The sequence below is a fragment of the Corvus hawaiiensis genome, chromosome 3, assembly GCF_020740725.1.
Source record: "Corvus hawaiiensis isolate bCorHaw1 chromosome 3, bCorHaw1.pri.cur, whole genome shotgun sequence".
In the NCBI taxonomy this organism is placed as follows: domain Eukaryota; kingdom Metazoa; phylum Chordata; class Aves; order Passeriformes; family Corvidae; genus Corvus; species Corvus hawaiiensis.
In genome coordinates this window covers 15092047-15236225 of record NC_063215.1, presented here as the reverse complement: position 1 = coordinate 15236225, position 144179 = coordinate 15092047, and the positions used below count along the sequence as shown (strand labels likewise).

General features: G+C 41.6%; 4 protein-coding genes across 6 annotated transcripts; 1 reads left to right on the top strand and 3 right to left on the bottom strand.

Annotated features, from left to right (window-relative positions):
* Positions 1–37763: 37763 nt before the first annotated feature.
* On the bottom strand, positions 37764–91623 carry NOL10 (nucleolar protein 10). Its single transcript, XM_048298906.1, has 21 exons — positions 91515–91623; positions 91030–91075; positions 90180–90278; positions 89302–89379; positions 87471–87508; positions 83976–84112; positions 83186–83251; positions 80975–81035; positions 80384–80469; positions 79945–80023; positions 78587–78736; positions 76190–76256; positions 72121–72173; positions 55415–55541; positions 54356–54435; positions 54059–54157; positions 53374–53463; positions 51459–51632; positions 50822–51069; positions 45533–45635; positions 37764–42032 (listed from the first exon to the last, which is right to left on the bottom strand). Exons 1-21 carry the CDS (start codon positions 91578–91580, stop codon positions 41913–41915), a joined length of 2067 nt encoding a protein of 688 aa, XP_048154863.1. The 5' UTR covers positions 91581–91623; the 3' UTR covers positions 37764–41912.
* Positions 91624–91942: 319 nt separating this feature from the next.
* Positions 91943–96396, bottom strand: LOC125323720. The gene is made up of 4 exons (XM_048298912.1): positions 96201–96396; positions 95824–96046; positions 93422–93494; positions 91943–92167 (listed from the first exon to the last, which is right to left on the bottom strand). The coding sequence occupies exons 1-4, from the start codon at positions 96394–96396 to the stop codon at positions 91976–91978; spliced, it is 684 nt and encodes a 227-aa protein (XP_048154869.1). The 3' UTR covers positions 91943–91975.
* ATP6V1C2 (ATPase H+ transporting V1 subunit C2) lies at positions 96381–116155 on the top strand. Of its 3 annotated transcripts, XM_048298908.1 has the most exons (12): positions 96552–96702; positions 97822–97889; positions 104469–104554; positions 108657–108751; positions 109451–109542; positions 111181–111279; positions 112336–112404; positions 113323–113415; positions 113830–113923; positions 114235–114332; positions 114738–114867; positions 115662–116155. In XM_048298908.1, the coding sequence occupies exons 1-12, from the start codon at positions 96574–96576 to the stop codon at positions 115755–115757; spliced, it is 1149 nt and encodes a 382-aa protein (XP_048154865.1). In that variant the 5' UTR covers positions 96552–96573; the 3' UTR covers positions 115758–116155. The 3 variants fall into 3 exon arrangements, with proteins under 3 accessions (XP_048154867.1, XP_048154866.1, XP_048154865.1); XM_048298910.1 differs by lacking the exon at positions 115662–116155 and having other exon boundaries at positions 96381–96702; positions 114640–114830; XM_048298909.1 differs by lacking the exon at positions 111181–111279 and having other exon boundaries at positions 96382–96702.
* Positions 115959–131584, bottom strand: PDIA6 (protein disulfide isomerase family A member 6). Its single transcript, XM_048298907.1, has 13 exons — positions 131497–131584; positions 128390–128531; positions 127504–127561; positions 126717–126843; positions 126125–126231; positions 124609–124742; positions 124084–124198; positions 123028–123168; positions 121747–121831; positions 121581–121653; positions 120398–120556; positions 118315–118411; positions 115959–117569 (listed from the first exon to the last, which is right to left on the bottom strand). The coding sequence occupies exons 1-13, from the start codon at positions 131528–131530 to the stop codon at positions 117501–117503; spliced, it is 1341 nt and encodes a 446-aa protein (XP_048154864.1). The 5' UTR covers positions 131531–131584; the 3' UTR covers positions 115959–117500.
* Positions 131585–144179: the final 12595 nt, after the last annotated feature.

Below are 144179 nucleotides of genomic sequence, written 5' to 3'. Positions count from 1 at the left end.
AGCTAACTTCACGCTTCTAAAAATCATGCATTCAGTCTGAACTGGTTGTACACATTCCCTCTGTAGGTGAGGCAGAGAGGCAAACACCTCCAGAGGGTAAGTCATCCTGTCCTAAGACAGGTGCTTAAGGCAGTTGCTGAACTGCCCAGCAATGGTGCATTTTTTTCCTTCCTGGCTCATAGAGCCAGAAGAATTCATAGAGCCAAGACACCTAATTTCCAGGTGGTTAAGACAGTGAGATGCTTCACCCCACAGCTAACTTACCTAATCATCCTGACTCCCGTTATGTTTCCAGACAGGAAGAACAGCCAAATACTTCAGTCTTGGATAAGTTTATATGAAGAAACAAAACAAGAAAGAACAAAAGTAAGGTCTTCCTCCAGGACACGGACACAGTTTTTCTCTCTCCTGGAAGGATTTCAGTGGAGAGAGTGAAATGGCTGCCTCCCCATGTTCAGGACAGCCTTGGTTTTCTGCATAAGGTTAAAACACAGCCTTTTGTATAGACTCCCCCTTGCCCATGGATGATTTTGCTATCTCAATGACAGTCCCATAGATTTCTTTAGAAAAAGAAATCTAAAGATCTGCTTCCTCCACTAATTGCAGACTACCATAATTTTGGGCCAAATTCAATTGATGCCACAGAGAAGAGAATCCAGAAGTAGTACAGACTCTCCTCTTAACCCCTTCAGGAAGCATAGGCTGTTCTGAGGATGGCTTTTTCACTGTCAAACTTTAAGATCAAAACCATGGTTGAGGAATTTTTTTTTTAAGTGCCCTTAATGCTAATGGGCTTCTCTAAAAAGATGATGTGATTTGCATCCCTCCCCATGCAGCCAGACTGGTGGGGTTTGAGTAGCAGGCACATCAGGCCTGGCCATTACCATATAAACTGTAACTATGGTGCAAGTGATTCCCAACCATCAAAAATCAATAATCCTACTCTTTAGCTGTAGGAGGGTCATTATGACTGTATGCTATCCCTGAGCCTGACAGTCAGACCTCTGCTCCTCCAAATTGCTCCACCATGCTGAACTTCTCAGCTCTGCTATAGAGATCTATTCTCCTTGGGAAGGAAACCAAACTCTGCTGAATGGGGTGCTAGACCCCACAGAAGAGAAGGTCAGCAGCAGAGTTTGTGCCTGCTAATGACACCCCTTTACAGTGAGCACAGATGGACACAGAAGCATATTCAGACAAAGGCTGGATTCAGTTTATTCACAATGAGATGGTGTTTGCTTCTTTCTTGAGAGAAGCTTTAACATGCAAGTCAAGCAAGGCCAGAACATTTCAGAAATCCAGTTCCCATTGCAAGAATGATGTCAGGAAAGTATTTATTTATTTATTTGTTTACATGATTATATATTCAAATGCATGCATACATACTGGGCTAGAATGTGATAAACTTGTAAGACATGAGAGGCCAGAAAAAGTGTACCTATATCTGTGCACATACTTATGAATGTACAAATATGCTAACCTGGATAAATAAATAGAGAGAGAATAAAAGATAGAAAAGAACATGAGGAAAATCAAGAAAGAGGCAAAACAAAGAATGTAAGAAACAGGCAAGAAATCCATGGAGTAATTGAAGTTGTAAATGTGACTTACATCATACATCCCATTTGGCCAGGATGCCTTTTCCATCACAGAAGGAAACAGAGGGAACAGTGTTGAGCACTACAAGGCCCTGATTCAGATACAGATCTGCAAGGTCGTATAGCAATGCTCAAATGCAGTGACTGAGAATGGGTACTGGACTGCTCTCTTTGGCACAACCCTAGATCTGGAACAGCCTTGCTGGAGCCAGTGAAGTTACTTCAGAACTGTACCAGTGCAAACAGAGATAAAATCTTCTGAGGATTTAAGTAATCCTAGAGAAGGATTTGGTCAAAGGAAGCAAAGCAAAAACAAAGGAAGAATGCGAGCATTTTTCTTCACACTCTTTGAAGAGTTGTGTCTTTTACAAGGGAGTAACCTAGTCCACATTTATACCCATGTTTTTCTTCCACAATTTACTCCAGAGATTTTCTTAAAACAATAAATAGGAAGTACTCTCACATACAGCTGTGCAGGATATCTAGTTCACAAGCCATTTTTCCAGGGTGGGAGCTCGTCCGTTAGGCATCACAGTCATGGAAAAGAAAACACCAAATGTGATGCAGGAAGCAACATTGCTGGCTTTCTCATTTAGCATCCATTCAACACCAGAGTTGGACAAGATATCCCTAGGTGACTACCTATATGACAATGAGATGCGTTCCAGATATTTTGACCCAGGGAAAGTGCCATCAGCCTTCTGGCAGTGGTCCCGTTAACTTTTGTAATGAGCTACTCGAGATAAAATTCAGACCACCTGAAGTTACTCTGCAGCAGCACTTAATCTGGGATCATTCCTTAAGAACTTTGAAGTTCCTAAGATGATTCCCAAAAAAGTCCTGATCTGGACAAAGAGTGTGGGATAGGGACAAGTTTATGCACTAAAAGTCCAAAACTTTTAATGGGTCTGATTTGGCAGGTGTGCTCAGGGGAAGCCTACCCATAACAAGAGCATTAAAATCAGTCCAGAGCACATCTTAGCTTGCTTTATCCACTTCTGGGAAATACCTCTATGCCTAGAACAGTGCCTGCTTCCAGTGAGACCTGGCTTCCAGTATCACTGGGCTGCGTGAGTATGAGCTCTTCTCTTGCACACAGAGAAGAATATCCTGGCCATGGGGCTACATTGTGTCCCTGGCATTCAGGGGGCAGGAAAGAGGTATATGTATTTATTTATATTTATATATTAAAGCTGGGCCACATGCAGCCTGGGCTGCAAGTCTAATAAGGTTAGAAGATGAATGAGTGAGAAGCAGCCTCATCATCAGAGGACTGAAACAGACTGGGCTATACCCAGAGACTGATTACACTGAACTGGAAAACACTAGATAGTAAGCTGGATCTCTTTCTGAGCTGTGCTCAGCTGGTCTCCATGAAAGAAGAGAGGTGAATTTGAGTCAGCTGAGTACCTCCCTGAAAGGAATATAGCCCACATGGATGGGCTTTATGTAAGTAAGATTTTTTTAAGTGTGATGCTGTTCTGAAAAGCAAGGAGAGGAAAATGGGATGGTAGGTCTCCAAGTTGATTCTCTTGATGACAGATCAGATACATCCTCCTTGCAGAGGAAAATGAGGGGAAGGTTCTCCACTTACCTTCATCTGTAGTCAGATTGGTTGTTTTATTTTGTAGTCATTAATTCCATCTGATTTTGCCCAGGGAAAAAAAACCAACCATTTATTAAAGAATTATTCTGATAATGCAGTAAAGGACTAAAATTCAGCTTTCTATCTTACAGAGCAGGGGCAATACACCAGGGTGAGCATTAACAAAAAGTGAGTAAGTATATACTGATATGGTACAGTGATCAGCAGTTAGCATTCTCTACATACACGGGATTTGATGAAAAAAAGGTTATTTTTCTCAGCCATGTTCCCAGGCACACTGGAATTAAACAGTAACTTCAGAAAATCTTCAGATTAAGCTGTGAGTTTTCTTTTCCAGGAGGTCTTTGTTTGTCTCCTTGTAGTATTTCACACTTTGCATGTGTCTGTGTCCCCATGCACAAAACACATGGAAGGCTGAGTCCAGATCTGAAGTCCCAAGCCCTGGAACATGGTTAGGTGGCAAAGAAGCTATGTTTGAGCCACAGCAGCTATACACAGCCATGTTCTTTTTTGCAGTGTTCCTAAGCACATTCACATTAATGTCATTAGCTGTCCTTGTTTGGCAGGAGCACTTTTGATATATCCCATTAAATTTGTGCAGCTCATTCACCAAACAGATGGTGGTGGCTCATGCACCAAAACATCCTATACTTTCTCTTGCAGGAGGCAACCAATGCTAAGCACCTGAAGTCTCACAATGTCACCACGATGCCACTACACCAGTGACAGGGTTGGCACCAGACCAGCTGGCTGGGCCTGAGCCTGGTTTCACTCTGCATCTACAAAAGAAGAGCTAAACCAGGCAAGAAGAAAATTCTGGCACTCAGTGCTGGCAAGCACCATGGCATTATTTATTATTTCATGCATTTTCTATCTTCTGCTCATACAGTCAGTTCAGATCACTTTTGTCTTCCAGAGATAAATTAAAGCCCACAATGGGCTTCAGACCAAATTTGATGAAAAGCTGCTTAAACAGAGCAAGAATTTGCCCCTCTACCTTTGCTCTGATTTAAGGAAGCATGCATGCCCAGATCATTTCACCTGAGGTAGCCAAGCATTAATTAATTACATAAAAGCATTTGTGAACCTGTTAAATCTGTTAGATGAGCAGTGCTGCTATCTCCACCATCTCTCTAAACGTTTTAATTAATTTGGGGGAATTTACACATGTACATTGTCTGCCAAATTCAACAAAACTTGCTTTATAAACTAATAATAGCATTTGCTTTCACTGTGGAGTTATGCAAGCTCTGTATGTGCATGCAAGTGGAGTGGGTGCTGGCCACAGCACAGAGCTGGGTTCTGCTAGTGATTTACCAACAAACCAATGTTCTCATCAATATTAGTTTCATATTTCTGTCAGTAGAGGTGCACCATGCGTGAAAATGTGTGTGCAGCATCTGACAGGATCAACACATCAAAAATAGTCTTTTTTTTTTCCTACAGGCTGAGAAAAAGAGCAATTTGTTTTCTCAGATTGATGCAGAGCTGTTGGTGAGGCCTCAATGACTTGTGCTGTTCCGTTTTTCTGCTGCAGGTTCCACACTGCATTCAGGTAACACAACTGTAATGGCATATCAGGGCTCTGCTGCTGCCAATGAACGGCTGGTGCATGATTTTTAAAGGAAAAATTACTGTCCTTTTTGGCAGACATTGAGAGGATAACTCATTAATTAGGCAGCCTGAAAAGCAAAATAAAATCCTAATCACCTTCAGTAGATTAGCACACAGGATGAGAAACAAAGCCTGCATAAATGTGAGGAAAATTCACTGAACAGGGCAATGTAAGTTCAGACTGCATCGCAGCAAAGTCCTGATCCTCTACTGCTCTGACGGCATTTTCCTCTAGCACCTGGACTAGACAGCATAAAAGCACTCATCATGGAAATTCCCCATGCACCATCACAGGTGTCTATCCCAAGTTTCATCACCTGCCCCATAGTCCTCATGCCTGGATAGGAGGACAGGGAGGTGTCCTGGAGCATCCCGGGGGCCCTGGCCCCCAGCACCTGAAGCCACAGCCCCTTGGTGTCTCACAGTCTTTCATGAATTTCTCCTCGCCCCACCTTTGCAGGTATAGCCCCACTTCACAAGGCTGAGGGGAAGGGATTTCCAGCAGCATTCAGACACTCAGGCATCTGGTCGGTCCCCAATCTTCAAAGGTGCTGAGGCTGTGCTGCACTGCAGCTGGAGCTGAAGTGCCCCTACACTTGGGGTTTTCTGCAGTTTAACTACATCACTCCAAATCCACCTAAATAAACTGATACAACTTTTCTTGTATAGACAAGACCCTAATCTCTCCATTTAATCTGTTCCTGCTATTGTTCCTCCTGGCCTGGGCCTCTCGACAGCCCAGAGCACTGAGGTGCTCAGCTTCCTGGGGATGAGCTGGGATCTACCCTGTGAATTCATTTCCACTTGTGGCTGGCGTTGGACTTGCACTCCAGCTCCCTCAGGCAGTATTTGTTCCGACGTTTCCAGCCCATTAAACATTCAAAATGCATCTCCTTAATTTATCTCCTTCCCTTGATACTATCTTCCCCATGTTCCTTGGTGATTTCTTTGTCATGACAACCACTTTTGACAAAGTCCTCCCTTATCCAGCTGTAGCAGGCACGATGAAGTTTGGTACACCACATCACACTGTGGGTCTGTCAGATTGCATCTCCTGCCTTTGACAGGCCCTGCAATCCCATTTTTAGAGAAATGTGGGGAATCCCATCCCATCACCAGTCTGTTAGAGAGTCATTGGTGCTGTATTGCCTGCCCAACACTGCCTGCTTGCTGCTGAGAGCATCTGCATGGTTCCCACATAGATCTGCTGCACTGGGCAGCTCTGTCCTTCATGATGAACCCACAACTGCTTGTGCACATAATATTGTGCCATGCCAAGCAAGGACCGGCTTAGTTTTCCCTTTTTCCTTACAATTGCTCACTCCAGCCAGACCCTTGCTGTCCCCTGCAAACCAGTGAGCTCCCACTCCAACCCAACCTTCACCTCTGCAGCTCCTCACAGCACCCTAGCCCCTTGAAATAGAACACAGTGCAGAGAAAAAAAGAGAAACGAATAGACCCTGCAAGAAAGAGGAGCCCAGAAACAGTGTTTTGGGAGCACTGACCTTCTGGTGTCCCTTGACTGGGGGAAATTGCTGCAAGAAGAAGCTGGTATTGAGGTCCTATGCTCCCAAGCCTGTTGATTGGCCACATTTGCTTGAGCAGATGACTCTGTATTAAAATGAGGTCAGGGTCCTGTTGGAGGTATCATTCCAGGTGACCACTTAGCTGTGCCCTGCTCTGACCTCAGCATGGATAAACCATAGGAGACAGCAAGTGGGAGTCAGCATCTGGCTGGAGTCAGACTTGTCTAGTGGGAGGTAGCAGTTGTGTTTTATAGAATCTGCTATCATGGAGGCTCATGACCAGGTCTTCTGAGCCCAGCTTATTACAAAAAAGTAATAATCAGAACCATAATCTTAAATCAGTCTGTATTTATGCAAACCCCTTGCTTTTCCTGCCTCAGTTTCTTTGCAATATTTCCCAACAGTACCCAAAACTACATGTGCAGACAGTATCTTCTGAGAGACAAGAAGAAATATTTTCCATTTAAACAAGATTTGGAAATCAATTTGCAAAGTTTCTGCAAGATGGTCCCCAAATCTCACAAGGCACAAATGTACATCTCTGTGTTAAAAAGGTGTCTCTTAACATCCCACGGGGAACACATCGCAGCACTCAAGACTGTGCAGATGATGTTTCTCACCTGCAGTCCTCAGCACTGATCCACTTGGGTTGCCAAGAAAAGTGACAGCACGTGACAGTGCTCACCCACCACTGGCTGTGGGTGCGTGTGTGTGCTGGGTCACATCCCTGACAGTCGGTATTTCACTTACCATTAAGGGTACCAGCTCCTCATTCATGTGAATGTGCATCTGTGTTTGACATACCGTGTAAGAGGAAAATACCAGAAGGGAAACTTGAGCAGACACATCTGCAGGATGTGCAAATCAAGCACAGAAACAAGGAATTTGGCAAGTCTCTCAGGAAATGATGATAGTGATTTTTTTTTCATCTCATGCCTTTTACTTGTTCATCCGGGACACTGTTTCCTATTTCAAGACATTTCCACATTGCATTTCTGCTGGAATGTAAACACAATCCAGGATTCAGCTACTGCTTTTTCAGGAGAGAAACATCTGTTTTCCAATGTCACCACTGGCCACAGCCCACAGGGGGAAGCACTTAGGGGAGGAGTAATGCAGCTCGACATCAGCCAGACAGACCACAGCTCCATGTTGAATTCATGCTGTGTGAGCAGGGCAAGCAAGCTCTCCCTCTCCTTATCTCACTTTCCATCCCGTGCAGTTGGGGAACGAGGCTTGGAATACTCCTCTGGATGACCTCTGATGTAGTCATGTTTGGTAGCTTCCTCTTGCAAGCAAGGCAGTGCTGTGGCCCAGCTCTGTGTTTGGAAAAGGGTTCACATCTCCCGGCTGTGGAAAACACAAGGCTAAAAGAGGGGAGGTGTGGGGGGTCTGGAAGGGAGAATTCGGGATGCAGTGGCTCTGGGACCAGTCAAGACTTGCAAATGGTGAAGCGGGGAGTGCACGTCAAAAGCATGGGGGAAAAATAAGTGTCATGTCCTGCTCACCACTCACGGTGCTGGAAAACATTGTGGTTAGAGATGCAATGGACAAGGATGTAATTTTTCCCATCGGAATTAATATACTGAGGGTGGAAAGAATGCATGCAGGAACTTAAAAGAAGTGCACAGGGACAGTATCTATGGTGTGGAGCATGGAGACAATGGGGACAGAACCATCAAGTAAAGGTTTTCAGAGGCTGATTTTTAGGAACAGAAAGGTCTTACCTGCTTTTCCCGTGAAGCTGACAACTCAATGTGCACCCTCTTGCAGGAGATACTATCCTACCTCTCCTGAATGATTACTTTTTTTTGTCATCACCTTCCTAAGGTGAATAAATCTCAATAAAGCCAATCAGGTACAAGGGATGGGAAAATGGATCGGTGATGAAAGTTAGCAGAGACTCATGAGTGGTGAGACTCCAAAACTGCAGGCAGAGAGGGGCCAGGCAGCAGAGCATTGCTGTGCTTCCCAGCCTGCCTTCCCCTCTGCAATGGACCTGCTTTCCATATAAAAACCCCCAGGTTTCCTCGGCCCTCATCATCCCACACTGGTTACTCCTTCAAGGTGGCAGCAAGTGAATGAAGGAGGGCAGAAAAACTCTTCTGCCTTCACAGGATAGTGATGAAGAGTAAAGATCCTTGCTCTTGATGTTCCTCACAGCTGTCGTACAAGGGGCACTTTGTACCCAGTACCACAGTGAAAATCCGTATCATACATTGGGCAGAGCACAGGTTGTGCAGGTACTTCGTTTTTTGCTTAGGTTTACAGCTTTCTCCATTAATATAATCTCATTTGGTCCTCCCTGCACTTGCCTCACTTTGGCATGATGCTATCAAAGCAGTTTGCTGTCCTCTTTAAAGTCTGTCTCACACTGTAGACATTTGACCCCTTCCCTGATATTACATCTCTGCTGCATTTTCTGCTTCTGCAGACTCATTCTCTCTCCCAGTGCAAAGCTGTGCAGTGATGTGGCAACTTTACACCCCTTGAAGTTTTGACCCTAAAAATCCACCCAAAAAGGCTGCTGAATTTGAAAAAAAAAATCCAAGATTTCCATTCCAGCTGTCCTCCTTTCCCTCTGCCTGGTCAGTGTACGGGTACCTCCTTTGCTTTATGCTGCCCCCTCTGAGGTGAATGGAGAAGATCACCTTTTCTCAGGGGGCTAATTCTGGCTCATTGGATTCTGACATTGAGCTGGGTTAAGGAAAACATAGAATAAACAGGGCAGGTGCTCCTGTAGATAAACTCATAATGGGCTGATACAAGAAATTTCTGCCATTTACTATTACCTAGCAGATGTCACCTTGCTACCCTAGCCAAATCACAGTGACTCTTCAGGGGACAGTTTGCAGTCAGGTACCCTAAATATAAACAAGCATCAGTGCCTGTTGGATGGTGACCTCTGGCCAGTGCCCAGCTGAGTACCCCACAGATCATGCCTGTACTTTCTCAGCCACCACACTACTACACTGCTACAGGCCCTCAATGAAGTGGTCTTAAATAAGTTCTGAAGTTAAAAACTGAACACAGCATTTCAGACAGAGAACCCTAATACAGCCTGTTAATTACCCACACAAGAATAAAATTGTGATAATTAGAAGATCAGATAATGGTGTCTGGGAAACACCAGAGCAACTGCAGCAGAATTGTTGGTTTAGTAATGAATGCATGTTAAGTACCCTTAAATACCTTATTAACAGCTGGGGTGTGATTCCCAGCGCCAGACTCAGTGTGCTAACAGCAACAAAACACATGGAGCTCTAAGACGAAATGCGTGTTTCACACCTTTTTTATTTTTTAGAAAATTAGTGCAATGAAATCTCACAGAAAACAGTTTTTCACATCTTTTTTCATCATGAAAGAATTTGCATTCTTCAATATGGTGAAAATCACTGAGTTACACTCCTCACAGTTATTTAACTTTACCCACCCACCCACCCAAGACATGTGGGGAGAGCCCAAAGGGCCCTGAAAACCAGAGCAAGGAAGAGGAGAAGATGTGGCATCATTGCAGGAAATTGCCTTTTAAAAGTCACCAAATGGAAAATGCTCTCAATTCAGCAATCTTCTGGAGAAATAGGATCAGGGAAATACATGAAGTGGGTAGGAATGAAACAAATACTGTACCTGTAGCAGGGGAGTAGGGCACAGCCTCTAACAGAGACAAGCTGTTGGAGCAGTTGCTTATTCTGAAACAATTGGATTCACATCTGCTGGAAAAGTGAGCTAAACGCAGGCGACTACAAATCTGTTTTGAAACTTTGGCTGGAGTACTGTAGGGTATTCAGGAAAATAAAGCCTTTCCCATCAAGCGGTCTGTATCGGTAAGAGCAACGTTAGAGTAAGTAATCTGTGGCTAAACCAAAACCAAATAATGAGAATAGCTGCATCACTGGTTTTAAGCCTCTTTAAATCAAACCAAAGGAAAGAAAGTGGTAGGAACAGCAACCACTGAAGCAAATGGAGGGGTTATCCATCTCTGGAAAAGTTACAAAAATGTTCATCACAAAAGCCAAAGCCACTCCTGCAGACAGATTTCCGTCTCCAGTTTGCCCCAGCTCCCAGTGTGTCTGGCCACAGATGGGTGAGCTCCTGCTAGGAAGGACTACCTACCCCGTCTGGTTCCATTTTGCTGAATGTGATACCATTAAAACTTGCCTGTCAGAAGAGGAATTACTCCTTAAGTCATTTGCTGGCTGCTGGACAGCCCTCTGGCCAGACCTGGCACTGTGGCAGTATTGGGTAAGTGTCTGAAAAACACAGCCCAGATTTTAACCCAAATACTCTATAGATTCTGAAGGGGTTAAATAACCACCCAAACAAGCTGAAGAAACTTCACACAGTTCAGGACAAAACTGTAAGCCTATCATTGAGGGGGATGGACCATGGCAAAGGATATTCCAATTGTGTTCACCAGACAAACTCACTCTAAGGGAGGGATGCAGCCAGGAGTGTGCCTTTTCAGCCCGGCACACATGACTAAGGTCTTTTTATTGCAGGGAATCCTGCTGTCACTCCCTGGAGAAACATTTTATCTTCCTGTCCGAAGCCTGCTATTGAATTACCAAGCTCTTTGCAGTTGGGAAAAAGAGTTCACTGTGACTGTTCCTCAAAGCTTGTGAAACCTAGGAAATGCTGAACACCCTTTTTTCAGCAACTGTAGGTACTGCATATAGATTAAAATAGGAACATAATCTAGGGAGTCATTCAGGGTTTTTCTTAAATTACTGAAGGCTGTGAAGTTGCCAAGTGCTTGCTCTGCTCCGGACATACTTTGATAGCCAACTGGCAAAACATTAGATTTGGGGGATAGGGATAAAGCTATTTAATCATTAACACCCTGTGTCTCCAGCCCATGATTCTAAAGGTAACGTCAGTCAGTACTTAATTAACAGTGATACAATTTCAAACTTGTAAGCCAGTGTTTTGGGTTGGGTAAGACTGAAGAAAGGGTACTTTCCAACTAAGGATTTCTTCTGCTCAGCAGATTTCTGTCCAGAATATTTTGTCTACTGCAACATTTTTATGAGAGGCTACTGAACTAAAAATGGGCTTTGGACAAAGCAGCAGCATTTATATATCTGTGAGAGTTACCTGTAAATGGATCCAGCATTCCAAGTTGTCACCTGGTGCACTCCCTGTGATTGCCCCAGGGATTTCTCCTTGCAGAGCTCATGAACTCAGGCTGGTCAGATGCCTCTGTGGCACTGCCAAGGCTCTGTCACCCATATCTCCTAGACCAAAGATGATCTTTGCAAGTTAAAGCCAACTTTTCAGCTTTGGACTGAAACATACCAACATAGTATATCAAGTGTTTTATTTTCTTGATGTTGCTACAGAAGGATGAGGACTGGCCAGTAATTCCAACAAAGAATAAAACAGCAGAATTAGTTCTGCTTCTTCAATACTGTAGTTCCCAAGCAGCTCTGGGAGATCTGAGGAGACACCAGCCCTGGTAAAAGGGGAAGGGACAACATAATAGCAGCAGTCCAGCCACATCACTGCAGTCTCTTCAAGATGAAAGATTTCATGAGTCAGGGGACACTGCCCTTAGCTCAGTGAATACCCAGGGGGAAACTGAACACAGAACCACACACAGGCATACAAATATATAACTATATATACATATATATACACACCCACATATATGCGTGTGTCTGTGTCTTGTCTGCATCCATGTCCTGTGTGCTTTTTTCATATCTCAGTATACACTAAATGTCTGCCTACCGTCTTTACAATGCTTGTTATGTCTCTTTCACACATCCCTGAACATATGAAATCCAAACCCAGGGCTGTATCTTTCACTAGCCTGAGGCAGCTGGGCCCTTTCCTTGGAAAGAGTTGTAGTGAGTAGGAAATCTAATGTTTAGTCCCAGTGCTAAAGTGGGTGAAGAAAAAGATTTTCTTGCAGCTTCCTTAGAACAAGGAAAACAGAAAGGTCCAGCACAGAGAATCCAAATACAAGGGCCCCAAACCCATCAACCTAAAAGAGATTTTCTAGGCCTCTACCCCAGCAACACTGGGAGATGAAGTGCTAGTACCCAGTCCTAGGCAGCAGACCCTGGGTATGCGCCCATCCTCTGGAGAGGCAGCAACTCAGAGAGCCCCATGTCCAGCATTTCATTTTGGCTGGCTTTGGAAGCCTCCAGCACAGCCTAGGGGCTTTCTGCATCTCTGTCCAGCAGTACTGACCACTGCTGTGGACTGTATGGGGCTGGATATATGCACCAAGCTGCCTTTCCCGGGCTGTGGTGAGATTGTAGCAGCAAAGGGATGTGAGCCAGACATCTGCCTGATCCATCCCACCCCTCTTTTGGATTTGCTCAGTTTTTCTGGTGCCAGGAGGAAATAATCCAACCAGAAAATGCTCATCAGTGAGCAGTTTACCTCAGCAAAATGTTCAGAGCCAACACAGGCTCCTGGCCACGGCAACATCAACCTCTGTACAGCAGCCCTAGGAGTCACAAAGCACAGCACAGGAAGTGATCTCTCCTGAGCTTGCATAGTGCAGAACAGATTAGTCATTCCCATTAGCGGCACAGGATCAATTCAGTGGAATCATTTATCAGGTAAGTTTACCATCCACTTGTTCTTCATTGATTTACCTGGTCTCAGGGAGCTCCATTGTTTCCAGATGGATATGTGGTCACGGCACCACTTCCCACCCTAAAGTCATGTGCCTTGCCTGTTACCCCAACACTAAACCTAAGGCACGGATTGTTCTAATTCATTGTGTTTCTGACAGGTGCCTGAGGTAATGCCAGCAGCAGTGTGGGACTGGGCTTTGCTAGTAGTATTCTTCCAATGTTACCCTCCTCAAATTAAGGTTACCTCTTGCTGTGTCAGGTAAAACTGGAGTACAGGGAAAGAAATAACACTGTACTGACCAATCCTTTGTCAGAAGTTACTGCACTTTTGTTTTGCAAAACCTAAGGTGGCTTTCAAGAAGCTGCCATCTGCTTCTGCTACAACAGATCTCGCTGCTACTGGAGCCTGATGTAGGATACTGGGTTACCATACAAGCTGGCAAAGAAATATAAAGCAGTAAAAAGCTTAGTAGTCATAAGGCACTATGCAGCAGAAGTAAAACGGACTAATTAAAAGTATTTTTAAAGCTGTCCCATCACAGTTGTTTTATTTGAAAGCCATTTACTGAAAATGAGTATTTCCTCTCTAATTTGTGCTCCTTCTCAGGGGATTATCATCTCATTGCCGCATTTTGCACTGCCTGCCTGCATATGTGATGTGGCAGAGCACACCTTTCAGGGCTACACCGTCTGCACCAAAGAGGCAACTTGGAAGTTCAGAGTCAAGCTTACTGATAGTTTACATGTTTAGTCCTGCCTGGAGCCACAGCAGCCCTGAATTCCCCCATCTGGGTCACACCAGGGCCTCCACAGCTAACAGCACCATGTAAAAGACTGCAGCCTGCTGAAGAGGTGAAAGGTCTGGGAATAATGTGGCACAAGAGCTAAAAGCCTGCTCTTAGTAAGTGTCCCAGCTCTTGTCAATGGTCTCATTGCTCCCATTTGGCAAAGGTTACATAGTCTGGCCCAGTATTTCTGGGCTCTCCTGTTATGGGTGCTGCTGACTTGGTGTTATATGAGAATATATGGGGAGTATTCCTTTGCAGCCTTTCACACCAGACATATGTGACTTCTGTGCCTGCTTTCAGTGGAGCCAAAGCAAACCAGGTGCAGCCAGGGGCTATGCAGCGGCAGAAAGCTCAGGAACACTGCGACTGCAGTGACTTGGCTTCTCATTAGGCATTGGTTTGGCTGGTGGCAGGAGAGCTTTTCCATGTCACATCAATCTGCAAAAAACTGATATTCCCTTGGACTCAGATCCTCAGAGAGCCAGGATCATGTGCCTAGTGGAGGGTTTTCTGATCTGCCAAGCACTTTGGTTTGTGGTTGTTCAGACCTCTGAGACAAAGGCATCTCTTTATGAGTTTGCAAATTCAGAGACCGCTTTCTAAAATGCTTGCAAGGGTATTTTCTGCTGAGTGCTCTTTTGGGGTAAGCAGGGACAAGTCCCAGTCTAAGGGCCCTGCAGGAAAAATGCTCAGCTACACTTCCACATGCAGCAGGGTTCTCCAGTGGTTGTAACCATGACAGTACAGCACACAGTAAGCAAATAATCTTATAAGCAAGACACATAATTTTGAGGTCTAAATCAAATTCAACCCAGAAGCCTATAAGCATCAACTGTCTAGATGACAGCATTACATAAAAGAAGCCTCAACATACTCTTTTAATTATTTTGCAGTTCAGTAGCAACTGGAAACCTCAGTGGAGTCATGCTCCAGCATGCCAAGCACTATATTAATGAATGTCATGGGCTGGTCCTTACCCCAGAGAACCCAATGTACACAGACAAGGCATATTCTAAGAAGGAAGCAGAGATGCAGAGACAGATGACATGACTACCCCAAGGCCAAACAGTACGTGGTTGGTGGGGCAGAGATTTCCCAGCACCACACTGCTTTCAAGCCTCAAAAGTCCTGGCCTTGTGCACCATCAATGGCAGTGGTCAACCACAAAGCCCTGCCTAGTACCTAAAAGTCAAATTATGCTTTTGCCTCACATTCCAGTACCTTTTTGGAGGAGATAGGACATTTTTTCTTTGTTTTTGTTTTCTTTTTCTCATAGTCTCTTTTTTTTTTTTTCTCCTTAGAAGGTTTCTGTAACTGCTTACAGAGACAAAAGAAAAAAAAAAAAAAAAAAAAAAAAAGACAGGTATCTAGCTCTGTCCTCTTCATACAGTTGGGTGCAGATCCACCATGTGGTGAAAATACAGGTGTTCACCAAGAAGCAACGTTTGTGTGTCCACTTCCAGAATGGGACACCAGAACCTCTGTCCTGTGGCTCAGTGCATAAATACACTCCAGGCTGGCTGTGTACCACTCATTGGGCAGAAGCACCTGGATTTTTTTAACCTTACTGTAAGCACGTAAGACCTTTCAGAACAGAGCAGACAGGAAGCAGACTCAAAGCTGTTGGGGTGACCCAGCCCACTGCGAGGCTGGGGCAGCGAGATGCCAGTCAATCCCAGCCCATCCCCTGGATGGAGTTTCCCGAAGAGGCAGACTCAGAGGGTGGGTCGAGGGGCGGCTCAGAAGCCTAAGCCGCACCCCCCCAGACAGTGCCCGGGTCCAAGCCACCTCCCCCGGTTCTGGAAAATTCCCGGTTACTCGGTTGTTCACTGGTTCTCTGTTATAGCTCCTGCCTCTCGGTTTCCTCCAGTGGTTCTTGTTAAATTGTATCCTCCCCCTGGCTTGTACCTCATTGGTTGTTTTCCCCTTTCACCGCGGTTTTCAAATTCCCTATAAAACTGAGGACAAGCCTCGGGGAAAGATCCCATCACATTCCATCCCTTCCGAGCTCGTTCGGGTTGCAAAACTTCTCACAATAAACCTGTTAGGAGCCAGACCAGAACAGCCTCTCTCTTCCTTTGTGTCCGAGCTCACGTGAGCCGGTACCATCGGCTCCTGCCGTGTTCCCTCTGCCGAGGAGCCAGCGAGCCCAGCCAGCAGCTCCCTTCCTGATGCCGAAGTCGCTCCAGCGACGCACAGGAGTAACGCAGCTGGACTCGCTCTGACCAGGGGCTCGCCAGAGCTCGTGCCTCGAGCACAAGAACTGCGTTATAAAGCCAGTAAAAAGAATTGCAAACAGCTCCATGCCCAGCTTCAAAAACCTGATGGAAAACATGAGCAAGGTACAGGTGACTTGGAGACTGCCTACCTTTTCCATCACAGTGTGTCCTGAGCTTCCTGCATGCTGGTAACATTGCACCAGCCACAGACAGAACAGGAGGCAGAAGGAAGCAGGGAGCTTCCTCAAGAAATGCAGGAATGCAGCAGCATCCATCCTGCAATCATCTCAGCTTATCAAATCATTTATCTTCTGGTAATTGATGTTCAAGGAAGACTGTTCTTGAAAAACAGCTGTGGTCCAGAGCCCTTTAAGTATTCTCAGTGTCTGGGTTCAGGGTCATGAGACAGTGCCTCACATTACACCAGGCTCACTGCCAAGGCATCAACAGGGGATGAGTTAAGTGTAATTGCAAAGCGCTGGCCCAGCAATTTGTAGATTTCTATAGCTTATGCCAGGGCTTGGACAGCAAGAATCACCCCTCCATGTGCAGCAAAAAATAGTGTTTTATAAGAGTGTGAGGATATATATTAGTCCCTCTCCACAGCTCAAACACACCAAAAAATTACTGTCTCTCTTTGGACAGAAACACTAACCCAGCTGAAGCTTACTCCCTCAGTAGGTGCTAATGATATACTTGGCTTTCTGACCATGCTCTGGAATAAAAAGGAGTGTTATTAATTACCTACAATCTATGTATTCATTACACTACATGGGACCTGGATGATTCTGTTGTTCATTTTCAATTAAATAAAAAATGTGATTATTGCAGAATTTAGCAAGTCAAATGGGTTTCTGATGTACATTAAATGCTCTTACAAGATTCCTCTGTTCTTGAAATATCCATATGGACAGCAAACATGAGGAATTGCTTACACAAGGATGTAGATGAAAGACTGGTCTTTAACAATGTAGCTAACAGCCCACCACCTAAAATAACCCATGATCCTCATTAGACTGGACAGATTAATAGAGGTGAAGATGCCAAAGTAGCTTGTGGAGTACCTTGCTAATACCAGGCATGACACTGGAGAAACACCTCACGTGTTGCCTGTTTCAGCAACCAGAAACAGAAACCTGTTTTCCAGTTTGTGGAATGATGGAGATCAATTAGAGGGTGACTTGAGTTGCCAGGGTAACAATCCCAAAGGGGACAAAGGAAATAAAGTTAAACAAAGATGGTGAAAATAATTTTTCCTCTTGCTAACTATATTACTTTAACACAGAATTGCTGGATATGATTGCTACTAGATAAGGAATGACAATTCTTTAGTCTGTTGGTCCAGATTCACTTCTAATACAGGCAGAAGCACTGAAAACAGCACTGGTGACAACTAAGAGAAAAAAAAAGAGCCAAAAGAACTGCTGTATGTGTGTAGCTTACATAATAAAGAAAAGCATTACAGGTTTGTTCGTTACAGACATTTTTGCAACAGAATGGAACATGACATATAAGGCAGCAGCTGTACTGAATGCTGGACAGTTGTAGGGTAAAATTCATATTGCCTTGTCTCCTGACTGCCTTACACAGGTAGACTGACTGGGAGATGGGGACTGGGATCTCAGGTAGAACATTTCCTGGAAAAACTTGGGTTGCTCTACCCTGAATTTTTCACCCCATTCACCAGACAGCCCAGGCTCAAACACTGAGGAAAACAACTGCTGTCTTTTTAACCCAGAGTTCAGAACATTCCTGGTTCAAATTTGCTGTCTCAGCACAAGACTTTAAGGTGAGGATCTGCCATCATAAAATGAATACTAAGGTACCCTGGTGTGGGTAACCCACAGTTCTCTCCTATTTACAGAAACAGGAACCAGTTCAAGGGCTAGAAGATAGATTTTTATCCTGTGCATTAATCATTACTTTATAAAAAGCAAAGTATCCAACATGAGGGACAGAGTGCTTGCAACATCTTTCTTCAGCTCCCTCAAGAGTATTCTACTTCATTCCTGGTGGGCAATGTCCTTGGGGAGATGTGCAGTTTCCCTCAGACAAAGGAGTCAGTCAAGCCCCAGGACTCCCACACCCCAGCCCCAACCACCTACCTACTCATTACAGCCAGCAGCCATGTGCTGGGCTGTAATACCTGAGCCTAATCTCACAAAGAACCTTTAGCTCCCCAAACAAAGCAGCTCTTTGTGGATGTCAAAGCATCAGCTCTTCCTGAAAGGTTAAACAGGGCCTTGACTCCTTAAGTTACTTGGCTTGGAGACAAGGAGCTTTTGCAGGCTAAGCAAAGCTCTGCATGTGAAAACAGCTGAGCTGACATGTATTTAGTATGTTGCCGACTTCTCCTCCCAGAGGCTTTGATCAATGTTCAGAGAGCAGGTAAAATGCACAGTCCATGCCCAGAGCTAAGATGCCAGTGGCAGTTCCAACAAGACACCCTGGCAAGAAAACCTCCTGATCGGATAAAAATGGGAGGTCTGTGATGCAAGTAACGAATGCCACACAAATGCTCCCATCTCATGATCCAATGAACTCTGCTGATGGATCCTCAATGAGTTTTCTTGTTTGGCTCTACACCACGGGAGTAACATATTTTCTCCATTTTAATGTCAAGACACTAAAGCTTACAGAAACTTGGTGAAAGCCACAGAGCAAATCTGCCATGCCAGAAAAGAACTTCGAACTTTCAGCTCCTATTCGTTGTTTTCCATGTTTTCCTCCTTTGGTCTTACCACTTCTTGGTGCACTGAGAGCAAGGACTCCTGTGAAGCTACTAGGAAATATGACTTGGACACCACATTGCTCCAGTCCTGCCTGTCTAATCAAGTCCATCTCTTGTGTCCCTTGAGAGCACTGGAATGCACAGGGTGACCTTGGGGGTGCAGAAAATCCTAGGAGTTGTCTCCCTGGGTATTGAATGATCAGTCCTATCTCAGGTTATGCCTTTGTATTACAGTGCCATCTTTAGGATTTAGAGAACTGGATGCAGACTCTGGACATAGAGTGAGGCACAAAGGGGACAGTAATACCAGAAAATAAAAGGGGCCCAGACCCATTCTCTGATCCTGAAGACAATGACCTGCCAGAACAGATCTGTGTAGTTTAGCTTTTTGCAGCAGGGTGGCAACACCCAAACCACTTAGTGAGACTGAGTCCAAGCTGATTCCCCAGCTGTGGGATGAACACTGCCTGAAAGTCCAAGCTGTCTTAGGTCCAAACCTATTTAGGTCCAAACCATGCTAGGCACAGCAGCAGGTCAAGAAGACTCCACAGACACCACACAAGCTGCAGCAGCAAACCTTCTTCATCAGTGGAGAGGGTGTCTAGTCCACCTCTGAGTGCACACAGGCTGAGATCAGACTTTTAGGGTTGTCTCTGCCTGCAAAAGGCATTTTCATTGCCACGGTGTCGCACAACAGCACCCTCTTACAGTGGCCACACCTGTGATCCCCCAGCAGAAGGGACCCTCTACACCAGGGCTCCCCAGCCTGCTATTCCCAAAGTCACCCAGATTATAACATAGCAGTGCTGACTCTTCAAATCCTTATGGCTCACTGAAGATGATCAGAGGTTTTTTGTATGGTCTTGTCCGGCATCAGAGCTTTGGAAATGGTCAGCTCCAGAAAGCTGCCAGTCACCTGCACCCTGAGGAGTCAGTGACATGTTCAAATAGTGTAGCTGACAGCAAAGGGAGGGTTTGCTTGTGCCCTCAGTGCTGGGGCACTGATTTGTCTTTCCTGGTTAATTAAAAGCACCGAGTTAACTTTTTGTAAAAAGAACTGTTGCAGCAACAACAACACAGGAAACAACATTACAAGGAGAAAATCCAGGCAGGGCAGATATATCCAAAGGCTCGGAGCATCTTGGTAGAGATCAGGTTGAGAGCAGGTTAAACTCAGTTGGGTGGCAAATGGGATTGGATTGATATGAACATGAATAAATAATATCAAACCAACTAGGAAGCTACTGAAGAGCAGCCTATTTCTATTTCCTAGAGGCCTGTGAATCCAATTCATAGCCAAATTAGCAACCCAGACAGTAAACTACCCATCCAGACCAGAAGCTATCTTTAAATATAGCAGGAGCTCTGTCTTCTTCAGACCATCTCTGGGGGTGAGCGTGAGGAGGCAAGAACAGGAAGTAAGGAAATGTACTGTGAAAAATATAAAGCATGTTTAGTCTTGTGGACTGGCAGTGGAAAAGAGATTGTAAAAGAGCATAATCAAAGTGCAATAACAAAAAGGAAATACTTGACCTTGAAAAGATAAATAGATTTAATGATGTTGTGAAAGTATCTTTAATTTCTGACGTCTTTCTGCTGCTTTATAGCATACGAACCAAGGTGTATACTTTTTTGGTTTGGCTTCTTGTCTTTCTTAAAGCTCATATTCCCCAGTTTTATTTGGCACATTCTTAAATAGAAAGGACGAGATCTGAGATTTTACCAAATTCTCTTTCAAAGTGTCCAGTAAGTATTTTATCCTCTGATATGAACCACAACCATTGTACAAGTAAAAGTTGGTCAAACACAGTGCAAAGAAAGGAAAAAAACCATGTCAATTCTCAAATTTCTTCACCAATGTAGTGCCATGCTTTGAAGACTGGTTTAGAAAATGACTCAAGCAAAACCATGTTCAAATTGATTTCAACAACCCAATCAATTCGACAATATTTTCAAGCTTAACTGTGGTAGTTAAATCAGCGTGAAGCTGCCTGTGGAAGATGCTTCAGAGCTCCTATAAAAAACATCTCTGGTTCATCAGCAAACTTCTGACGTGCACATAGAAGAGCCCTTGAAAATGTGGGTTTAAGCAAGCCAAAGCAGAACTGTCACCAGCCAAGTTTAGAGTCACTCCCTAATTTTAACTACTAACTGCAAAACCAGTTCCCTTTAGAAAGAGGAGAAGCATTTTCAGAAGAGATGGCCTTTCCCAGCTGGCTGTCTCTCTCCTAGAGAGTAACTGTGTTGGCACATTTGTCCCACTTGTGTTCCTCAAAGAGTAGCAGAGGCTGCTGCACATGGGCTGGCTAGCTGGGACATTAAACTGCCTGCTGGAGCAGCTAAGGGGAGTAACCCGTAATGCTGGATGGGGCTGATGACTGGGCAGCTAAAGCACCCTGAAAATCTCAGTCAAGAGTCAGTGAAATACACCCACCACTTCATTCAAATGGGCAGGCCAAGTCCAGCTCCTCCATTAAGACGCTCACATTTATGGAGCCCTCTTAGCTTATTTAATCAGTTCCTAGGAAGTTTCAGAAGAAACTCAAGTTTATAAGCTGATGGCTTACACTCTGCAGAATAGCTGTCTTGAAAAGAGCACCAACAGCTTTGACTGGCTGAGAATATGGCCTTTGTAGAAGTCCAGTGCTGGTCTCAAGGATCCTGTGATCACTCAGCCAAAGTTGCTTATGCACCTTCCCTTCTGGCTTTTTGTTCCAAGATCCAGCCATGTCTCTTTCCCCACCCCAATTTGGTCAGCACTCTTTTACTGAATGGGACAGAGATCCTTGCTTAAAAACACCTTCCACTGAGTGAAAAACATGGATGAGAAAATCCCAATCAAAACCACTAACTGTGAAATTCCAATGCCATCTGAGGCTACCAGGTAATTCTCTGAGGTGTTCTCACCTTCTCTCCATGTCCTCGGTGGTGGAGCAAAGACAGTGGAGACAAACCAGCCAACTGCTCTCCAGGTTGATGGCTCGACGCTTCTGGATGTCTGTTCCTGGGAGCAATCTGACCATAAATAGGTGGTTTTTAACAGATTACCAAGTGCTGTGCCTGTCTGTCGGTGATGGCTGTGTTGCAGGACCGTACTGCCACGGCAGCCTTGTGATCACCACGAGAAAGGACTTTTCTTCATGGCCAAATTTGCCTACATGTGATCACTGAAAGTTAGGGTGAAGTCTCTCCTTGTTTTTAGGCTGAATACTTCAAAAATCACTCTAACTACAAAAAGCTGAACTTTGTGTGTCTGTAAGAGACACCTCAAGAAAAACAAGAACCCATATCAAACTTGGAGGACTTCTGCTGCTGTGACACCTTTACCACCATCAAACAGGATCCGCAAGTGCCACAGCCTATCAGCTTCTCACATTTGTTACTTGTTAAATTCTCACAAACATTTTCTTCACAACTAAGCCACAATAAAAGACATTTTCTCTTCTGAAATAGGGAATTGCTCCTGTTCCTAACATCAAACAAAATGAAGCAGATTTTAAGTGACTTTCAAAATCACACAAGAAAGTGCAGGTAGAAGCTACAACTGTGGTTCAGTCCTACTAGTCCAGTGGTCTAAGTGTAAGACCTTCCTTCCTTCCAGACACTCTGCTTTAATGGGAAGCTGGGATAATGAAGAGGTTTCCAGTGCTGCTGTGTCCCACTGCTGTCTGCTCCGCAAGGCAGGAAGCACCACTGTTACTGTGCACTGGGCAGTGCCCATGCATCCATCTCTGCAGTGAAAACACAGTGAGCATCAGCACCTGCAGCCAAGGACACTGCTGATGAGATGCCACATTGAAACAGATGCCTGGGATGTTTGTGATCTTCAGGGTTGTGGATGTCTGCACCTGGAACCAGTCTAATGCAGACTTTACGGTCTTCAGCTGCCCACATTGGGGCTTACTCCCATTCCTGGATCCCAGCTGCTCTGTAGTTGAGTGTGGCAAAATTTTTGCTTGTGGGGGGTAAAACAGAGACACAGAGAAATGTCCTTTGCAGCACATCACATGAATGGGCACTCTCTGCCTCCATTCCCACCTTCCTCAATTGACTTAAATGACATACATTCTACAGCAACTAAAAATACATGAGGGCCCTATCTGCTGCCATAGCCCTAGGAAGAGGAATGCTCTGAAGACTCCAGGATGAGAAGCAAAAACACTAAAAAATTCTGTGCCTGGATGCACATTCAGAGCGTTTTTTTGAAGACCTTCACTGGGGTGCCAGGACTGCCCTGGCCTCCAGGACTCTCCCAGGTGTGCTTGTGACCCTTTGCACATTTGAGCTCACACAGGTAAAATTCCTGCTGCCTTCCAGTGGTGTCTGAATTTTTACAGCATGCAAAACAAGCAGATCCCCATTGGAATGAAGAGGCCTTTCTGCCAAAAGGCTCAATCATAGGAGCAGTCTCATCGGCCTTGCGGGGGCCGATCCGATGAGTAAGGACTAGTCCCATGAGTAAGACCCATGGGACTGGACGCAGCTTGTCATTCATTTTTCAAGTGCATGCAGGCCTGATAAAGCTGACCTATAAATTGGGAAAGAACGCAATCATTAATGGGTACACTGTCCTCTCTTCTGAGGCAAATCCCGGGATGCCTGAGGCACTCCTCTTTTCCATCAAACTTCCTTGGTTTCTCCAGGCAGCCATAAATTTGGGGTTTGTGTCCCTTGACTGAAATGAGAATATAATTTGACAATTTAGAAGAGCCCCACCAATTTCACAAACACCGCTTTCTCTCCTGGCTCTGCCTGGAGTCCCTCCAGTGCAGTACTCAGCATGCTAAAGCCCTAGCATGTACTTAGAAACACTCTCCTTCAAAAAATGCATGCAAAAGTGTTAACGCCAGCATGGTGAGAAGGGCCAGAGCAGGGGCTGCAGGCAGGCACCACCACTGGCTTTCCTCTCTCTGTTCAGATATTCCTCTCCATTTCTGGAGTGAGAGCTGACCTCTTGTCAGAGCTCCTTGGATGAATCACTTTTCCTTTAGAAATGTTTTCACTGATTCTACAGCAACTGAATAAATGCAGAGAAGGAGAGGCAGGTGTGTAATTCACCTTCCCTGCTCTTTCAATAATTCATTCCCACAGGTACACTTACAGTAACATATGAGCATTGTGTGTGGACAGAAACACAACTGTAACTTCTGCAGTGTCAGCAGCACCAACCGTGAATGAGGAACAAACAAAAGCATGTTGTAAATGCTGGTTAAGCAGGGAATGCCCCAAGACAGGAGCCACTGGAATTTGCCATGTATTAAACCACAGTGAATATGTGTTTGCATTCTTCCTACATATCTTTGATTGCTATTCTTAGATTTGTTATCACCAAATAGCTTATGCATACAATATTTTCATCATATCACCAGCATATCATCAGCTCCTGATTGAACATACAGTCATTTAATTTCCTGATCTCTCTGAAACACCTTCTGCTACATGGCTGACACAGAACAAAACCAAAGAGGGAAAAGATCAGTGAGGACACTGACCTAGTAAAAGGTTTGCTGAAGCCAGTCTGTTTATGAGGGATTACTACAATGTGCTGATTAAAGAGATTATCTCTTTCTAAGAGATTTATTTGCTGTGATTGTGTGTACATAAATGCCTCACTGCAAGTAGCTAGAGGAAAAGCTATAGTCAGATAGTACCAGATCCACAACCAAAGTATTTGGGTTAAGTAACAGAAAATCTCTTAGAAAGCAAAGAATATCTAGCCAGATGCCACTGAATCTTGTCTGGGTAACATTTCATCTGACAAAGCCAGTGCCCAATCTCCATCTGACAAGAACTGGCAAAGCTCCAGCAACTGGCTGAAGAGCTGGCCTATATTCAGCAGAAATCCCATCTTTCCCTTCTGCTTCTTAAATACACCAGGCAGAAAGTCAGGGAGCCTAGCGAAGGGTCAGAAGTGAGCTAATGGCTCATGTGGGTCGAGGTGGACTGCCATTCAGATTAGCCTTTGAGAAGCCCTCTGGGGCGGTAATGACGCAAGATGCCACACACACAACACGGCTGTGGTAGGTCATAGCCAATCTGTAATGCTGCACATGTGAAAAAGAGAGAAAATCCAGACCCACCATTTTTGCAGAATTATTAGCCCATATTATCTAATCTTAAAAAAAAAAAAGCTTGTTTGAAGATTAAAGGTCAAACAGAGGTGATGTCAAACCTCCAAGTAAAAATCTCAAGAGAACAATTTGCTCCATGGCTGACCCTGAAGGGGCAGAAGGGCCACCCCAGGTGATGCAGACAGCCAGGGTAGAGATTCTGGCAGTGGCTGCCCTGTTCCATGCTGCCCTGACAGAGCAGCTGCAGGTCCAAGACATAAATTCCTCCTGCAAAGCTTTCCCTGTGAGCAGGACGCTTTCCCAGTTGATTGGTATTCTTGGAGTTGCTGGGGGATGGAAATGCTTAAATAGGGGTGTTGCAAAAACTGGGACTTCAGAGCAGACCCGTGACAGCCAGTTGTCTGTGATCATCTCTTCTGGCATTGCTACATGGGAAAAGGTCTCTTTTAACTCCAGGCTCTGGCAGAACAGCTCTAACAAATTTTGCCACAGTGGTTTAAGACATCCCCTTTATCTTGTAGCACATCCCGACAGATGGGGCTCACAAGAGCACCCCAGCTACCCAGCCCATGCACAGGGGATTAGCCTGTCACACACAGGCACTGAAGCCAGCTAAAGGCACCCACACACTCTGCCATTGTGTCACCTCATCCATTGCCTGACAGTCTGGGGGGTGACAATGGGGAGAATGGTGCTGCAAAATGATTCAGTGACAAAAATCACCCTGGCCACACCAAGAGCTGCAGTGCACACTGCTTGCTGATGGAGGTACGGCCACATGGTGTTGGTAGTGCCCCCAGCTCCTGGAGGGGCACACGGGGAAGGGGTTACCCACAACAGAGGTCACTGACAGCCCAAGAAGCAGCAGCCACATTCACTATGAACGAGGAGAAGCAGCCACAGGAAATGTCAGTGAGCATCTCCAGCGCAGCATCCAGAGGCTAGTTCACACCTTAGGAGAGATGGAAAAGTAGATCTTAGGCTCTCACAGTTTTTCTAGACCTTGCTCCAATGCCCGTGTCTTTTATCTTCAACGCCTCTTTTCTGGGTAGCCCTATCCAACTGCCCCAAGGACAAGCTCCTCTTAGGCTGTGAATCTTGCTGGCAAGAGTGGTGCTGCTCCAGCCTTGATCTGAGCACTGGGACACAAGTCAGGTAAGGTGGTTTCAGACATAATCCTGTCATCATCACTGATTTGCCTGTCTGCTTGCGCTCACTGGTGGCAAGTCTCAAGCTTAGATGACCTGCACCACAGGGGCAATCAGTGCTCACCTCTTCCTCTCCAGACCCTTTCAGCAGCCTCTGCTTTGGACTTCTGCATCCCCACAGCAGAGCATCACAGTAAATCCAGCTTCTACCTCCTTCCACACTTGCCCAAATCTGCTCTCCAGAAGACTGAACTCTTTCTTTTCTTCCTGCTTGCACTGGTATAGAATAGATCAACATCTGCTAGCAAGCTTTGTGATAAAAGGAGACCCTTGCAATAAGAGTTTCTGTCACTGGATGCAGAGTTTTACTAGAATAAGAAAAAACAAATTATTGACACTATTCTGCTTCTCTCCATGCTCCTGCTGGGGACATGCCCAAATTACTCCCATCTGCCACCCTGCTTCGAATTTAAAAGCAGCAGTAATCCATAGATCCTTGCAATTATGATTAATTCTATCTGAGAAGGAAGAAAACCTCAGAATTCAATGAAGAAGTTACCACATACAAAAGACGTTGCCTAATAGCGGCCCGCTTTTATTTTATTAGAACTATAACACTGAAATTAGTTACTAATGTTTTGAGGTCTGCCTTTGATCTTAATAATGTGTGTGGTGAGAATTGGACAAATCAGTAATTGTCTCCAGCTGGAGACAAAGCAGTTGGAGAAGAAGCCATTTCAGGATCCTCTGTAGTTGCTTAAGTAAATCCTAGGATTAGGAACATGCAAATTTTACTGGGGGAGGGAAGAGAGAAGTAACTTGTAGTGCTGAACAGAAAAATGAATAAAAAATTATTGTAGGTGGGCTGGGAACTGAAAATGCTTGATTTTAATTGATTTCAAGAAAATGGAAAATTCAGTTTTTCCCTGTTCTGTCTGCAGCAAAAGCCAAAGGCTGGTTCACAGGTGCAGCTGACAAACCTATCCAAAAGGTTTGTCATAGCTAGGGCAGAGAGAAAGAAGAGACATGACAGAGAATTGATTGTGGAAGTCTCCTCTGCTGTATGTATGGGTACAAACGAGTAATGTTTCATAGTGGGATGTTTTAACCATAGGATATTTTAACCATATTTTCTTCTGCAGTCCAAGCTGAAATTTTGTGTAAAGGACACCTGTCCTGCTTGTTGAGCAAGGTGAGCCCTATCCCCAAAATGTCTCGTTGTTCAGAGGTGCAGATGTGAAGACTTCTCTAGCCAGCTTGTGCAAGAGACAAAAGTTTTCTTGCCCCTGTTGTGGGTGGTGCCTGAATCCTTCAAGAGTCCTGCCTAAAAAATCAGGTCAGAGTTTAAAATTCAGGTCAGAATTTAAACAGGTCAAAACTACACTTTTAAACAGAAAAAATCAGAAGTACTTTGGGAACAACAGGGATTATGTCCTGTCAGGCTCTATTTTCCAGCAGGATGATAGAAATACCAACTTCAAGACTACTAGCAGTAAGACTGGCATTCTTCTAACCAAATTTTATTCCACAGACACAACCCTTATGGTCTAATTTATTGCTCTATCCCTGAATTTCATAGAATTATAGAATAGTTTGGGTTGGAAGGAACCTCTGGGTCATCTAGTTCCAATGGACATCTTCCATTAGACCAGGTTGCTTAAGCCCCATCCATTTAAGGAATGAAAAATAACAAAAATAACAAACAAAACAAATGAACAAATGAACGGACAAATGAAAGAAACATACTCTCTAATCACTTCAGATGTTATCAGCAACAGTTTAAAAGAAGCTGGAAATATTTTCATTAGTTGCTCTGGTTTCATTAGTTGATCTGGGAAAGATCTTGCCTAGGAAGAGGAGAGGATTTGTGGCAGCAGAAGGCATTTGTGGACTGCAGGGAGCTGTTCACAATTTTTATTTGTATAACATACCTTAATGGAACTACACTGAAGTGGCTTTACTTGTGGTTCACAAACTGTTACTCATATGTGGTAGACAACATGAGGTTGACTTGGGCAGGAGCCATCAAACACTTCAGACTGCTCAGCCTTGTAACATGCATGATATGGCCATGGAAAGCATCTTCAGGTTTCTTCATAATACTTAGTTGGAGGCTGGAAGCTGTTTTGCCTCTGAGGAGGGATTTCCAGGCTTGGGTATTTGCGGTTAGATGCAGCTCCAGTCTCTTGGACAGAAGGCCAAAGACTGGGATTGAAAGTTAGAGGTTTATCTACCTTCCCGGCAATAGTACTTGTCTGTTAATAACAGAAGACCTCAAAGTAAGACCCTGGGAGAAAGAAAAGCTTATCGTTCACATAAATCTTCAGCTACTTTTAAAGAGGGCATAATGCACTAATGCACTGCTTGCTTATACCTTTCTTTGAATGCTGTGATTTGCAAATGCTAGTTTTTGCTATGCTCTAATTCCTTGTGAGCTCTGTAACTGCAAGTATATAATTGATTTTTTTTCTTCATGTTTTGTTCCCAGCTCTTCAAGTCCTTCACTGTCCATTTTCAGTGGTATCTACAAGGATTGGTATTGTTGGGGCAGTGACAGCAGAAGAAGCCTCAAGCCAGTGGTAACTTCCCCAATGCACTGTCTTGAAGAATGTGCATTTTGAAATGCACAAGAATCAGCATCTGCACCCTGCATCTCGCAACAGGGCCCTGCAGGTTGGCTTACAGTTCAGAACCACAATCTAACCAAAAGGAGCAGGGATGAGACTGGTATCTGTCCTGTAAGCCCATTTGTGTTCTGCCCTTTTTCTCATGGAGAGCTCATGGGCCAAATGTGTTGTGAAACTGCTCCTTAGGTGTTTCATCTGGATTGTCATCACTTCTGCTGTGATGTTACAACAGCAGCTCATTCCTACAGGCTCAGTGGTTGCAATTCCTTTCCCCTGGAGCTTGGAACAACCTCGTTCTGCCCCTTGCACTCCGTCGTGGGCAGGCCAGTAACACACCAGAGTGACACAATGTTGGCTCCAGCACCCACAGACCCCTCTTCTGGCTGAGCCTGACCTTGGAGGCACATCCTGGTGTGTCTGTGCCGGTGCACTTCAGAGCTGTGACTTACCCTCCACCTCCACTGTGATTCCAGTGGTGAGGGGACTGCACACCTGCTATTGACTCTGTCCTGGTTTCAGCCTTTCTTGCCCTTTAGCACCCAGGACCCCTCTCTGCCATGTCCTGATGACAACCCAGAGGTGGGAAGTGGAGAGGTGGACACTTTCACTCACTGTTTCTGTAGAATTGCAGGAAATGGGACAAAGTGACATTTGTGGGACCCTGTTCATAGCTTCACTTCTGGAGGGGGATAAGCTCTACCTACCCTGCATCAGTGAGGTGTTTAGCTAATCTGCTCTTAAGCTCCTGGGATGGAAATCTCACAGCCTTCAGCCCACTCACAGACAACTATAGGCAGAGCAAAGTTCCCTGCTCCCTGCAGATATGTAAGGAAAGGCATAAGGAACTGGTCAAGTACAGAGCAAGCTTCTCAACAAATGCTTCCAGCTTCAGGCAATCACTGAGTGTTTCTTGAGCTGGAGATGGCATCCAGGTTCTGAGGCACAGTAAAGCTCAGTAGATATCTCAACTCTTCTAGGACTAATACCTATGTTCGGCCTCCATAATAGCCTAAGATAACTGGTCTCATAATGTACATGTTTATCATACACCTAACTCTACATGTTTGCCTTAAACCTGCTACCTGATAATTTTATTTGATAGTATGTGGGTCTTACATCATGAAGAATACTTAATAGTAGTTTTTCAAACTTCCTTTACACACCATTCCAACTATTTTATAGGCTTCTATGATATAACTGCTCAGTTGTGTCTATTTCCAAGCTGAAGTGTTCCCCACTATTAGATCTTTATTTGCAAGGAAGCTCCCCATGTCTCTTATAAAAAAGGCTGTTTCTCTTCAGTGCATAGTTATACCACAACCTTTCTCACAGTGAGCTGACCAGAACTCAACCTAACATCCACAGTATAGGAGCTCTTGAGCCTTATGTATAGTGCAGATACTAATTACTTTTTTTTATATTCTTCTCCTCTCATTGCCAATAACTTTGGACTATTGCTGAACACTGAATCAGTGGTTTCAGACAACTTTTTCCAATATCTTTTCTGAATACCAGTAATGAGCTGAGAGTGCACTCTTGTGACCCTGCAGCTGACTGGATTTTCCTGCCTGTCCCTATCACTTTGCACAGCTGATGTGCTACAGCTGTGTCACATCATGTCATGCTGACAGATGCCACTTTGTTTTCTACTCAGGTTTACTGAATTTTCCTACAGCTCTGTGCAGCCTTCTTTATTTCTTACTTTCCTGGGTGATGAACTACCTTTCCAAATCAGTTACAAATACATGGAACTGCACAGGGTCCCTGGGAACACCCACACTCTCCTTTTCCTGTCAGAGAAACTGCCTACTGACTGCCACCATTTCTTTCCTGTCTATAACAATTTATGAACCTACAGGAGGACCTCTCCTCTTACCCCCTGAGAACTGACAGAAAGCAAGCCTATTTTCCAAGCAAAAGGCAAGATATATTATTAGGAGCTTTTTAGAAAGCCAAGTGCTTTGAATTGTTGGCGTATTTACAGATATCACAAACATGGGACACCTTCTGTACAAGGAGTTACTGAATAGTTCAGGACTTAGTCTGAAAAAGAGACAACTGAAAAGGGTCATGAAAGAAGTCTGCAAAATCAAGAGTATTGTCACAAAGGGGATGAGAAGGGAACAGCTGCCTCACTGTTTCCTCAAAGCCAACAGCTGGAATGAAGCTCAGGTGAAGCCACAGAGCCAGGCACAGCATTAACAGTAGGAAGTGTCACACCATGCACTAGCAGTAGATGTTGTGGAAGCAAAAATCTGCAGGCTTCAAGGGGAAGCTGGAAGAGTACACAGAAGCCATTTCCAGCTAAGGCTGCTCCCAAGCTAAATGGTGCTGGGAGCTGGATGAGTAATAGGTAGAAGCTGCTGCTGTAGGAACAAATCACATCTCCAAGTCACCATGGGCTACACCAAAACTATGCACTGCTCAAAGAAAAGTCACATGAATGAAAAATCAACTTTTCTGAGGTTGCAAATGTTCACAGCATTTTTGCCTCTCCCCAGGAGCTCTGTCAGTTTGCAATCTCATTGCCCTCAACTAATCCTACAGCCATGGAAGAAACCTATACAGTCACCTACAGATGCTGAAGCTGTTCTCTGGGGGAAGCTATAAAGCCTTCTACATATAAAGCCCAACTAAAAATGGCATTTAAGACCTCAGTTGTTCCTGACTGTGGCTCCAGTCATCTTTGTGAGCAGGATCCATAGAGTTTCAAGGGCACAAACCACACAAAAGTAGACTCTGCTGGTCTTTAGCTCGGAAGTAAAATAGAAGAAAAAAAAACCCTGTATTGTTCTGATTCTCTATAAATATTTTTTAAAGATCCTCTTTTATTCCTCACTAATTGTATCTTCCACAGAAAAGGATGTCTTTGGTTTAAATCATTAGCAACAAAAAATGGGGACAGGGATGTTTTGACAAATACGGTCTCTAATTACATCTCCAATTTCAGAGCAGGGAATGCACCTTTTTTCCCCTACCTTCTGTTTAAGGCAGAATTTATTTGCATTTAGCCACCTTCCTGCTGTATGGTGTGCCATACTGTCAGGAAATCAAAGATGTAAACAGTCTTGTCCATCAGAGCAGACCAAAATTCCAGCTCCTTCCCACAGCACTTAAGACAGTGCTCTGACAGAAACACTCAGTGGATTTGGAAACTTTCACATTCTAGAATCACTGAATCATGGAATAGATTGGGTTGAAAGGGTCCTTTAAAGGTCACCTACTCCAATCCCCTGCCACAAGCCTGGGACATCTTCAACTAGATGAGATTGTTCAGAGCCCCATCCAAACTGACCTTGAATGTTTCCAGGGATGGGGCATCCACCACCTCTCTGGGCAACCTGGGCCAGTGTTTTATCACACTCATTATAAATAACTTCCTTATATATAATCTAAATCAACCCTCTTTCTGTTTAAAACCATCACCCCTATTTCCACAGGCCCCGCTAAAATGCTTGTCCCCATCTTTCCGCCTCTGTCCCACCTTCTTCTTCTGAGACATTGTCCTCCTCTCATCTCTTCGGATTTTGGGACCCACCACAGCACACACACTGTAAACGTGTGTGAAATGATGGAACAGCAGAAATCTTACACAGCTTTCAGTGTTTTCCTGCATCCTCACTCCACTTTGGGAAATATCTGGCAATCAGGAACTGGGTTTGTGAAAAGCATACAGCAGATCTGATTTCCGAAGTGGAGCACCCTGCTAGACTTTGGCCTCTGAGTCAGAACAGAAACTATGGTTGGTCTGCTCTGCCCAGCCACCACTAGGGGCCAGGGCAGCAGCTCTGAGAGCCAGGGAGTTCTAACACCTACACAGCCACGTCCCCTTACCCCAGCATGGCAGACTCCTTTCCCTCAATGGCGCCCAAACTAACAGGCAAACAGTAAGCCAGGCAGTACCTTGTCATTGCCACAGTAAATACACAGCCAACATCATCTCAACACAGGTAAAACTCCTCCAATGCCAGCAAGAGTGTGTCTTGCACCAAAGCAGCATGGTTGACCCTGTTGTTTTGGAAGCTGTGTAGATGGAAAAGATCTGCAGCTGGAACAAAAGCCCAAAGAAAATGAATTGAGAAAATTATTCAGTAACAGTTCAAAGCCTGCATGTGGAATGAAAGCTGTCTTACGCTTGAAAATTCCAAGAAATTATTCAGTAATAGTTTATCCTGTGCAATGGGTTCTCTGTAATTAATGCAAGCAGCATCCATGAGAACCAATACAAATTACATACCAGACATTCTGATTAGCTTTCTCTGCCTCTGGGTAGTTATGCACCCAAGTAAGAACTTTCAATTGAAAGAAAAGTCTCTCTCAATGATCACATGCTAGTTTAGTTCACCTGAGCTACAGGTCTGTTGTCAAGGGATTTGGAGCATGGCACCACAGCTCACTCACATTACCATTGCTTCTCCAGTTAAAACACATGAGATCCCATTAACATAACAGAATTTCCCTCTTTCAATGCTTCAAATCCACATGCAAAACAGTGTTAAAAGAAAACTGTCTGAATAGCTTTCAAATTTCTTGCTTTGAGGCATTTACATCATCTGATTTAGAATCTGACTGAAGTGCCTCAGGATAGTTACTGTACCTTGTGTATTTATGTCCTTCTGCCTTAGGGCTTAATACTCCTTTCTCTGAATCCAGTGGCCAACTTTACTTTCATAGACCCTTCATATTTATGGAAAAAAGTAAAATCTCCTATGGAAAGTTTTTTGGTTCTATTGCTTTTCAGCTTGGTGGTGAGGGAACACTGCCTAGGCTCCACTGGGAGACTGTGGTACCTTGCTGAAATATGGAGGATATTTCTAGATACAGCAGCTTTAAAATGCCCTGACATACAGAAGGCTTTCAGAAAAGACCAGGAAGATTGTTCAGAGGGAAGGCTGGAGACATGGCTGCTGCCAAACTCTTAGGATAGCCGTGTCCTGGGGATTTCTGAGCTGTGTGCAGAGATTAAAGCACACTTGAACTCTGAGCAAGCCTGGAGGCTGGTCCCAATTCTTGCCTTAGCCAAGGAGCAGAAAATTTGACCAGTGGGAATAACACAAGCTCATACAGTAGAAGTTGGTTGGCTGTACAAGTACCTTACACAATAACAGATCCTTAGCCCATCTAGTTCTTCAGCCTGGTTTGTATCTTGAAGTTAGTCATATAGATGCCCTAAAATGCATTACTCAGTATGGTGAGCTAGATGAAGTGATACATGAAGAAGTAGGGGTGTCCCAAAGTCAGAAGCTCCAAGGCTTCCTGTGATCAAGAAATTATTTGCACTTAGCTCCTATCAGTTAGTTGTCACCAAATTCCAATGACACTAGAGAAAAAAAACCCAGCATTGCTAATAATTTTCATTACTACTATTCCTACTTAGTGCAGAAATTGTTTTGCTAACTTACCAGCTAAAGACAGACTGAAAAAACGAAGAAGTTGTCTGTCTGTGGCAGGTTGACCCTGGCTGGACACCAGGTGCCCCCAAGACTCTTCTATCACTGCCCTCTTCAGCTGGACAGGAGGGAGAAAATTTAACAAGGTGTCAAAAACATGTCCATCCAAAAACATGCCTATAGGCAGAAGGAAGACAAAACTGGTTCAGACAGCCCAGCACTTCAGCCCTTGTGATTAGACAGTGCCCAAATATCTAACTCCCAGTAATTCCAGATGTTGAGGGGGAGCAGCAGAATCAGAAAAATGTTTGAAAGTTTATATTACTGTTTCTACCTGACCAGCTGTACCAGCCTTGTCATGCTGGCTGGAGGAATCCAGTTTTTAAAAGATCCTGAAGTGCCAGAAACCACAGCAGGTCAGGACAGCATTGGACCTTCTAGGAGAAAATGGCAATAAAATTAAACACCGGAAGTTTTCACAGAAAACCCCAAACGAGAACAGATTAATTTCAGCTCTTGAAAATTTGACATTTACATTGATAAGCTTTTTAATTGCAAAAATTTTAAGAGAAACATTTTACCAGATCTGAAATGATTTCCCACACCTCCTCTCTCCCTTTCTTTCCAGCTGCTTTACTGACTGCCTTATTAAACAGTGACTTTTTCCAAGTTATTTCCTTCTATGAGAATTCCTTCAATTTCACAGGAAGTGGTGGCCTCTTTGAAGGAAAGAGCTCTGATTCCCCAGATCTTCAGAGGCAAGGGAAAACAGTATGTCTTAACTGACACTACAGGTTAATTACTTTTCCGTGATTAAGAGGAAGCATTAAGGCATCACTAGAAGCCAAAGCAGCCGTCCATTGTTGGGCATTACTTTCTAGAAATTGTTGCAGAAGACATCGTGTACGCATCACTTAAGAAGGGAAAGAGAAAACTTTTCGAGGGAAGGAGCCACCTGCCTTGACCTTGGTCATTTCACCCTGCAGCACCCTGAGGCACAGTGTTCTCTCCACTTGGGAGTAAATCCTCTTTGCTTTGGTCACATTCGAGTTCTCCTGCCCCCACAAACCAAGTTTTGGTAAACCAGCACACATATACAGCAGCTCTGCCCTCATATCTATCCCAAATGCCATCACTGAAGCAAGCTTTTGTTCCCACCACTCCAGGGATGACAAGCATTTCTGGAATACCTGACATAGCCTTGTGCCTTCCCTCTGCTCTGGAGAAATGTCCATCTTCTTCCAGTTTTTACCTGGAACATTTCATGGTTTGGGAGACTGATTACGGAAATAAAGGATTGTCACTTTTGAATTCTCCTGGAATAACTGGAATAACTCTAAAGTTACCAATCATTCTAATGTCTTCCCTTACTGGCTACGTTGCAGATTAGTGATACCAGCCCACAGCTACAGGCTCATGTGAGATGTTACACACAATGCTCCTGGTTGTGTCTGTACTTGTAAACTGAATGGCGTCAGGCCCTCTCCTAAGAACTGGAGAATGATCATCCACACTCTTCTAGTGATACTTAAATTGCAGCAATGCAGTTACCATGACATTGTGCAAAAGTGATTTGTTGAAACCTGTCTAAAATATCTTTGATAGAGGATATTTATTTGCTGTGGAGATCTGTTTAAAATATTGCCTCATTTTCAGTGCAACAGTGTCATAGTCCCATTCGGCAACGTACAATTTACCTCCGGGAAAGGAGAAACACACAGTAGCTATGATGAAACTTCCCTTTTGATTCAGTTTACAGGAATATCACCAGAACCCCAACAGACAACATAATTACTTTTCACAACACTGTCATTTGCATAAGATGATTAAATCCTCACAGGTAAGCACGTGGTCTTTTATGACCCCTGCTGTATGCACTCCACTTGTGGCAGTATTATAAAGGTTAAAAACCAGAAGAAAATGCATTTACAGAAGAAATGCTGGTAAATGAAAAGGACATAATATTCATGATTGAAATGAGATAATGTATAATTTTAATGCTTTTGAATGCTAAACTTTTTGTGTAAGTGTACATAATGTAACTGAGCATGTATATAACTGTACATTGCAATTATACTAATGTAGTAGGTAAAATTCTTGAAAAAATTCTAAAACACACCAATCCCAGCCAAAACACCCAGACCTTACTGAAGGAGAGCTAGCACAGCAGTACAGATACACACAGAGCAGAAGTGGATTTTAGGGGCTTTAAAGCAACGTTTCCCTGCCTATTGCCACCAACATGCACAGGAGTGTGAACCAGCTCTCTGAATCCTCTCTGGCGCCACAGCTTTCTGTATCTCCAGGCTCATATAAATCCTTTCTGCTCAAGATGTGCCCATACACAACCAGTCTATTATTACCATTTCAGTGCTCATTCTCAAATCTGTGCTGTATCTGTACAAATTTGTACTAGAGATCCTGATATTAACAGAAGAAAGTGGAGTGTAGAGAGAGGCACCCCAGAAGAAAGAGCCAGATGTTCAAATGAGATAAGTAGGGGAGACAGAGCAGCTTTGGCAGAAACTGCTGTAGGGAAGGGAAGGGAAGGGTGGTTCCAGGAATTGGGAGTATAAATTCTGATTAGGGCTGGGCTGGTATTTCCCACTTCAACTGCCTAGTTTTCTCTTTAATGAGGAAATGGAATTTTTACTTTTGCCCCCACTCAATGAAGAATTAAATGGGAACAAGGACTTGCCTTCATAGGTAAGCTGACCCAAATCTCAGCATAACCCCACCAGGCATGACAGCATTTTCAACTCCTACCTGATCTTGCTGCAAAAGTATTGTACTTAAACTAATTAACTACAGCTATCAAAGGAAATGCAGCACTCAATCCTTTTCATGAGTAAGATAAAAATTACTCCTTTCTGAACATGCTCAGGGTAGATCTTCATTTCTTGGATATGCTCCATAGTCTAAAACACTAAGCAAAGAACAGAAGATGGAGATCCTGAAGAACAGTCAGCAACAGACAGACACATTTCTGAATTTACACTAGTATGGATGGTTTGGTCATTGTAGTTTTCATTCACTTATACAGAAACTCACTTACTTTACCTCTGCTCATGAGTGCAAATCAGTCTGTACCACGGGATACTCCCAAGTATTCCCTATGGAAATACCACTTACAGGACAAACACACAGTAACATGTCACTTTATCAACAGACATTTGCCACTAGGCCCCATGTGGATTAAGATCTGATTAAAATTAAAAAACGAAGGAGAGACACTAATTTGATCACAGGGCTGGAACATCTCTCATGAAGGTAAGCTGAGAATTGCGGTTGTTCAGCCTGGAGAAGAGAAAGGTTTGGGGTGACTTTAAAGCACCTTCCAGTAGCTAAAGGGGGCCTTCAAGAGAGCTGCAGAGGGACTTTCCATGTGGGCACATAGTGAGTGTAGAGATAGCAGAAGCGAGAATGGCCTTAAGCTGAAAGGGGGTGGGTTTAGGTCAGATATTAGGAAGAAATTCTTTGCTGTAAGGGTGGTGAGGCACTGGCACAAGTTGCCCAGAGCATATGTGGACTCCCCATCCCTGGCAGTGCTCAAGGCCAGGTTGGATGGGGCTCTGAGCAACGTGGTCTAGTGGAAAGTTCCCTGCCCATGGCAGGGGCTTGGAACTAGATGATCTTTAAGGTCCCTTCCACCCCAAACGAAACTATGATTCTATGACCTAGAGAGCCTTTAAAATGCAGGAATTCCTTTTCTTCCAGTTATGTAAACTACAAGTGGTGCTAAATATGATTATTTTCTGTAGGCTTTACTATAAATTGTTCATTTGGTGACAGGACTATTTCATGTTCAACACAAAGAGTCAGCTGTTGAGTAAAATGGGCTTTGAAATACAAAGATAATGATCAAGAGGTAAAATTTATTAATAGATTTATGTGCTTTCATTCAGTTTAAAATCCCCATACTTCTCAAGATCAGACAAAATATATTAGCTATGGAAACATGCCAAAAGAAGTATATTATCTTTAAGAAAGAGATAAAAAGATAAAACTAGTGAGTGATTCAGTGGAAGGATGAGACAAAGGGGAAAAATTACTCCAGTCAATTAATGATACATGCTTCCTCCTTATGCCCTACAACATCCATAGAGTAATCAGGCTGGAGAGGTCCTCTAAAGTTCATTAAACCATTCTTCTTCCTCAGGGAAGGCTTCACTACACCTGAAGATACACAGATATCTATACCTGCAGATGTTTAATCCAACAAGTCTTTTCATGGACATTGCACAACCTCCCCAGGCAGGGAGCTGTACTGCTTCACTGTACTCCTGCATCTGAAACATGGTCCTGTCTTCCTGGAATTAAATTATATTCCCCATTTCCACATCTGGAAACATGAAGAACACAAATATAAAAGGCTGCTGCAAAGCAAGATGGAGTAATCTGAAAACTGTTCCATTCCCTCTCACAACTCTTCCTGAAGCTTGACATCTCAAACCTGTTTTAAGCTCCATACATAAACCCCATGAGTATAAAAATGTGCATATACATTTTACACACACTTGCTACATATGCAGGGTAATATTTTGAAATCACATTTCTTTTGTTCAGATATTAAAAACCAGCAGCGTGGGGTACAGTAAATTTTTTCACTGTTTTGTTTAAACTGGTAGGTGCTCCTAATTTCAGACAATTATACCAGCCACAGGAACACAGAATGATTCTTGGCCTGGTAACAGAATTTTGGAAAGAACATGAGACAATTAGTTTTGGTTCAATGCTAGTTGAATGATTAACAGTCTAACCAATATAAATCATATTACTTGTGGAGTAAAAAATACTGAAGTACAGGTGACACATCAGACCCAGGCCACTCCTTTATCTCACCAGCATTTCACTCACATTTAACCACCACCTGTACATTTATTTATAGTGGGTTTTTAAACTGATGCTCACTGTAAGTTCTCAAATGTATGAAACAATCAGGGTTTCCATGAGGCTACAGCAGCTGATCACACTTACCTTAAGAGGATGAACCTTAAATGTCACAAAGGATCCCAGCAGCAGCTCAGCTTCTAGGAATTGCAATTCTGGACGAATACTGATTCCTGCAGCATGGAAAACGAAGTGGCTGCTGACTGAAAAACATTAATGGAACCAGGCTGACACTTAAGAAACGCCTGCTTTGGTTGCATGATGAAGCTAATTCATTTGCAATGATGTTGCATTGATACTCCAGCTTCTACTGAAACTTTCAATCTTCCCCAGATAGCTGCTCAAGAACAACTTCAACCTGCTGTTAATCTACTTAATCAATCTCAACAATCTAAACATGCTTCATGCCAGGTCCCTATGTGGACAGTGATGTGGATTGAGAACTGGCTGAATGGCAGATCCCAGAGGGTCATAACCAGTGTCACAGGGTCTAGTTGGAGGCTTGTCACTAGTGGTGTCCCCCAAGGTTCAGTATTGTTTAACTCACTCATCAATGACCTGGATGAAGGGGCAGAGGTCTCCTCAGCAAGTTCCCTGATGACACAAGGCTGGGAGGAGTGGCGATACCCCAGAGGGCTCTGCAGCCCTTCAGAGGGACCTCAACAGGTTGGAGAGATGGGCAGAGAGGAACAGTTTGAAATTAACAAAGGCAAATGCAGGGTCCTGCACCTGGGGAGGAATAGCCCTGGGCACTGGTACAGGCTGGGGTGACCTGCTGGGAAGCAGCTCTGTGGAGAAGGACCTGGAAGTGCTGGTGAAAAACAAGCTGTCCATGACATGTGTCCTTGTGGCCAATGGTGTCCTGAGGGGCATTAGGAAGAGCATTGCCAGCAGGTTGAAGGAGGTGTTTAAAATGTACCCCAACTATCTTTGAGGTGAAATAAATGGCATGCTAAGGGCAGCATGCATGTGCCTTCTATCTAACAGTACAAACCATATTCATTTTATCATAGAGGCTTCAACCTAAACATGTGATCAATACTATCACAATACTTACATTATGAATGTAAGTGCAAGAAAAGCAAAACACTGACTTAAACCAGTCAGTCAGAAGAATCTCAAAACCAGAAGAAATACTCTCATTTTAAGCTGAAGGTTAACCATTTCATACTCAATTCATTAACACCCTGCAAATCAACCATATTTAGTTTTTTACTGCTCTTGACAGCCCACAAAATCAATGCTGAAATACAGATGCCTTATACCGTAAATGCAGCTCTAGAGCAAACATAATGGGGATTTAGGCCCACCATGAGAAGGAACAAACTCTGCCAAATTCCTGCTCTTACAGCGCCACTTCTGTCCACTCAGTGCCCTGTTTCAACCACAATGGAGGCCAGTTTCCCCTGTTAATCTTTCCAATTTCATACAGCCCTGTGTACGACTTGAGCACACCAGAATCGCACAGAGATAGTTTCTAAGAGATAACATAATGCTCCAGAGGGAAGATGTTGCACTAGTACAAATTTTAACTTGTCACTGCATTTGGATTTCAGAGGCTTGCATGTCAGAAGACAAGACTCCAAAAAGAGGGACATACCCTGAAGCAACCACAACTGCATTCACATTTCTCAGTGCCTAAGGAGAAGTAATAATGGTACTTACAGCATGGGTGAGACTGACATTGGAATACTGAATAGTTCTGTGCTAAATAAAAAGCATGAGAACCTTATGGACAATGCAGTAATTTGACAGTTAGAGGTAAAAAACTAAGTATTGAGAGACTCATCCTTTAGTTGAATGCAAGGGCAGAGGTGATAACTGCAGTGTAAGTTTTTAAAGATAAAAATATCAGGTAAAAATGCCTTTTTAAACTGAAGGCGGCAATATAATTAAAACAAGAATTAAAGCAGGTAAAATTATGTCAGGGAGAAAAAAAATTTAACTATGTTAAATTATTATTTAACAACAACAACAAAAAAATAACAGGCTATGAGGAATGAAGGCTTTTACTGAAGTAACTGCAAAGATTCTATAAATACTGTCCAAAAGACTTGACCAGATTAATACCCCTCTGGTTTATAAAGCAAAACACTTAAGAACCTATGAGTCTCTTAAAAAAGATTTACAGTGACAGAAGGATTCACTGATTCTTGTTGGATCCAAAGTTCAGAGGTTTTTTTGATCTAGCAAAAAGGCAGTCTATAAAAGCTTTTAAAAAGCAATAAAAAGGTTCTTTTAGGATCAAAGATAAAAGTTAATTTATTTGCTGAAGTACTGACCTATTTAGGTTCTAGGTTTTTAAAACTCTTTTTCTGAAGCATAGGAGACTACTGGCATGGCCTTAAAATGCTTGTTATGTGAACATATACCACTTGATCTATGCTGAACCATGGCTGGCTTTCCAAAACAGAAACATCAGGAGCAGGTTTTACATGAGTTAAGGTAGTATTTACAAAATCTAAGTTAATAGGACTTATTAATAGGGGATGCTTCTGAGCTTCCTCTTTGTACCTGGTGTGGCAAGAGAGGTTTCCTTATACAATGACTCAAAGGAACCCAAATCAGGCATTCTCAGTTGCCCTTCTGACAACCATTTGTACCATTTGCTACTAAAGGCAACCCAAGAATATAAAGCCAAAGTCAGTTTTTGAAAAATACAATTGTGTGTCATCCTTCAAGATGAAAAATTTGTTGTGTCCTTGTAAAGATAAGCTTTTAGACAAAATAACTTACCCTTGATCTTCTACCTAAGCAGTCACAAAGATTTCAGAAACAAAAACTCACAGCTCTTCAGTTAAACAAAAGACAGGGAGCCTCGTTGTATACATAAATTCTTATATAGAAAACATCCAGGGTAACACAATAACTGATTGCTGGTGATTTATGAACAAATACAGTTCACACTGGACAATATCCATAGTGTCCTTTGGTCAGTACTCTAACTTTCATAAACTTCTCAATAATTAACACAGCGTTTAGGAAGTTCTGGTTTTTTGTTCACCAATGAATCAAAACACAAATCCATTGGTACTGTGTCCCAATTTGAAAAAGCCCCTTTTTCAAATGAAAAATTAGGTAAAAAGTTTCTTAAAAAAAAAAAAAAACCATAAATCAAGGAAATAGTCGTCCTCTTCCACGTCTGCTCTTGAGTTGACTGGCAGAGCGCCGAAGACTTTTCCTCTCTTGACGATGCAGTTTCTCAGCTTCCTGCTGTTTCCTTTGCTGCTCTGACTGGAATATTAAAACAAAAATAGACTCAGGTTCTTGTAAATTTACACATCACCTCATTGCTCCAATATCAATATATCAAGTCAGAATTCCATTAAGCAAATCTGGAAGTGTTACCATTAGTTGCCCCATGCTATCTTGTGTCAGACTCTACCTGTTAATTCTGGACATCCTTAGGCATTATCATTCCAAGTTTTTCAGAGCAAATGTTTAACATAAAGATATCAAAAAACAGTGAACAATGTATTTCAGATAAAAAACAAAGCTTAAGAATACACTCCAGAATTTATGTTTAAATACCCTTAAGAATTTAGATCCCAATTTGTGGCTACTTAGTATCTACTTTGGTTAACTAGTGTTTTCAAGTTTAACAACAGAATCACAGAATAGAATAAGCTGAGTTGGAAGGGACCCACAAGTATCGAGTCTAAACCCTGGCCCTACAGGAGTCTCCCTGGGCAGAATCACACTATGTGCTCAAGACTACTGTCCAAATGCTTCTTGAAATCTGTCAGGCTTAATATTGCACAATTTAATTTTAAAAAGACAGAACAATTAGTTAAATTTGCTGAAGCATACACATTTCCTAAAATGTGTTCTTAGGAGTTCTTGGAAGTGTTTGATATGCTGTATGCAGTTATAGAAAGACTTTCTACATGAAAGTAATTCTAAATCTCTGCTCCTGTGGCACATGCTCTATTAATGTTTCTTCTCTTAATCAAAAACATGCTGGAAGGGTTTAATTTATGTACCATGTAGATGAAATGGTTCTTACAGCCATAAACTACTATTTTCTTTGGAAGACTAAAGTTTTTCTTTCACCTAGGCAGAAACTGGAACTAGCAGACTTGAACTAGCCAAGCTCAGGCAACTGTCCATGCTAAAAGTACTCCAGCAATTCGAGCAATCTCAAGCAGCCCAGGATAACTGCACTGACAGTGTGACAGAATTACCACTGTAGATGCAGCTGCATCCCCACTGCATCTCATTCTGTAACCAACAGAATTCGTGTCAGCTCATCTCTTCCCCAGTCTCCCATTCACCTACCATTTAAGCTGAACTAGAGATCTGCTTTCATGGACAGCATTTTGGATGAGGTGAGATACAAACCAGTTTACCAAATGTAGCAATCAGCCCATACTGGTATCAAGGCCGAAAAAACTACTGGTCTTCCGACTTTGATGGAATTTATTAATTCCTGTTTTCATTGCAAGTAGAGCAACAAGAAACCCACTATTTGAAAATACAAGTAGTTTCTCTCTGTTTCCAGACCTCTTCTGAAACAATCTTGATGAATCTACTTAAGTTCATGTTGACAGCTACTCATAGTGTACTGAAACTGAATGACCTTGATCTGCATTAGAAATTTTATGGTTTGGGTTTTTTAAATGTCTTCCATACTGTCCTAAAAGTATAAGTACTTTGACATTTTAGAAATCCTGCTATTTTGTTAGATCTATTTGCTATGATAAAGCATATTGAAATTGAAAAATAAGTTGCCACACTGTAGGAACCATATGCAAATCCCCCGAAAACTAAACTGTGAAATATCAATGATAAACAGTTTCATCACTGGATCTGTCAGTGGTAGCTGGGCATCAGGAGGCTGCCAACATACCACACCTGCAGGAGCCAAGTTCAGCCTCGATTCCTCTAACTTAGGAGTTGAAGTGATACCAACCCTAAGGAAGGACAATTCTCTCCCCTGCTAAATCTTTCCACCTACTCCTAAATACACCTGCCCTTTGAGGAAAGGGCATCACAAAGCCTAAGTTGATGTTTCAAGTAACACTAAAACCCCTTTTTTGGCTTGTCAGCTCCAACTCTTCATCCTCTGAAAAGGAGTGCCATGACCGCATAGCATGACTTTCTCCTAGCTCTCCCTTCTCCATTCCTTGGGACTTCAGAAGATATACACAAGAGTCTGCTTATTTGAGAGAAGACTTGTAAGTCTTACTTTGTTGTTCTGCTGATAGGAGAAAATATCTCCACTGTAGATGCATTATTTTTCTTTAAATTAGATTTTAAAAAATCTTTTTAATTCAGATGACTACAGTGTACATATTTTAATAAAGCAATTATCAGTAAATAGTCAGGAAAAGAAAATCCATATATGTTAGAAGCACCATAATTTTAAAAACCCCTCAAAGCTGTATCTTATCTGATGCAATCAAGTAAAATTGGCATTCTGAACCACTGCTGTGTCTGTCTTCTTCCTGCAGGATCTGTCTACCTTGCTCCCAAGTCTTTACAAAACTGTCAGTAAAAAGTGACAGTTCAGTGTGCACCAACTGCACAAAACCTTGTGGCTTTACACTTCTTCAGTTAAAGCTACTGTAAAAAAATCTGTGCTTTGAAGCCCTACAAAGCCCATTTATTAAGCTGTAAGACACCAACGTATCAGTTACAGAGTTGATAAAATCACCAGAAAGGTTACCCTACAGGGCACTGCAGAGGAATTTGTGACTTACTCCACAGTCACATATTAAATTCCAGCAATATAGGAATCAAAACCAGATGAAAAAGGACATCTGCAAACAGATAATAATCAGTAAAGTAAGGTAGAAACAGTCAATAAATCTGACTTTTTTTTTTCCTTCAGGCATATCCAATGTGACAATCAAGTAACTACTTAGCCATTTTTGTGACAGTGTTTTACCAGTGAGAACAGTATTTGACCAGTGGTAAGGAGAAATGTGTTACAGCAAAGATGCTTACCTGAGGAAAACAAATTTTAACCAAAGTAAATTTTGTCAGGTCAAGTATTAATTCATATGGGTCTTCAGCTTTTAAACTGAATCCTCTCCTCAGTTCTAAAGCAATTTTCTGGTTAAAAAAATCCCTAAATGTTCTGCAGCAGTAGCAGATGCACAGAAGCATTTATTTAGCTGTCCCCACATTATAAAGCAATCACCTGTATGCAATCTACAAAATTCTTTAGAATGGAAAATCAAAACCCTTGGAAAGGGTAAATAGACAGCAGTTAACTCCATATGGAATATGACAACCATATATAGGTTGTATAGGACCAGCTCATTCCTGTGACCTGTGTTACATAAGGTCAACAACAAAGGTGGTTTGGAGCTCTGTTTCTATCCTGCTGAGACCTCTCACCATGCCAAACCAAGAGAAAGCCTGTCCCCTGCAGCACCCTCACTTGTGTTTGGACCTGCAGACTGAGATCTGATCAGTGCTGGCACTGAAGTCGGGGAAGGTCACAAGCTTCTGGTGGTACCTCTGCAAATAAACTATTAAAAGATGCAAGCCATTATTTTCCACCAGAATGTAAGATTTTATGAGTGTTGCCTGAGTTATATGGGATAAACACACAGAGCACTACTGGAGGCTTTCATTCTCTTGGCAAGAACCTGAAGAGTTGGCAGCCTATAAAGAAATGAAGAGGGACATTTGCTTGATGGTTTTAAAGTTCCCGTTCTTTCATGCAAAAACTAAAGTTACCTGTGCATTATCTTAAAAATTATATATATGTATATATAGCTCACCTTCTTTAATTTGAATGTTGCCTGTTTGCTGCCTACTGTGGTATCAGACACATTGAGTGTGCCAAGCTTTTCTTCAAGCTTTAAACGATCTTCAAGAGTTTTCCTGCAGAGAAAAACTAACATTAGCCCCTATTTTTGCCATCTTTTTACTGTAATAAAAGTTGATAATGCAGTCAAAACAAACCTCAATTTCTCTGAAACCCTGAAATGTCATAACTAAAAAAATAAACATTCAGGAAACAGAAAGACAAATTCAAATAATTCCCTCCAGATATTGCTTTTAGTAGAAACACTTTTAAAATTTATGTAAAGTTCATTGTTTTTGCTGCTAAAAAGTAACATGACTCTAGTTGAGAAAGAAACCACACCCTTCTATTGCTATAGTTTTCTATGAAATGTCCAATAAAGTTGGGGATATTAAACTGCACAAATAAAAAAAGTAAGGCTAGATATTCAGTTTTTTTGAAATCTTATAATTTCTGAATTGGAAACACTTTTGAAGGAAGGAAGTAAGCTTGACTATACACCAGAATGAATTAATTACCAAATTAATCATTTCACTACTTAATCCAAACACAAATGCCTGTTCGGACACTGTGCCTGCAACAGTCTAAGTAGTTTTCTGAATAAAAGAGCAATATAAACAAGTGAATGTGATAAAGACAGATCCTGGGCCCAGAGAGGAGCTCCACAGAAGCATATGCCTTCAAGCACAGTGCTTATCACTGAGTTTCTGTAAGCAAACTGGTGTAGAGCCTCTCCCTCAGGCTCCAGACTCCAGCTTTTCTGTGGAGAAGGAGGTAGGTGGTGTGGCCAAAACTCATACTGTTTTCAGCTCTCCTCCACCGGAAGTTAATGCCCTGCAAAAGCAAGACATAAGGACACGCCCCAGCTGCTCCAGGTTGTGAGCCGGTGTTTAATATCATGGTTGCTGACTTCAGTTAAGTTGGGCTGTAAACCAGAACAGCTGAGGAGAGGAAAAATGCCTTGTTCCCACATAAGCCTCCAGCTCAGGGGGAAGGCAGGCAGGCAGGGACAGTGCTGGCTTCAGCTAGCCTCCCTAAAGGCACCTGTGAGTCCAAACATGGCTCATCCTTCTCCTATAATGTAGGTCCTACGAGTAAGTGGCACCCTCTGAGGATATGACATGGCTTGTACAATCAAACTCACTCTGCATGTGCTTAGAAAACATTCTCCTAACTGTAAACAAAATTAGTTTCTGCAAATTGAGATGCTATTAGTGCCTCATTAGCTCTCTCTGAAGAGGGCCAAGAGATGTTTTTTGTACTACTTCTGAAGTGGAAATAAATCATCATAAAAATAGAGATGATTGGCAGCCACCAGAGTCAATGGCATTTACTGTGTATGAAGAACTCATGGCTGTGGTGGCCTATGCATGAAGTCTCTGAAGTCCACTGAATTTTGGTTAATGAGCCATTTTATGTAACAAAGACTTTTCAGATTAACAATGAAAAATTACTGTCAAGAACTACTTTATTTCTCATGACTAGGTACTTTGATTGTGTTTTTTTCTGTAGTGTATTTTTATTGAGTACATGTGAAAACTTGTTCCATCTGTGCGAATCGGAAAGACAAGCTAAGCCTTAGAGCTAACTGTGGCAGGAGATCAGTCACCACCATTGTGGTGGGATTTCTACATTCAAGTGAAGTCTCATTTTTCTCCCCTTTGAAAGTGAACTGGAGAAATATGGCTACTACCCAGCAATTATTTAGCATGACTGCCTAGACACTGCTTCAGTCAGGAGAAAAATTAAAATGAGTAGATACTAGCAACATGCTGTGGGGTTGTAATCTTACTGAAAAAATGTAGGTATGGTTCTATTTATCTGAAAACGTGCAGACCTCAAGTGATAGTGAATTGTACATACTGATACACAAACAACAGCTGGGTTTTTTGTTTTGACTGGGTTTTTTTCATGTCTTCCTCAACAAATTAATTCAAGGGATAAATTTACAGCGTTATGAGAAGCAAATTCCCCTGTTCTAATGTAAAAATCAAACAAAAATTACCCTTTTTTTCCCCTCATTATAAGGAGAACAGTTTTTCAGGACTTTTCCTGCTGTGAAACAAGAATACCTCTTTAACAACACCTAGGACTATCAACTATGTTTTGTTGGATTTCTTGGCCACCTCTGGAGACACATACATTGACTGTCATACTTTTCATAAAATATGACTGCTATAGTTTTTAATTCTGACATGCTTTAACTTCAGTAACATACTCTTTAAAGGGACATCAAGTAAATAAAAAGAACTCTTAGCACACAGATAAAAATCCTTTCCTTTTATGGTTCTCTTTCAAGTTACTAGGTAGGAAACCTATGTTGTAGGGAAACAAAGCAAGGATTTGGAGGTTTTTTGTGAAAGTGTAAGAGTACAAAAGGGGAAAATTAAATGTAGATGGATTTGAGACAAGGTGTTTTATAGAACCATGAGTAAATCTTGCAGCTTTCCTGCACAGAGAAATGAGTAGACTGTGGGTCTAGGAAGGAATTTAAGGTACGCACCACTGCTTTAGAAGTTGGGCTTGGAGCCGTGCTGAGTCAGGAACATGTCAAAAGAAACACCCAGTTTTATATAAGTCATAAACTGTTTCCTCAGGTAGAACATTATATGATTAGAGAAAAAAAGAACATCTAGCCATTAAATGCGTAGTGAAGGTATTAAGGTACTTAATTATATTGGTCACAGACCATCATTCCATAACTTGGATATATCAAATCAAAGACAAACATGCCAGCCTCACCAGATTGTACATGCCACTACAGTCTTTCCAGTTTTCAGTATGCTACTTGATTTAATTACTTTTATGCTGACTATTTATCACTGAATAAGGCCAGCACAAAACATGTTTTTCTTCATAAAATTCTAATATGTAAAAATGCTTATGAACCCAACAATTTAGCTCACAACAATTATGATTACAAAATCATATCAGATATGCATTATATGAAACAGACATCAGCTGTTGATTTTCAAATTTCTTCTAAGAATTTGAGGAACACCAAACTCCATACTGAGAACAATGCTTGGATGAGCACAAAGGGGATCAGTGAGTATAGAGCTAATTGCTTAGACGAAGATAAAAAAACCCCCACGTAAGTAAATTCAAAAACAGCAACTCAGAAAACAAAGGAAGTGATGCTACCACATTAATATTTTTGGTCATTCTATTCTGTCCTCCTTTTTTTTTACATTTCTTCTCCTTTTTTTTTTACATTTTATACTATATCCTATCTGTGCACCTACCACAGAGGGTATCCATCAGCAGCGAATCTTAAAGCAGACTCTCCTTTCTTTAAAAGCAGTCTTTTAAAAGTCTTTTCACAGCTTATGTCATCACAGACATTCCTTCATCTACTGGACACATCTGTGATATTTGCTTTTGTTTTTCCTGGGCTGAAGAAATTATTTTGCTCCCTTAAAACCAAAAGAAAAAATTTACTTTATCCTGTGTTACCCTGCATTATTTTTTTCTAAATGTTTCTTCTCTTCCTTACACCTGTCTTGGCTTATTTACTTGAATTTCCACACTCTTGTTCACATTTAAGCCTTCAATGTTTTGAATAAAATGAAATCTTTACACTTCAAACTGAGTGTCCTTGAGAATTTGCTTTAGAGCTTTAGCAGCTGAATTTGTGCAAAGGAGCAGTATATGAGTAGGCTGCAGCCATAGAGCCTTTTAATGACGTATTTCACTCGCACTGAGAATACAGTGTCATTTGACCAGTCTGTCAGGCTCCTTCCAAGTTACAGCTAATATGACCATAAACCAAATTACAATGTAAAAAAAAGTATTTTTAATCTACAATACTTTGTCAGAGTGTCCAGAGTGGATTTTCTCCTGACAAAGAAGAAAAATTGACAAAATTAAAAAGTTGCTTCATCTTCTGGAACAAAGGAAAAAAGAAAAACAATCAGAAGAAAGTTAATGGAAATATCTAAGGAAGTTAACAGTCCAGAATAAGTGGGTGTATTCAATTTAAAAAAAAAAAAGAGAAATCCCTGTGTGAAATTACCTGCTGATAAAAAACAGCTAAGGAAAACATGGGAATCAGTTCTGCAGAACTGCTATAAATCCCAATTTATAAAATACCACTATTTCTACTTAAGAGAAGTCTTACAAGTACAACATGGAAATCACAGACTATCTGACTACCATAGGAACACTATCTTGCTAATACTTAAAAATCCCTTTTACATGATCATTCTAGTTAAAAGGCTGAATTTTTATCAAATGTTTGTGCCTTCAGAAAATTTCAATTATAAAACAACTAGACTGTAGTCATTAGTGACATAAAGAAACAGCTCCATTATATTATTCACTTTCTTTTCTTTGACTGTATAATTTCATTCTAAGTAAAACCAAAATGTTTATTATGAGATCCATCTAGCCCAACAAGCAGTTTCCAACATTAGTCAAAATTCTGCTCTGCACCAACTGTGCTGCAAGAACTTTGAAGCTACTGTCTTGAAAGGTTTAATAAATGTTTGTGCTCCAAACAATAAAAGGCTATTAAATCTCATCTTCTGAAGGGCTCAACTCGCCTCTGAAAAAAACTAAATCAATGAGATTTGCAGGCACTGAGCACCTCAAAGCCAAGTCTTTTACTTTAATGTGCTCTTTCTTTAGTTTGACATGCTTATCCATGTACCTGTTATTTCAGATGATCATCAGTTTAAGGAAATGAAAAAACCAAACCAAACCAACTACACTTAACAAACACCCTCCCAGTGTAGTACTCTGTATTGCAAAAAAAAAAAAAAAAAAGCAGAAATAGTAAATTCTGACATTACAAGGACAGTGTAGGTTTTGAAAATTTTTAGATGTCATAAAAATACCCAGACAAAACAATTTTTCTTTTACTGTCTTGACCCACCTTGATCCTACTCCCAAAACTATTCATGTAGCATTCTACATCCTTTTAGGTGGTCAGATGAAAAACCTCCAGTCTGTTAACCTCATACTGACACTGGTGGAGAAATATAACCAGTCTCACAAGACATGACTGTTATCTGTGACAACAGCACTTTGCCAACACTGAGTAATGGATCCCCCATATCTTACTAATCTCATTTGTGTAGTGCATTTGTTTATCTGTAAACAAAGCTTTCAACGACTATGTCACTTTAAGTTATATCCTTGGATCACCAGATGTGGCTTTACTAGCAAGAGCTTCCGAGCCAAAACATCACTGGACTGCACTGTAGGGAAACACTTGAGAATCATCCACCCCCAGCTGTTAAAATAGGAACATTAGTCTTACTTCATTAATTTTTGTTTTTTGGCAGAGTCTTTGAAGCTTCTGAATTCCTCTCCTTCTTTAATCTCGAAAAACTGAGGTTTCAGTAATGTTTGCTGATCTTCCTTGAGCCTTTCCTGCCGCTTTAGTTTTTCCTCTTGGCGTAAAAGCTTGCGCTGTTTCCTGACCTCTTCAACCCAGCCTTTTTCATCATCTGAGCTCTCAGAACTTTCGGCATCACTTGCTTTTCCTTCTGGTTCTTCCTCCTCTTCCTGCAGACAAAAATAGTATAAAGTAAGAAATCATCAACTAATTTTCTTTTCAAACCCTTCCTGCAATTAAGAGTACGGGACAGCTTTTACACACAGCTGTTTTAGATACAGCTGAAGAGAACTACAATCTTTAAACAAAAGCAGTAACAGCAAATGAAGCTGAAAATATATTTCAAAGTTGTTACCTTTATGTTTTTCAAATCTATATTTGTGCAGAAACAATATAATTCACATCTAAAAACTAGATTAAAATTATAAATTACACTTAATTATTGTAGCTGATAAGACATTCTTGCATTGCTTCCATCTCTCTGGGATGAAAAGTCTGAATGCTTGAAACAGAGGGGAAAAAAAAGCCTATGGAGTCTTCTGAATGGAAAATATTTTACCTGTCCTTGTGCTTCCAGTTCTTCTAAGATCTTTAGCTTCCTCTTTCTTTTCTCACTTATTTTAGAAACAAGTGGGTTAAGTAACCTAAATTCTTCACTCTGCTCATCTACCTGGAAATCTGGATTCTCAAACATGACCTTAAAACGATCATCTTTGAGAAGACTTGGCAGATTCTGGAACAGAAGTAAAGCATGAGCAAGTTAGGCAATTCTGAAACAGACATTAACAAAATAAGTAACACTTTTTTTTAATTAAACAAAATTAATAACCAGCATATGAAATGCCAGTTGCTTTATCCTTCCAGGTCAAATAAAAATCAAGATTTATGTTTACTGTATTTTTACAAAGATTGTTCAAAGCCACCTGTAAGCAAGAGTTTGTTTTTTTTTTAAATGCACAGTATAGACACTTTAAATACACAATTACTAATATTTTCAAATAAATGTTTCTCATGCATTCAGCCAGCTAGTCTGGAGACATGTTGGTATCTACTGACTAATCAGCAGTACCTCCAAGGCAAATATACTGCCTGATGGGGATGATTCTACAACATGTAAAACAAATTATAAGGGTACATGCCTTTATGCAATGCTACTATTATTTTACTGTAAATACTTAAGAGGAAGTGTTTTTATACATATTATAACACTTTTTTTTTTCACTACTTTCACATACAGAATGGAAAAGGCAGTTTTATTCATGTCAAAGTAAAATGAACTCAGTGTAAATTATGCTACTGGTGAATTCAGAACAGTTCAACCTACTAATTCAGCTTAAGAGAAGACCAGTTATTGTAATTTTAAAATCATTACATACATAGCTTTTTATTATAAAGTGCTAATTTTTTAACATGGCTCAATTTATACCAGCTTATCAATCCCACCACAGCATTAGGTTTTCATTGTTACTTAAGAAAAGGAGGGTGGAACTAATGATACAGAAAACAAGAGTAAATTTCAAACACAAAAATGCTGCAAATGAACTTTCAATCACAGCCAAAAATTAAATCCTAAAGCCTAAAATAAATTGCTTGTCATAGGACTGTAATACTGTTTCAGAAAAATAACCTGAACATACATTTTTATATATACTCTGTTTAGTCTACTTAATTACACAGTCTCTATGGGCTCCAAGACAAATCAGTCCCCATCTACTGAACTCTCATTTTCATTGTACCATTTGCTTCAGTCTGCATTTAAGTTTCACCCCCACCACCTATCTTTTTAGTAGTTCATCCTTCCTACTAACCTTAACACACAAGATCTCATTATTGACATATATTGACACATGCAGCTAATGTCTGCTTTTCATGAATGCTATACTCCTGTGAGAATGAGCACCTATGAAGTGCTACCTATAAAAAGCCTCCCCTCCTATTAGATATTAAACATTTACCCATTTCTTCAATTAAAACTTCTCTTAGGAGAGAAATGGATTATTTTTAACATCCAGAAGAACTTCTGTTGTGTAAAAGCAAACCATTTTCACTATTCTATAAAATATATTTAACTGTACATACAAAGAAAGGCAATTGTAACTTAAATTTTACAGATAACTTCTATTCTTTCATGGTCACCACTAAGATAACAAAAAACAAATGCAAACAACAGGTCTTGTTCGAACAGCTGTGGTATTGAGGCTGCATTAACCAGCTTTTAGAGTCCTATAAAACCCATATCACCTTCACAGTATTTCATCATTTTTAGCTTCAAGTTACTATATGGTCTTTTTTGTGCTGCAGCTATAGTCAAATGCATTTTAAAGCCACCTACCAGAATAAGTTATTTATAAGAAACAGAAGCAATGGTTTTTTTGAATCTGTTTGGCTAAATGGCAACAACAAAAAAAATGAATCCTGTAAGCATTGCTAGTTCTGCGCTCCCAGTTAGAGAAGTCACCAAAGCAAGAGCTCACCTTTTGTTTCCGTTTTTTGCTAATCTGTTGCTCTTCCCCTTCTTCTTCAATCAGTTTGAGTGCAAGTTCTTTATTAACTTTTGGAAGTTTCTAAAAAGAGGAAAGCAATTAATCAATAAATTAGACTTTTAGACATGCAACCTACATGCTTTACATTCTTACTATTGCAGAAAAGCTCCTTGACTGGTTCCAAATATCTCTAGGTACTAGGAAAGCAACTGCACTTAGAGAAGATTTAAGAACTTGTGTATTATTTTTAACTTCTAATGCATCAGCTTTAGAACTTTAAAAGCAACTCTTTCTCCTTTTATGTTGAACAAATCCAATCTAGAAAGCTACTAGTTATAAACACAATACAATTTTCATGTATCTCTTTCCAGAGTATCATGTTTCAATGGCTTAAGTAATTTAATGTCAGAAGTAGAAATTGTAAAGTTTTACCAGTGGATTATCTGCTCAAGTGGCAAATGAGATGAGAGCTCTCTTTTAGTTTGGTATCAGCCTTTCAAAATCACATGCAAGGGAATCTTATGTTTCCATTCAAGAAGTTCTATAAATTACTTTGTGTGTCCAATGATAAACAGAATCAAATCCTAAGTCGCTACATCTCTAAGATACACTTAGGAATATATTACTCTTTATGAATAGTTTTCCCCAAAGTATATTATTTGTTTATAGGATTTACCTTCAGTTGAACTCTCTGTGCACGTGTTTCTTCTATCTTCTGTCTTATTTTCTCTCTTCTATATTCCTCATAAGCAAAGGGGTTGGCCATCATTTTTGCCTTTTAACAAGCAGGAGGGAGTAAAAAGAAAATACCATTAATACAGGACACAGTCCATTATCTGGATGGAAAAAAAAAACCCAGAACAAAATTAAAAAAAAAAAAAAAAAAAAAAAAAACCACAAAAAGAGAAAGAAAACCTCAACACATATATTTTATTGCTAAGAATAAAAATTGACAAGATGCAGCCTTATTTACCTTATGATAAAGTCTTATGTCCATGAAGAAGCCATGCATATATGCTCTGAGCAATGATGATCCAATGAGATGAGCAAGGCCTGGGAAAAAAGTTCCAAATTTCAAAGAGCTTTCATATATAAAGAACTTCTATTCCAAGCTAGCCAGTTCACTTCCCTAAGACAAACACGCACTGCCAATGCAAAACATCAATCTAACAGTCACAATCATGACATCAAGACTAAGTAAAACTGGGAATAAAAAATCATTCTGGCCAGCAAAAAATTTTAAGCTTCTTCAGAGCAACCAAATCCACTTTTCTTATAATAATGCATGCTACTGAGCACTTTTAAAAAATGCCTGCATGCACTATACTCTATAGAAGTTCACAAAAAATTCCAGAGGATTTTTTCAAAGTCCATAGGGTGTGTGATAATCCCCTTTTTAGTGTGATATAGAGATGTTTTTAGCTAAAGAGTTTGGGTCAAACCCAACTCTAAACAGTCAGAAGTAAATTAAGTAAACTGGAGCAAAACATTGCAATCAAACCATGTAATGGACAGAAAAAGGACTAGCAAGTCTCAGAAGTAGCTTGCTTGCCTTCTCTGCTATATAATTTTCAGTGTTCCAATTCCTTGAAACTATTAGCCCTAGAATGATTTGCATTTTCTGAAAATTATTACATTCAAGTAGGGTAGCCTTTGGCTGCGAGTTCCAAATTCTATTGGAGCACCTCAAAAATATTTTGAAAACTAAACCAATTTCTCTTCCTCTGCCTTCCATGTAGCATATGAAAGCACACACAACAGATTCTCAGACACATTATATCAGCAAATATCAATCCCCTTCTTGTGATAAAAATCTGAGAAACACAAGTGTCTAGTGTTGACCTGGTAGGGAACCAAAGAACTTAAGAGCCATCAGTCTGGAATATTAATAACCAAGAAGACAAGAGGAAACTACTGTCAGTGAATTTCATAACAGTCCTCATACATCACACTGAAATTAGAAAAACCAGATGTGTAAATGTTCAAAAACTGAACAAAGAAGTCAGCCAAAGAGCATATACAACTGTTTTACCTAAATTTTCAAGGTCTTTTCTGGTAACAAATTTGTAATCGTCATAAACTGTGCTCTCTGGATTCTCTTCCAGTTCTTCAGTCAAGTTGTCCAAGAAGGAACACCATTTTGGGGCAGGTCCTAAAACCTGTGGATATTATGGAAAGTTATAACATTGCATTTTCTTACAGAAAAAGTCTACAGTTAGGCTCTTGGCTACTGTGCTGTAATGGAACAACAAATTAATCCCACTGCAGACCTCAAGAGCAGCACTTAGAGAACAGAATTAAACCTATTGCTTGCATTATCAATAAAGAGTACTGTAGATTATGTAAGTGTTGTTTTAATTTAGGTCATTTGAGACCAGCCAGTCTGGAGGTTTCAAGTTTAACTGTTTCAAGTGGTCCCTGTCTGATTAATTTATTGAAAGCTTAGAGCCAAACATTATAGAAGAAATTACAAACTAATGGCACTAGATAGCAACTAATTTGTAAAGTGCTGCTGGATCTTGGACTCATTAGGTTCACTACGCAATCATGTTAAATCCTACTCTGCCCTATTTATTTTAATTAAAACACCATGGATATATTTCACGTATTTTATTCAAGGATAAACCCAAACTGTATGAGCAGATAATGGGAAATATTAACAATACTTGCATATTTCCATGAAGAGGCAAAGGATTTATTTGCACAATATTAGGTAACACTATCGATGTATTTTTCCATATAAGCTTCCTCCAACTTCCCAAGTTAAAAATCAGCTCCCTTCACTTTTCCCTCCTGCTGTTCTGATTGAAATTCCTCTCCATCTTGACTCATGCAGTCACACTCAGCTGTTCCAGCAGTCTTATTTTAGTAGGTGAGTTAGCTGCATGGAAAAATCTAACACTACATTTCTCTCTCTAGAGCAAATCAGCCAACATTTTAGAATGCTAAGTGACCAGTTAAATCCTATAGTGGGACTTTTAACGAGGTTTCTGATTTGTTTGCTAAAAATTCATGTTAACAACACTGCAGTCAACCATAGGAATGCTTGTGATACAACAACATTTTAAGATCCTATTCAATTATGGAAACAACTACAAGTGATTTATTTATTTAAAATATACATAGTTTGTTTTAACATGACCGTATGATAACAGTATGAGATAATGTCATTCATTTAAGTGTTTCTTCTAATTCAAAAGTCTTCTTTTGAAGACAACTACACACAAAGAAACTGTAAAATTGTGTTCTAGACCATAATATTCTATCTAACATATTTTTGCCTGTAACACTCCAGAGAATATTTTATTCTAGCCCACTATTCTCTCTGTATTAAATATGAATTATCTTCCTAAGATTTCAGCCCTAGCTGAGAACCATTCCATGCCAAAGGAAAAAGTGCACTTTTTTTACCATGCTGTATATTTCATTCCAATTACCAAAAGCTTCCAAGGAAATACCCAAGATGTCACTAACAAGAAACACTTTACCTATGTTTTCCCCATGTCTGCTCCAGGAATAAATGATATATATAACATTCAGATTGATTTCTTGCCAACATTCCAGAAGCTTTTGTCTCCATCCAGATTTTAATTTTTTAATTTACTTCCCCCAAACCCACTTATTAAAATGCCAAGCTTTTATATTAAAAAGGAAGCAGGCTAGATCTACTGAATGTCTGCATGCCACTTGAGGAATCAGTTATCTGTGCCTCATTACCAGACGATCAAAGCATGACTGGTGTGGAAGAACCTTAAGTTTACTATAATTTTGTTTCAGATGAAGCAGTTTGTCCTTCTTATTAAAAAAACCAGCAAGCTACTTACTAACTAAACAAAACTTCTCTTGTAATAAAATTTAAGGACAACGTTCTCTCCTAAGATTATTAGAAATTAGAGAATCCTTGACTCACATCCATTCCCATTAAATAAAAAGTTCCCCTTTTTTTTATCTTGCTGCACATCAGTGAAGACCTCTATCACTTCAATAAAGTTTTTCATCTGCTCAAGCCCTACAAAACACAAAGAAACCAAGCCCCTACAACCACTTAGGGCAACCCCCCAATGGGATCTTGATTGGGATAAACCTTTGAATGAGTAACTAAAGCAAAAGTCTCACAAATAAGGGAAAACTGTTTATCTACTCTTCAGCTGTAGCGCCACTCACAGTTCCAAGTATTCCTATATTCAAAATCTGATACTGAGAGTAAAACCTTTCATGGGTGTAATCTGTGCCATGAAACACATAACATGATTATTCATTATAATCTCTGGAGTGAGTTGGATGATCATATCACAGAAAACGAAGTGGGGGAAATGAGATAATTGATGGAAAAAAGCAGTGGCAGAATACCAGGAAAAAATAGAAAGTCCAGCCATTATTCAAATTTCACATGTAAACTGACAGAAAGGAAAACCCTACAGAAATGTCTGTGTACATTTTATTACCTTATTTCCCCCTCTTCCACCCCACTAAAACCACTTGCCCACCTATTCTAGGGCATCTTAGGAGCTCTGCTTTGTGCATTAATATGAAACATTTTTTAAAGCTTAGGAAGAAATTTAAAAATAGAAAAGGCAAACAATATCAGCCACAATGATAAAAACATAAACAAGAAATGCCCTTCTTTCGCAATAGAAATCCTTCACAGAATTTAACTGCTATTGCATTTTAACTGCAGAATTTAATGCTCCACGGTCAAGCAACAGCCATCCCAGGATGATGCTGAAAGCACTCCAGAATGGCAGGCTCCAAGGTTCCACCATTCCTCTGCCCAGGTACAAAAGCAACAATTGAGAGGGTTGGTCTGCACTGGGCCTCCAGGGACAAGGTGGGAGAAGTGAAACTGGCCTGTCTTCCCCCAGCTCATGTGTTTCCATACAGTGGCCACATTCCAACACAAGTGGGACCCCTTGGAGCTGCTGTCATCCAGCATTGGCACCACCTCAGCCTGGCCTGCAGTCCCTGTTAAAGCCACCATAACAAAACAAAGCACTGGAGTTTGTGTAGGTCAATCAATATACTTGCCAATTTGGATTGGAAAGGTACAAATCTACCACACCTAACGGAGAAAAATGCACTGAAATTCACAGCAAGAATAAGAAAATGTTATGAGGTAGGTAACTGCATGTAACTTAAGTGACAGATACAATTTTTACAATATTTATGACATACCAAATAGATTTCTCCACAAGTTTTAGAAAAGTTGCACTCAGCCAATGGAAAAATCATTATTAAATGAGTGCACATCTAGGCTCAGCTTTTATCCAAATTCTTTTTAGGACAGGAAAACTAGACATGAGCACCAACAGTGATCAAATAAGTATCTTTTGCTTTTTTCATTATTATTCTGCTTTCTGTAGGATAACCACTTCTTGAGACAATTTCTGCCAATTTCTGCTGAAGTTAGTAAGATTGCTTTGAAAATGTTTTTGCCCATGAACAGAGGAGCCTCACCCACCAGCAGGGCCCAGCCAGCAGCAAGTGGGGGGTGCTCTGTGCTCTGCTCCCCTCCCAGTGCCTTCCTCCTTCACCAACTGGAAACAGCACCCATGAGGTGACCAAAGCACAGATGTCCCACAGTGTCCCACCACCACACTGCAAGGCAGAGTGACAGATGGGTCACACCAGTCCCCTCCTCCCCACAGCAAAACTTACCACTACGATACACCAGTAATGCAGACACCTCACCATTGCCTTTTACTTTGTTCTGAGCCACAGGAGGTAAAAAATGTGGACTTAATAATTATTAGTACTGTGCCACCTAATATCAAATTTTTCTTATACACATTAGAATATTTCTTAACTTTACACACAGAAAACACAATGTATGATGAGTGGTCTAGCATGCAACTGAGCAGAGAAAACAAGTCTAAGATCAAACTGTTCTAGAAACAGAAGAGAAAAATGTTCACAGAAAAACGTTTTTTAAATATTATTTTAAAATAACTTCAAACATCACAGTTCTTTGTATTCTATCCTACAAGATGTTTGACTTCATAGTCTTGTAGCATCAGAAGTCTTACATGGTACAGCAATGTTCTTATGGCCATGCCTAATTCCTGAGCATTTCTGTAGAAAATATCATCCTGTCATTGGTCTGTAATTCTCCTAAAATTAATAAACCCTAGGACAGCATAGTTATTATTCCCAGCCCACAACAGATGTTCCTTATCTTCAATTTGGAACACCGGACAGCACTTGTACACTTTTAAACGCCACTCAACAGTTTGACAGCCAGCTCTGCAGAGCCCTTAGAGCCACAGAAAAACTGCCCGAATCCTAACTAGTATTAAACATGTTCAACAACTTAAAAGAAGCCCAGGATGTACAGAAGCTTCCACAGTCAGATGTCAAGAGATTTAAATTAAACTACTTTGAATGCACATCCAGACAAGTATTGTTAAGTATCTGTTAGAAGGTTTCTGAGACCAATTCTACAGAAGTGACTGAACAGTTGCTCCTTTCTTCTCAGAGAATAAAAACAGGTTCCAAAATCTGTTTTTCTGTATGTTAAACAATAACTTCCTGGAAGATGTCATACAAAGCAGTGATAAATTCTTTTAGCAGTAAACAAGATCTCAAAATGTAGTAAGAATCAACCAGCAAAAAACCCCTCAATCTTCACTGATGTATTTTGCAATCAAAAATATGCAAAATGTTCACAGACGGCATTAATCTGGTTTGAAAATCATTCACTAGAGTTTGGAAAGTTTAGACTGTCTGAATTCCCTCTAGAAGACTAACTTAATGTATGTGGACATCATTCAAGCACACAGTTCCAGAGGCTTTGGAAAGCAGAGGTGTTATCTGCTGTGACTGCATGAGACAGCAATACACAGATTCATAGAAACTTCAGTTTCACAAAAATTAACTGTGTAAGGCCATATCATGCCACACCATAGTGATACAGTTAGTAACAAAAGAGCAAGAAAATATATCCTATCACAGTTCTTTTGTATTTTCAAAGTAAAACCTTCTGTCAAAAATCTTCCACTTGTGTGTTGTGGTCCCTTCTATGCATTTTGACTAAGACCATTTACTAAGTAGCAAAACTCTACTAACTTAATCATTCACTGCCATATTATTTGAATAATGGTGATTACAACGAAAATAGCATATTTTTCAGATCTTCATCAGACCTCTATGTACAGTGCATTGTATAAAATTATTAATGAGTTGGTGGAGACATTTTGTACAACTCCAGTATATGTGAATGTGAACTGTAGCAAGGACTGTGAAAGGCAGCAAGGAGGATTTCTGAAACAGTAATGCTTGCACAAGAATAAATACATCACAGAGACACTGTAAACTAGAGCTGACCTAAGCACCAGAGGAGTGTGACTCTTAACAGCCTTTTAAGTGGAGATAGTGGGGAACAACTAACAACTAATTTTCAGATGAAATCTGAAATATTTAAGGAAAAGATTATACAATCTGATTGTTTGTGATAAGATGGGACTTGACTTCACAATCCAAGAAGGCTCCTCCATTCCACCATTCCCATTAAAAAACAAAACCAAAAATGAAACTTAAAGCACTTCAACAGACATTATTTTCTAGACTATTATTTCTTGAAATGAAATATATGTTATGTATCTGATTTGATGACTTCACATACATATTTACCTATAGGAGACAAAAAAAATTCTTTGGAGAAGACAAATAATAACAATAAAATCTTAATTTTGTTTGTTTTTAATGAAACGGCACAAGATAAAGCACCTTAAACCTTTAACAGGATGTATTTGCTGGAGAAAGCAGATGCACATCTATGCATGCATATTCTCAGCTTCTATCACACCATTTAACAGGAGGAAGAGATTACAGAAGGTCTAATGAGGGTGGTAAAAAAAATGGTGATCCCCAGGGTGTGGGCAGTGATTGAAATGTGCAATTGCATTTTAAACATAATTAGCTCCCTAATTGTATAGCCAAGTTTAATTAATGCAATTACATGAAATATTAATTACTATTCATTTTAAGTGTATTGTTTTCAATGTTTTGTTCTCTAATTTTAAGAATTAGACAGATCTCAGTATGGAATAACTTTGAAAAGTTTCCATCTAGATGCACTGAAAAGTCAAGAGAAGAACACCTTGCTGCACCTTGTTAACACTTAACATTAAATCAATTGTAATTGCTAACTCTAAACACCCAGATGGATTATTTCTAGCTTGTAGATATGAAAATCTGCAGCTCTCTGTTCTTGTTACTATGCTTTTGGCCTTCAGTCATAGGCAGCCCAAGAGATCAGCTCGTGTTAGGAAGGAGCCTTGGGATCACGTGATCTTGTTATGTTTCTATCAACTACGTTTCCATACACAGCGTTTCCCTTAGCAACCAATGTGCTCCAAACAATTTGTCATTTTGAATTCTGCCATTCTTCTGTAATCTTCTTTCTTCCTATGAATGCTCTCTGATCAACTCCAAATATGCCCTGTTAATCTCTTGAGCAATTCTATTGATTGGACTGAATACAATTCTTTGATTCTCTAAATTAAATTGGTTTGGGGAATAAACTCCAAACAAATCTCCCATATAGTCTTCAAAATTTCATGCTTTCATTCACTCTACATCATATGGTGTAGATTTGGTGCTTTTAAAGATGTCAAGTAGCTCAGTGGACTACAGACATGACGATGAGAGACTGAATAGCACCTTTCTGGCATACTACTGACAACAGCACTGCAGTTGGTTTTAAGCCCACACACTCATAAATTTCACTGAATTAAACAATGAATTGGCTCTTTCTCTCATCCTAACTCCAGCACATCCAGACATTTTTGGCAGATTCATTAATCAGAGAGGTTGAATAGTTGGTTTTCCTACCTTTCACTATGCTATGGAAGCTGCCAAATCAACTATTTGGAGGTTTTACTCCTTAGAGAACATGTTAAAGGAAAATTGCTTTCAAGATCTTCCCAGTGTTAAACAAAAACTGCTGCAGGAACTTGCACACATCTTCTAGGAATGAGAAACTAAATCTTTCCGCCCTGGTAGTTATCAGATAGTGAGTACTTATTTTTATAATTCTAAGCAGTTCGGCTATGTAATGATGGTTTGTTTTTTTTTTTAAATCTCATATTCTCTGGTCTGACAAGTATTACAGTCAGTTAACCAGTCATGGGTGTGCTCTCACTTGTGAGTGTCCTTAGTGAAGCCTCCATCTTTTGAAGGAGACAATGGTCCAGTTGCTCATAATGTTGGGAAAAGACGCCCTCAAGCAAATAAAGTTACTCCTTAAAATTGTAAATGAAATTCCCAGAATAGCTCTTTTCTTCACACAACAGAACAAGAACGGGACACTTCTCAAGTCATCTGTGACTTACCAGCCACGGCATTAAGAGTAGAGTCTGATGTTTGCACCAACATCCCTATCATGTTCTGACACACATAAAACAAACACTTCATCAGTACTGCTATGGATCTTTTATTTATCAGACTCCCTACATTTTTTAAATGTTGAGACAATGTTGAAGTCAGAAAGATACACTGAAACTTGAAGTACAAGAACATATTACTTTCACATGAAGTCAACTAATCAAATGAAGCTCAAAAGGAAAAAGGAGAGCGGCTTCTCAAAGAGTGTGTTACAACCATGACCTGCTTCAAGCACCTTCCCAAAACTATTAGCTGAAAATAAACCAAAAGTTACCAAAAGTCTGTCCTTATTCTAATACAGCAGCATCTATAGCATATCTGCTGTAAAAACAGAGGCAAGTAGGTAAATTGCCTTAATACTGTGCAGTAAGTTCAGCAGGGACTCACTTCACAGGTTTTATTTACCTATGGCCATCTGCGGATGGTCTTTCTTTATCCATGAAAAAAAAAAAAAGATGCAGATCAGGTATGCCCAGCTGAGCTAATGCCTTGCTGACAGTAAGTCAGGAACCACATTATACTTTGGCCATCCACACCTTCCATTCCCCATCACATCTGACTAAGTGCTCTTAGCAATTCCTTTTCACAGCTTCTGGTACTCATTAGAACCTTCATGAAGTCAATTTACTATTCAGTGACTAAGAGTCACTGAACCAGCACAATCTCCCTCACAAATGACACCACCTTCATAGTTTACATGGTCTAACAAAAACTCCACCCTATCAGGATACATTAGAAAGAATAAATTACTCGCGAAGTTCTTCCCTTGCATTTACAATTGTGACTGCAGGAGAGGCAGACAAGGGAATGGTAGGTGGGAAACTTCATAACTGTCTTGGCCTTCATTTTAAACAAGGAAAGAACTTCTACACAGCTTTTACCTGTTCCAACATGTTCAGAAATCTGTTTCTAAACACATAATGATACTTCTTGCAATACTAAGGGCATAGGTCGTCAATGGTCAAAACTCCCACTACTAACACAGATGACAGTAACACATGCATTGATTTTAGTATGTATGCAATAGCCTCTGATGGCAATCTAAATTAACAAGAAACACCCAATGAATGAAATAGAAACGCAAAGTCCCAGCAGTCCCCTTCTCAGTTTCTCTTGACGGGACAGGAAAATTCCTCAACTGTCACACTGTGCAGGATCTTGCCTCTCGTGCTTTTAAGTGGCTGGGAACAACAGAGTTCTTACAGTACACACCAGATGCCAAGGAATGTTACAGCATAAGTATCTTTACAGTCATTAAAACAAAACATACTGGAGGATCATCTGTATTTTAGGGAAATTCAAGGAATGCTAGAGATGTAAAGGTACTGGCAAATCCAGCTCTTTGTCTACCTTACCTGACTGACAAACTACTGGAAATCTAGAAATGTGTGAGTTTCTAATAACTCCCTACCACTGCAGCTTAATTGCTTTTTGCAAAACTGGGAGGAAGACTTCTCCGTGAGTTTATTCAAGTATTGCCAGACAACACAAAGGGAAGGAAAAGCAACTACCTGTTGGGAATGTGCAGCTCCTCCAGAGAGATACTGAAGATAAGCTCAGAATAAACCAACTTCTTTGCAGAGGATAATGCTAAAGAAATTTTGTATAACTCAGGAAATAATCTTAAGTACAAAGTACCTTTCAAATAAATATTCAAAAGCTTCCACATATGTGATAGTTTTATTTACTTCTAAGGTTTTCTGTAATAGAAATCCTAGGTCTTCATAACTTTTACTATTTCTGCATAAAATAGTCATAACTCACAACACATGGTTCAATACTGAGTGCAGCGCAGAAGATGACAATACAATTAGCCTGTACTTTCAAGTGCAATGAAATAAAGACTTAGTTGAAATTACTACATGGACAAAAATATCACATGCTTTGTTTTCTGATCCAAAACCTAAAACACTCTAATTCTTTTTACATGCTGATAGACACGTAGCACAGTACAAAACTTCCTTTCAGCAATTACATATTTTCAGTATCTGTGACTGCTTCTCTCTTCACTGACTGAAGCTAGGCAACTGCATCTCTAAATTTTCAGAAATCAAGTGAAGAATCAATGGCCCAAAGGAAAGAACAAGTGCAAGTTAAGAAATAAAAAATATCTTTCAGATACTCAGGACTTAAAAAAGGGGAGCACACCCCCTCCTCAAAACCTGTTTCTTAAAACAAGAACTCAAGAACAGAAGGTCCATTGCTACCAACCGCTTGAGAAACAGTCACAACACTAAAAATATGTGATTCTTGTATCAATGGTCAGAGCAATCACCTGGTATAATTGCATACAACTTTTGCTTTTAAGAATTTTCTCCTGTGCTCTATGAAGGGTTTGATGTAAACTATAAGGAAGTATAACTTTACAGTCAGCATGCTGCTGTCTGCTCAAAAATACTGAAGAAGTGCTGCCTCGTACACCAACAGCCACAAACAGCTCTAAGCAGGGTTCATACACCTTCATAATCTACACATGATGTCAAACTACTACATCATCAGCACCAAAAAACATCTAAAACAAGTTTTACAGGAATATCCGAAATTTTTTCCTGATTATCACACATTGGTGTTTTCCTTCTACATACGTGTGACAAGTGGTAGCGTGTCTCTCAGCCAGCACATGGGAAATGGAGGATATCCTTTGTTGGGAATAAGCCCAGTGTGTTATTTTTCACTTTGAAAGTGTTTAGGTTAAAAGTAGGAAGCTCACATTTCTGCTTGTTAAGATAAACAACTTTTTTCCTATGCTTATAAATACTGTGAGATAGGTAATGCATCATTCACCAGGCACTTTTTTTTGTGTAAAGGATTAGACTGTTATGGATGGAAAATACAATTTTACAAGATTGATATATCAAAACTCAGTTTAAAGGCCAAAGATGCACTCCAGTATCTTTTTATTAATGGAAAGTTTCTTTTGACACTTGGCAGCCTCAAAGCTCAACTGTAATACACTACTTCATAACAACCCTTCTTTCCAGTCATTTCACAGTTCTCAAAATGAACAAACTAAGATTAAGACCAACATTTTCCATTCTATAACAACCATTTTATTTTACAATTTTTTTTTTCTCAGACTATGAAATGTTTTTCTACATTATATACTGTTTCAGGATAGAAAAAATCTCTTAGCACAAGCCAGTTTCATGGTTGCTTTCCACTTCACAAAAAACATGTTAGAGAAGGGCTATATTAAACAAGATGAATAACTGTCTTCTAAAACCCACAGCCTCATCATATGATCTTTAAGACAACATTTTAGGCAGCACTATGCAGAATGACCTAATACTGCTAATCAGAAGGCATGAAAACATTCTAAAAGAAATCAAAATCTTACTCTCTACTGCTAATCTGTTCTCTTAGTGTCAAAATGCCAGACACAAATATAAAAAGAATTGCATCATTTGATTCATAGCTTTTACCACAAAGAAGCCAAAAATCTGTACATAAGATCTCACTGTAACTCTAACAGCACCCACAAACTATTTGAATGACAGCTGACTATACAAAACACTGTCCCTAAAGGCATGAAGTACAAGGTGTGGACAGGTAGGTTTGTGTTCCCACCATATAAAGACCCAAGAGAGAAAAAAACCAATCAGTAGATCCCAAATGGATGAGAATGTAAGTCTTAGAGCCATAAAACTATAAACCATATATATAACCATATAGGTAAGTAACCAAGTAACTATAACCATAGAGGTAAGTGTGGAGAGTATAATACAGGAGAAACCTCCCACACCTTTTAAAGTGAAAAATCACAGACTATAAAGACAGGTATCTGATGCTCATAACATCTTGTATAGAACTGCTGAGAGCACTCTGTCACCAGACTGACAGAAAATACCTACCTATTTCAGATAAATGCTTTTTCTGTCAGTGAGTGAACTGAACACAACTCTGGTCAATTCAGCCATTTAGAAACAGCTCATCTGGATTCGTAAGATCAAAGCATGTTCATCCCTAATTTACATTCTAGAACTACTCCAAACAAATACCCAGAAAGAAATAAAGGGGATGAACTAAGGTATTAAAAAACTGCTTTCACTTGTTTTTCCTTCAGTACAAGGTCCCTCTACAGATGTTTCACCAAATACCCAGAGCATTAAATGAAAACATGTAAGCTAATAGGATTTGTTGCATTAATCAGTGATTATGTTATTTCAGGGTTAATGACTAAGGAAAAACTAGTTTTTCTAAGGTTTTCTAAAACTTTTTTTATCTAAATCCAAAGAACTTTTTTTTAAGGAGAAGCATTTTTGAGGAATATTCAAAACAAAAAGATGCTGATAAACAGTAATTAAACCAGGCTAGAGGAGTGACTAAAAAAAATTGAAAACAAAATTAGTTAAAGAATGTGTGAAAGGCAAGAAGTATCAGCAATGGTTGGTTTAGCTGAAAAGCCACCCAATTTTAAGAGGACAAAATTCACAATATTTCTAGCAATAAGGAGAGTCACATGTCCAAAGTAGGTATTGTATTAGAAACCAGAACCCTTATACTCCTGGAGAAACGGAATCATTGAGTAGGCAAGAAATACTTGCTCTTGAAATATTTCCAGTTTATAACTCCAACAGCCCTGAACTAGGAGAGTGCTAGGATATCAAATTATTTTCCAAAACTACCTGAAAAGAAGCCAGAGGTGCTCCAGGATTTATATTTTCTCAAAGAGCTTAATATCTTCACTACACCAAAAGTACATTGCTTCTAGCCTCAACAGGGAGTGTTCTGCCAAGACTGCAGGAAAATAAAAAAAAATCCAGAACACCGAATATTACACTCAATTAATTACAGTCTTAATTGCTCTCTTCTTTTAACACTCTAATGAATAGACCAAGTTTCAGTTTCAGTATGTATGTGTACCCAAAGTTTCAAGTCCAATAAATGAGACAGGACTGATTTGCAACATCTGTGCTAAGATCAGACCGGTTCGTGTAACCAGAAGTAAACACCGAGAGTAACATCTATGCCCCTTGTTCTCCGCCCAGAACACACAGGAGCTGACATGTAGGGGGTTTTCTGTACAACCTGCAAAGACAACGTTGTATGTCAGGGAACATGACGGCCTCAATTAAAGAGAATCTGACTCATCTTAGATCCCAGGCCAGTGGACCACCATGTGTCAGTGGAACTTCTGCCTCTCTTCACTTCTTTGGCCAGGACCTGGTTGCACTATCGACTCAACTTACGTTTCTGAGTCAGTAGTCTAAAAACTATCCCAAGGCACACACAACTTTCATTTCAACCTTCCCGAGGCACACATCAAAGTGATGTACCAGGAAGCCAGCTGGCAAGAAGCAAGTTCCAAATGTTTGCATAAACTGCAAGTTAGCTATTAAACGAGTGGCAAACAGCCCACTTCCAGTCAGAGGCACTTGCCCTCATTAAAGCCCAACAAAATAAAACAAAAACAAAGTCTCCAAGCTAAGCCACTCAAGATGTTACCTATGTAACACAAACATTTCATTTCAACGGTCAATTTGGTTTTTGCTCACTCTGCACTGTGTACTTATATAAGGTACCCTGCCATTTAAAAGCAAACCTGTCTGTCCTTTCTAGAAAAGCAAAAAATCACCTTGTATTTCCTCTACTTACAGCTTTGCACACAAAAGAAAAAACTGCAGTGATTTTTTACTTTTTTATAAGAAATGCAGTGTTCTCAGACATTCCCAGTCTCAACTGTCATACCTATCCTGATGAAACTTCTGCAGGAAAAGCTGATGCGTGCCATTTCATTTACAGGCAATATTATGATACACACTGTCAAATCTTTTATAATCCTGAAGTTCAAGAGACAGTAATTTTTTGGGTTTGAAATGGAAATTTAGCTTTGGCATTAACAATGGAGAGAACGGGCACACATACACAGATAATTCAGTCAGACATGAGCTCAGTCGGAGCACATTCCAAGCTGGCCGGACACAAGCCAGCTCCAGTTCAGCAGTCATGTAGCTGTGTTAGCACAGCACTGTGCCCACACTAATAAAACCTGCTGAGATGCTGGGTATGCTGGGTTGGGCACAGTCCTGCACTGTCTGGCCAACTCCAATCATGGACAGAGGATGCTGGGTCTGTCTGCACCCATCCATGAACATACACGCTCCTGCTCTGCGAGACTCCCACTGCTGTGAATTTTTTTTTCCCTACAAAGAGCACAGCACCATACATTTGGGATTTTAAGTATCCTCCTTGATCATAGCCATGGCAATTTCATATAGCTGCTCCAATGAGCATTTGAAACAAGAGAATAATTACTAGCACTACGGGCCAATGAGGGGCATGGGCAATTGAATGGATTTTATTTACATAACTGTCCTTTACAGTTAGTAGCATTTCCCCCAGGCATTTATTCTGTTACAGAATTCAGCAAGACTTGTAACTCAGTTCCTGTCAACATCTCAAAGGACACATTTCTAGTAGTATTCAAGTCTACCTTAAAGTAAACAAACAAAGAGAAAATTATGTTATTCATTATAAAAACTGTGAATCCTAGTTCTCAGAAAAAGACAGAAAATGAAACCATGAAAAGAGATCAGGTAATACAGTTCTTCAAAGTTTCGCTCCAAAGGCCCATGTAACTAAACTTCTTTGCCTGTGCGAGGAAATTAGTAAGTCTTCCAAGGATGAAAAAAAGCCATGTATTAATCATGTACTGACAGAGAAACCAAAGGACAGGTGTGCAACTCTGAGCTCAAATAACTAGCCTGGAAGATCAAGGAATAAAACTGTAACATGAATGTGTTAATAACATTACATTTTTCTTAATAAAAAATGCCCTGGAGCACTTTAAGGCTGACACAAGTCCTCCATTTTATATTTTCTTCATTTAAAAGGTAGATTAAAAAATAAACAAAACAGCCAACAAAAACAGATTTAGTGAGCTACATACTTGATTTTTAGGAAATGCAGTAAAACACCCTTCAATTATACAACACTGTCTGTGCCAGCCCCTTCAGTCTTGCTTGTAAAAAGGCAGACAGGGTAAAAAAGTCAGACCAGAGTGGGAGAATTCTGTCCCTATTTCAAAGTAACTTCTTCTTGCTACATTTAAATTTCCTATTGTCTAAAGTATTACATGTTTTGAAATGAACTACAGATTGTCAACTAAAAAAGTACTGACAGTATTTAAGGTATGTTAAACAGCCTTCAAACTCAAAGCCATTGACACAAACTGGAGAAGTTTAGCTTATTTGAAAAGCAAATTTAATCTGGGCAGTAGCCTTTGAAATAAATTTTAAATTTTCTTGTATACAACAATATTTCAAAAATAGAACTGATATTTGGATTTATGCTTTAACATTCATCATTTGGGTCCATTTGTATACTCATGTCACCATGAATGTAAAACCCATAAAAAGGTATCATCCAAACAAGTTTAGGCAGATTCAGGTACCACAAATCAGGGGATAGCGACAAAGGAAGATGGTTTAGGGCAAGATTTATGTTAATCTTCATTGGAATAGCCTGACTGCTGCAAAAATTCTAGATAGTATTAGTCAGAACTTAAGTTTGCAATATTCTCTCTAGGTATGATCTGAGATCTAATACAGAGTGCTTGTATTTCCTAACTAAAAATTACTTGTCTGACTTCAGAAACACGAATTCAGTACTCACAGGGCATTCAATGAGAGTGAGATTTTTGAGAGAGCAAAAAGTATTTTTCATTTTGATTTACAATATGTGCAAGAATACTCAAAGTAATACTAGCTTGAACAAGTTCTAACAAACCATCTCTGGTGACAATCAAGACAATGAAATAACTTTTTGGCTAAGTTGAATGTGCACCTCTAATGTACTACAGCTGTCAAGTTCATGTATCATGCACACCTGCACAAAAAATAATCTCAGTGCACAATTTTCAGACAGAAGCTGAACCTTACCTTTAGTGACAGAAGGAATGCTTTTTCCATCTGGATAACTTAAATTAACTAACTAGTACACTCCAGTTTTAAAAACTCATCAGATTTTGAAAATATGTGAGTTTTTCTTCCCTAATCCATTAATTAAAAAAGGCAATAGATAAAAAAAAGTGCTTGGAGAGCTACTCTCCCAACCTTATAAGGGACAAGGTAAATGGAAAGAAAGTGTTCACCTTCTAACTACAGCTAGTATTTTGCCATAAATAGAAAAGTATTTGTTGTCCCCCTTGTTACCCAAAGCATGGAAAGCGCCCATTAATAAAATGCGAGTTGGTTAGAGCCGAGTTACGGAAATAGGCAATTCACATCCGAAGAACATCCTTTATACAAATGTATAAAGTTTTTATACAATTCATGTATAAAATTCCACATCTCTTTAAATGCAAAAATCTAATAATGTAAGTAAATACATCAGACTACAGAATTGTTTAGAGGGGTATACTGTTGTGTTTAGACACACAAATACAACATGTATGTATTGTCTAATCCACAAAGAGAAAAAAACTTATAAATCTCCATCCTGAAATCAAGATCATACAGAGTGGACATGGCAGCAGGGGATGACCAGAAATGAACTGAAAAAAATTAAATTTAAGTTACTTTAAAATCAATTAGCTACATGAAGACTTTTTGGCTGATTTAAAAAATAGTTAAATATATATTATAGTTTGTCCAAGATGTGAATAAAATTAATTAAGAAGTGCACAAATTTTTAGAGTCTGGTCAGCTATTCTGCATGCAACATTTACATAGGTATCCCTACTATTTATCTTCTATCAGGACAAAAAAACCTCTAGAGAACGCACTGTAGAAACTAAACCAAGAGTGAAATGCAGGTGTAATTTTCTGTACCACTCCCTGACACCAGAAGGCTTGCTGCTAAGTCTCCCTAAAACAAATCTGAAGAGATAAAACATGAGCCTTTCAACTGGAAAGCTTACCCAGTGAAAAGCTGCAATTGCAGAAGGGCATTGAGCATAAGCTACAGTCAAGAGCCATATTTGAAGCCACACAATATCATTTCTTTGTCAGAACAGAGAAGAGTATTTACTGGTATGACTATGTCACTGTATACCACATATTAAAGACACGAATGAAATATTTCACAACAAAGCAAAGTTATTATCTTGAAACTTATAGTCCCTATTTAGGAATACTTTTTGATCAGCTATCAAAAAACCTGCTTTTTCCAGTAAAGCTCCACCTGAATTTTCTACCGCCACTAATCAGTTTTTAAACTGGCAGCAAAAGGCAAATTTTAAAAAAGGCTGTTTTTAAAGTAATTTAACATGTTACATTAATAAATTATAGTTAACCTAAATTTACTTTACTGTGACAACTCAGACAATGTAGACATGAATTTCAACTGAAATACCTGAATGGCACCAAACAATTGTGTCTTTAAAGAGCAATATCAGCAACAACTGGTATTACTTACTGGTATATAATAGATATTCATTTTAGGGGCTTCATTGGCAGTCATTAGCATTCCTAAAAAGAGATTTCCACATTTAAAAATATTGATCACAAGAGGGTAATACTATTTTTTTAAAAAAAAACCTCATAAAGTACATATATACACTAACCAAGACCTGTAATAAATTGTTGCATCAAATACCATGGAAAGAAAGGTCTGATACCAGCATAATTAACAAAGCCTAATTTCCTACATATTTATTCCCTTTTGTCCTCTATCTTAATGGTTCAGCACCACTTTAAGCAACATCAAGCCCTGATAAGTGCGGGCTGCCAATTTTCATAACAAATGTAAAAAGTTCATCCCTTAATACTGTTTAGAACAAATCCAGTTAGTACTGCAGTTAAAACTTACCTTGGATATAAAATAGCATTATTAATACATTGGTATTAATATTTATGGTTTTTTGTTTTATTTTTAAACACACACCTAAACAAAGCCATTAATCACAACATGGTTTACACCTTCATTCATATTTCATCTTGGGAAATCAACACAACAGCAGCTACTCAACCCAAAATGAGATATAGGATAGTGTGGCTTCAAAAGGAGTAATACTAGTGCTATTAGCCAACCAGGGAAAATGTAAAATTTGAAATATCTATTAATATACTGAAGAAACACCACAAAACCAATGTCTTGGGGTTTAAGTACTCTGAATATAAAAAAAATACTGTAGCAATACTAAAATCTGTGGAAAATCTCCTACTGCCACAAGATTTCATACAAGTTCAAAATGAAGAACACTTTCAATTTCCTTCTACATAAAAGAGTAATAAGAACATTTGCTATATACTTTTATGTTTACCTCAGTTTTGTCTTTCCAATGTAGCTGATCAACATGTAATACAAGAGACTGATTATGAAGAAGAAAAGTGCCATCAAATTAGATAACATTCTGATCTGAAAGAACTGTAACATATGCCACTGAGACTATGAATAATTGGGTCAATTACTACACACCCAGAGGGCAGAAATATAATTTACACCCAACTAGAGGAATGCAATTAAAATGGGTGGAGCAATCCTTCCTACCTAATCCTTTTATTATAAATACACAATGCAGCTGGACTTAAAATGTCAGAAAAAAGGGGCCTTGCTTTCCCAGCAAAGCAAGGTATTTGTGAAAGCTTAGTCAGCAAACTGGCTAAAAACTGTGCCTGGAAAGGTTTACAGGCAATTTAAGGAAAAAGCAAGGATTTATAGTATATACATGAACACACACACAGACACACACAGAGTACTCCAGCATAGTATATAGGTTACATGCTCGCCTAGCAGCACGCTCCAGAGACAAAGCATTTTTCCATTGGCTGAATATGAATCACTGGAAATAAAGACAGAAATTAATTCTGCAGGTGCTTCGAAGATGACAGTAAAGGAAAACCTCCTCTTTGAGAGTCTTCCACCAATAATTAAAGGAGGACAAAAACGGACTTCAGAACAGTACATGGGTGTATACTACAAGGGAAATAGAAGAATGAAAGTTAACAACTCTGAAAGGAGAAGTCTATTCCATGCATTTTTATTGCTTCAGCTTGTTAGTTTCAACCAATTTTTATGGGAAGAGAGACCACACCCTAACAAACTACATAACAGCCTAGTTTGATTACTGTAGAAGAGAAATAAATGAGAGCCTTTTTTCAGAAGTTTTAATAAGGCCCTCTTTGGAAAATGCTCTGCAATACAGTATCATAAATGTAAAAGAATGAAGATGGGAACATGAAGTGATAGTATGTGGGAGAAGCAGTTTTAGAAAATGCAAATTTTTAACTTTTAATTTTTTTTACAATAATTGAAACAAACGAGACACAAATTTCTATACACTGAAGATGCCGTCAAGTTTCATTTATATAATACAACTAAATCTCCTGTGTTTCCTGTGCCATGCATCTAGTGGTGCTCTGAGAATGCTGGGGCACCAGTAAGAGCACCGAGCCAAACCCATACTGATACTATATTTCCAACTTTCCACTGCAAGGCCATCTTACTGAAAATATTTACTTATTTTCAGATCTTCAGTCACGATTATTCTTTAAATTCTGAATGAGCATGAGGTGGTTCTAGGCATCTTAAATTCTGGTTCAACAATATTTATGACAAATCTGTGATGCACCACCTCTTACCTTAAATCTCTCAATTTCCACTGCAACATGTTCTAGCTTTTGCCCCACTGTCTCCATGTGACCATAAAATACAACCAGTTTTCTTCCCACAACAGTTCTTACCAAAACCATCAAGCTGTCCCCCTACAGACAATAAGAAAAGCAGAACTGACTTAAGCAGGAGATGTGGGACACAGAACTGGACTGCATAATCTAGATCTCAATCACAGACACATGAAAAGCTGTGTCAATAGCAAGATTAGAGAGATGTGTGCATTCAGTTCTTTGTGCTACAAGATTCATCCTGCAGAGTCTCATGAAAATCATTTCTGCAAAAGCACATGAGGCATGTCCACATACCACAAAGGCTACAGAGTGTCCACAGTTGAGTAATGCCCACCCTTGACATACTCAAACTTGACTTGACCTGAGCAACGTGATCCGACTTCAAAGATGGATCTAACTTCAAGTTGCCCCTGCTTTGAGCAGGAAATACACAACTCCCAGAGGTACCTTCCAACCTAAATTACACTACGATTCTACATTGTCAAAGAACTTTTTTCTGTTCCACTCCCTGTGGTGAGCTCTTCATTGGTGCTGTGTGGACGTTAATTTGCTGCAGGGTTCTCTTTTAGATGAAACCAACAAGCTCACAGGTGAAACGCAGGTGAAATGCTAAAGATGATTCACTCCAAGAACCTCTCTCTGTAGCCACCATGGACGAGGGCTTATCCACCTCCATGGTGCACAGTTCACCCTGTCACCATGCAGTAATTCTCATATACACCCATATGAACTCCTACATACAACCAGAGCACATGGCATGTACCCTGCTCCATAAGGTCAAAAATGCCCACCATCTTATCAGGGAAGAGTATTTAATTGCTCATCTTACCAAAAAAAAAAAAAAAAAAAAAAACCAACAAAAAAACCTCCAACACATTCTTAACTGAAGTTGGCAGAAAAGACAAAGATAAGTTTTAACTTGCTAGAAATCTCAAACTCACTTATCTACAATCTTAAATTTGAGCTGCTAGTGTGAATCAAAATCCAAGCTGCTCTGTCTTTACTGCTACCTTGCTCTAAAATTAGGATAATAGCAGAGTTTGCAACACAGGCATTGTCTGCTTCAAGACTTTTGCTCTGTGCCATCCTAGTGGCCCTAACTTACTTCATCTTTTTCAGTACTGCTTTCTAAAAAGGAAGTAGGTGTCACACTGTACTGAAGAACTACAGCAACTCACATTAAGCAAGAAAATTAAGTCCAGTTGCACTCTGAAATACAACCAAAGCACATATGCACATACAACCATCACTTTGCAAAATATTTTTACTCATAAATTAAGTCCTGGTTAGAAGTGACCCTCAGTTTTGATCTCTAAACATAATATTATGAGATGCAACAAATCTGAAAACAGTCACAAAAAACATGCAAATTTGTGCACATAGGAATCTACACTTAAAACCAAAGTATTAAATCTAAGGACCAGCACAATTTAAGTGCTGTATTTAAGTCCAGGAAAGATCAAATCTTTGTAAATACTTGAAAAAAAAATCTATAAACCTGCTGTAAAGAGATTTTTCCTACCTCTAGAAAGCAAGCTCTAACTCATCTTGGACTTAGTCAAGACAATAGGTCAAAATTCCTATTCTTATGAAATGAGTCACTTCAGATATTTGAAAGAGTAAAAGAGATCAATCACTCAATTAACAGCACAGCAGCTTCTAACTGCAAAGAGGCTCCAATGTAATACAGGTGCAGAGGAAACAAGGACACTAATTGACAAATAACCCTTTATTCCAAGCTCTGCCATAAGGAGGAAAGTAGACCTAAATTGTATCACCTAACCAGAAAAAAAGACCACAGCTTGCGTTAGCAAGCTTTTCTTTTTGAATTTAGCAAGATATGACTATATTTAACATACCTGAATTTGGATACAGGCAGACATCATTTATATCATGTTCTGGCTCCATTGAAGTAAATATCTTTCCCTGAAATTGTAGGAAGAAAATAAATCATATAGAACGCCAAAAAATATAATTAAATTCAGTAAATCTAAACATTAATAAATAGCTACTATAGAAACTAAGAAACATGATGGCATAAAGATGGAATAGCTTTTGCAGAACAATAAAATATCAAATCTCTGAACATAACACAAGGAACTCCATATTGTATTTTATCTCTGATTCAATCTCTTACAAGGAAGTGAAGCCTACTGGCTATTGAAGACACAGCAATGTACAGTGGCACCTCTAATTTCTCGGTTTACACTTCTATGTTGAAAATATATGTCAAATTTACTTTATTTTATGCAAAAGGGGGCCTGAGGTCTGTAAGTTCCTGGCACATCGCCAGTGTAACCCTCACTTTATTCAACTCTGAATGTGGTAGTTTTAAATCATTTTTACTTTGCAAAGTATGATTAGCTGAAAAAAATGGATTAGGAATGAAATTTGAATCTGGATCTTGGTTCTTCCACCCTGCTAATGTCGAAATGAAATTAAATATAGATCAGCATTTTATTTAGGTCTTGATATAGAATAAAAGTAGTAAGAGAATGCAGTGGTATCTAGCTTAGATCAGAACTGAAGTTATAAAGGTTACTTAAGAAAGAGGTAAAAGCAGGAAACAACATTCTCAAAATAATAAGAACTGGAACAGAGTCTGAAAAACCCAGACAAAATACAGGTGCTCTTATGAGCCAACACACAAGACAGCCAGTAGAGTCTCTAACAACTGGACCGCATAATCTGAAGCATGAGACTACATGCCTACACAGTTCTAAATGAGGGACAGGAACAAGGAAAATTTTGATCCTGTTCCCCTTTTTTTCTTTCCCTGCAGCAATCCCACCTACCTTTCTGGGCCCTTCCTTTCCCTCCCAGTTACCCCACCCACCTCTGGTCTCTCCCTGATGATTAAGAAGAGGCCTCCTCCACCCCGGCCTCAGCAGACAAAAGCCCGGTGCTCCCCACCCCAAGGCACGTCTCAGCATGGGGCTATTCTGGTATCAAAGCCATATGCTCTCCACCCGCAGTCTGCCTCTGCACTTGGTTCCTAGCCAGAGATAGTCAGGAACCAGCATTTGGGAGAGGAGGAGCCAGCTGGAACATACTCTAGGAAAGAGTCCAAAGCTATCTTTGCCTTCCAGCAGTGAGAAACCCTCCCTTTTCCCACCAGAGGCCACCTGACAAACCTTACAGTGCTTCATTCTCAAGGAGGGAAATATACACACCTAGGAAAAATGGCGAGAGGCCACTGCAGATGTTTTAAATAATAACCAATAATTTATTTGCTCTTTCAAACAATAAAAATTAACTGCAGAGGAGCATACAAAAAACTACTTGTGATCACAGTAAAAATAAAAGGCTGTTGAAAGCTCATGAAGCAGCACGACAATACTGAACTGACTGCCTGAAATAACTAGAAAAAAGCCTCTGCTACAACCTCTTTATGTTTCACTATAAAGTTAGAAAAGCATAGATGGAGCATGTTTTTTAGAAGGAACACAATTGACTAGACAGTCCCTCAAACTAAACCAAGTTACAATAGTATTACTATGAATCTACGGGGTAACATATTTTGTTACCCCGTAGATTCATAGCAAGCTTCACTGACAGAAAGATAAGAAAGAGGACAGCATGATATAATGAAAAGAAGTCCTATGAAAATTAGAGATTTCAATTTCACTTAGAAGTGCAAAAGGTATGCATAAAGACATTGGCCATTGCAACATAATCCACTAATACAGTGTAAGACACATTGTTACTGCCTCTACGAACAGTATCTGCTTCAGTATCCAAATACCTTCCTGAGAAAATAAGCAGCACCTGATTTTAGTAGGTCCTTAACTAACTGATCTACCTTTGAAATTAACCCTACTTTGAGCAGGGAATTGGAATGAACATGTTTTCTCTGGTGAAAAAGGTAACTGGATGTATTCAAGAACACTGTGAGAAATGCACAAACCAAGGCAACGGCTAAGATACTACTTTTTATGTTTAAATCCTCCTCCTGAAAGAAGCCTCTTGGCCAGACATGTTCAAACAGCTAGAAAACCCCTAAGACTGTATCTTTATACCTGACAGCCTACTGAATAACTTCCCAGATTCTGATTTAGCCAGACAGGACAAAATGCTATGTAAATTAAGAGACATTAAAACCTCAGCTTCCTACACTGAATTTCAGCTTAATTAATCAAGCTGCACAAAAAAATACCCAAAACAACAAAACAAACAAAAAAAAAACCTAGAAAAACCCCCAACCCAAATAAAGTAAAAATTTAAAAATCCAAATGCAGCAACATAAAACAACTTACTGTATCTTTGTTCCACATTTTTATTATTCGAGAATCCGCAGAGATAATTAAATCCAACTGATGCTGAAACTGAATTGATTTAATAGGCAGGCCATAGTGGTGATCTTTGACTATTAATGGATTACTAGACCGGAGATCATATAATAGAACCTTGAAGAATAAGAGGCAGATTCAATTTATAACATTGTAAGATCATGAAGAAGTCATGCCCATCAGATCTTCACTAAATATTTAGCTAAACTTGAGATTTTACTTAAATACATAGGTAGGATTTACATAAAATAAATAATTTTAAATTCTGAAAACAACCTATTAGGTGAGCCCAGTTTATTCTAGCCATGTATTTTAACATCAGCATGCTTCCATCTAGAAAAATTAAAAAATTTAAGATCTAACCATCTTTCTAAAGACTTTTAAATTACTATTAAAAAAATGAACCTTTTTTTTTTTATTTCAATACTCTTAGTATTTCATAATTAGTAACATTTCACTTTCAGATTCTTGTGTTGTTCTTACACAATTTAAATTTTCAGACTCCCTTCCAGATTCAGTGAATGCAACATTCCCTCAATGAAACACCCCAGGGTGTAAGTTTTGTGTTAAGGAAAGTAGAGCGTACAGGCCCTATCTTCCAGAAACCTGTATTTTTATCTCCAAAATTTCCTATGGAACTTGAGAAAGACCTTAAATCTTTCATATGTAAAGTGCAAATACCCAGAATTTTTGGGAAAAATAATATTCTCAGTTTATTTAATCAGAAACACAGTCTACAATAAAATTTGTCTGACTTGTACACTAGCACAGCAAGTACAATTCTCACACACATATCCGCTCTTGAAGAAGCTACAGTTTTCTAAACCCATGAAAATACTGATAAAGGCAGGAAACAGTCCCCACACTTCCCTTTACAAATATGATGGCAACAATAAATGAATTAAAATGATTTTTCATATTACGGTAAGACAGTAAAAATAACAGTTAAAAGACAATAATTTCTGGGTTTTTTAATCACCAAGATAAGGGAGAGCACATATGCTGCATTGAAATGGTACTGATAGTCCCAAAAATTAGCAACTTCCCCCACACACTTGACTCAAGTCTTAAGAAAACTGCAAATCTGAAGTTATATAGTTATGAAGTCATGATGATTTTAAGTGGTACCTACAGAATTCTGAAGAGCACAAGCATTTGACAAAATTAAATTGCAGTTTGACTATTACTACTCTATACATGTAGTTTATGGTCTTATAACTACTTGCAGTAATAGAGATATAGTGCACTCAATGTATGATAGGCTGGGATTGGGAATTGCAAGAGCAGGATCTCCTAAGAACTATGATAGATGAAGTCAAATATACCTGCCCAGTAGATGTTCCAACAGCCATATTCAAAGCTCCATCAAATTTCAGTGCTGAAATGGATGGTAAACCTTCTATCCTGCCAAGCACAATGCTTATAGTTAGGCATTCTTTCAATAAAGTCTGCAAATAATTTTTTTAATGTTAAAAATAACTACATTATTATTGTAAAATAATTTACAGGCATCACTCAGAAATACTACTTCAAAAAGCTGTGCTGTTTACATTCAGAACTTTTATTTGTATAGAAAAATAGCCACTGCTATTCAGATCAATGTCTAAGAGAACTCCTTTATGATTAAGAAAATCCTTTATTCACACTAGCAATGACAAGAGAAGAGAACAGGCAGGTCATTTTAAAGCAAAATGAGATTTATTTCTAAAAGCAAAACTTCTGAAAAGTTCAGAACGACACACTTTACTCACAGCCTTTACTCACTCTGTGTCTGCTGTCACACTGCTTAGTGCACAGTCCAACAGCCCAACTCGATTTCTAGTTCTAGGGTCCCAGCATTCCACTTTACCCTAAACAATTTAGAAAATATGGTTCAAGCTTATGTAGCAGATGCCTGGTATTCTGAAAATGTTTAAATAAAATTATGAATTATCTAATCTAATTAATAATTACCAAAATTTCCTAGGTTGACATGAGTTGTTTTAATAATGACATACAGGCTGCACACATTTCATTTCTAGTTTCTTTCATGGAATCTGAATCAAAACCACTAATTTTCTTAAGATTAATAGGGTACACATGCCAGGTAATTTCTACAGATGGCTACACTGCAGAACAAGAGAACATTATTTTCGCTCCCATCTGCAAAATCTCAAGTACTCAGCAACCAAGTAATTCAGGTATTTTATCTGCACTACGCTCTAAAAAGTCATCTGTAACGTATCTATATCTAACATAACAAATGAGACCAATTTAATTAATTATGTTCATGATTTCTTCTTATCCTCCTGCAAATTAATATAAAAATGAAGCAAACACTACTGCCACTTTTATAAAAGGAAGGAAAACATTTACCTCAGCTGTTCCCATAGCAAACAAGAAGTGTACAGGATTTATGTCACAGACATTACTCTCTCTACAACAGAAAAAGGAGCAAGTTTAGTGACCTCAGAACAATTTAACACATGAACAACTAATAAGATTTCTGTAATCATGTACACTATTGCTCAGCCTGGAAAAGCAAAAGTTGGAGGGAGGGACAGGTGGCCATATAACAACAGCTTCCCATACTTAAGGGAGCTTACTAACAGTTTGGAGCCAGAGACAGTGTTGATTACTTGAAACAGGTAAGGTTCCAACTGGATGTAAGTGTGGTCACCGGTGCACATAAACTACAAGGGACAGAGAGTCTTCAGTAAGACACGTTCCTAGAACCACAAGAACCACTTTATGCTAAGGTGACCAAAAAGACTTCTCCCAGGATGCTTGTTCTGTTATGTTAATCTATCCCAGTTTGAATTCCCTGGTTGGCTGTCAGCCTCTACCCCTCATCACTCCCCCAGAGTTCCCCATTGGTCCCTGTTCCCTAGTCCCACCTTTTCCCCCCACTCCCAGAGAAAACTGTGAGTTTCGGGATCACGTTCACATTTGCCTCTGCAACCTTCAGCAGTGTAGCAGCAATAAATGCTCCTGCTGGAACGCACACAAATGCCCTTCTCGACTCTTTGCTACCGACTGTAACACTGAACCCACCCGTGCTTCTGAGGGTGCACGCGGGACCCCATGGAGCCGAGCAGGGACAGTGTTATGTAAGGATAATATTTTTATGCTATAAGGATAATTAAGCACTGGAATGTGTTAGTGATAGAGGCAGGGAAATTTCCATCTTTGGAGTTTTCAAGACCCCCCTGAGAAAATTCATCTGAATTCATATAACCATGCCCTGAGCAGGAGCCTGGGCTCTGAGGTTCTCTCCAGCCTGAACAATCCTGTGTTCTTCTGCCCGTATCCACCACCTACCACCAAGCCCTGCCATATCACTCTGCTCCACTGTATTCTTAAACAACTCAACAGGACATGAAGAAATGGCCTCAAGGTGTGCTAGGGGAGGTTCAGATTGCATACCAGGAAAAATTTCTTCACTGGAGGGGTTGCCAAGGATTGGAATAGGCTGCTCAGGGAAGTGGTTCAATCACCATCCCTGGAGGTATTTAAAAGACATGTAGATGTGGCATTTGGGGACATGGTCTAGTGGTGGACTTGGCAGTCCTCGGTTAATAGTTGGGCTTGATGATCTTAGAGGTCTTTTCCAACCTAAATGATTTTCTGATTCTAATTATGTCAAAAGATCTTTCTGATGACTTATGTTCTAAAGCTTACATCTCCAACATGTTCTTGTGTGACCAATGGTCTCCCTTCTCCCACCCAAGTATCCTGTTTCTCAATAGGGCACCCAAGAGCCCTGTATTTCAACAACAATTCTTCCAAAGTACAAATATTTCTGTCTACACCACTTATCCCAGCACTTTCCAACTACTTCCATTCAAAGGCCTCTACCTCTAATTCTGTAACTCCTCCAACTCCCTTGCGTCAAAACCTTCTCAGAACTAAAGTCTCATCTCTCTAATCCACATTCTACACTACACCCTTACCTCTCCCATTCTAGGATTTCCCCTTTTTTTCCTCCTTTTGCTTGTTTTTTTATTTTGCCTTCCCAAATACTCCTTCATCCATTAAGCTATCCTGCCCAGTGCACACCAGCTGTTGCCCACCAACAAGCCACTCTATTTAGTGAAGTCTGTTCTTCTAATCTGCCTCTCCCCACATGAAAAAAGCTCAGTTCCTACTTTGGTAGGCTTTTCAAAAGAATCAGACACATGCTGGAGATATAAGAATTCTCTTTGGGCTACTTCAAGAGCAGAAGGACAAAGACATGTCTGGGAAAGTACATACCCTGTGGGTAGATCTCTATATGATGGCTAAATTGAGTAATAATGGCAAAGTTTTAATGAAATGCTCTTATGATCAAGTTATATAATACCTATTTAGTCCACATTAAGCAATTTTAAAACATCCACAAAAGAAAATTCAATTAAACATAAAAACTAGAACAAAAAAAATTTACAGAACATAAAATGAAATGAGACTCAGACTCAGCATATGTTCCTTTTCAACTCTGCAAAGCATTTGGGCAGCATTCAGAGACAGTACTGGTGCTGAGTGTGCTTGGAGTCTGCTTCCACCTGGTGGAAGGAAGACAGAGGTCATGCATCACACATAACTTACGAAGCTTCAGTTTGCAGGGAGTTCAGAAATCTTCCTTGTTCCAGATTTAGCCTGTACACTTCAGAACTACAAAAGAAAAACCCAAAATTACTTGTCTTACAAATACTGAAAAACACTGCTGTAAGTTCAGGGGCATTGTAAAGATTCTTATTCACAGCCTAATTTTGCCAAATATACAATTTTCAGAATTCATAATCTACAAGACAAACCTATACTTCAGTGTTCAAAATACAGAGAAAAATGTGCATGTTCACCACTTATTTATTATACTTCAATATCCTGCCAATTACTATTTTTACAGGGAAAAGATACATTAACTCTTTTCTCAAGATCTTTTAATTTCCTGTGATCTAAGTTACATCTTGAATTTCTACTTATTTTGCTTGAAACCCTAGCATCTAATTTTATTTTTACTGTGTCTTTTCAGAGACCCAATTATGTGATTTAACATACACTTTACAGCAATGAAACACCAAGCAGGACAGGAAAAGTTATTTGATTTTCCTTACTTAAATGCTAAACACTTTTTAAAGCAGTACACTGACCTGCAGTTTTTAATACACATTTGCAAATACATGATGTACATGGTTTAAGAATCGAAAAAAAAAAAAGGTTTAAAAACAGCATGGGAAACTGAATTAATTTTAATCTTCCCATATTTTCCACTCTTCCCAGTCTCCATTATTAATTTGGAAGAAATTGCCACTTCTTCCACTTTTTAACTTTTCTAGTATTTGAATGTTTATTTTATTCTTGGAAAACATGGTTAACAAAAATGAAACAAAAATACCTTGCTCCTACGAAATACAGGTCACATGATGGATAGTGGTAAGAGAAATCTCTACCAAATTTTGGTATTCTTGTCCTGTAGTAATGGCCATGTTGTGAATGAAACTCCACAAATCTGCCACACTGCAAGAAGACAATCTGAAAATAAAATAGAAAGCACTGAAACATACAGAAACAGACAAGGATCTCCCCAACTTGTCTTACAATGCAAACTTAATTATTTTTTTTCAGACTCACAGAGGCTTATCACAACTTATTCAAACAATTTCTACTAAAATGACAGGATCAACTATTGCTTCATCATTCTCACTAGCCACAGCGAAGAGTCTGCAATCAGAAGCAGCACAGTTATCTTGTGTTCTGCTGCACTAAAACTAACATCTCTACTTACTTCAAGACACTACAGGTACAAAAGTACAAAGCCATGCAGACACCAGTATGTCCATATGTACTAAGCACATGAACTACACATCCTGATGCACGGCAGTGTTCCAATAAATGACACCAATGATCTTTCTGCATTTTTGTTCTTTGCCAACTAAATAAGAACATTGTTTCTTTCTGAAACTTAGACAAACATCTCAGTCCTGGAAAAACATACATGGAGGCATTACTAGAGAACTCAATCTATCTCAGTAAATAAAATAGGCCAGGACCTGCTGTTACACTTCTGATGGCAGATTAACATGGCACACACCCACAGGAAGGGATTCTTCCTGCTCCAGACACATTTTCACCCATATCACCTGTTGCACTCATGCTGTGCCTCAAACCATGGCCAGGAACTGTGCAATGGAGGAAGAGCTGGCCTGGCCCAAACTCATGCCATGAATGATAATCACAGCCAAACTCTGAGCCTCATCCCTATTTAGCTTAGATTAGAAAAGTGTTAGTTTAGTTTAGCCTGTGTAGTATATGCATTTTCTAAAAATGAAGGTCTACAATTTTCTACTGCTGAATTACACTTCTAGCAATGCAAATAAGGATGAGAAACTCAGGGAAGGTGAGGTACAAAAGTTACTTTAAATCTGTCACCTTTATTTATAAATCTGTATATTCTTCCCTTAAGAGACATGGAGAAAATACTGACCTGGGCTGGCACTTCATGCTCATTTATCCTTAAGTCCTTGTGTGCTTTTTCTGGTATCAGAAAACCCAGTGTTCCAACTTTTAATCATGGACTTACTGCTCTTGGTCCAAGACTAAGCAGAGTATCATCTCAGAATTCTAACTACAACTTCATACAACGTTACAGATACAGTTGCACAGCTAATGTTACACAGTGATGTTGTTCATATACATCCCACTTTATTCTTTGTGTGCCTAAGGCCTTTTTGCTTTTACCTGGAGGCTTTAAACAAGCAAAGTTCTTTAGTTATCTGTTTGAAACAATGCCCAAACAAAATCTTTTCTCTATTGTCATTACAGAAGAAGAAATGTCTGCATTTTCATGCAGTACAGAAGACACATAAACTATAAGAACACAAAATTAAACCATATTTAATTTAAACATATCAGTATCACATATTCTTAGTTCACTACCAGTAAGTCATCAAAACTTGTTACAAGGAAGACAGAAGATGCAGTTTACTTTCAATTAGAAAAGTGAATTTTCTTCTCACTCGCTCTGCCTCCAAAAAGACTTTAGGAAGTTTTTTACAGCTGCCAAAAGCATCCAAATATTCTCCTAATAATTGTCCTACCACTAATAATTTTCTATTTAAATACAAATTTCTACAATATTGGACTTGAATATATATTCTTGTTCTCTTTCATTAATAGTGGATATAGCTCACCGTAAATTGTGTTTGTCTTTTTTCTTTTTAAATAAATTTTGGTCACCAGCAGAAAACTACAACCTGAGGGTAGCAAAAGCATTGGCACCAGTGTGTGGCAAAAATACTATGTGGAAATATAGGTATTCTGGCAAAAGGCTTTGGGGAAAAAAGAGATCACTCTCTCCCAAGTGTAAAACTTAGTCCAAGGCTAAGACTTTTAAGTCCAACACTTAGAAAAGCACAGAAATGTAACTGGCCTTATCGGTACCAAACTGTATGAAAGAAAACAGGTGCTCTCACTGTGAAAATGCAGGTAAGCCTCAAAGCAACCTTACAGGGATGGCAGGAACAGACCTGGAGAGACACTATTTTCCCTGGCAATGAAAGGATGCTGAGAGCATCAAGAGGGCTACCAAGACTGACAAGGAACAGAATACGGGGAGTACAAAAAAATCCCTCTTTGCAGTAGCAACAGTAAAAATTTAAGATTTTCCTGGGCAGGTCTGACAGGAACTAAAAATTCTTTATGACAAGGTAGCACAGCACTGCAGTAATTTATTCAGTACATTTGTGGAACCACCACACTGCAGATTTTGACAGAACCGTTAAAGCATTAAAATGATATCTTAAGGTCCCATTCCAATCAATACTTCTACGATTCTAAGAATTTCAAGTGTAATTTCTCAAGTGTCATTCCCTCTTTCTAACATGTCTTTCTAACAACACTGAAGTTTAGTTTCCTAATGATTTATTAAGTTTTAGTAAAATAAAACTGAAAACATAAAGATTGTATGAAGCTGAAAAAGTAGGGCTTCAGTCTGAAATACAGTACCCATTTCAGCTGAAAACACACATGCCTTTCTGTTCATAATCAGTCAGAAACATATCTGGGACACAGCATGTTCCTCAGACTCCCAAATAACTATTTGGTATATACAGCCAGAAACATTTTCCCACAGACAGACAAGTGGGAAGCTACTTGGTCATTGGAAGTATTGGTCATTATCTTCTGTTACTTGAATTCATGCACTTCCTTGGAAATCTCACAGGAAAAATGGAAAAAAGCTACAAGGCTAGATGATCACACCTCTGATCAAATAGCAGTATTTATTAAAACAAACCTTTACCTGAAATGGTAAGGTCTCTTCACAGAAAAGAAAGTGTAAAATAAACACTCTGAAGGTGATTCCTTCAGGTACAGCACTTAATTTAAAAATAAATAAAATTAAAAAAAAGACGTTACTTCTCTCCACAATTTTTGCCTCACTCATATGCTTATAATCATCATGTCTACAACAACACAGACAAATCAGGTTGTTAACTTAACCCATAGTTATCCCACCTTCCAAAAACATCCCACCTTCCAAAAACAGTCTATGTGTGCATCACTTGTCACAAGGGATTGTGACTAAATGTTAGCCCAGAAAGAATAGTTAATTCCATTTTTCGCATTATTTTGCTTGCCAGATAGATCACTATTTGAAGTTTTTCTCTCCAACAGACAAAAGACTTTAAAAGTGGTAAAGCAAATTATAATACAAAGACACAAAGAAAACAAACAAAAGGTACAAAAAATGTTTATCCTGTTTACTGATTTTAAAAAAACATTTTTGTTCCAAAACTTGTGTTGATTGACTGCCCTTACTATATATGAAAATGCATTTTAATATACATACTGAACAATTTTTTCATTTATACACTGAAAACATTAAACATACCTTTGAGTAATCATCTGATAAAATCTCAAACGTAACCACTAGAGGAGAGAGCAAGAGAATTTTGAGTCAACTAAGCAAGCAAACTTATTTGCAAACATTGGCATAATCCTGAAAACATTTACACTCATGCTAATCTTTAGTCATGTAAGTGCTCCCCACAGGTGCCAATGCATAATGCAGGCATTAATCTTTAGCAGGATCTCTAATTATATAACTTCATTTGCAAAATAGTTAAGTATTCTAAAGCTTTAGAAACATAAGAAGCATCCTGTAATCTTTTTATTGTTCTTGTATACTTGACACGTTCCTCAACACAACACTCAGCCATGTATTTTATTGGTTTGGGAAGGTCTAATCAAATGGTTTTCAGTGTGTGTGTGGTCCATAGAGCTTTGCTAATCCATCAAAGATGATAAAAAATTACATGAGTTTGGGCATATATGCATAAACTTGCACATGCAGTCCTTCCAAGGGGTCAGCACTTCCACAAAAGAAGTTCTAAGGCTCAAAAAAATCAAAAATGTGAAAGCTACTACTCACACTCAACACTAACATATTGAACTTTGCCTAGTTTTAAATGAGGTGAGTTGGGAACATTAGGGAGTAGCTGCTTCAGCTACATTGGCTCTATTTAAATGAGATAACTCATTTAAAGTTACCTGAAGTGACTCTATGCTATACTTCAAATTAAACATACTTCTGCAGTGTACTAAGATGCCAGTTCAAAAAAATTTACTTTAAGCTCTAATTACCAGCAAGCATTTATGATTACAATGACTTCTACTCTTTCAAAAAGGGTTTCTGTCTTGCCATACCTTCCTCTCCCCAGCCTCTCTGAAACCCTGCCTAACAGTGCTCCTTCACCCTACATGACTCCTTGTTGTCCTGAGGCAGAGAGCAAAGAAACACCCCCATGCTCTTATTACAGTTTTTATTTTTCACATCACTTTCACATACATCACAGTTAGACCATTTCAATTCTTCTGTAATGAATATGCTCATCTTCTCATTGCTTTGGTCACCCCTGTAGCCCAGCTTTCAGTCATCAGTCTTCTAATATCCCAGTCTTCAAATAAAAAAAAACCAAAATAACAACCCTCCCACCTACCTCAAAAAAACCCTAAACAAACAAAATAACTCCATAATTCCTCAAATTTAAGCACCCTAAAAGCTCAGAGCTGTGGCAGCTCCTCCCCTGCACTGCCAGCCAATTCTCCCTTTCCCATTGCCTAGATGGTTCCTTGTTCTCACCATAGTTGTTTTCCCACCAAACCAGTAGCTAACAAGGTGTAATTAGGGCCTGGGCCGTGCTACCATCTACCCCTAAGTACCTTGTTCCCAGAAAACAAACAGAAAACCAAACCAGCAAACAAACAAACCAACACCCCCTCAGGAAATTCTCTTTACCCTCTAACTCAACTACTGGGCTTGGGCTCCAGAGAGAAAACAGAGCAACCACAGTGCATTCTCCTACTTTACTGTTTCACAGAACAGGTAAGAAGGGAGATCTTGCCACCACCCAGCCATTGTACCTTTGTCACATTCACCAAACAGAACACAGATTTCAGCCACATTCATCCTCTGACCACCACCCTTTCTGACTCAACGTAAATGTTACATCCCTCACACCATTCCAAGCAAGAAAAGAACTTTAAAAGTGGAATAAAAGGGGAAAATACAGAGATGAAGACTAGATGGTTTTACTCCAGATTCTTGTGTTCCCCTGAAACACATTTTGTCCCCTCAGCACAGGCAGCAGAATTTTTGCTTGAGTCCAATCTGAACTATATATGAAAGACATCTTGTACAAACAGGCATAGCTTATACTAACCTTCGGAATCTAAGCATCTTTCAAATTTCTGGGATAACTGATAGGTATCAAAACAGCGGACCCTGGGCTTGTAGGTTCCTGAAAGAATAATTCGATGTTTACTTACATAAAAAAGTTAAACAAAAAGATAACACAAAAGCATTTTTTTAAAGTATAATGTTTTACATATACAGGCTTTACTATGTTTCTACTATAAGTCTTCTGACCCATGACTGGAAAAACACGCCTCTTAGTAAGACAACCTTACAGCCTGGTTTCTGTAAGCACCCTACTTGTACACAGGTTCTCCTAATTACCACATACATCATACAGAATTTAATAACACCTTCCAGTAAACCAGTAAAATTTTAGCCAGTAAATCTGAAAGACCAAGGCTGCTCATGCTACTAACACCTACTAAAGTATTCATGTTTGGATCCCATTTTGACAGTTACAAAATGCAGCATTAGCCTCCATCCTATAAAACAATACTCAAAACAATGATGTTCAGAAGTTCTTTAAAGTAAATTTACATACATGCAATAAAAGTAATTCAGAACTTAGTAATTAACTGTATTATAGACGGATTTGTTTTATTAGTTTTTTATTTGTATTATAAACCCTGATGGCAGGGGCATTGGACTAGATGATCTTCAAAGGTGCCTTACAACCCAAAGCATTCTATGATTCTAAGAATGTCTGTATTCTAAACAGAAGTGTTCCACAGCACCACTACCAAGAAAGCCATTCCATCACATCTTAAGAGTAAGCTTCGAGGATTATGTTCAGTGCTATGGTTAAAAATTAACTCTTAGCAATTCTACCTGAATACTAGGTCACTCTGCACTCAAGATTTTCTAGGACTTTTGGCCTCTGTTAGAGAGACTTTGTTAACTCACCAACTGCCATAATATACTGTCCATCTCTTGATACCTTAATCTTTGTGCTAACTGTGGGCATTTCAAAGTCTTGAATAAGTTCAATTCTTCTACGGATATCTGTAAAGAAAAAAAAAAATTGTAGAGTTAGCACAATTCTATCAGTCCAAAAAGCTGTAATGGTTTCCTAAGGAAGCATATTGAGTTAATTTGGTATAGGCAATATCTTTTAAAGATATTTTAAGTATAACTAACACATTATAAGCAAATTAACACAGCCTGCTAACCCTGAGAAGCAGGCTACCTCTGTGCAAGATAAATTAGTAGTCCAAGGTAACTATGTAACAAACTATTATATAATGTAGTAGGAAATACTCATGGCACACTTATACAATTAAGGTAATATACAATACCTCGTATAAGGTATTCCATCCTCCATTACCTCTATGCATTTTCTCTTGGTTAAGTTTCTTGTATAACACTTCCTATGTTTCCAAATAGCCATTTTTACTCTGTGCAACAAGTTTAGGCTGAAATGATGTGGTCCTGCTCTCTAAGATTAGCACAGCATCACAGAGTAGTTTATAGTCTGACTAACGTAAGGGACAACATGGAATTCATTCATCATGTTTCTGCTACAATACACAACCCAAATATTTAACGTCTGAAATTTAAAACACCACTGGTAATATTCTGTTCACGTGAAGCTATACAGGAAGTTGAAATAACTACCTGTAGTTTAATTCTGTAGTTTTAAAAGTATGACCTAGGGATAACTAGTATCAGTCAGTGAGGAGTCTCCTCTGGACCTGCATGCTGTGTATGTGGAGCAGCTGAGTATTGCTGAGCACCCTGTGAGGGGAAAACTCACCCACATCTTTCTTCTGTAAAGCTCTTTTCTTCCTGTCAGAGAGCCACTGCAAGCAAAGGTATACATCAGTCTTGAGCTCATTATTCGTACAGGAACCCGAGAATCACCTAAAGTTTATCCAAGCATTTCAAGTATAAGACATTTAGGCCGCTAACTCTTTTTTTGTTCCTTGATTATGTTACAATTTCCATTCCATTGATAAGTTTAACCATTCCACACCAAGAAAACTTACAAGACCGTGTTGCTTACGGGTTCGTGGACTAGCACGCCTACAGTCAGAGGTTCACGCATTCAAACTGCATATCTAGTTTAAGGAACACCTAGAGCTGTTTCGCGGTACCCAACACAAGCGCACATGGACCGGGGCAGCTCAGCCAGGCCGGGCCGGGGCTCGGCTCCAGCGTCGGCACCGCGCGGGTCCAGCTCCGCCGCGGGACCCGGGCCGGGCCGAGCCGGGCCGGGCACATTCCCCGCGCCGCCCTCACCTCCGGGAGGCTCCTGCCGGCGCTCAGGCTGTAGATCTTCACCTCGTTGAGGCTGGAGACCTGCATGGCCGCGGCTGCGCCCGCCTCTTCCCGGGCAGAGGGGAAGCGGAAGGCGAGGCGCTTCCGTCAGCTCGGCCGCGCCCGGCGGCGTCCGTGGCCCGGGGGGGCGGGCGGCCCGGGGCCGCGGCTCTGCTCCTGCCTCACACGGGGGAGAACGGGGGAAGCGCAGCAAACCAGGGACAGCAAGGTCTGCAGCTCACAGCGAAGCAGCTCCGCTGCTGCCTCCTCCGTGTGCGCTGCCCACGGTCCCCGAGCCCCGGAGCGCGGCGCTGCAGGAGAGGGGATGTGGAGAGAGGGCAGGAGCCGGGGCAGCTGTGCTCCTCTCCACCGGGCCCGTCCTGTGTCCGCACACAAAGAGCGCTGTCTGTCCGTCAGGAGTGTCCGTCAGGCAAACTGTCGTGTCATTCTGGATGGTCTTCGTGTGAACGCAGGAAGGCAGGAGTTGTTCTGGCAGCCTTGGTGGAGGAGGTTAATTTTCTCACCCTGTGGCAAACCGTGTCCATTAGCCATGGAAAACAGCAAGTCCAGGGTTTGCTGATGAGAACCTTGCCAGCTGCCATAAAAAGACACGTTTCTATTGCTTTGTAGCATTGCTGTTGAAAAAAGAAGAAAACAAACCAACATCCAAAATTCCAACCATTCCTTTTCCAATTTACAGGACAAAAAACAAGGACTGAAATAATGTGTATCCAGTCTATATGCATCTTGAAGAAACAATGAAAACAGCAACTAAATTTTTAACAATGTGTAACTGGCACAAAATGCAATCTGAAGCTGTTTCAAATAAGTTATGCATGGTGTTCCCTGGATGATGTATCGCAACAATGATGATACCAACATGACTAGAAAGAGCTCTGTTCTAGGTTGTGTTAGAGGGCATTAGAAATGAGATTCCTGGGAGATGAGCACACCTAAATATAGGTACCTGTAGGTTTAAGCTAGGTGTTTAAGCTCCCATTTCAGAGAGTTAAAGCTTTACTTGCTTAAATGTAGGTTGTCTAGTGGCATTTGAGATGCTATATGGTATCCAGGGCACCTAGATGGGGCTGACACAAGACCTGTGGAAAATCCATACCCTTCTGCAGTGTAATCTAGAGGCCAGGCAGGATGTGCAGGGACATCTCTGGTGGCAGTAGAAGCTCAGGCAGCTCAATCTCATCCCTGGTAAATGCAGTTAATGGAGCATGAGGAGTGTGGTGCAGCAGCCACTGGGTGTCTTCCGTGGAGTGAGTTTCATCAGGTTCCACAGTATAATTAGAGCACCATGAGCTGTTCATAGATATTTACAGCTAAATTTCTGAGTTCACTTGTCCTCTATTCAGGATATCATAAGGAATCCCAAACATTCACAGGGGGTTGTTGATGTTACTTGGGGTGTGCAGAAGGCCTGTGTTATCCTAGAACAGCAGCTTGAAGGCCCAACAGGATATTCCAGGGCACCTCAAAAGGCATTCAGCAGCATCAGAGGTCTGAACCTACAAAGAATTCCTAGAGGTGTAAAACACTGGCGAGAGCTGCTTTGCTGCTAGTGTCAATGTTGTAATTATCTAGGTAATTGATTTTGGTTATCTGTTTGAGAAAGATGTCTTGGGAGATACTTCAAGTAGGATATTTCAGTACTCTTAGTGATTGTTTGGAGGCAGCGTTTTGCTCCCTCAGTGTGGCATCTGAAGAAGTACTCATAAATACTGAGAGAGGCAAAGCCACAGAAAAGTTCATTGCTCTGATGGGTCAAAGGGAGCATAAAGACACGTGGTGATCATGAGGGAATTAGACAGCTCTGAGATCACATGGCACCACATGCAGGGCCAGCCAGGGAAATGAGCTGGCAGAACTGTGTTACCAACCAGACTGCAGCACGCTCCTTGTCCCACAGCTGCCTGCTCCTTCCCCTCCACCTTCACCACTGCCTCATCCAGCCTAAAAATACGTAATGGGGTAAAAAGAAAAAAGATTAAAAAGTCGCAGTAAACCCACAAAATATGATAATGGAAAACATTAAACAGGACATTGCTTAGACACTAACATCAGGTTTTCTTGGTAATTTTCTTTTAAAACAATAAATTAAGTAGCATGATATTTTTCACATCAATAACAGTAAAAAAGCCACATGAAAAAAAGAAAAATGGTATTCCTGCTATAAAAATGTTCAGGAATGAAGTAGTGTATATTGTAGAATCCAGAAATCCAACAACCCTACAACTTGAATTTTACCTTATTTGTTATAGCATCCATCTGTGCAGAAAAAAAATCCCTGAAATCTAGCACCACTGCAGCAAGGAACTTTTCTCATCTGTTAACACTAGTTTCAACTTACACGATTCTAAATTTAAAGAGATTATGAGAATGTAACATTTCTAAAATTAATCATGTAAAGCATTTCCACAGCTTGAGACTGCAGCAGGGATCCAGTGAAAACTGTACTTGGTTTGATATGGGAAGGAACTGCCTTACCTAGGCGATCAGGTCTACTGTGCCTTTCAGACCTGTAAGCTGTGGGTAAATATACATGATGTAGATACTTGAACTTCAGTTAAGTATGTTTTCATTATTAAAGTGTATAGTCTAAAGAAACAAACAAAAAAGAAGGAGTAGACAATAATCACTTCCACTGTGAATGCCATCTCACACATCAATATGTTCATTTTTTTCTATAACTTCCAGAAAACCCTTTATTGTGCCCTAGGGGACACTATGATTGAAAAGAATTAGAATCATAGCATTTATGGGAACTGAATGTCTAATTAGCCCAGAAAGGGAAAAAAAACCCAAAAAAGCAAGGAAAAAGCCCCCTCAAAATGGTTATTTCAGCTACAGATCTTTTCTGTGTCTTTTTCTGGTGTGCTTTCAGTAAAGACTCTCCTCCTCCACACATGTATTGCTTTTTTATATATCACTAAAAATGTTAAAGAGAAGCAAAGGAAGATGAATCCTTGGCTAATCTAAAGAATCTATAAATTTAGAGCCTAAGACCTTGACCTACACGTTAGCTACCTAAAGCATGTTTTACATGGCATCATTCAGGGTGCCTTGCATCAGCTGCTTCTTCCTAGTGCTGAAGATACTTAAATCTTTTAGGGGCCTTCATTTAAGGTTCTTGGAAGTGTCAAGAGCTCTGCTTCTGTGCGTGACTGCACCTGCCTGGCCCCAGCATCTCAAACCCTCTTGATTTACAACAGGTCGTGTGGAAAACCAAGAGCATCCTTCTGCGTAATTTCTTGTGGGGGCTGAATTTATCTTTGTTACAGAGAAACATGAGTTAAAAATACACCATCTTTTGACAAAAATAAGCCCCAGTAATAGCAGAGATTGCCTAAGTGCTGTATGACAACACAGGAATTAGACCACTCAACTGGAAGATGAGAACTGGATAACCCCCAGTGAGGCGCTCGACTCCCTCTTGCCCAGATGCCTCTCAAAGGCAGGTACGGAGTTTTTAGACTTGCTTCCTTCAGAACATGCCTGGATTAGAAACGCCTGGAGAACATAATTCCACACAACCCATGAAATACTCCCAATGTCTTAACCAAGCTTAACGGAATGTAGGACAAGCTCAAGATTTACTTAAGGACTAAAAGCCACAGCTACACACGAAGGAAGAAGCATCTCCAGGAATGTAAGCATCACTGTCTTGCAGATTCCTGCACCGCGTATTTGTTAAATAAAGCACCCAAAGAAGTTCCAGAAACAAGAGTTTCCTAGAAGTTTCTTGAATTATTCCAAAACCTTCAGACTTGCTAAAGGTAGTCAGCGTTTAATAAAAACAAATGGCCTCTGCATTATTTGCGCTAGTTTAAAAGACAGCAAAAAGATGCAAAGCTGCCGTAGTCAGAGCTGTGACAGAGCTTTTACGGCACCAGGCGCAGCAGCCCCCCGTGCTCCAGGAGGGAGCCCTGGCGCCCTCGCCCCCGCCCGTGGATGCGGCGGCCGCCCCGCGCCCCGCTGCGCTCTGCTCCGCCCCGACCCTGCCCGGCCGCCGCTCCGGGCACGTCCGCGCCGGGAGCCGCCGGGAGCCGCCGGGAGCCGCCGGGAGCCACCGGGCTGGGAGCGGCGCGGGCACGGGGAGCGGCGCCCGCAGGTACGGCAGGGGGGTGAGGCAGCGGGCAGGTCAAGCAGCGGGCAGGTCAAGCAGCGGGCAGTGCCCCGCGGGGCCCCGGCAGCCCCCACAGCCGTGCTGGCAGCGCTCGGGCACGGCGGGGCCCGGCGCGGGTGCCGAGGGCGAGTGCCGCACCTGCCCTGTCCCGCGCACCTGAGAGCGAGGGCGTGTGGCGGGGATGCTCCGCGGGAGTCCTCGGGAAGGGACGGGGGATTGCGGTGTGGTGCCAGCTGCTCACTCTCCTGCCCTCCCCTCTTTGCTTCACACCACGGTAGTTGTCCCCCCTCTATTCTCGCCACTGTTCCATCTGCGTGGTTCTGCTGATACCGTCTCCGTACGCCAGGACTCGCCTTCCTCCAGCTCCTTCTTCTCGAGCCTGGGAAGAAAAAACACAGGGGAGAGCAATACTCTGGCTTGCCAGTGGCATCTTTTGCAGACTTTATGTTCAGCAGAGGTCTTGATTTCACTTTTCCTTGCAAATGTCCAACAATTTGAGAGAGAATATTTATCAAGCAGAAATGCTTTATTACATTTGGGTGGTTTGGTAAAGCCCCCAAGCTCCCCAACAGGCACTGAACTTCCAGCGCAAGGCAAATGGAACAGGCTGGGAGGGAAAAGGGGAGGAGGAAGCTTCATTCCTTCATGCAGAAACTGGGTGGAACAACCCTGAGAAGGAAGGAGCAACCACACTCTTTCCATGACATTCTGGAGAAGGTCATGTTCCATTTCAGCTTGAGACACAGGACTGACTCACTCTCCTGGTGTTTCTGAAGGAGAAAAATCTCTGATCTATTCTAACTCTTTCTGTTCTTAGGGAAGAACACATTTTGTGTGGTGCTCTTTTAGCCGCTTACCTGCTTTGAGTTTCTACAGTGACCAGGAGTGAAGGGAAAATATTAGATCATGTCAGAGTTCTGGCTGATTTCTGCCCCAGGAGACAAAACAAATCTGCAGGCATGGGAGAGAATGAACACTGTGACATCTAAATCCAACCTGTCCAGCAACAGCAAATTCCATATTCCAGACTTAAAGGTAAGTGAGGAAGGGGTTTGTATATGGGCAACACAGCAGCACTAGCCAGGGCTAAGGACTTTTGGGATAAATACCAGATTTATCTTTTGGGGTAATATGTAGAGGGTAGGAGATTGTGTTTGGGGGCTGAATTTTGTTCAGTCAACTGCACACAGAGAAGTAAGTCATTGTGCTTGAAGCTGAGCTTCACATTGGAAGAGTACATGTATAAGGAGTGAACATGAGTGAGATGTTAAATAACTGATCAATTGCATTCCATGTACAATTTGCTCCTAATCATGAGAGTCATACAGTATGGTACATAATGGATTACTAATGCAAAGGGAGTAGCTGACTCTCCACAGCCATGGCAGCAAGACTACTGACAGAGAAGAGTGTTGCTTTTTTGTATGCACACCTGAGATTGATATGATTTTCACCATCTATGGACCTTATTTTTACCATCTGTGGACCTTAACCCACTGCTGGTGTGAATCTGCTTATGTTAAAGTAAAGCATTTGGGATATCTGTAGACGCCCATTCACATTCTATTTGTTCTACATAAAATTTGTTTCTTCTCCCTTAGATTGACCCTTCATAATGTTGAGCTGGCAACATTACGAGAAAAGGTTTGGCAATATGCTGCAATACCATAAATATGGGGTTATGACTGTGACAGTCATTCAAAGAGCAGATGTTGGTCAGAAATTGCTTTGCGAGAGACTTGCTTTGGTAATAGACAGACACCCCCTTTTGAATAAGTTCTGCTTCCCTTGGTTCTCTCAGTACATCTGACTTGCTTGTATGAGTGCATTATTTGTGTGCATTTCTTATCGCTATTTTGTCAGGTTAAAGACTATTCTATGCAGCTGGATGATAGAGGATGAAGTGAAAACAGGAAGAAAGGCACTGACGTGTAATCTTGAGACTACACATACTTTTTTCCTTTATTAGAAAAGGCTTTTTATGCCCTAGTTCTTGGGTAAAGGAATTGCTACTGTTTTCCACCAAGTAAATAAAATTCTGCCAAACTGTTAAATTCACATGTGCTAAGGAAAAGTCAGTCTCCTTAAGGCTCTGCCAACAGAAGCCTTAGACAGAGTTGTGCATCTTTCACCTAATTCTCATCTTTTGCACAGGTGGGGACACTGGATGCTCTTGTTGGTCTGTCAGATGAGTTGGGAAAACTTGATAGCTTTGCTGAAAGGTAAAATAGATCTTATTTACCACCTACAAATGAGAGACATTGTTTTTATGGGATGGTATGTCCTTGTGTTCACCTTGGTCTGACTTAGTTCAACCTGGACTACAACTGGACTAAAGTGGATACACTTCGTTTAACCCTTGTGTTGATTGTCATGGAGTTACCACAAAGAAAAGGATCACTCCTTAAACTTTAGCTGAATTATGTCCACGGTAGTTTTGTCAGCACAGCAATCCATTTGAGTGGCAGTGCTAGGGAAGCTGTTTCTCATAAGGAAACTGCTTAAAATGGTGGGTTGTGGTGCTATTTTGTTTTATTTTGTGCTTTTGTTTTTGTTTTAAAGAACATCCTCCCACCCCATCCAGAAACTTGATAAAACATTTAGAGAATATGAAGCCCTCCCTGATCTTGTTCTGACAGAATATTTCTATTGAGCCTTCTATGCCTTTTCAACCAGATAGAGGAGTTTTAACGATTATATTCTTTTGAATGAAGTCCAGCCCCTCCCTCTCAGGCTTTTAAACTCCTTAAAAACCAGAATATTTACTCACATTGCATCAAAACTACTTAAGGAAAGACTCACATGATCTCCTTGCTGACAATTGCCAAGTTTGCCTTTTGGGACAAACTGACCTGGGTGTACAAAAGAATAATGTAGTACAGCAAGCTGAGAAAATGCCAGGTTTTAAGATACTTCATGGCACAAGGTAGACTTTGAGGCAATGAAAGTATAAGCTGCTGGGTTTTTCTGCTTTGTCCTGTTTTTTGCTTTGGCAGTGTACCTCACATGTAGTTTTGGTCACAGAGGCAGGTGTTAGCTCTGGGTCTTTTTGCCTTTTTTCTTCCAGTCTGGACTGATAAGCATTTTCTTGTCTAAGTATGCTCAATCCTTTCATAGATCTTGGTGTGGCAGTTGCAAAGACGTACAGAAACCCTGATATAAACTGTTTGAATCTATGCTAGGCAGTTTAAGTAAAAGTTGGTCTGGTAGAATACATTTCTGCATAGGATTTTTTTTTTCTAGTTTTACTGGTGCTACCTAAGGGCTGTATTAGGATGATTGCATCTGGTAACTCTGGGTGGCACACAAGATTGATCTTTTAGAATCATAGAATATGATTCATATCTTGAGTTGAAATGGACCCATAACGATCAACGAGTCCAACACCCTGCTCCTCACAGGACTACCTAAAACTGAACCATACTGCTTTTTCAGGACTTTAAGCAAGACAGAGCAACTTAATTTATCGACAAAACCATCTCCACCGTGACTGCCAAAAATACTGCCCCATATTCTTTGTAACACATTCCAGCTTCTTGTTCAGTTGCAGAGATTCTTGAGGAAGTGGGAATGGGGGCAAATTTGGGGAGAGACGGTGCCAATACCTGCTATCTGTTCTAATAGAAAGAGTTCAATGATCCTTGTGGGTCCCTTCCAGCTCAGAATATTCTGTGATTCTGTGTCTCTAGTCAGGGTAGCAGATAGGAAGCAACTGTGTGGTCTGGGTTTGAGGGCTGCCAGGAATCATCAGAAGTGGTTTTTCAGAAAGGCATAACTAATTCTCAGCTTTGTGAAGAATTAGGACTTCTGAAAAGCTGACTGCAGAATCCGTGTAAGATCATGGAGGGCAGTTATATGTGAAATGTCAGTAGGAGCTCCTTAGGCTTACCGACTCCTTCTCTTATCTTTGTCTTTACTTGCCAGCATGGTACAGCTTCTTGTTCAAGCTGAACACCACTTTACTCCACTAATTGTCCCTTTAATGCCAGTAATGACTCTAGGCACTGAGCAAAGGGGTCAGTGAGGCCCTTCCACTGTAATCGGCTGAGGCAAGGACTCCTCCTGTTTGTCTCATTTGCCTGTAAAGATAGGTAACCAGGAAGGATCAACAAGATTTAAAAATAAGAAAGATGTTTTGAAAAATAAGAAAAATGCATTAGAGTAGTAACATTAGAGTAGTAACAGAGAATAATCAGCAAGGATTAATCAAAACAACAGAATAATCAAATGTATTAGCAGAGTGAGTCCCACAAGGACATACAAAAGCATTTTGCATTAAATAAATGCCTCAGGTTTTATGTCTAAATTGTAATTCAAGAGTTAAAATGCCAAGCACTCATACTTGGTTGAAGTAAATGGCATCCAGAGGGTTACAAGCCTGTTCAGATGACCTGAGCATTTATGTTCCTGGTCCTCTGAAAGAGCTGCCTGCTGAACTGTTGCTGGATAAACACAGCTGCCAGTAAAGCCAGGCAGTGCAAACCTGTCAGCGCTGCCACCTGCCAGGACAGCAGAGAAGGGGCAAGAGTTTGCAGGAGCTATTGTTTCCACATACTTTTATTATTTATTTACACAGGGGGGAGGAGTGTTTTTCCATGTCATCCTGTGGTAGCATGAAGCTCTCTCAAAAGCTGACAGTCTCCTGGATCACTCTTACCCGGGAGTTCTCTCTGGTCCTTGGTCAGTGGCATACTTGGGAGTGGCCTCAGATTGCAGGACTTCTGCTCCCTGCAGTGTTTTGGAGGTCTGGCAGGCAGCACCCTTTCATTCTCAGTATCACTTAAAGAGTGTTAGACTTTTTTTCTTTTTTTTTTGAAGGTAATGACATTGCAGCAGTTGCAGAAGCAAAACATGAGAGTCTCAAGACATAATAGTAGGTTAAATGGAGTTACTCTCTTTACAGATTTTTATTACTACTTCTTGAAGCAGTTTTGCTGAAACTCCTTTTATAATGCATCATGTTAACATGGTATTTGCTCAAGATGAGATTAATCTCATCTAAAGGCAGAGATCTGATGGTTGGCTGTGAAAACTGCCCATTGTTGGATGTCAGTGTAGTCAGTGGGGCTCCTCCAGGGGTCTGATTCCTGTCATTTGCCCCAGGCATCATGGTGTGCAGGGGATGTGTTCTGTCTTTGCATGGGAAATGTATTGGGTGAGTGAATCCCACTTGCATTTCACAGAATGTGATGCAAGGCACAGAGGCTAAGGCAGGACTGGAGAACATTTCTCTGGCACAGTGTATTACACACATTGTGGCTTTATCCTGCTGCAGAGACCACAGGATGTGTGGGCTGGAAAGGAGCCAAGCCTTGCCTGGGCAGGTAGGACCGTCAGGTGCATGAGAGCTCACAACTGTCCCACCCTCTGTATCTATGGAGAGAGGCCAGAGCTGTCTCCCACCTGTCAGGTCAGCCACCAGCTGCACTCAAGAGTAATGAAAGCAGCTCAGGCCCCTTGGAGAAGCTCCTGGTTTAAAAACATCCCTGTAAACTGCTTTCTCCCTAATGTCTTTAGCCTCATCCTATGCTGGTTTTACCAGCTGCTGTCTTGTTCCAAGATCCTTTGGGTTCTCTGAGCATCATGAAGGAGACAAAAACCAGCTCTATCTACAAGCTGAAATACGCAGAAGTGCTTGGCAAGGTTGCAGAGGTCAGGGAATGTGGAGTATGCCCAGCCCCTGCCCTGGAGGGATCTCTGCTGAGATAAGAGATTTTGCAATCGCCCAGCAGGACTCCCTGGAAAGGCAACCACTTCTTTGGTCATGGAGAGAAAAGACAGACCCACAATCCTTTAGGAGACCCTATGCAGATCCTTTGTAACCCATTGGCCTTCACCCATCCCCTGTATCCCTATGAAAGCAAAGGCCTCTGCCCCTGTGAGAGAGAGCTCTCATCCCTGGCTTTCCCCTTTGTCGGAGGGAACCAACAATAAAGCTGCCTTCGTGTGGAACCAGCCACACGAGCCTCTCGTCTCTCTCTGGTCTGGCTTGGCCTGGAGGCTGCCCTGCAGAGCTGAGCTGGAATCATGAGCTGATAATCACTAAAGAGCTGACAGTCTCTGCAAGGGCTCCTCTGCCAGCAGCTGAGGGAAGACACCGGGCCTCGGGAAGGTGATTCCTTTTGGGACCATCTCCCTGGGCCGGTCACCTCTTCCTGGGTCAGAGCCACTGACTCCACACCAGCTGTAATAACTGGCGCCCGAGTGGGGTGCCACCCTTACCATTCCCAGCCAGGATTTCTGACTGGGGCCACTGAGAAACGCGCGCTGCCATCTACTCCCCTGCTCACCTGGAAGACTGACAATCGAAAATGGGTGAGGCAGTGGCCCCTTGAAGAAGAAAAACTCAGCGTGCTGGAAGCCCTGGTGGAAGAGCAACTTGACAAAGGTCATATCACTGAAACCACAAGCCCTTGGAATTCCCCTGTCTTTGTACTGAAAAAGCCCGGCAAGGACAAATGGAGACTACTCCAGGACCCACGAAAGATCAATGAAGTCATTGAAGACATGGGCCCCCTCCAACCCGGCCTGCCATCACCATCGATGCTGCCCCGAGACTGGCTGCTGGCCATCATAGACATTAAAGACTGTTTCTTTAACATCCTGCTCCATCCCCAGGACGCACCATGGTTCGCCTTCTCCATCCCCTCTCTTAACGATGAAGCCCCACTCAGAAGATACCATTGGCTCGTCCTCCCACAAGGCATGAAGAGCAGCCTGACCATCTGCCAGTGGTACATCGCCCACGTTCTGTCCCCTGTTCCCGGAAGCAATCATTTACCACTATATGGATGACATACTAATCTGTGCATCAGAAAAAACTTACTTGGACAGAACTCTTATAAAGACAATTGAAGCCATAGAAGAAGCAGGGTTTGAGATCTGTGAGGACAAAGTGCAGCACTCTAGCCCATGGACTTACCTCGGCCTCCAGATCCGTGAGAGAAGCATTGTACCCCACAAGGGAACCTCTGTCTGGATCCCTCAACCCCCCCACAGCCTGAGTGTGGGCAACGTGCTGTACTTCAGCAACCCTCAGCTGGTGCCAGCTCCCTATGGGGCTGCAGCCAGGTGGTGAAAAACTGCAGCAGCTCTGAGAAGGTGATGTGAACTGGAGCATAGGGGTATAGATGCCTCCTACAGGCACTCCAAACTGCACCTGTCCAGGGTCATGAGAAGAATGATTTGGGTTGAAAGGGTACTTTAAAGATCCCCTAGTTCCAACCCCCTGCCATGGACAGGACGCCTTTCACTAGACCAGGTTCCTCAAAGCCCTATCCAAACTTCATCCAACCTGGCCTTGAATGCTTCCAGAGATTGGGCATCCTCAACTTCCCTGGACAACCTGTGCCAGTGCCTCATCACACTCACAGTAAAGAATTTCTTTCTTTATGTCCTATCTAAATCTACTCTTAGTTTAAAACTGTTGCCTCTTGTCCTGTCACTATAGGCACTGGTAAAAAGCCTCTCTCCACTTTCTTATAAGTACCCTTTATATACTGAAAGGTCTCAGTAATACCTTCTGTTCTTCAGACTAAATTGACCCTAAACAGCTTAAATTTTAAGTACTGCATTCTTGGAAGCATCAGCAATCTCAGATTTTTCCTGCCTGTCATAGAACTGGAAAACCTTTCCTAAGACTGTTTCTTCACAGGAACAGAGATAGATGCTTTGCAGCGCATGAAAGAAAATCCTCTTCTCTGATGCTTTCCTGGTATCCTGGCCCAAAGTCCCTTTCCTGCTCTTGAAAACCCTAGGATGTCACACAACACATTGTCCAAACACTGTAGATGCCCTTTCAGTCTCCAGCTCATCTGCAGCTGTAGTAGTCTCCCCTCAGTAAGGAAAGAGATAAGAAGCCTGCCATTATACTCCCTTTCACAATGCCAAGGATTATGTCCACTTCATGTCTCTCCCAATTTAATAATCAGTCAGTAACCTTGTAGCTGCTGGGTTTTTTCCAAGGTGTAGTCAACCTAGGACAGTGAGGGAACTGCAGGCCAAATTCTGTGAATATTTTTGAGTGCAGAAGGACACTTGAACAACCAGTAAGTCTCTCAGCCTGTATGAGACAGGTACTTTGACTAGAGACAGGGGGATCTACTGCTAGAGGGACTTGATGAATCCATTTCTTAAAATAAGCAAAGAAAAGTGACTCTGTGGAGACAGTGTTCTCCAGGAGGGTCTCTGTACAAATCACTAGTCTGAATTGGGCAGAAGGGTTTGAATCTAGTTCTCCTACACCTTAAAGGAGTGTCTTGTCCACCATGCTAAAAGAGAAGAGAGAAAGAGTCCCCCAAAGAAAAGGAGTAAGAAAGAAATTCCCCATCAAGCAAGACAAAACTGCTATTTTCCCGAGTATTTTCTGAGAACCTTTTCTCAGCAATCCCTAGGGGTTTCTTTAGCATCCTGTGGAAGAGATTTGCAGTCAATGTCTGTATGTAGCCTCCTGTTCTTTTGTCACCTTGGGGGTTTTAAACTAGTTTCTTGCCTTTCTTGCCTTCTGGTTTCTGCTGTGTGTATAATGAGTGTACAGAAGACTGAATCTTGATCTTCTGTAAGTCCAGCGCACTGGCAAAATGACATTGCCGATGTTTTTGAAGAGATCAGTGTATTTAGAGGTAAGACACTTAATTCTGCATTGTGTCATAGATTGTTTATCATCATTTGAATTGCAAATTAACCTGCCTTGCTTCAGAAGTGTTTTGTTTGGGCATTTCTGTGTTTATCAGATCATTGTGAAAACTGCTTTATAATAATTTTGTTTCTTCACTAATAAAGTTTCTCTTGTTACACTTAAGTGTAATAAAGAAAATCGCCCAGTACATAGGAGAAGTTATGGAGGACTCAAAAGATAAAGTCCAGGAAAATCTTCTGGCCAATGGAGGTAGGTGCTATGAGTGTGGGGGCTTAAATACATTGATGCTGCTTTTGCTTGCTTCAGAATATGAATATGTGTAATTAAAACCCTCATGCTTTAGAAAGGACAACCATCAGCAACATTTTATAAGAACATATCTAGCCTGCTCCCATTTTTCTCAGTTAGCAGAAGTTAATTTCGGAGTGAAGATGAAAGTAGGAGACATCCTTCTTCACTCCTAACATGACCTAGCACACTTCTGTGCCCTGTCTGGGCTTGATTTCTTATGGGCACCTAAATCTCATTCTATATGGCTGTGTGACATCTGTCAGTGATCTGTTAGTGATTTGCATTTTCCAGCTGTTCTGGAAAAATACAACAAAATTGATGTGTTATGCATGCTGATTACAGACTTGCAGAATGATGCTTTTGAATAAACTAGGAGTGCACACTCCATCTCCCTTTGTCTGCAATGTTGTACTTCAGACCTGTATTCGTAAAGAATGGGGAGGAAGTTCTTTTAGAAATGTCCTTGAATGATATAAGACTGATGTTTGATGGGTGCAACTGTTCGAGAAATACAATAATCACACTTACTGTGTTTCAGGGCTAAAGGATAAAATGAAATGTCTCAAAAGTATGTTGAGGACTGATGGTTGTGGTGTTGTTACATGCATGCATTTGTGCATATTAGTGCTAGACACAAGTCTTGGTCTCGTTGTAGAGATACAGTGATCAGGTTACGATGGATTTCTCAAGTAACAACCTCGTAGCTTGATCACGATATCCCTATGACTTGAGGAACAACAGGTTTCATTAATTTCCTTTGTTTCCCCTTTTTACATAATTTTTTTTCCTATCAGCTCTGCGTGTGTCGTATTAGAAGGATGTGGAAATTATTTGCATGTGTTACGAATTTCCTCTGTCTGGGTTTGGTCATCCAAACAAATTGTATTGAATTAGGACATTAACCTTTCTAAGATTATTGACATCATCTTAAAAAATGAAGTCAGCTTTCGTATATGAGGATTCCCCTAATACATTCCAGTGTCAGTCTTCATAAGCATCAGCAACTTTACTGTACCAATTCTTCCTCCTTCCCTTTCTGATTAGCAAAAGGACTCTAAAGTTGAAGTCTTCCTCGAGGCTGTGAAATCAGAAACAAAATTATAAGATACGATTTCTTGCTGTGTGGTCCTGTTTCATACTACTGGACCATCCAAAGACAAACTCAGTTTTAAGTAACACTGACATTAGCTCACTTGTATATAATTCTAATAGCAGCTTGGTGGTGGCTGGGTGTCTAAAAAGTTTTTTTGCTAGATTTTTATGAAGAAAAATGCAAAGTAGTAAAAAATACAGCACTTTCAGTTACATGAATGCGTCCACACACACACACACACACATAGAGCTTTCCGGTGGACAACAGTTGAAAGCAGCCACATGGAAATTTCTCTCTCATAGAGGGAAATGTGTGCTTGTGTAATATAGAAACTTTTAATATATCGTAACAGCATAAACAAGCTTTCTTGAAATGTAAGTAAAGCTTTTCTTCATAGAATCATACCAAATTCTCTTCCATTTATGAAAATGTTAAGCCCAAATGAATTTAAAAATTTGGTAAGTGGTGAAATAACTCCATTCTTTATAGTGATCCCAAAACAAAGCAAAATGGGAAGCATAACAATTTTGAAGAATTAAGTGTTTTGGAGGGGAAGTGTTTAACATTGCCTTTTAGAGCTGGGTGTGTAAGTTAGATTATGAGACATTCAGGCTGTGGGTTCCCTGGGCAGCTGTGAGCTGGTAGGAATCACCTCTCCCAAGTGGGCAGCTGTGTGAAGCCTTCTGGAAGTGACTTGACAGGTTGCATAAATGAGGGATGCCATTCCAGGAGCATCAGGGTGCTGGGACTGCTTGGCATTTTAAACACAGCTCTGATAGTGTATTCACAGTAGTTTGTGCCATCCCCAAGATCAGGCTGCTTAGCTAACCGGCACCAGTGCCAGCCAGCACTGGCAAGCTCACTCCAGAGTGAGCTTGAAAAACTGGGCTGAGAACTCATGCTGTGCTCAACTGCCCAACATTTGGATGCTGCTGAGATTCTAGGAATGTGAGGATAGAAAGAGCATGTGAAGTTCTTCAGGGAGCTTTTATATCTTATCAGCTATAAATAGGTCAGTGCCTGTCTTTAAAGAGCCTGTGTCTGCAAAGCCTAAGCACATGAGCTTAGAAGAGAGGCAGCAGGGTGAAATCCTTGTGTTGTGTACCCTGTGCTGAAAACGCTGTGTGAACTTTGTTGCTGAAGTATTTTTGACCTCTCTGCCTTCCCCACAGAGATCACAAGCAAGCACCAATGGAGAACTGTGCATGCAGCAGCTGTGTCATAGCTCTCCCAGCCTTCTGCAGTTTTCTCCCTTTTCTACGCCCTCCCTGTGCAGGAGAAATTGCTCATTCCTGATCAGATATTAGCAGGAAGGGTTGGATCTTTGCCTCGTGACTCCTGTTCATTGGATGTGGGGGATGTTGACACAGCTGTGGTTTTGAAAGAGGGGGAGAATACTGCCATGGCAAGTGCTCTCTGCCTTCCAGGCAGTTTATCTCTTGCTAAGAAGCCTATTTCTCCTAACATAAGACTTTCCATGCTTTGGAAATCTAATAGGGTAAACTGACTCTGTTGTGGGGTGAGAGAAGCCCATGGAAAGGATAGTGCTCTCCTGCCAAGGGTATTCAGTATCACATGAGACCGCGGAGTACCCTCAGCCTGGTAGTGTGGCAATTACACAGTTTTTCACATTCCTTCTCCTGCATCTTGGTTCAAAAAGTTTCCCCTAACCCTCAAAGTCCAGCCCACAAGAAATTGTGCTCAAGCTTTGCTGTGGGACTGAATTCACTCCCTGGACAAGGCAGCAAAGAGCACTGTAGGGCCCCAGCATGCATGTCCTTTTACTTGGCGCCTTGAGCTTGTTTTGCTCCCCATCACCTCAGAGCAACTTCCTAGATATTCTCCATGTTTACCCTCCTGGTCTGGAAGGAAGCCCACCCTTTAGGTGACAGTGCCTCTGGCCTCTTTTTCTAGACCTTGAGACCCTGTCTGCTGCCTTCCCCTTGTCTCCCTAACCTTCCAGGGGGCGGTCCCAGCCCCTCTCCTTGTTGTGGCAGGATGCGTGACTTTGTCCCATCCTATAAACATCTGCAAGAACACTGTGTGGTGGTGTGTTCAGCATCCAAAGGCTCTCAGGACTCAGACAAAGAGCTGTTTGATTCCATGAGCTACTGGAGGAGTATTCCTTATTTGGTACCATAATGTACTAAGCCTTAATGTTTTCTAACATCAAGAACCTTTGATCTTCAAACAGTGGAACAGGAAAATCTTGTTCTAGGAGCTGGGTGTTGTATGTGTTAATTTCCCCTTGATTCTGGAAAGAAGCCATGGCTCCCCATGGTCCGAGTGTGCCTTGTTTTGGGGGTTGCATGCACAGGTCCTTGCTGTGAATTTCTGTTCTTGGATGCTGTGACTGGATGTATTCATTTATATAAATAGTCTCTAGCTTTGTGTGAAACAGGAACCTCTGTGTGCAAGGTCAATGAGGAATTCCTCATCGCACCTGAATTTGTTTGATTTCTAGTGAGCACTTGACTGAATCATGGAGAAGTGACATCTGCTATGCTCTTAATACCTTTGCTCAAGCTCTCAACAACCCTGAGTATTACTGCTGATTCTGAGCAAAAAGTATTTTCCTGATAGCTGTTGCTGGTATTAAATTCAGTCATATTGCAGAAATGAAGATTGAGATTACACAAAACTGTTTCTGCTTTGAAGAAGAATAGCTGTATACTGCTGTGTCCTGCTGATACAGATAGTTTTACACATTTTCTGTACTCTTAGGTGTAATGCAGAAAAGATTTCTGGTTTAAGTTTGGGGATGTTTAGAAAGTTGATTAGATTGGGCATAGGATCTGTGCAGATTTGATCTAGATCAAATCTCTATACGAATTCAGAGTTGGGCTTCTGGTTAACTTTCTAAAGTTATTCAAAACTATGCCTAAGCTATAGCTGGGGACTACTCCCCAAACCTTGACCTACCATCTGGTACACTATCTGCTTTCATGCATCTCTTTGCATTTTCAGTTGACCTAATTAGCTACTTGACACGGTTTGAGTGGGACATGGCCAAATATCCCATAAAGCAGCCGCTGAAGAATATATCAGAAGCATTAGCAAAGGTAAATTGTACTCCAGATTTTAAGATGTCATCATGAGGTAGCATGTCTTTTGGCTGGCTGTGATCCCTCCTCTCATGGCAGTCAGTGAGAGCTTTGCCTTTGGTTTGGGCAGGAGCAAGCTCAGAAGCACATACTTTTACTGAAGCAGTTGATATTATTTTAATTTCTACTGCAATAATAATGATGCATATATTGAAACCTATCCAGTCTGTAAGTATATAGCACTTTATCAGATTCACTAGAGTACACTGATAGTTTTCTGCACTGTAATCCCCTTCATTGTAATTTTCTTTTTTTTTTTTCATATAATGCCATATTATTCTCCACTTCGGAGGTGTTTTTTGTGAAATTGTTGGTCTGACATTAAATCAAATGCCTGCAGGCTGGATGAATTATTTACCCTGTCAGTTCATTCAGAAAGGCATGATGTGTTGTTGTTCAATGTAGGTAACAAATGAAACCATGAACTTGCCCCTTAGGTAGAGCTCTAGCACACCAACAGCAACAGCTGACTGAACCCAACTTTCTGCAGAGGCCTTTGCCCCAGGAGAGCTCTGACACCAGCTCCCTCTTGGCCCCAGGCTGGTGGTTTTAGGGGGACTGGCAGCTGTGTCTCTGTGTTAAGGTGCAGCAGTAGTGGGACAGGTGAGAACAAGGCCTCGAATACTGCACTGACTCTGTTTTTTCACTTTGGTTTAGCAAGTGACTCAAATAGAAACAGACCTAAAGGCCCGATCAGCTGCGTACAACAACATTAAAGGAAATTTGCAAAGCCTGGAGAAGAAAACCATGTAAGTATTTTGCACTGGGGATGCTGCTGCATGGCAGGGTGTGCTCACACCCATTGCTGTGCAGTGGACCACATGTGTTCTGGTGGGAACAAGTTTTCCATCTTTGGGACATGCTGAGCATGTAGAGACCCAGTGAAAACAGGTGGTGGGGTAGCTGGTGTCATCAGCATGTCTCAAAACTGGCTCAGGGAGAGTGAAGTTCCTAATAGGATTTTGTTGACAGTGTGAGCAGGCAGTCTTGGAAAAAGTCAAAACCAAATGCCCAGTTTTGCTCCGATGGGATTTCAGAGAGTCAGAAATTAGATGAGCTGTGTCAACTGGTGGATTCCTTTGCCACATGGAGCTGTGACTTATGTTCTGAGTGGCATTTGCAGAGCTCCCCAGGAAGGAAACAGCTCTGTCTTGCTTGATCCTGTACCTCACCAGCATCCCACTTATATTTTTGTTTTCTTTCTTTCCTTCTGTTGGTTCAGGTAATACACTGTTCGGGCTTCTCAAATGTTCTCTCTCCTGTCTTCATCTGCTTATGGTCTTTGCCTATGTCAGTGCTGATACCTGGGTTTTTTTCTAGGATGTCACTGGGGAGAATGGTAAAATCCAGTAAGTAGTAAATTTAAAGCAACTTAGATGGTGCTGTGCAAGCCCTCACCCAACACATGCTCATATGTTTCCTACTCAGGATTGGCCACAGGGTACAGGGCAGAGGCAGCCTGCTGGCCAGGGCTCCAGCAATGTGAGGAGGGAGAAGAATGACGACCTCATGGCCAGGGGACAATCTTCCTCTCACCATTCCATCCACCTTTAAATGCTGACAACTCTGGTGTCCACCAGTGCCAAATAGCTGCCAGGGTTGAAAAAAGATCTAAAAAGTTACCAGCCAGTTAATTAATATTTAGACTGGCCCAGTGAACCTCAAACCAAAAACTACTAGTTTAGGTCCTTCTTCACTCCTACCCAGTGACAGGGAGGGCAGCTGCTCTTCTCTTACCCACCTAGTGCCTTCCAGCCATACACAGCCAGTTCTGGACATCTAGATGTCCTAGGAATTAATGTGATCAGATGGGCTTAGTCTGTGGAGACCTCCTGCAGGTTCCACCTGTGCACGAGACTGCTGCTCTCGCTGCCGTTCAGCAGGAGGTGTCTCAGTCAGTGTGCTTGTCCACGGCAGTCCAGGAATGCCAGGGTTCCTGTGGTGGCTTAGGTCCCTACTGACATGGGTCACTGCCTGCAGCATGGTCACACAAGCAGCTCAACAGGCTTCCTGAGAGAGCAGGTGCTTCCCACAAGATGTGGCAATGACTGGGAGCAGATGTGTACATCCCAAGCATTTACACCCTTACTGTAAAAACAATAACAGCAGAATGGTGTAATTTCACATGAAGGGCATAAACTAGCCATGTGCTAGTCACCAATATAATTTCCTTAGTGTTAATTACTTTTTGATTCTTTTAGTTGCAGTAAAAATAACAAAACAGCCATTTCAGAAATGTAGCTGTGTCCTTTAGCCACCTCCTTCTGGGCCTTCTTCTACCCCAGTATATACTTACTATTAGCACCTCCACCCACAGCACATTGCCTCCAAGGTTCTGCTGCTGAGTTCCTGCTGCTGTTATTTTTACTTTGTCTTCTTCACCGTAGGGGAAATCTGCTGACCCGGACCCTGGCAGACATAGTGCACAAAGAAGACTTTGTTCTGAATTCCGAGTATCTTATCACGCTGCTCGTTGTGGTGCCAAAGTAAGGCAACAGTGTGTGCACACACCCCATGTGGCATTGAGTCCCAGGCCTAAGCACGGAACTGGGCAATAGCAGGTCAGGTTGGGGCAGCTCATGAGTGCCCTTACTGGGACACAGGTGAAACCCTTAGCAAAGAAGAAAGAACAATTTCTGCCAAGAGTGGTGCTGGCACAAAAGAAGGAGACAAAAGACTGTGCCAAAACTGGAGCAGGACAATTGGGATGTAGGTTTTTCATTGTTACAAGTGGGTCCTCAATCAGTCTCCTGATAGGAATAGTATGAGCTAAAAGAAAAACAGATTCTTACTGCAGCATAGCCAGTTTCTAGAAGGAATTAGAGCTGTCCCACTCACGGTCTCTGCTGGCTGTGCCCTTGTAAGTGCCTGCACATAGGATGCCTGCCACCAATGATGAAGTTACACTATGTTCTCCTCAGAGCCCTACACAAAACTTTCCTCTCCATATAGCCCAGTCCCAATATACACATACAGCACCATCACTCTTCTGTCTGTGAAAACCAGGTTGCAAAAAGCTATCTGAGGTAAGTTTGTTGGGTTTATTGTCTGAGTTTATTCACCCTAAAAACAGACGTCTCTCTTTGCAAACTCTGACCATCCCCCTGTTCCCTTTCTCTCAGTGCTGGCACTTGCCATGAGTGCAGTCTAGCACCAGATCAGCTCTGGGATTGCACGCAGCAGATGTAGCACACTTACCTGTGGATCAGAGCAGCTTGTGCAGGAGTCCTGGAGCATGGGACACTGTGTGGCAGGCTGGAAGTGTGTGCCACGTTCTTCCCCCCATCAGCTTCCTGATGTTGACCCTTCCTCAAGCCAAGATCCAAACTGAAGACTGAGAGTGTAGCACTGAGGGAAACATCTCAGCTGGTGACTAGGAGAGGAAAGGATAGGAGAGGCTTAATGTATCTTAATGACATAACCCAGCACAAAGAGCTCAACCCTTCTACCCTAAGTTATTAGCTTAATTAGCTACATATGTCAACATTTGCTGTCCAATATATAGTATTTATTTACTGTGCTTTGTTTTGTGTTGCTCAAAGGTCAAGCTACATACAGTGGCAGAAGACCTATGAATCACTCTCGGATATGGTAGTGCCTCGCTCCACCAAGTAAGTGAAATTCAAAATTCAGCTCCCTGTTTGTTTCAGAGATTCCTGTCATGTTTCAGCCCCTTAAATTGGTGGATCCTGGAGGAAATCCCTAGTCTAATGCATAGGCTCTGCATTAACATATTTGCAATTCAAATAGAAATTAGTTTGTTGAAGGGAAGTAGGGATGAAAGAACAAAAGTCAGTTTCTTTACAATTAGCTTGTTCCCTTTTCCAGTAATCTGTTTCTTTCTGCTTTCAACCAGGCCGTTGCTTCATTTTGTGTAAAACAGGCAATTTATTACATTAATTGAGGTATAGTTCAGACATGTGCAATCACATAGAGTTTTGTGGAAAGTATTTTATAAAAAGATCAACCACTAAATTTGCATTAATTGCTTCCTGTTGTAGGATAGAATAATTCAGCATACTGTCATTTGCACTAGTAAATGCCATATTAACTCCTCCTTTCACCTGGGGTGAAAAATCTTTCCTAGGACTTAAGTATTCCACTGCTCAGCTCACACAGACCATGAGATTGGGTCCGGGGCACAAGAACTGAGTATTACCTGAAATGGAGAAAGTGGAAAGCACAGAGAAAGAAACAAACTATTTGCTACTGCCTGTCTCAAAACCACAAATGCATGTAAAGGTAGGGGAATATTACCAGGAAACACAGAAAAATCAGGCAGGCAGAATGTGTGTATACTACAGTGGGTTCAGGAACTAAACTAACTGAGTTTTGCATTGGAGATAGAGTAGGCAGTGCAAGTAAAGTCATTGTTCCCTGTTTCAGTCACAGCAGTTTCCAAAAAGCAGGGTATTGTTCAGTATCATAAATGAAAATAAAAAGAATTGCAGAAGGGGAAGGCGAGGTAGGTAAAAAAGGCATGAGGGATTTGCCATGTCAAATCATAGCAGTGGATTTCCCTCCCACAGAATGATTGCTGAGGATGCAGAGGGAGGACTCTTCACTGTGACCCTATTTAGAAAAGTGATGGATGACTTCAAGGCTAAAGCCAGGGAGAACAGGTAAGAAGCACTGACTGCTGGGCATGGCAGGCTAGCGAGATGAGGGTAAGGTGTGGCTTGCTGTGTGTGCAGCATGCTGAATCCATCACTGCTTTTAGGACTTCTTGACTGCTTGGGCTGCTGTTGATCCTAAAGCCACTGAGAAGGCAGGGTGGGAAGGAGCTTTGGTAGCAGAATCAGTAGTCCTGTTCTATAAGCTCCAAGTTACAGATCCTGGAATTGTACTTTCTGCTCTCATACTGCTGACAGCAGGAAGCTGGCTTTCTGAGGGTGACTTCAACTCCCACCCTCCACATGCTTTTAACTTGTTAAATGGATAGCAGCTTCCCACACTTGCTTCTCCAGGAGAAAAAGAAATGAATGTGCATATTGCCTGGACTACAGCTTGTGAGACCAAGTGCCATTCCATTGCAGGTTCATGGTTCGAGAATTTTATTATGATGAGAAGGAACTGAAATGTGAAAAGGAAGAGCTGATGAAATTAGCTTCTGACAAAAAACAACAATACGTAAGTGAGCACCTCATGAGCTGATGGCCCGCATAGTGGTGGCCTTTGCTACCAGCATTTGCCTAAGCATCTCACTCAGAAAAAGCTTTGTGGTTCCAACAATCTCCAGCGAGCTCCGTTTAGCCCATAAAACTGAGGCACGGGATAAATAACATGTTTTGCCCAAGGTTGCTTGAGTTTCTGATAGACTGGGAGCCACTATCAGGCTGCCTGGGAACTATCCCAGCAGCCCACAATGGCCTCAGTGGCAGCGTTGGCTGTGGAGCTGCTTCACTCAGTGAGGGGATCACAGCACTGTTCTGCTCTCACAGGGCCCCTTACTGCGCTGGCTGAAGGTGAACTTCAGTGAAGCATTTGTGGCTTGGATTCACGTGAAAGCCTTGAGAGTTTTTGTTGAATCTGTCCTGAGGTAAGTGGGTAAACACAGAGTGCAGGCAGAGATTCCTGGGGAAGTCAGACGTACAGCTCTCTTCCTGGTCCAGTTCCTTTGTGGGAGGAACCCTTACACACCTTGTTTTGTCTTACACACTTCACTCCAGGAGCTCACAGGAGACAATACAGATGTCCACCAAAAAGGTGACATATGAATCTGATGAAAAACTATTCTTTGGGGGCACATACAGGGAAGGGGAAAACAGAAAGAGACTGTTTAGTTGACTTTTGGCTTCAAAAAGAAAATGCTTTCCAATAAGGAGGCAGCATTGTTTCTGCAACAGACCACCAGCTGGCATGCCTGGAGGCTGAGGAGGGAGAAGGGCAGGAGCAGACAGCTGTGCCCCTTCCCAGCAGATGATCGTATATGTTGTATTCCGAGGTATGGCCTCCCTGTGAATTTCCAAGCAATGCTGCTGCAGCCAAATAGGAAGTCTGTAAAGCGCCTGAGAGACGTCCTGAACGTGGTCTTCAAACACCTGGATGAAGTTGCAGCAGCAAGTATAATGGATGTATGTATTTGGACTGCAAGTACACAGGATGTAGCTTCTCTCAGCTTAGCTAAATGAACACTTCCACTGTCCTGGGGTTAGAGCATGCATCTCCTCACATCTTGCAATGCTAAGAGCCCTGGATGCAGCTCTAATCCCACCTCGTTACAAACTGGATTAGAGTAGGCTCAGATGATGAGGCAGATGCATAGAGATTGCTTACATTTTCTGTTGAAGCATCTGACGTTTACAGCTACCAGAACAAAACAGGTCAGCTCAATTATGGCTGTTCCTCTACATAAAAAGCTTAAAATCTACTATAAACATTCAGATCAACACAAGCAAGAAAAATTAATTTGGAACTAAATCCTAGGACTGTGACACCTCTGTCCCCTGTAAAAGGCTGTCATTCATAAATAATGGCCTTCAGCAAGCAGCAGTACTTGCGTTCTCCTCCCCATATCTTGAATTACAATTCAAAACAATTTAGGCTAAAGCAATGAGCTAGCAGGCCTTCAAAACAGCCTAAAACCGGCAAGCACGAGTCCCACTGCATGAAGGGGGGACAGAGATGAGCTGCTCTAAAGCTGAAGCACACAAAAATGCTACAAGTTCATGACATAGCACAAGCATGCATTCTCAATGCTAACTACATTAGGCAACCTGAAACAAGAAGCAGAGCAGATTCTCAGTGGTGAATTCCCCACCTTAAGCATGGCAAATACAAAGTTCCATTGCACCTGTGGGAGAGGAGCACAAAAGCAATCCCCTGCAGCTTGGGTTACTGGTACTAAAGCCATTACTTCCTTTTGCAGCCTGGCATGGACATCCCTGGGCTACAACTGAGTAATCAAGAATACTATCCTTACGTCTATTTCAAGATTGACCTCAGTCTTCTTGACTGCAGTTAAAGAAGAATTGCTCAAGCTTCATCTATTACTTTTCAAGCCTCTCATGTTACTGTAAAACAATCTTTAGCTGCTGAAAGTCAAATTATAATGCAGATGCTGTAGCAGGATAATCTTCCTACCACTTCTAGTAATTTTTACAGTGACTACAATATAAGCATCTCTTATTCATAGCTTTACAAAAATATATTTCAGAGGCAGAAGTACTATGGTAGTATTTATTTTTTTTTGGTAAAGTACAAAGATGGAATATCTATTGGACTTGAAATAAAACAATTTAAAGTGTGGTGGCTAATGGATCTACTAGGTGTATACAGTCCTCTTTTTCTAACAAAGCAAACTTAAAAAAATCCAAACAGAAAAAGTAGAAAGCATCAGAGCAAAGCCCAAAGTTCCTTTAATTTAACAAAAAAACCAAAAGCTTAAGAGGAAAGATCCTCAAAAGTGCTGTGGAACTTATCATAATATGACTTACAGTCCCAAGTACTCATGAGTTTAGTTTTTGCAAAGGTATTTCAGTTAGAACAGTTCCACTAGAGCTCATCTGCTGGGATGACTTAAGAGCTGGAGCACATCTCCTGCATGGAATCAGCAGTTACTGCTGGCTGCCTGTGGTTTCGACACTGCCTTTCATGGGGGTGAGCTATGGGCAATCTCTTACAGACACAAGATGACAAATATCCTCATTATGTTATTTCCTTGAAAGAAGGGGAATCTTTCAGCTCTTTCATTCCTTATTTATAAACAAGCTGATCACATCAGGGTCACTTCACTAGACACCAATATACAAGACATGGAGAGCAATAAAATAATTGTACTTTTATTAAAAAAGCAGCAGTAAACATCCCTATTCCCAGTCCTGATTCCCCTTCCAAGGAAATAGCAATTCAGATCAAAACAATGCCAGATGGGAAGTGAAGAAATATTACACAATTTGCTGGAGACAGCAGCAGGGTGGTTTTCTGTTAGCACCTGGAAATCCTTACGCCCTAAAACATGGATTAGCTTCATCACTAATCCAGGGGAAAGACCAACAGCTCCCAGCATCTCTCATTGCAGCAGCAACCCCACTTCCAATGTATAAATGATGTTATGAAGTCTGGCACAAAGAAAGAGAAAGCCCCTGAGAAGGAATAGGAAAAGGAAGACTGAAGAGCATTTAAACTAAGATTGTCCATCTTACCAGGCTTTAGGCCAAACTGTCAAGATCTCACAGCAAGGAGGTGGTTTAGGACTCCCCTCTGCACAAGCCTCTCTATTCTACAGTTCACTTTCAAGAGCCATCCAAAATGGGACTGCTTGTATTATGTGTACCTTTCTTACTCTATACAAGACTAACACTGTGTGTCAAAAAATATTTTATTCTTTAATTGAAACAGAAGCTGAGCAGGTTCCACCTCCATGAAAAAAATTACAGTTAAAATTGGTTACACTAACAGCCTCCAGTAACACTCAAACAGCACATTATCAACAAAATAAAAACCAAGATGTTCCGAAGAAATATCCATGTTGTCCCCAAAATATTTGTTACACAGAATACAATCAAGTTTACTGGTTATGACAATTCATAGAATTTCTGCAATGTTTTCTTGAGATGCGTACAGTCCACTGCTGCAGTGCATCCAATAGCACAGTGTGTCATGTGCTACTTCTCCATGAAAAGGCCACTGAAAAATCTGTCTGATTGTGATCCAGGCTGCAAACTGCTGCGCAGACTTTCCCAAGAAAAGAAGTTTCCTGAAGATCTCACAGCTCATCTTTATCCCAGTCATCCAGATCCACATCACTGAGATCAATGTCATCTTCAACTGGAAGCTGTGAAAAAGAGAAGGTTTTGAGTACATGTTTAGAAGCGCTTAGTGCCAGGAGATCCCTGAATTGGAAAGATTCTTACTTCATCCTGAGAGTAAAGCTCTCTCCTGTTGTCTCTTTCATTCATAAAGCTCCAAGTGCACTAAGCACAGGACAAGTGATCAGAGTTTAGACTAGGAGATTGGTTTTACTCATCAAAATACTCCAGGTGAAGGCTATACAAATAAACTATGTACCAAATTACTACCATGTTGCATGTTTTTATCAGTCTGAAGTAGATCAAAGGACTGCAGTAACTTTGGTTTTTACAGCAATGTTGAACCTTAAGAAGGTAGACTTAAGTCACCATGTTATTTATTACACAGGCTTTACCTGACAAGCTTTCTGGCATTAAGACCTTGATGGCAAGGTCAGCATATTGCAGAACCCAAGTCTCCACAACACTGGGGTCTTGAATACATGCACTACTACCTCCCTTAGTCAGCACTGGTAATACATTTCTGCCTCAAGGGATCCAGCTTTCAGATCACATCCTAACAGTCAGGCAGGAACATCTGATCCACAATGTCAGATGGTCAATGTGCCATTTGGTCTGCTGGCAGGATTTAGATAATGGGAAACCATCAACACAACTTGCCACAATCTTGTACAAACAAGAACTTTCACACTAACAGGTGTTAGTTACTCCATCTTGTCACTTCTGAACCCAGCAATTCCTCAGCACTTTCAGAAATGGAGCACCTCTTACCTCACCATCTTTGCCATCCCAAGGTTCAACTGAATGAATTTTGGGGAAAGCTCCACCACCCACTGGTGCTGTAGAGCCACGACCAACGGAGAGTTCCCTGAGACAAAACAAGTAAAAGTTAAATTTAAGAAATTCCTCCAACCTCTATCCACCTGGAACAAAACCTGCTTCAGATAAAAGGAAGACAACTTTAAGATTTCATCTCTAAGTAAATCTAAACTGTCTGAATGCAAAAACTTCAAGAAGCAGAAAATGACAGAGCCCTTAAAGCAGCATTGAAAATTTACAATTGGATGCAAAGACATCTGTGATTTACACTATTTCATATTTCAGCAGTGTAAAAATCACAGATAAGTGCAGCCTCTTTAACAGTTTATCACTTAAGGTATCTCCAACGGGAGCCTGTAATTCTAGTTCTGGAAGTCACCTGCAAATGTTAGTGGGAATCACCAGTGATCTCCATTAGTGGAGAATTAGCCTCCATGGGTTCCAAAGTTCCTGCAACACAAAGGGTGTGAGGTAACCAGCTTCTGTTTGAGACACTCCATCCTGCGCTTGCTAGTTAGGCTTGCTCAAAAAGCCCAGCATTAAAATCCTGAGGAGCTACTCCCTTTGCATCTTTCAGAAGCAAATAAGACTGTATTAGCATTCCTCCCTAAGTGGAGTTCACAATTTTTTTGCTCTTCAAAGTGCCAGTTTCCTTACTTGTGGTTTACACTGCTGAGACAGCCTATTAGGCTGCACAAGCTGCCTACAGCAGCTGAGTGAATGGAATGGCCAGCCACACCAGGTGTGATTATACTGCTTTCTCTAGGCAGCACAGCTGAGCTGAAGTGTCAAGTAAGAGATTATTCTAGCAAGTAGGCTGCGTGATAAGACAATACCAAACCAATTACCTAATGCAATATATGCTGTTAAACTGGCTGTTGTGTCCTGGAAGCACCATCCAACCTCACCCAGGAGAGGCTTCACTAAGGTGGATTTTACAGACTAAGAAAATTTGTCATGTCTGACAAAAGCAGACACTTCTCTCGTGTGCATTAGTACAAACTGTCTGGTATTTCTCTTCTTCCATCTGAATCCTGAATTTTACTTGATGCTCTAAGAACGTTTCTTTTTTCAGCATTTAGAAGAAAGTCTGATCACTTTCACAAGTAAGAGTATTAGCACTGATTCTATTAATCCAGCAGGAACTGCATTCAGTTAATGTGCTTCTTATGGCAAGGTGGGGAGAGGCTGTTGCAGTTGCTTTTGCAGTTCTGGCTGTTCTCTGCCATTCTCCAAGGACAGACATGGAAGTAACACTGTTAAATGTAAGGTCTCAAGGGCTCTTGCATAACTTATGGCAGCTGGTGCTTTACCTGGAAGCAGAGTTCCCAATTCACTTTGACCGCACTAAAGTAACAGTTTAAGTTTAGCTGCTCTGTTTCAGTGCTGACCTTCTGTCATCCTCTCCTCTTCCTCTCCCTATTCCATTCTTCCCCCGCACTGGCTCTTGCCCAGCTACACAAGAGGCAGTTTCAGGGAACTTGTGCTGAGCAGTGAGCTGCTGACTTTTTGGATGGATTGTTTCAGCTCCCCCAATCAATTTATCAAGTGCTAGGAGAATGGAAAGGTGGCAGGGGGAAGACAGGACTAGACTGAATTAGAAAGATGAACAGCAATATATAGAAGCTCAGGAACTTCAACAGCACCCATTTAGATTCCCACAATGGGAACATTCCCATTACTAAGGACTAGTCAGAATGCACCACTTGAATTAAACGAAATTCATTACTAAGTTATTTCTTAAGTTACCAGAGAAACAGAATTTTTCAACATCAAAGCCCACTTCTATTTTCAACAGTTTTACTAAAACTACCTATCTTAAGTCTAAATGGCCAACTTAATTCTGCACACCACAAAAAGGTAATGATTGCTTTATTGCAATCCCCACTGAAGCCATCCCTTTCCTTCACTGAATTCTCATTATCTTAGTTCTCTTAACTGTGCAAGTCTTGTCTGATCCAGGAGAGTCTGCTTGTGGTTTAAAGAGTCATAGCCCCAGTTACAGGCAGATTTAAGTCACTTGAAGATTTCATACCTGAGAAACTCATTAATCCCTTGCTCACTGAATGATCCTTTCAGAAGGGCAAATTTCATCTTCCGAGCATTAACAGCTGCCATTGCTGGATACCCAAAGCCTCCAATCCCCAGAGAGCTCTCAAGATCTGACTGAGCACCTGCTTCTGTCCACAGCCACCTTGAGGAAAAGATGAAATAGAAAATTAATAATCAGGATAGGCACTACAATTATTTTCAAATCACACATATCCTGCAATCCTGCAGAGTTCAAGCAGGGCTCTGTATTGCCCTTGACACTTTCAAAGTCAGCAGGGAAAAGGAGGGTCCTGATCGTGAACCTTGCAACAGAAGAAAGCCCCCTCTCAGAAGCACCTCTAGGCCAGTCCCACCCACACAGCCACTGTAAGTTGAGTAAGAACAGCCACCAAACACAGTGCAGGGGAAGAACTGTGTTACCATCCTGCACAAACTGCTACACTTTAGCTGGTCCTAAGGAAGGTTTTTAAGTACTCAAGTCACAGATGGAAAGATTACAAAGTCCTGCCCAAATATCACTATAGAGGATTTCTAGCTAAGGACACTCAGTATTTGTTCCTCACTCAGGTCTCAGTTCCTCTAATGCTTAGCAAGTCCTCTGAGGAACCTCTGAAATGAGCCAATCTCAGCATCTTCCCCCAGGCTTTCATCCCATTTTTCTCCCTTTCACAGCATTCAGTGTGACAGAACAGCTCTCACTTCCTGGTAAGTCCTGGAGATCCTAACCTGCACCTGAGAGAAGGAGGAAAGGCATAGCCTGCTGGCCTGTTTCTTTGACAGCATGAAACTGGTTAATAAACTGCAATTTACTTGTTTTTTTGAGAATTCAACAGTCACACTGGCAGACTAACTGACCAGCAGCGGACAGTAAAAGAAACCTCCCTAAAATACTTTAGTATTCAGGACAAGAGTAAAAGATGCTTAATCTCATTAATGCTTAGATATCACTTGTAAATGCAGAATTTGAGAGGTGGATGAAAATTTAAAAAAATTGGTTAAGGTCACAACATCCCCTTCTCCAGTAATTAGTGAAATATCAAGATATGCTACCCTGAACAAGGAACAACTCCTTTCTGTAGCTAATCGGGTATCATACAAATTTTATCCCGTTACCCCCAGAAATGCTCACTTCTTTTCCAAGACAACCAGTGAACAATGACACTTACCCCCACATTTTCTTTTTGTATTTTTCAGCCATTTTTAACATGACATCCAGGTAAGAATTTCTCCCTGAAGCTCCTGTTTGTTAGACAGAATTGGACAAGTTAAAAAACACAACTACATGCTTTAGGTGACAAATTCATACAAAAGTCTGCTTGCTTGTATGTGTACCTGTGTCAAGAATATGAGGCAGGACAGAAATGATGCAGAGCTGATGAGCATCACAGGTACTCTTCAGAACATCCTCACTAATTATCTAGACAAAAGCATCAGAAAGTCAATTACAGTAAGACTTGGTCCTTCGGTTGTGACTGCACTTCCCTCCAACAGCCTAATAACTCTATCCTACAAGGTAGTAAGTACTGAAACAACTTGACACAAGAGCTTACAAGTCTCTCCTACTTCAGTGGTCCTCAGCACAAGAGTAATTTACAAAGAGTTCACAAAGTCTTCTGTTGAGCTTTGCAGCAACAGGAAACTAAGCAGTACCAAATAAGGCTTACAGAAAGCACAGTCAGATGTCACTTCTTGCTCAAAATCACTATCCTTGCCCGGGGCTAGAAAGAGCAACCCCAGGCCTATGTAAATGCCTGTGAGCACAAGGAGAGCCAGCAGAGGCAGCCTTTGCTGTGGATAAGAATGTTCAAGCAACAGTAACAGCAACACTGGTTTTGTGGGATCTGTCTCAAAAGGGAATTGATCGAGTGACCTACACCAGTGGTCTCCAACCTTTGATTGTGCATCCCACCGGTAAATAAATTTCTAAGCATGGAGCCCCTGATATATATAAATCAACTATATGCATATGCACATACATCAACATGCATTGCTGTATTAATATTAGAAAGCATACAAAATAAAAAATTTAGAAGGATAAGAAGATGAAATAAGCACCATTTAAAAATATCTTTAGGTTTATTAATAGTGCAAATGCCTTTGGTTTTTTTCCTTCCTACATCCCAATGGACTGTCTTGTGTGCACCTCACTTTAGAGACAAGTGATCACCATTTCAAATCTACTAACAGCAAGCTGACAAAAGAAGTCGCCTTACAGAGGGTGGAGTTTTTTGAACAACAAGCAAAACTACTCATCATGCGTCTCCTAACAAACACTTTACAAATTACAAGGCCATGCCCTCTTATTGGAAGAAAAGAGGTGGGGCACAGAACCCAACTTTTTCACTCCTCAAGAGCAGATTCAGACCCCCTGGCACCATCCTGTCAATGCCTTCACTGTATCAATTCTGATAGTCCTCCAGACAACAACAAATTTACAGTAGAAATGAACATTCAGCTTTTTGTTATTTAAGACTTGTCATGCTTCACTTTCTGGGGCAAAACGGTGCACAAACACCACACTTAGGCAGTTTTATTTAGAGTTCATATAGACCTGTAAAAACTGCTGCCAAGAGTATGATAGAAAAGCAGTTTGAGAAAATGATGTAGAGGTACCTCCAGGAGCTCAGGTGGTGGTGCATTATCAGAAAACAGATCCAGAGCACGAGCAATGATGTCAGATCTAGTTCTCCCACCATCATAATCAACAGGGTCTTCTCCTTTCTGGAAGATTTTAATGGTGGGAAATCCACGAATCTGCAAGACAAGTTTAACCCATCAGCTCAAATAAACCTGAATATTTATGGTGGAAATTATCTGCTTGTCTGATGTGTTCTAGATTAAGAGCAAGGGAAGAGATTCAACATCTTTGTGTATCAAGTCTCATATGTTCTGACTGAACTTGAATTTTGTAGCTTCCTACCTTTGCAACCATTCAAAACAAGGGTAATGTACGCTATAACCCTGCTTTGGGGTTTTGGCCTGATGAACCAGCAAAGGTTTCATCTCAATTTAGATGCACCAAGCAATGCAGGTGTAAGTACCATGAGGACTATCTTTACACTTCATATCTATTAGACATTAATTTCCTGATCTGTCTGTGGGGGAACAATACTGTGCCTATATGGCAACAAGTGGACTGTATGCTCCTTCTGCTACACTTCCAGTAAATCTTGCTCAATGTTTCCCTTCACTGTCAGTCATGTGCACTTAGAGGGAAACTACACAACACACTGTAAGCTCCGTGGACTGTACTACAAATCCGAGAGTATCTGCTCTCTTTTGGCAAGCAACACACCTCATCTGGCCAGCTGATATTGTCTGAGTGATCCCTGATAACTGGCTGCAAGGGTTCCAGAGATGCCCAACCAGCCTACAGTCTGAAGAGAGAGACCTCTTACTCCAGATGATACAGGTACACAAGGTCTTATGGAAATAAATAGCCTTTCTCCTCAGCAATATCCAAGTTAATTCTTTTCCTCTCTCTTCATTGATTTATATTGTTACTGACATTCATGAATTATTTGTGGGAAAAAAACTGAATGTGTCACTTATTTTTAGCACAAAACATTTAAGTAGTACCAGATTAAGTAACAGTTCAGTAAGGATTGAAGAGAAATCTGACTTGGTAGAGATGGAAAGGCAATTGTAACCACTGCAAAGCACACTCACCCCATATCGGCTTGCCAGCATCTGATTGACTGTTGCATCTACTGCAGCCAGCTTTACTTTTCCTTTTGTTTGATCCTTCACCTCAGTGGCAGCAGCTGCCCATTCTGGCTCCAGGCTGAAAAACAGAGAGTACAAGCGTCCTAAGCTCTCTCAGAGCTAGCAAAAGTACACCACACTTCAACATTATGTAGCATGTTTTACTCAAGAAAAAAATTCTCTTGCTGAGAATGACAGCTAAGAGGGTTATCCAAACAAGACTGATGTCCTGCATCTGAAGGAATGAAAAGTTTAATATAGCTTCTGGATCTTATTTCTACTGATAACTGGGAATTTTACTGCTAAAGATTGCAGCCAGAGCAGCACCAAGGGGCCCTGAGCAGAAGCCCACACATTTTTATTAGATCACCTCACAAAAAACCTCATTTCTGGTATACCAGAGATGCAAGGTCTCTTTTAGGGGATTAAGGGTATTACACAAAACAGGCACTAACAGGAACTGAATTGTTGAAGAAAAACCTCATTTACTTTTTGCAGTGCCCACACCATGGGGCATAAAACTCCACCATCCACACATCATCACTATTTATGACATTCTTATCAAAGCTGTCATCAGTCAGCTCAATCACATCCTTCTTATCTCCACCTCCGCTCTGCCGGCTCTGTAAGAAACAAACAGACCCTCGTGTAAGAAGTAACCAAAACTGGTCTCCCACACAGGCCAACTCCTGTGTGTCACATTGCACCAAATTATCTTTATTTGAGCAAGATACAAAACAGGCAGTGTTAGGTCATACAACTTTCCCTTTTTAAAACTGACAGTACACACAGCCTACTCCCCACAGCACTTTCAAAACACAGCAAATGAACCTTCTCTTGAAAAAGGAGAAATCAGGTCAAAATGACCACCAAGAAGATGTGGGAACACTTTCTCAGTTCTTCATGCTCTGATCTGTCCATGAACAAAGTGCTCTCCAACCCCTACCTCTATCTCTAGATAGACTTGGTTCTAACCAAGTTCTGGTTTCCAGGCAAAACAAACATGGGGGAGCATGATACACACTACAGGGTAAAGTCCACCCAGGTCTTCTATCTGGCCACCCTGAGGATGTCAGACTGTACCCTGCACCATGATTTAGAAACAGTAGTAGGACCCAGAAGCTTTTCAATTTACCTTCAGGGAGAAATCCAGCAAGCCAACTTCAGAAAAACACTACCAAATTAAAAAACCTTAATCAGTCTAACTTAGACTAGGACTAGGCAAATGGTACCTCAACCACCTGGAGAATAGCGCTAACAGGAACCCCAAAGTTCAAAAGGAGATGCACCTGGGGAGTAACAGCCCCATACACCAGCACACACTCAGAACTGATTAACTGGAAAGCAACTTTTCAAAGAGGAACATGAGTGTCCTGGCGGACAAGCTGAACATGAGCCAGCACTGTAACCCTGTGGCAAAGGTGTCCAACAGCCTCCTGAGCTGCACTAGGCAGAGTTGCCAGCAGGTCTGAGGAGGGAATCTTTTCCTCTGCTCAGCACAATGTGGAACACCTGGAGTGCTGGGTCTACTTCTGGGGTCCGCCACAGAACAGGCATGGACACACTGGAGGAAGTCCAGCCAGAGCTGATTAAGGGCTTTAAGCATCTGACATCTGACGAGAGGGTGAAGGAGAGCAAAGAAAACAAAGGCAGGCTCTTCTCTGCAACAAGAGACAAAAGGGATGAAGTTGAAATTAAAGAAATACCATTCTATGATTCCATAACCTAAAACATAAGAGAAAGGATTTCTACTGTGAGCATGGTCAAACATTGGAACAATTTCCCTGGAAAATGCAGTCCATTTGGAGTCTCAGTTCTTGGAGACACACAACTTTAAGGAACACAGGCCTGAGCAATCTGCTCCAGCTGGCCCTGCACTGGGCAGGGTGCCTGGACTAGATAAAACTCCAGACATCCCTTCCAATTCTGTGACTGAGTTGGAAGCTTTGATCTCCTGTACAAGACAGTCTCCAGTTGAAAAACAAACACATTTTCCCTCAAATACCTGTTTTCCAGAACTGTATCCTCCACTTCTGCCACTAAGACGTTCTTTCACCAGGGACCGAAGAGCATTCAGAGCAGCATCGACAATAGCATCACTTGTCCTGCCACCTGCAGTGCAGAAAAATAGGTGATCAAACCATCAAAAGGCCAGTTTAAGGTGTGCTCCTAACTTAATTACAAACTTAATCCTCCCTCACCCTAATAACCTATCAGGAAAAGCAGGACTGGGCTATGAGCGATACAATACTAGTGGTGGGACATCTGACTTAAACACAAGCAGCAGGACTGACTTCACTACACCTTTTCATTACCTGGCTTTTCTGAGGAGGGGTGACTCTACAGCAAGCTCCAAATAAACAGGAAAAAAGGAATAATTCCTTCAAATTGCCTATCAAGCACCAACTATGAACTGCAGGTGGGACTGTTAGACAATGCTAAGACATACACAATTTGGTCAAACCACTCCCACACATCTGTCTCTCAGTTACTACAAGAACTAGACAGGAAGGAAACACCACACAACACAGCTACCATAATTACTGCATTCAGGGAAGTTTTTAGGCATGCAACATTTAAAAGATCATCACATTTACCCTGATAATCCTCTGCTTTGTTTTTGTTGGCTCCAAATATCTTGATAGTAGGAAACCCTCTGACTCCATACTGTCCACCCAAGGACTGATGTTTATCTGCATCTACTGCACCCACTTTCACTACACCCTGCAGAAACAAAACAAAAAGTGACACCTAAGACTTCTACAGTGATTTAATACCTTTTATACTCTCTGCTGGGGGCACAAGGGAAACAGGGAAGAGAGAGCGACAGTTACTAGGACAGCAACAGAATAGTCAACAGAAGAGAGGTATTTCCCCCCACGAGCATACAGAACACTATAAATGTCCACTTCTTCCTTCAGTGTGACAAAATAAATTTTAAATTGTTTGGGCCATTATTTAGTTGGGTTTTTTTGTTTGGTTTTCTTAGAAGGAGAATATATATATATATTTTACATAGGCAAGAGTTCAGCTAATCATGACATGACTAATTTTTCTATAATTAAAAAAACAGTCAACACCAATGGTTTACAAAGCTGTTTTCAGTCCTAGAGAACAGTAAATGGGAATTCACAGAGACAGAACTGACTTTCTTCCTCTACAATTCAATGGCTTCTTTTAAAAAGAATACAACAAACCAAACCAAACAAAAATCCTGGATTTCAAGTTTTCAAGTGCCTGAATAACACTTCTCTGGCTAGACAAGTATGATTAAAGTGATAATGGTTTTAAGGACCAAACCCCTCCATGTTCCCAATCCAGATGTCAAACAGCCAAACTCTCTTCAATCCACTTCCACAAGCACATTTGAAAGCCTAAACTTACTTTTAAAGCTGTTGCTGCTTTCTTCCACTCAGGGGTTAGCCTTTGACAATGACCACACCTTTTAGAAAAAAAAAACCAAAAAATGGTAAATGTCATTCAGATCTGACAACTATTTCACAGTCATTCACAGCAAACTGTAGGAGACTGAGGATTTACTCATGAAGAGAAGAGACTACACCACAAGATCACATCATCGCTCAGGCTTCTGAAGAAAAACCTCCACATTATATAGACCGCAGCAACACTAGAAGAGGCACAGCAAGGCTTCCCCTAAACCCCTCAGCCCAGACACAGTCCAGCTGTTGCAACAAAAGGCCACTTTCTTCAGAATGTGGAGCTTTGGATGGCAGTATCACAGAGGATTTGTACAATGACGGAATATATATATATCACCAGAATTTAAATGGAATAGACTCCGTACTCTGGACCTGAGCAGAACAGGAGACAAAGAGAGATGCTAAATTAAGATGCACAAAGCCAGTATTTTTCAATGGAAGTTGGAAATTTTAAGTGTGATATCAGATCTGTGCTCTCACATCAGAATTACGCTCAGAAACACAGAAGTGAGAGACCTTCTCATTTACCTACTGCACTTTAATCAGTCATTTTAATACTAATTTAACCAGAAAAATTGAAGTAGAAAAATGGCATATAAGATTTTGCTAGCAGACCCTATTTGCCAAATTGAAATGCCAATTCCTGCCTTTTTCCCCCATGAAAATATTTAAAACAGGAATCACAGGTACAGCTATTTTGCCAGTCATGTGACCATCAAAATGACAACTGTGCTGTCAACAGCTGAATGAAACCTTGAGCTGATCAGCAGCAGATTCCTGTGCTGCTCCTCTGTGATTAGAGCAAGCAAGTACACAGCTGCAGTTCTTACCATGGGGCATAGAACTCCACGAGCCACAGGCTCTCGCTTTGGATGACCTCCTTGTTGAAATTAGTTGGTGTGAGCTCTATCACATCATCACTGGCTGAATATAAACCATTAACTGCCAGGAACAAAGTGCAGCTCACTGTGCCTACAATGAAAAGCAAAGACATCAGCACTCCTGTTGAACATCCATGCCTCTCCTGTTGCCACGGCTAAATCATCTCCCCACTCTTTGCAAATCAGCAGTGGTGGGAAGGGATTCCAGTTAGACCAGATAAAAAAGGAAGTTAAGGCAAGATAGATGCTCTCCCTCCTCACTTAAAACATGATTCCATAGGATCACATAAAATAGGGTCTGTGCCTAAAGCTAGCTTGAGTTATGCCACTCCTGTTACGGCTCTATAGAGAGACTTGTGTCAAAGCTCCTACCCTAACTTTTGCTGGTACCAGACCACCAGAACTTCTCCAGGGATCCCCACAATCAGCTATGTTTTCTTCCAGTTCTCATAGAAACTCCTAAGCCAATTGTTCAAACCTCTTGCGCAGCAGGCACTCAAACACATCTTTTATAGGATCACATCATGCAGGACTGTCCCAACTAGGTTTGGCACACTGATTTTAGGACAAGCACTTGACGCACTGGTAGTGCATCGTTCTTGCTCATGAGGATCTTAGTCTACCATTGATTTATCTCTTTAGCATAAAGAGATAAATCAATGGAGAATAACAGCTAAATCTCTCTGGTTAATAACTCAAGCACTCTGAGAATGCTAAAAAAATAACATTAAAAGATAGAAGGAAATTGCTTTCTCTTATAGCTTTGTACTTCTGATAATTTCTGGAAGTTATTATTGCTTCAGACTTTGTACATAAAATCTCATAATCCTTCCTTCTACCTAGTCAGGGAGATTGAGAGATGACTTGATGAGAGATGACAAGCATCTGTGTAACAAAAACCACCCAACAAAAGACTTTTCTTAATCCACTAAAGACTGGAGGGAGCAAGAGCTCAGACACCCAGGTTAGAACCAGACAAAAAATAGCTTTACTGCAAGTGGTTAACTTGAATGGGAAGCTGCACAGTCTCTCTCAAGACTCAACACGAGAGAAAAACAGGTCAACGATGCAGAAATGCTACAGCACATGGTATACAGATTGCACAGCATCACCTACACTTTATCAGTCCCACACAATTAAAGCTGGTTTCATTACCCCTATTCTGTAGGTGAGTGAAGATGACAGAAGTAAAATCTTCCACGTTACTCAAGCAGAGATCAGGACTGAAATGCCACACTACAACCCAGTGCCCTATCCACTGCACCACTACCCCATCCTAATGGTTTCTTCTAGAACGAGGACTCAACCCTTTTCTTCTGGGGTGATCAAAATCGGTTTCCACCATCAGATGTACGAGTTAGATTGGCTCTGTCTCTTCAGGACGCCCATACACAAGCTGCACTTCATCAGCATTGATCAACTGACTTCGAGGAGATCCGTGGCTGTCACAGCATGTTACGGTGACCTACAGAAGCAGCTGCTGCTGGGGTAGAGTAAGAAAGTAAGGATGGAAAAAGTTCCTTGAATGTTACAGTCACTCTCAAGAGAAAAAATCTCCTCTAGACAGAATAAGACCATTAAATTGAAATCAGCATATTCTGGCTTCACCTTTTAGGTGATCTCTGGCAGAATACATTCAGAAGATGAAATTCACTCAGCCATTTCTGTCCCTTCAAAGAGAGAAGTTCTAGCTTATACAAATACACCTGCTAAAGAGAACTCACAAAAGAAAGTACATGGTGAAATTCACCTAGTCACCTATCACTGCATTTTTTTAAAACTATGAGTCATGAACTGGTGGCATAACTTTCTACAGTGAAACATTCAAGGTTTAATTCAACTTCAGCAAAGGAAAAGATCATTTTCCTGCAAGCATCTACGACAGATAAATGCAAATCTGACCTTATTATTAAGGAAAAAAAAAATAGATAATCTGATTTCAAAAGCTGTTTTCTAATGTAAGCAAATCACATAGACAGAAGCATGGATAAACCAGCTAAGGCAGCTCCACGCTGGTATTACTAGTCCTAATTGAACCGTAAAGTTGCAAGTCTGGAGATCTATTTAAAAAAGCTTTTGTCACGGGATGATGATAATGATTCTGCGAACTTCCTCCTACAAATACCCCGTCCTGCAGCAGTGCTCGATGTGCCGGAGCTCACGCATCCCTGCACACGTGCGCTCGGCGAGCCACGGCCTGGGGCAGAACTCCCGACACCTTCGGCGTTTCCATCGAGGGGCCCGAGTGGGAATCGTTTACCAATTCCTCCGGCACACAAGAGGCAGCAGCAGGGGCAGAGGAACACCAGCTCCCCTCGGACTCCTCCGTTTGACCTCGGTCACTGCTCTCTTGCTGCCCTCAAAGCACCAGATCGCAAGGCAGGGCAGCCAGGCACGCACAACACCGCCGCTTACTCAAATCAAAGAGGGTCTTTTAGTAGGGTGAGAGATAACCACGGTTTTCTTTTCTTTTCTTTTTTTTGCTGCTGGGATCTTTAGGACTTTAGAATCTCTCTACTTGTGCTTCGCTAACCCACCGAGCAATGCCCGCCCCCGCGGCACAGACCGGCTACAGCAGAGCCGCGACTCCGAGCACTGTCCCCACAGAATCCATGGGGTTGGGAAAGACCTCTGAGATCAAGTCCAGCCCGTGACCGATCACCCCCTTGTCAACCAGACCACGGCACTGAGTGCTACCTCCAGTCCTCCCTTAAACGCTTTCAGGGACGGTGACTCCACCACCGCCCCGGGCAGCCTGTTGTAATATCTGATCACCCTTTTTGTGAAGAAATTCCTCCTAATGTCCAATCTAAACCTCCCCTGCTGCAGCTTAAGTCTATATCCTCTAGTCCAGACAAGCTGCCTGGGAGAAGAGGGCGATTCCCACCTTTCAGAAGGCTCTCCGCTCCGCCCGCCGCCCAGCAGAGCGGCCGCACGGCCCCGGGCCCCGATCCCTCCCGCCACGACGGGGCCCGCAAAACCGGGGAAAGCGAAGCCGCGTCCCGCCGTGTCCCACCGCCTCCTCAGACCTTCCCCCGGGCCCTCACGGCTCCTACCCCACCACAGCCGGCCCGCGCCGCACACCCCCATGGCTGCCCCGCTCCCTCGGCCGCTGCCGCTGCCGCCGCCGCCGCCACGGCCTGCGCGCCGCGCCCCGCCCCGCCCCGCCCGCGCCACGCGCCCCGCCGTGGCCGCCTCCCATTGGCCGCGCCGGCGCCTGGGCAGGGCTGCAGCCAATGGAGGGCGGCCGCGCCAGCCGCTGCGGCGCGCGGGGGGCTGGGGAGGCGCTGAGGGGCGGAGGCGGGAGGCGGTGACGGATGGGAGGGGCTGCAGTCTCGGAGCTGTCGGGGCCAGGAGCGTGGTGTAGGTGGCCCTGGCGAGCGCTGGTGCCCCGGGGAAAGCACCCTCAGTCTGCTTCTAGCAGTTTCCGAGGATCCTGCCCTGTCCAGAGCGCCCCCAGCCGCTCCTGCCTCAGCGCTGGCGGGTGCCCGGGCCTGAGCCAGAACCCGCGCAGGCCTTCAGGGAGAAGGAAGGCAGGCCAGGGATTTATCCTGTTTGGTGGCCGAGCTGCTTTGCTACTGCCTCTATGACAACCAAGGCAGGCATCTAGATTTGAAAAAAATATATATTTTCTAGTCGCAAGCTTTCCCGTAGAAATTAGGCCGGCTGAGTCTGCTGCAGTCCGGGCAAATACAGGCAGGGGGAGGGGACCGGTGCATGCTGATAAAAGGGCTGTTAAACCTCTAATAACCTGCTTGCATTCGACAGACGCTTAGAAAGTTTAGGTCCAGCAGCACAGCACGTAGGTGGCTCTTTTATGCGAAAATTCAGCATCCCAGTTCAAAAATACTGGAAACAACTGATTTGAAAAGCTGGTATTCCGCCCCCCTCCCCCAAAGATTGCACATTGCAGGTGGGCCCTAGGGCTTGGGGCTATATGTAGGGCACAGATCCAGACAAAGGCTTTTGCAGAGCTATTATTACTCTATTAAGTAAGCTGTCAATTTTGTAGTGTAGTAATAGTAGCTGAACTTGACGTATCTGAAGTTGGCTAAATTTTACCCCCATCCACAGCCCCACTGCTCCATGCTCACAAAAGAGCACTTTTCAGAACGGTTCAGGCCTGCTTTTCGAGAGAATGAAATTGTTGGCACAGTAAGAAAAGACAGCCGTTTTCACCCTCAAGTTGTTTCAGAAATGAGGACACAGAGATGCACGGAATAAACATTTTAATCATAATGGCTACAAAATACTGATGTCTTGGCATTTCCATCCGTAAAAGGGCAGGCTGCTGAGCAGACAGGTTCAGGTCTGCGGCACTTCCTAGATCTTAAGATAAAACATGTCTATTATTTTACTGATTCCTAAAGCAAACAGGAGCTGCTTTACAGACCAGTGAGTATTTCTCCAAAGTGTCTCTTACATTCCACTGGTATGGCGAAAAACTGAACATGAGATGTCAAGGGCACTATTGAGCACTTAGCATGACGTTAGCTCCAGGTAAAATTCTCAAACCCAGAAATCATTAAAGAATCATTTAATGGCGTGTATATTAGCAGAGAAAATTGAGAATTGGGGGCGAGGGGAGAGAATGGCTAATAGAAGGATCTGCGTAGGGATAAGTGTGATTTCTTTTTCACGGTTGTCTGCTGCAGTAAGTTGAATGGTTGTGTTTAACATTTCTATAGCACCGAGAAGCATGTGTTAAAGTACTTACTGCCGAATAAGAGCCTTTTAAGACAAGAGTTTTACGGACTCGTCAGATTCCTTGTGAGTTTCTGCAGGAAACGGTTCTACAGGAACAGTTCAACATTTTTATGTGTGTTCTGGAAATACACATAAGATAGTGCTGATAAAACCTGCACCATGACAAATATTAGTCGAGTGATAAATAGCAATGAAAACAGGGAAACAATACAGGTTATGTGATAAATGAGCTGCCTTCCGACAGAATGCATTAAGGGTGGCAATGAGCTCGCATGGGGCTTTACTATCTCAGTGAAGACAGTCACGCAAGAGATTTAGATGCTGTTTCTCCATTGCCACATCTACATTGATGTATTAGTGGCAAAAAGTCTCATGTGACTCATGGCTACATACAAAGGGGAATAGCAGAAAGATATTTTGTCTGCAAACATTAATGAGACAAGTTATTGAGTCTACATTTAAAGACCCATAGATATTTGCAGGGACAGGATTAAAAGGGACTTTGCAGATTTCCAAGGTCAGCAGGCTGATGAGCAGACATCATTCCATGTATGAGCCTGTGCCACCTCATGCACCCCCTGTGCAGGGGAGCCAGCTGACACCAAACCTGGAATCGATTACCCGAGAAAGGAAATGCTGAGTTTAAAGAACACTTGCACAGGACACTGAGATAAACAATGTTATAAATGTGAGAAATAATCTTGTATTCCAGGGATCTTGCCTGGTTCCTGCTTTTGCAGATGAGTATAAGAAGTGTAACACAGAGGCATTCTGACTTGGCAAGTTCTGGTTGCTTTCTGACTTCCAAACTGAGATGGGGCTGAGTGTTTCTGTAGTGCAGTTCACAGTAAAACAAGCTTTGCCTGAAGGAACATTTTTCATTTGTGTTATTAACATGCATTTAATTTTAGTCACTAGTAGTTACCAAAAGGCTGGAATCAGCTATCTGTCCTCTTCTGTTGTTTAAATGGAGCAATCAACTATTCAAATCCAGGCCTTTCTCTCCCAATTCTTTATTATCATGGTCATTCAAGTTCCCAGGGGGACCTATCATTCCACTTCTTTGTATCATAATTTATTTGGGATTAGCCTCTTTCACAGCCATTTTGTCATCACTTCTGGACTCTCAAAATGGCATTGAAAACCCAGTAGTTTTAGAGGCACCCAGTCTGACCTGATCACGCAGTCACAGTTCGGATTGTAGCAGTATGAGGTTTATTCTTTATGCATGACAACAGAAGGTATCACATTATCCAGATGCCTGCTTTGTTAGGTTATATCCTGATAGCAAACAAGATGGGTAACAATGACACACCCTGATGCAGAAAGTCACCTGCCATTCATCTGGGCCACGTGAGACAGCAAGATTGCAAGATGCATCAGAAGGATTTCTAGTGGCATTTTCTAGAATATTGTTTGATGCAGGATACCTGTTAGAGGTCCCTCCCTTGATCTGTGAAGCCTCTGTTGTCCTGGGATCTGAGGATGCACCCACTCCTTCAAAATAGCAGCAGGTACTAGCTTTTTTAGTACTTCTAATGTTAATAGCTGCCAAACCAGTTTTACTGTTGCCCATGAAGAAGTTTGGGAGGAGTGGTCATTGCTGATGGAGGTGTTACTAGTCTGACCCCATTTCATTCTGGTGCTGCTGGAAGCAGTGACAGCAGGTGTTGGGGTCCCTCCCCTGCCATGGAGCCCTGGGAGAGGGGCCCTGAGGGCACAGGCACGGGGTTTCCCTGCCCCTGCTCAGCCTCGTTCCCATTGGTTGGTTTGTGTTCCCTGCGCGGGCAGAAGGACCCTTGGTCCCGTGACTGGGACAGTTCCTCAGCAGAGCTCCGGCCATGCGGCTGGAGAAATAAACATCTCTGAAACAGCTATCAAGAATCTGTCTGTCCGTATATATTTCCTTTCCACGGGACGCCTGGTTTGGTATATGCGTGTTGCAGGATCCCCACTGCAACATAATGGTGGAGAATTGTGAGCAGAACGATCCCCGATCCCTAAGCGACTGATTTGTGTGAGTAAACCCTGGAAACTTTGGATTCCTCTTCTTGGTTTTGCTTTGCTATTCCATATCTAAACTATGGAGGAACCGTGGGAAGACTCTTGGCTCTCAGAGCCGCATATGGACATTTATCTTAAACTTAAAATGATTCTTGAACAACGATTTGTGAATTTTAGCTTGATTCAAGCTCAAAAAGAACTGAAACACTTCCTGGCATGGTTGTTTAAGAACTTTTTCTATGTTTCTTGGGATTTAATTCTTACCAAGGGCTTTTGGAAAACCGTTTGGACACAGTTAATATTGGAGTCAAAATATATGCCGATGGACGAATATTTTCGTGAATATTATTTAATTACCGAGACTGTTGAGCAATGTCAGCTGTGTCCTGGCGAAGGGAAGCGTGGCGCAGGGACCGTGCGGCCCAGGCCATGTGCACCGAGCGCTCTGCGAGCAGCAGCGAGGCAGTTCCCGCGCGCGGGCGGAGCCACGCGAGCCGCAGTGTCGGCGGCGGAGCGAGGCGCGGTGGGAGCAGCGGGACCCGGCGGTGCCCACCTGGCCCAGCGCAGCGCATGGTGGAGCGAGCCCCGGGAACGCCCGGCCGAGAGGGGCGGCGCACAGGCAGCGGCTGGCGGTGGAACGGAGCCGCGCCCAGCCGAGACGCGCGCTGGAGCCGGGCGCGGGGGGGTCGTCGCTCGGGGGCCCGGCCGAGACGTGGGTGCAGCGCCTGGCAGCGGCAGCGAAGCTGCGACCAGAGGAGGCGACGCACGGAGAACTGAGCGGCGCAGCCCGGCCTGGCCCGCGCAGCCCCGAACGCGACCCCGGGAAGAGCCCGCAGGCACGAGCAGCCCCGAGAATTCCAACACGGGAGCGACCGAAGGAGAGAGCAAAGACGCAGCGAGACAGAAAACAGCAGCCACTCGGAAAAAGGAAAAGATCATAGTAACTAAGATCTTAGGGATAGTAAAATGGTATAATGTTAAGCAAAATTATGGTTTTATAACAAGGTGTGACAACCAGCAAGACATATTCGTGCATAGAACTGCTATTAAAAAGAATAACCCTGAAAAATGCATCCCAAGCTTGGGAGATGGAGAGGTGGTGGAATTCAAAATTATATGAGGTAGAAAAGGGTTACAAGCATCGCAGGTCACTGGGCCTGATGGTGTTCCTGTAAAAGGCAGTATATATGCAAAAAATCATAGTCATGTTAGACAGTATCTCTATTGTAAGTCCCCCCTACAGTCTCCCTTTCCTAATCCCACCTTTCCCTTTTACCCTATGTCCTATTACCCCCAGTGTATTCCCAATCCGTTTTTTCATCCATGGTTTCCCTCACAAAACCATGCTTTTGCCAACTGTTTCCCCAAAAATCCCTTTCCAATGCCGAGTGGGGGATGAAAAGGGGAAGGGAAGAAGTTAAACCCTCTCCTGCCTCAGTTTCCCCACAAAGCATGCTCAGAGAGTCCTGTCTCCCTTCTGTCAGCCCTAAGATGTTCCACAGAATCTGTTTGGACATTTAAAGACTCAGGAGGGTGGCTTGTTTTGTTTTGAAACTGTTCTTGTAATGTTTATCCAGTTGTTTTCATTCTCCTTTTATTAAAATAAAACGGGTGAGGTGTTGGGGTCCCTCCCCTGCCGTGTAGCCCTGGGAGAGGGGCCCTGAGGGCACAGGCACGGGGCTTCCCTGCCCCTGCTCAGCCTTGTTCCCATTGGTTGGTTTGTGTTCCCTGCGCGGGCAGAAGGACCCTTGGTCCCGTGACTGGAACAGTTCCTCGGCAGAGCTCCGGCCATGCGGCTGGAGAAATAAACATCTCTGAAACAGCTAGCAAGAATCTGTCTGTCCATATATATTTCCTTTCCACGGGACGCCTGGTTTGGTATATGCGTGTTGCAGGATCTCCACTGCAACAAGCAGGAATGTTGGGACAGCCAGCTGACAGCTCATGGCTTTGTATTCAGCAGTTAATTTTCATCTATCTCAATTCCCTGAAACATCTGCACAAGGGAAGGGGCAGGTTCAGAGGCAAGAGTCTGGCAGGACCCCAATAGTTCTGACTTCTAGTAACTTAAGTTACCATAGACTGAACCCTGAGATTTCAGTGGCAAAAGGAAAACAGTCAATAAGGATCTGGTTTATTGAGGATGCCTCTGTGCTGATTGGAACCTGTGAGCAGCAAGGGAATGGATGATGCAGGAGGAGATGTCTCAGATAGCAGTATATCAGAGAGGGTTGCAAGCATGAGCATCCAGTTTAGAAGCATGAAAACCTTTCAAATTCAGTTAATTACGCGAGAGAGAGAGTTCCCAAAATTTGTCCCAAAGAGTACATAATGACAATGCTTCCTGTGCTTGCAGTTCCAAAGAGGGAATAGGAACAGAATGGAAAAAGAGATTCTTGTTTTGCTGAAAAAAAGAGTTGCTTCTGGGTCCATTTCCCTCTTTTCTTCAACTTGATCAAGCAATTTGCAAGGACAGCAAGTCTCAAACCTTCTAGCTTGAAGTACCTAACAAGGCTTGGCAACGCAGAAACAGCATTTTCAGCAGCTAAATAAAATCCTTAGCTTCTTCTGACAGATCTACCAGAATATTCTGCATTAAAAGAAAAAATTACACAAAACCATTTCAACTAAACCAATAAGATTTTCAGGAAGCAACATCATGCTTGGTGCAGAGGACTGTTTTGCAGTCCAGAGGATCCTTTAGGAGTATCTCTAGTTGAGCCTCACTTCTGTGCTAAACAGAAGTACAGTCTCTTCATGAGTCTCAGGGCTGACTAGGTCATGTGTAGTTGTATGGCAGGCCACACTATCTGTCACTTTGGAAGTCACCTTGGGATTGTCAAGAAAATACAAGTATAGTGGATACCTAATGTTATGGAAGTCCAGTAAGTGTCTTGACATTTTTCAGTTTAATGGCTGCCTTGTTGTATTGTGTATTGTGCCCAGGAGAAAAATCTGTTGTAATAAAGTATGCGTAGCTGTCTTTCATTAAGAAAAATAGGTTTGACTTGAATGTATGACATATAGGCTGACCTGTTGTATAGAAATCCTTGGAAGTCATGGCTTGAATGAATGCCCGTGAGCACAGATTGTTCTCCTTGGTGAGGAGAGCCTCCTCAGAGCCTCCTCAGCTTAAGTTCCCACTATGTCTTGAGAAAGGACCAGGGGAAATGTTCCAACCAAGGAAAATTCCAGCCAGGAGAATTCTGGTTACATGATGCGAAAAACATTTTTCATTTTGGGAGTGACTGAGCGTTGGCACACAAAGATTTTGGAATCTTCATCCCTAGAGATATTAAAACCCTGAGCACCCAGACTTAGCTTTGGCTCTAAGATCACCTTCAGTGGTCCTTACTAACTCTCTGAAGGCCCTTCTCTGCCATCTGCCCTGTACAGTGAACACAGCATTGCTAGCATAGTCAATGCTTTTTTTTTCATGACAAACTATTTCTGTGCAAGGCCTTGTGCTGAGGTCAGCTTTTACCGCACAAGCTTGATAGCTCTGTGTAGTGCTACACATCAAATCACTGTAACTCTGCTAGACAAGCCCTGCATGTATTTGCAGCATCTGTATGGCCACTTAACATCTCTGCTCGAGAAAGTCAAAGCATCAGCCCCTTGAAAATCTAAGAGCCAGCACCACAGACCTAATATTCCTGTCAGATTGCATTAGAGGGACTGTAAATAAGTTTAAAACCGGTCAAATGATTTCTAGTTGTTCCTGAAAGGCTGAAGCTGTATGATCTTGTTACAAATATGTATTTCTGCAAAAATCAGTGTTTTCAGACATCTCATGAGTCCAGCTCAGCTTTCCCTCTTGGTGCCTTGCTTTACTAAGTCATTGAATATAGAAACCTTCCTCCTTTAGCTGCTCTGGACTGTACTGGTTCTCTTCTACCCCTGAGCAGGAGAGTTTGCCTTCTGCTCTGATTAGCACATCTTATAAGGCCAGCCTGGGTTTTCCTGTGTTTTAGTGAAGCTTTCAGAAGTGTTGATTTTAAAGGATATTTGAGAAGTGGTGGAACAAGACTAAGAGAGCAGATATTGAGGGAGTTGAAAAATACAGCAGTGTATGTACACCAAAGGAAACTGGAAAAAGATGGGAAAAATACCAAGAGTGGCAGTGAAGGGGTATATTTATTAGGTGTTATAGATGTAGATCTCTGCTAGTTTGTTTGTGTCAGGTTGGTGGAAGCAAGTCTGGTTGGAACGAGGAGCCTGCACATCCAGTCAGCTCTAGTGGTACCTGCATCCCGGGGGATGCTGGCTGATGGGACAGGGTTCTGCTCTGTCCTGCTCCTCTCCTTTCACCTTGGTCAATCTAGGATGGCAGTGCGCTGCACTGGAGTATTTGCACACAATGGCAAGCAGATTTTTCTTCCAAGGTACACTATAGGTGATTCTTTGGCCTGATTTCATATTGCTGTTTTATTTCTTCAAATGCTTATTTAGCTTTCATTAAGGAATTGATTATTTTGGGGATGAGGTTGGAAAAAAGCTTGTGTAGGGCAGTTAGGCAGTTACCACCAGCCTTGTTTGCTTTTCTGTAGTTTCTTAGCCTGAGTTGCTGTCTTGGTTTGAAAGATAGGTGTCTGCTAAGGAAGGCAGAAGCCTCCCTTGGAATGGCAGATGCAACCCCCCCTTCCCTCCGAGTTATTATAATTTTGAAATCAAGGGGGCTTATAGGCAAAGATGTGGGAAAATAGGAATAACAGTTCTTTACTATTATATATATAACCAGTCAAACAAACAGCAATAACTATGGCAATAACAGCAAACAATCACAAACCCAGTGCCAGCCTTCTCGGCTGTCGGGCCCTTTCCCCTCGGGTGCAGTTCCGCTCGCAGCCGGCAGGGGCGCTGGCGGCTCCCGGTGAGCAGGGCAGGTGCGATGGGTCCCCCGCGGCTGCAGGGGGCGCTCCGGAGCGAGCTCGGGGAGCACGCGGCACCGGTGCCCTGGGATCCCGGGAAGGGATGGGACAAAGGAGCTTCACAAACCCCTGGGCAGCTGATCCCGGTGTCCGGCTGGACTCTCAGGAACAGCAGGCTGGAATGGCAGGGACAAGCACAAATCCCAGATGGCAGAGGAGATGTATCCAAACGGGGAATCCCCCGGAGGTCTGGGCAGGCAGGGCGAGTAGGGCTAAAACGTAGCAAAGGCTCAAAGCAATGGCGGGGGCAGGGCGGCCACGGCCCAGCTCCCAGCGGGGTAGGGAAGGCGGGCTTGGGATCCCGGGGTTTCTCTGGCAGAAGGAAAAGCAGCCGACGAAACAGCCTCCCTCTCCATCCAAAACGCTGGGGACCGACTGACCTCACACCCAGGTGAAACAAAAGAGTAGCCAGATGCACCCCACCTTCAGTGGCTAGGTCTTTGTTTTTCTTAAATACCCAGCAATTTGTCCCCCTAGCAACATGTATGGGGAAAATTCCTTTAAAAGAAAAAAAACCCAGGAGAGCTCCTAGAACCCCAACAGTTGCTAATGGACAACATAAGTTCTCTCATTAGCTGAATAATATATAAGCTTGCCTTTATTTGCACCCCAAAAAAAATTGGAACTGCTTTGCTAAAAAAATCCCAGCAGTAAACTGAAATTATTTTAGAGAAGGGCATCAAGGTGGCAGAGTTTTAGAAAGAAATGGAATGACCTATTTCCTAGGTAATGAATAAACAATGACAATAGATGACAAATACCTGTATAGTACAAATATCCATGTGATCAAAGAAGTTTCTTTGTGGAGTATGTGGAAGCAGGTGAAAGAGAAGTGGGAAGAAATTAAGGATGAGTTCATGAAAGCTGTTTGCTGGAAGAGCTGTTGAGAATGGCCAAGTCTAGGGGTTACCCCTCATGCCAGGGGGTTTCTCTGCAGGGGAGAGGGACACAGAAAGACAGACCTCCGATTTCCCCTGCCCTTTAGGTTTTGTATTTTATAGTTTACAGTTTAGCTTTTATAGCCCTACAGTTTTTATACTCCCCTGTCTCAGCACTGGTGGGGGCATTGCCCTAATGAATCAAGAATTATTGCTGCCAGGTATCAGCTGGTGATAACCACTAGATGCCACTGTGCCATTTCTCTGTGCAAGACTACGTGCCCTTTGCAGACCTGAGCACAGTATGTTCCTTTCAGTGGCAGCTCTGATGCCTTTAGCTCATGGGGATCTCAGCAGAACATTTGGAAATGTGTGTGAGTGGCTTTGCGTGCATGTAGTCCAACAGAGACTTATGACAGCAGTGACTGAGAGGACAGCAGGAAAGGTTATTCGTCACTGAGGTAATGCTAGCAGGACTAGTTCTTATATAACAGAAAGCAGCAGCGGCCATTACTCTATAAGAAGTTTGCAATATTTTTCTATAAGCTCCTCTTGCTCTGCCTGAGTTGCCACTTGCCTGTGACTGTGAGCTTGGGGGCAGTCAGTAAAACCTGAATTCAGGACTAGCAAATAGGGACACAAACACACAAGAGCTTTGTAATGCACCTAAACATGATTAAAACAAACAAAAACCCCTATAGATGACACCTTCTACTGTGTTGTAACAAATTGTCACCTAATCAATATTGCTTCATGTTGCTTCCTTTATGACATTATCTTCTAGTGATGTTACAAGTGCTGTTTTATGCAGCCTCTTTAATCACTATTAAATAAAAAAAAATTAGTGAGGTTTAGAAAGTTCTGGTGAGAATAAACCACACCACCTCTAAGCTAAGAGCTTCCTCTGGGCTAAATATTCCTTAGAGAAAATGTAGGGCATTGGCCCTTAGTTTGCTTTGGAATCTACTTTCTTGTCTCCCTACAGCTGAAGTTTTGTGCTGGCTTTTTCTCTTAACCTGTCCATAGGCCTAATCCTAGAGTGTCCCTTGGACAGGATTGCCAAAACCTTCTCCCAGTTACACCATGTCCAAAGAGGGTACTTTTTGCAGTCCTTTCTGTCATCTTCCAGCCCTGCTCCTGCTGTTGTCTGTGGCTCTCAGATCTAGTCCTGGCCCAAGAAATAAGCTAAGCTGTAGGCCAGAGATCCTTCCCAATCAGAATTCTTTGGATATGAGCTTTGGTAATGGCACTGCTTTACTTCAGTGTTGGGTTGAGAGAAAGCCCAGAGCTCCAGGAACAGGGCTGATGGCACTCTTCCAAAGTGGCTTCTGGCATCAACCTTTAATTTACTTGGAAAGACACCTTCCAGCCTTTTAACAGCTGTAGTTTCATCTTTTGTCTCTGTACTGAACTGTAATCCTTGGCTGGACCTTAGACAAGGTGCCCAAGCCTTTCCTCCAGCTATACAGTCTCCACAGGATAGACCTTTCTACAGCTCCAAGCTTTCTTTGGCAGCCCCTTTCCAGCTCCACCCCAGCTGCATCTCTGGGATGTCTTGGTATCTCAGCACCCAAAACCAGGCTGAGCCACTAGCCAGAGATCACTTAGATATGGGGATGAAATCAGCATCTCTATTTCAGTTTAGCTGGTGGATCTCTGACAAGAAGAATTGTAATAGATTTGTGTGAGTGTGCACATGTGTTGAGTTCCAGAGAATTTGCAAAACTTGGTGAACTTGCAAAATAAATAAAACAACCCCAGAAGCAAATAGTGTGGGTTACTCATTATCAAGCTAATGAGCATCAAGAGGATGAGAATAGGTACACGTTGTACATTGGAGAACAGAAAAAAATTGCTTTTCTCATGTAATGAGACTTTCCCCTATGCATTCCATTTTGCGTTTAGCCTTGTTTGCCACATGCTCATCTTTGTAAGTGTACAGATGGAGGCACATGTCTGTATGGCAGCTCTGTGCATGAGACAAAGACAGGATGTGATGGATACAGAATTTATCAGAAAAGATGCTAAAATGTAACAACATCCAGTTTCACTTGAGTCTTTCCAGTACAAAAACATTTAAATATAGTAAATGGCATGTTAATAACATTGGAAGTTGCAGAATTCCCATGGAAAGAGAGGTTGAGCATGAACAAGGTTGCAACAGAACACAGAACCACCATGAAAGCCACAGGGGTCCCTTTTGTCTTGCCACTTGCCAGCCCGGCCAGGCAGGTTGTGTGACGAGACAGAAGCTGGTCGTCCCAGATTTTTGTTACTCTGTTTTATTTAGTATTTCAAAAGCTTGTACTATATGAGTAGAACCAGCTGGGGTACTAACTCAGTGCTGATCCTCTGCCTACACTTGTTGGTTTAACATGTGGAATACCGGCTTTCTCTGGAGTGATGCCCTTTATTTTTCAAATATTGGTTTAGTCATCTTGTGAGTTCTGCAGTTTTTCATTTGAGTGACAAATGAGTGACAAGCTAGAAGTCAAAACACCTTATCTCCAGACACCAGCTGGTACTCTGTCTGGACTCAACTGATGGCTTTTAGAAGTATGTGAAGTCTGTATTAAGCATCTGAAAAGGCATGTGTTTGCCTTGTGTTAGTGATTGAATCCTGTTGGATTTTAGTTCTTGCTGTGCCACATGTTTTCTGTGCCAGAATTTGCAAATCTGCAGACTAACTTATCTTCCTTTCCCCTCACTCAGTCTGCTATTGTCACTAGTTAAAACATGTCATCCATCAGAAAGCTAATTCCCACTACTGTACAGAGGAGCAGTCTGAGGAAACGGTATTTCTAGGAGATCAGGGCTGTGGCATGTGTTTGTTCTTTGGAAGCTAGAGGTCTGGAGAACTATCTTGGTTTTACTTTTTTTATCTTTTTTCTTTTATTAGGGACAATGGCTTGGATCAACTCCTCCTTAGAGGAAGAGGCTGTTTTCAAAACTAACCTTCTTGTAAACTACCAGAAAAAGCATTGCTTCCCAAAGTTTCTTAAAAAAGAACATTTTGAAAGTCTCTAGCCAATTGTCCCTGTGCAGGGAGACTTAGTCGTTCAGATACTCACACATCTGAAAGGAGATATGTCTGAACAAATGGAGGGAGTGAAAGAATAGAAATGGATGGACTGAGATACCCCCTAAGCTCTATTTTAGAGGTTCTCTGAGGGAGAAGTTAGAGGATCATCTGAGACAAGAGAATATTGGTTATATATG

What these genes read in the sequence shown, in the direction of transcription:
- LOC125323720 (XM_048298912.1), bottom strand. Translation starts at nt 96,396, where the DNA reads ATGGAACATGACCTTCTCCAGAATGTCATGGAAAGAGTGTGGTTGCTC. An exon ending in CCACACGCCCTCGCTCTCAG is followed by an intron (nt 93,495 to 95,823) that starts GTGCGCGGGACA and finishes ACGTATTTTTAG; the next exon opens with GCTGGATGAGGCAGTGGTGA. An exon ending in AAGGAGCGTGCTGCAGTCTG is followed by an intron (nt 92,168 to 93,421) that starts GTTGGTAACACA and finishes TTTTTTCAACAG; the next exon opens with CAATGCTACAAAGCAATAGA.
- ATP6V1C2 (XM_048298908.1), top strand. Translation starts at nt 96,574, where the DNA reads ATGTCAGAGTTCTGGCTGATTTCTGCCCCAGGAGACAAAACAAATCTG. An exon ending in CTGACAAAAAACAACAATAC is followed by an intron (nt 113,924 to 114,234) that starts GTAAGTGAGCAC and finishes CTGCTCTCACAG; the next exon opens with GGCCCCTTACTGCGCTGGCT. An exon ending in TTTGTTGAATCTGTCCTGAG is followed by an intron (nt 114,333 to 114,737) that starts GTAAGTGGGTAA and finishes TTGTATTCCGAG; the next exon opens with GTATGGCCTCCCTGTGAATT.
- PDIA6 (XM_048298907.1), bottom strand. Translation starts at nt 131,530, where the DNA reads ATGGGGGTGTGCGGCGCGGGCCGGCTGTGGTGGG. An exon ending in CACCACCTGAGCTCCTGGAG is followed by an intron (nt 121,832 to 123,027) that starts GTACCTCTACAT and finishes GCTTTTGTCTAG; the next exon opens with ATAATTAGTGAGGATGTTCT. An exon ending in GGGATTAATGAGTTTCTCAG is followed by an intron (nt 118,412 to 120,397) that starts GTATGAAATCTT and finishes GTTTTGTCTCAG; the next exon opens with GGAACTCTCCGTTGGTCGTG.
- NOL10 (XM_048298906.1), bottom strand. Translation starts at nt 91,580, where the DNA reads ATGCAGGTCTCCAGCCTCAACGAGGTGAAGATCTACAGCCTGAGCGCC. An exon ending in TGAATATCTATTATATACCA is followed by an intron (nt 55,542 to 72,120) that starts GTAAGTAATACC and finishes TAATATCCACAG; the next exon opens with GTTTTAGGACCTGCCCCAAA. An exon ending in GCAAAAAACGGAAACAAAAG is followed by an intron (nt 51,633 to 53,373) that starts GTGAGCTCTTGC and finishes CTTCTGTTCCAG; the next exon opens with AATCTGCCAAGTCTTCTCAA.